At 40.6% G+C, this 122,773-nt stretch overlaps 2 protein-coding genes across 3 annotated transcripts; both read right to left on the bottom strand.

The window, feature by feature from the left end:
• Positions 1 to 23,637: 23,637 nt before the first annotated feature.
• Positions 23,638 to 91,647, bottom strand: ipo8 (importin 8). 2 transcript variants are annotated; one of them, XM_054624626.1, is made up of 25 exons: positions 91,259 to 91,647; positions 87,407 to 87,488; positions 79,964 to 80,120; positions 79,396 to 79,554; positions 76,744 to 76,900; positions 76,115 to 76,204; positions 74,476 to 74,570; positions 71,339 to 71,423; positions 68,995 to 69,129; positions 62,357 to 62,456; positions 62,085 to 62,161; positions 60,648 to 60,764; positions 60,410 to 60,499; positions 56,304 to 56,469; positions 55,816 to 55,976; positions 50,631 to 50,756; positions 50,423 to 50,498; positions 43,413 to 43,538; positions 39,442 to 39,539; positions 39,223 to 39,318; positions 36,405 to 36,625; positions 33,644 to 33,849; positions 31,580 to 31,795; positions 26,590 to 26,719; positions 23,638 to 23,970 (listed from the first exon to the last, which is right to left on the bottom strand). In XM_054624626.1, coding segments are annotated over exons 1-25 (3,051 nt in total). In that variant the 5' UTR covers positions 91,343 to 91,647; the 3' UTR covers positions 23,638 to 23,969. The 2 variants fall into 2 exon arrangements, with proteins under 2 accessions (XP_054480601.1, XP_054480603.1); XM_054624628.1 differs by having other exon boundaries at positions 50,432 to 50,498; positions 91,259 to 91,646.
• Positions 91,648 to 92,738: 1,091 nt separating this feature from the next.
• LOC129112463 (caprin-2-like) lies at positions 92,739 to 111,039 on the bottom strand. The gene is given in 19 exon segments (XM_054624573.1): positions 92,739 to 93,790; positions 94,734 to 94,788; positions 96,308 to 96,369; positions 96,576 to 96,692; positions 96,797 to 96,941; positions 98,716 to 98,856; positions 98,965 to 99,072; positions 99,164 to 99,213; positions 101,371 to 101,455; positions 101,591 to 101,719; positions 101,794 to 101,835; positions 104,366 to 104,583; positions 104,729 to 104,842; positions 106,746 to 106,828; positions 108,343 to 108,581; positions 110,470 to 110,556; positions 110,646 to 110,708; positions 110,799 to 111,021; positions 111,023 to 111,039. Coding segments are annotated over 19 exon segments (2,550 nt in total). The 3' UTR covers positions 92,739 to 93,218.
• Between the last annotated feature and the right edge of the window lie 11,734 nt (positions 111,040 to 122,773).

Genomic DNA, 122,773 nt, shown 5'->3' with positions numbered 1-122,773 from the left:
ATGGTATAACCCTCAAACCCGCGAATTAAAGCAAATATCGCGTAAACTTGAAAGGATATGGCGTTCCACCAATGTGGATGAAGTGCGGTTAGTCTGGCGAGACAGTCTTAAAATATATAAGAAGGCACTCCGTAATGCTAGAGCAGCCTATTATTCAGCATTAATAGATTTAAATAAGAACAACCCCAGGGTTCTCTTCAGCACTGTAGCCAGGCTGACAGAGAGTCACAGCTCTGTTGAGCCGTGTATTCCTATAAACCTCATTAGTAGTGACTTCATGAACTTCTTTAATGATAAAATTCTAACTATTAGAGAAAAAATGTATAATCTACTGCCCTCAACCAGTACCGATCGATCCACAGCTGTAGAACCTGAAATATATTTAGATGGCTTTTCACCCATCGACCTTCAACAATTGACTTTAACTATTTCTAAGTCTAAACCTTCCACCTGTCTCTTAGACCCGATTCCGACTAGGCTGCTTAAGGAAGTTTTACCTTTAATTAGTAATTCTTTATTAGAAATGATCAATCTGTCTTTACTAACGGGCCATGTACCACAGGCCTTCAAACTAGTTTGAAGGCCTGTGGTACTGTACCTTTACGCTTATTGACTTGCTTCTACCCTGGAGTCTTTGTGCTTTCTCGCTTCGCAGGCTTCTATAAATCGTGGCTGTACCTGGACCGTGGTCGTGCATCCTGCTACGGCCCTGCTGACACCGACTGCTACCACCATTATTATTACTAGTCACATTACTATTACTATTACCTGTACCATTAAGCATTTTAGCTTTACTTCCACCCTGAAGCCCTTTTGCTTTCTTGCTCTGCAGGTTTCCATGAATCGTTGTGGTACCTGGACCGTAGTCGTGCCTCCTGCTGTGAGCCGACTGACACCCACTGCTACTTCCATTATTATTATTAGTCACATTACTATCCCTATTTCATAATTATAATTCTACTATAATAATTGCTGCTGTTATTATAAGTAGTCTTATTATATGAATCATTTATGTCATATACATTGAATGTGTTGTATCTCTGCTATGCTGTTCATTCTGTACACATGACATCTATTGCATTCTGTCCATCCTGGGAGAAGGATCCCTCCTCTGTCGTTCTCCCAGAGGTTTCTTCCTTTTTTCTCCCTGTTAAAGGGGTTTTTTAGGGGAGTTTTTCCTGTGCTGATGTGAGGGAAGGACAGAGGATGTCACATGTGTACAGATTGTAAAGCCCTCTGAGGCAAATTTGTAATTTGTGATTCTGGGCTATACAAAATAAACTGAATTGAATTGAACAAGAATATCGTCTTTGAGATTGATCGACATTTGCAGACTCGGAATACAGCCAATATCGTTGCCATCTCGTGCAAAAGCTGCTGACTCCTCAGATAGCATTTTACTTACTGCCTCTTGTTGTGCCTCTTCTAGGTGGCTGATATTTACTGGCGGGTGCCACAATGATGGGCTTTCACTAGTAGATGAAATGGTGGCACTGTTAACATGTCATATCCTGTTTCGAGTGGTCTGTTGAGTCCTGGTCAGATGAGTAAGTTTCAACTACCTTAGCAATTGGTTGAATATTACCCAGGGCTGTCTTTCGTGGCAGGGTGATGTCATGTTTTGTATTGTTCCCTACTGGCACAGCTAGATATGGTCGCCTCTGGTTTTGGATTTCAAGCAAGCCTTCACCCACGTCCAGCTGCTCTAACGGCACGATGTCCCTTGGTTCAAACAAGACAAGATGGTCAGATGGATCCATGTTGGATGGGACTCTACACTCAATCCATGCAACCTGGCCAGCGGGGATGACTATATCATGGTGACCTATCCTCAGGCGTCCATGCTGTGTGCTTGTCTTTGTGGTGGATATGCAGCCCACTATAGCCTTGGCTTTGTTTGTTGGGATTGACATGGCCCGACAGAGCAGGGTAACCAGTGTTTGGAATGATTTTCTCTGGTTGTCCAAGTATCAGTTCCTCCACTACGTTGAATCCAACCAGCGGCCTCTTTAAGGGTAGACTACTAACTAAAAAGGGGACACTGATCAGCAGGTTGGGATTTTCGTTCCCAGGTAAGTTTACTGTTATTGCAACCCAACCATCGAATGGGATGAGGTCTCCGTTCACTGCATACATTTCAAGTTCATCATCATCTTTCATCAGTTCAGTTATTGGCCTGGTTTGAAGATGAGGTAGGTGTTCTTCCTTCCAGGACCAGTCGATACTGACTTGAGCCCCTGTATCCAGCAAAGCATTCACTGCTAGCCCATCCAGGTAACATTGGATCATGGCTTTTCTCCCAATTAATATTCAACTTGTCCATTTCTGGTGTTCAATGGTTCTGGTGGAAACCCGGTGGAGGTCTCCCTCCGTCCATTTCTCTCTTTTGCACTAGCTACTACTGGAGGAGTACATGGTGAGTTGTTTGTCTTAGTGATGCCTCTTGTGTGAGTCTGGTTTCCATGCACACTATTGGGCTGGGACGTTTGAGATTTGGTCACTGAGCACCCCTGCAGCGACCGGCTTCAGTTTCCCTGGTGCTTGGGATTCTTAAGACAACCTACCGCCCTGTGACCTTCTTCACCGGAGTGGAAGCAATGGTTACAGTTAGACCGGCCCTGCTCCACACATCTAGGGCAGTCGTTACTCCTCTCCCTTCTTGTATTAGTCATTTTCCTGGTTGGGCACTGGCACGTCTGTTCTGTTTGCCGTGGCTGTATAGGTTGTTTCATTAAGTCTACTACTCTAGTAAGTGTGTCAACTTTGGCTGAGAGTTGTTGTATTATATCCATTCCAGCTGCATGTTCGTTGATCTGTTGCTTAGCACCCTGCTCTTGTATTATGCTTGCGCCAAGCTGTGCACTGCGAACATTAGTTTGGTTTTGGCGGGGTGTTGGGCCTAACCTACGCTGTCTCTCACTCTCCTCACTGGTTATTCTCATCACGTGTCTGAGAATTGTCTTATCTCTCACTTCAGCATCAGAGAGAAGGGGTTTTAGTTCCCTGCGGATATCATTATGTCTGTGTCCCAGTCCCTGATACACTGTGTGTAAGAAAACATCTTGTACTGTAGCGCTGCTGTATTTAATGCTTGCATCAGGAAGGCTAGATGTAAACAGTATTCTCTGTTTGAGTCCAATGACTCTGTAGAGGAATTGTTGTGGCAATTCATTATCATTCTGTTTAGTGCACATCAACTCATGAAAAAGTTCAATGCTATTCTTTTCTCTTCAATGGGACTGTAAAAATCCTTTAAGTTCTGCAACCGTCACATCTTCTTTATTCATCAACATATCTTTAAAGTTCCCAGGTTTGATAATCCTGAGCATAGCCCTAACTATTTTTGAGTCACTGAAGTCCTCTTGAATCCCTTCATCAATCTGTCTGCACACATTACTAGGTAATGTCTGAGGTGTGATCGACAATTTGGCTTCCCTGAACTTTGAATTCTCTACGGTGGAGGTATGAGAGTTCTCTGATGGAAACCACCTTCTCACGTGGTTGGAGATTGCTGGGTTCGGACTGGTCACTACTGTATGATGTCTCTCTGTTCTGTGCAGCTGATTGAGTTATTAAGGGCTGTGAGGAAACTGACCGTGTAGTAGGTTTAGTAATACACTGTACAAGTTTCTTACTAAGCTCTTCATAGCTTAGCAGCATTCTCTGTAGTTCAATATTTGGTGTTGGCCCAACTGAACCCACCATAGCATCACTGGTGTTCTCAACTACTGGAACAGTATGGTTTGTATTCACTGCAGTTGTGTTGGCTGTGTCATTAAAATGAGTTGACCTAGCTGAACTAGTTGCAACATGAGTAGTGTCAGTGGGTTGGTCAATAGTGAGTGTGTCATGTGGTTCAACGTAATCATTGGCATCAACATTAACATTTCTGTCAACTAGTACCACATCCTGACACTTAGTAATATTATCAACAGTGTCCTTCAACATCAACAATTCCACCATACCTCTGTCCTCTGACTCAAGGAGATGCTTACTGTTCATGAAAGCGCTGATGTGTTCGAAGCAATCCTCGATATCTTCCTCTTCTAGCACAGACTGGTCCTTGCCTGGCACTGGACCCACCATTTTGACAATGTGAAAGAGTTCTTCTGCTGACAAAGTGATTAGGCTCTTCCTAATGTCCCACACTAGGCTCTTCCTCTCACTGTCCGCCATCATAGCTCTTTCCCTTTTTCTCACGCTTGGTCACAATGTCCAGCAACATCGTCTCTGCTTTAAGATCACCAGTCTATGCTCACATCTGTCTCTCTTCTGCGACCGCTTCCATGGATCCCAGCATCAGCTCTGGTCCCAGATGTCATCTATCACTTGATCAGCTCCCAGCCTTCCGATGGTGCCCATCCCGGACGAGCCCCCAAAAATCTGTTACAGGTACCGAGTGGTACCACATAAACAGATGATAGATTCAGGACAGGACAAATAATTGAGACAGGGCAACTTCACTCCCTCTTCACACAGTCAGTGAAACAGACGTCTATGCAGACCAAACTTTGAATCCCTTTTCATTGCTTCCACACAAAATGCATTCACTGACCACATTTTCACAAATGCACACACTCTTTTCTCATTCATACTCCACTGCCTGAAGATCACTTTATATTTGCAGCACAGTATTCAAATGCAATGTTTTCAAAATGTTAGAAGCACATGATGGTGAATTTTCTGCATGTCTGCAGTAACTTTATTGAAATATATATAAATAAAATGAAATAATAACAATTCCATATCTGATTTCAATTTCAGCTGAAACCTACCAAGAACCTGTATTAGTCTTGTTAGAGGAAGACCAAGAGCGGTTGTCTGTGATGATATAAGGGCCACAATTATTGCCCTTATTGTAAACCATGGTCTCTCTTTGAGAATATCAGGATTTAGTTTTTTGTTTCAAATCTTTATTTAAGTAAATCAGTATATGCAAGGATATAAAACAAAATAAAGGATATTGTTGCAAATGCATGCATTCTTGTTACATATAATTTAGTACAGTCAATAAAGTCAAAAGGTGTTATTCCTCTTCCAGAATTAAATACTTATTTATGTGAAAAGTCATTGAAAACTCAAATGTAAAAAGTTCAAGATTTCTGTGATGCTCCCTATGTGTTTTTTTTTAAGTCAGTTTGTTATGAATGACACTATTTCATAGTATTGCTGCCAGTGTTGAACAAGTTTATTTTGAGACATGTATGAAGTGTGTTGGTGGTTTTAGAGGTGAACAAGCATCTGTCAATACTAAAAAATACACAGTAGGTAGTGTTTCGAAAAAAAAAAAATTCAGTATTAACAGATGCTTGTTAGCAATTGAAAAAAACTGTAACATAATGAGGAAATGTTTAGGCACTGGCAGCTGTTGATTAAGGGTAGAAAAAGGTCATGGCTTATTGTAGAAAATGTCAGCACTGAAGAGACATAATGTCTATCAACATTTAACAGAGAGACCAACTTTTTTAGTTTTACTAAAGTGATGTTGTTGCCTAGACCAACCACAGACAGGTTTTGAACCCCCTCAGTGGTGTAACAATCCAACACTGTGCGACCCAAACAAACGTTACATTTAGGCAACAAAACAAATACCATGACCACTTGCTGGTGGTAGGAGGGATGCAAAATGCTGACTTCACTATCAAAGTCAGACCATGATCCAACCCAACAGCCTCTATTGAGTTTAATTTTACAGTCTGTGTTTATTCAGCCCAAACTGCTCTAATCTATTCTAACATCTCTCTCCAACTGCATGTCCATGCGTCCTCCATGTGTGTGTGTATTTTGGGCCAGCGTGAATTTCCCTAAGGGGATTAATAAAGTTATTATTTTTCTTCAAACAAATGTACTCCCTCCTTTCCCCTCTCAGTTCTGTATGTTTATGATTTTGAGTCATAAGGCCTTGGGATAGCACACATTTTTTATTTAAAGTTAAACAATTCCAACTTGCACAGAAGTAACAAAGCCTGAAATTGTGCCCATTTGTTCCTTTTCAATGACTATCTATATAATCACGACGCTTGTATAAATTGCTTTGTGTTCAGTCTGAAGGTCTGCATAAGTTGTTTTTAGTGTCTGAAAAAATGAAGGAGGCTGTCGTTTTTACGTGGAGGACATGGGCAAAACTGTGTAACCTTGTTTTAATTTTTTATTAACCTTTAACTTTTAATACGGTGTGGACGTGTGCCACTACAAAGGGACGCAGTTATCAGGCCCGCAGCTACTAGGGGAATACGGCTAGGTCCCCGGTCCCGATGTCCAGTTGCCCCGTGGGTACCCCTATACAGCCTCAGCCTGGACTCACGTTGTCCCATCCCTGACTTAAGTAGTGCCGTGAGTTTCTCAAAGGTCCCAGGGAGAACTGAGAGAAGGGGAGAGGTGCGGAGGACGTTCCCTCTCTATGTGAATCCCCCACTTGGCCTGATAGTGAGCTCCGGGGAGAAGGCCTCGACACACCTCTGCGCTTTGACAGCTGTTTGCCCGCGGACCTCACCCAATCCTGCCTCGCTAGCCTCCGCTAAGAGAGACCTTTTAGGGGGACGTCAATTGAGCTCAGTTTTTTTAAACCTGCAGATCAGATTGAGCTCTTACAATGGAATTATTATTCGTATATTATTAAGAGGTAGGCTTTTAGATTTTATGCTTCAGCGCTAGTTTGGCTAAGACGATTTTCATGCTCCGAATTATCATCAGACATCTGAAAAAAAAAATCCCCCCTATCTTTTACTTGATCTCCTACACTGCAGTGGAATGAGGTGTGTGTGTTCTATAAATCAGTAGTGTCGCCGTGGTGTGAAGATCCTTCAACTCACCCAGGGGCCGAGCGTCCTCCTTTGAAGAAGACCCCCCCTCCTAAGGTCCCGGCGGAGGCGCTGACAGAGAAATAATTTGAAGAACAGCGGTTTTCAAGCTTACACTTGGTTTATTGAAGCCAAACAAAAGTTACTTTCAGTATATATCAAAGTACAAAACGTTTTCAAAAATCAACAAAAAAGATTAATAATCTTTCGGTTCTTTTCAAATTTCAGTGAGCAAAGTCCCAAAGTAGGGAGACTGTTCTCCGGTCGTCATCCCACATACGCATGATACGTCTGTGACTCCTAACACCAACCAACCCCCTTTAAAGCTGTCCAGCATCTCTATAGTATTTTAGGATAAAACAGCGACATCCGCAAGCACGTAGACAAAGCATAATTGATGAACTACGGAGCAGCTATACGTATATATTTGTGTGCTATATGTGGCCCTTGTTTGCAAAAGTCAGCGTAACACATGCGTGTGTGAGTACATAATAAAACATGTTTGTGTGTATGTGAATGTCTGGATGTACATGGATCAAAGGCCAACGTAAGCCAATGGCACTTGTGTGTGTGTGTCTTACAGAAAACAGGCCTCCTGCATATACAGAAAGGTCAGCATGTCCATAAGGGAGAAACCCTTTGTTACATTTATATTTGTTTTTAATTTTTTTAGTTCTTTGTTTTTTCTATTACCTCGGTACTAACGTCGTACCACCCTAGTAACATGGAATTCAAATTTAATTTCACATCTTTCTCGGCCCTTCCAACAATGGTTATTATCATCTATTTCTATCACGCTTCAATATTATGACCCATTTGTAGGACCTATTAATATAATTATCACTATTATTAATATTTTATTATTATTATTATTTATTTATTGTATTACTTATATCTTATTCATTACAAACACACACACACACACAATCAAGATTACAGCACAATCCATCAACACAATACAAAATCCTTCGTCCTTCTGTGTGCGCGCGGTGTGTGGTGGTGCTAGCCCTGGGCCTGGCCACTCGGTGAAAATGGATTACCAAAGCTGCCAGAGGGAAAAATGCTACATCAGTCCCCAACAGGAGGATTTCACACTTGCACTACTGTTTGTTCATAATAAATGAAAGACACGTATCCCGATGCGTTGTATCTGACCCGCACCAAACCATGACCTCTAAAAAGGGGTATGAACCACACGGTGACTTTTGTGTACCGGTGAACCCCTCTGTCGAAGATATAAGATAAGATAAGATAAGATAAGATAAGATAATCCTTTATTAGTCCCGCAGCGGGGAAATTTGCAAGGAGTATGGCATTGACGGCTATGTATTTCACATTTTATGTTCATAGTATTATGTTTTTTATAAAAAAATAATATTATTTTACAACCTACTATATGTAGGGTCTGTTTTAAATGGCTTTGCTATGCATTCACCATTCTTTGACTATGGGAACAAGACCTTATAGACAGATGTTGCTTGCTCACAGTCCTCATTTTCACAATAATAAATGAAAAGACACAACCTACAAGAATGCTCTAACATCATAACAAAGTCAAAGGTTTACAAGAATGTCAGCCTGAAATATGAAATTCTGGAGTTTTCATGAAACTGTAGTGCTCGGTATTCCTTAAATTCCTTAAAATGAAACACAAAAGCACATTAAATGTATAACATGCCTTGAGAAGTCTGTGTGCCCTCTGAGACTGTTTGTGGACAGGTTGGCGGTACAGGGTCCTTCTGTGATGTACTTTAAAAGACAGAGACAAATTTAATCATTAAAACTAATTTGCGTCAGATGAAAAGAGTCAATATCTATCAAGCTAAACAGTCATGTCTCGTGAAAAATCAGCAGACAACAAATATGCATGTAAACATATGCACAAAGACTCGCAATATTATTTTATGACACAAATACAGCCCGGCTGTCTAGCTATGAGTAAAATGTACATTGTTCATCTTATGCTGGGATGTGTCTAGTTGACCTATTGTTGGCAGTTAAATGAAAGGAGCCCAGTGACTCAGAGCAGAAACAGTCATGAAAATGGCTACAAAGTTAGCCAATCCAAAGTGGATAATGGCAGTAACATTACAGCTTGTAATCACAAACCTACCTCCTCACTTTAACACTATTCACGATGGACATATTCAGTCCTCATATTCTACACAGTGTTAGCAGTGGTGCTATTGCTGATTAGCAGAGTCATTAGAACACAATAACATTAGCTGCCAACGTTAGCCAAGGCTAAAGCTGAGCACTGTGATAACATTGAACCCCGGCCAGTACCGTTAGCTACCAACGTTAGCTGAGGCTACAGCTAAGCACTGTCTTAACATTTGAACCCCGGCTATGTAATGTTAGCTACCTTTGTTGTTGTTATGGCTTCCTTCCTTGTTTCTAATAAGCCATGTTCTATAGCCAATAAACGTGCTCAACAGGGTTTCGCTAGTTATGTCCATTTAGGTTACTCACGGTTTGTCGTCCAGGCATAGTCAGGTGGATGAGGCGGATGAATGGATGGAAGGGCAATGTGTTAGCCGTGGGTGTTAATGTGTGTGTGTGTGTGTGTGTGTGTGTGTGTGTGTGTGTTTGTGTTAAACTACGCTACAACAACAAAATAAAGGATATACCGCGGTAACCCAAAGCAAAGAAAAACAATATATCATAAACCTTTTGCTTGAATGAACAATAACTTAATTAACTCTTGGTGCGATTCCACTTATGTCTTGCTTGCATCAGAGGAAGGTATTATTTTATCCATTGTGTCCAGAATAGGTTTGAAATGTATTGGACTTGTCTCCATCTGCGCTGGACATACAGATCTTCCCTTTGGAACAATCCAATGAATCAGTCTTTCCCACACCCCACCATGGTGCGAACCAGTAGGTGGGTTGAAGGTCCATTTTACTCCTCTTTGCAAAAAAGCATCTTTAATCACATTTAGATTCCAAGCTTTAAGTGCTTCTCTCAATTCCTTTTCAGTAGCAACAAGGTTGATGCCGTTGTCTGATCTAATTTCTTTAACCTTTTGTTTGCTCTGGCATGGCTGACCTGCTTAATCTTCTGCCCACTCTGAGCAGGCCGTTTTCCAATCTTGGGTCCAACTTAAAGATGGAGCTGTCTTTTTTTATTGTGAGTTCCTTCTTCAAACTTAGAATCTCATTTCAAAAGCCTTGCTGCTGGCAGAAACATACAATAGCCTTTTCAGCACTGTATGTGTCATCCGGTGAGAGACTGGTGATTCTTATTGAGTCTCTTAACTTGTCCATTTGTCCTTTTAGCAGTCCATTCCATTTAGCTTGAGCAGCTTCTTTAGTTTTAGAAGCCAGGCGACTGCCTTAATAAGTCATTGCCAGGATGAAAAGTAATGACTCAGGTAACTAGTGCCGTTGTGCTCTTCTTTCATTATTGTATTAACAATTATTCTTTCCTTCTTTACCTCAGGGTCACGTGGACAAATCAATGTTGATTCAGAGGTCAAGTTGTGGGCGGCTGTGGCACATGAGGTAGAGTGCTTGACCCCCAACCACAAGGTTGGTGGTTCGAACCCCTCTACAGGCAACATGTCGAGGTGTCCTTGAGCGAGACACCTAACCCCAAAATTGCTCCCCGGGCACTTCATTGCAAGAGAATGCAGAGAACCAAATTTCCCCATTGTGGGACTAATAAAGGCTTAATTATTATTATTATTAAGTTGGGAAACTCCTGCTCTGCTCTTGTGACAGTGGCGGCCGGTCAATAGGGGCGCTAGGGCGCCGCCCCCATCAAAATTTCAGGAAAAAAGTATAGACACAGTAAACATAAATTACATAATAAAAAGTAATTACCACGTCTGTTCAGTGTTCACTCATACAATGGGTTTTACTTTTAAATTTTTATGCCTTTCCATTCAATATTGGGTTTATTCTGGGTTGTTTCATGCATTTCAATAGCGAGGGGCGCCGGCCAAATGAGTGTGTATGTGGCCTCTTAAACTTTTGGCTTCCATGTGACTTCATGCTGGTCTCTAATTGGTCACTTCAAGATTCTCCTCCGGGCGCAGCTCTCTGCGCCCCTGGCCAATCAGCGTGCTTGGGCTCATTTTTCATCCAGTCTGATTGATTCATGATACCTGTCAGTCAAAGTCACTCCCCTGGCAACGGAGCCGTGTCTGTCACTCAAAGAGCGACAGACACGCCCACGCGCACACGGAGCAGACAGAAAAAAACAACAACGAGAAGACAGGAGGAGACATGGCGACAGCAAACGAAAATTCGGTTGTTTCGTTACGCAGTAATCCTTTCTCGAGGCGTTCGGTGGAGGAAAAAAAAAAGAATAAAGGAGCTTGGACCGGAGCAGCCTGATATACAAATCCAGCAGCAGGCAAGTGACAGGGGAAGGAGTTACACTAGAGGCTTCTCCCGTTTGTGTTACACCAAACACAGTTGGCTAGCTGGATGTGGAGTTAGCAATGCTCTCTATTGCTTTCCATGCTTGCTTTTTCAAAGTGTTGGCAGTGGCACTGAAGCTCTGTGGACAACAACTGGGGTCAGAGACCTGAAACATCTCTCTGAAAAATGCAAACGGCATGAAAGTAGCCGTAGCCACCTTGACAACAGCATGAAGCTACAGTTTTTTGGCCGAGTTAGCATTGCTGAACAATTACATGAGGGCTACAGAGTTGGCATTAGAAGGCACAATGAAGAGGTGACAAAAAATCGTCACATACTGTCCAGGATAATAGACTGTGTGAAATTTTGTGGGGCCTTTGAATTGGCTTTACGTGGCCATGATGAGAGTGAGAGCTCTGTCAACCCCGGGATATTTCGTGGGCTGGTGGATTTTGTTGCCTCTCTGGATGGAGCTTTGAAAGAGCACCTTGAGACTGCCACTGTTTTTAAGGGTACTTCAAAAACTGTCCAAAATGAGCTCCTGGATTGTATGTTGTCTGTTGCAAGGGAGCAAATAATTAAAGAAGCTCAAAAGAGTGTTTTTGTATCAATCCAGGCAGATGAGACAACAGATATATAGAGACACTACAAAGCACGCTGAAGGCCTACAAAATGCTGAATGGAAGCAAACTGAAGACAGAGCTCAGTCTCATCTACAGCAAAGTAGAGTTCAGAGCCTGTTGTGGTGCAGTGGACCTGTTCCAGCTGTTCATGGAAAACAATCTTGAAGATGTCTTTTCAGAAACTGTCACTCTCTTAAAGATCCTCATCACCACACCCATGACCACAGCTGAAGCAGAGAGGTGCTTCTCAACCTTGAAAAGAGTGAAAACCTTCCTCAGAAACACCATGACCCAGGAGAGGCTGAATGCACTGGCCATGCTCTCCATGGAAAAGAGACTTGTTTGTGAAATGACAGATTTCAATCAGAAAGTCATTGAAAAATTTGCTGGCCTGAAGGAGAGGAGAGCAAAATGTATGTTCAAGTAGTTTATTGTTGTGTTGTAATCCCCGCCCGCCAGTGCGCCCCCCAGATTTTTTTAGCACCAGCCGCCACTGCTTGTGAGAAAGACATTTTTCCAAAGATTCGATCTTGTAAGGGCTTCAGCAGTTAGACCTCGAGAGGCAAAGTCTGCCAGGTTTTCTTTAGTGTTGATGTATCTCCAATGCCTGACATCTGACACTTCTCTGATGGCGCTAACTCGATTGGCCACGAACGTCTGTAATCTTTTGGTTTCATTTTTTATATACTTCAAGACTGCAGTACTGTCAGTCCAAAACACTGATCTTTCTAACTGTAGATGTAGCTCTGAGGTTAACATCTTCTCCATGCGTACTGCTAACATGGCTGCAGTCAACTCCATCCGTGGTATAGTAACCTGTTTGAGGGGCGCTACTCTAGCTTTTCCCATCACAATTGTTACATGCACTTCATCTTGTGCCTTGTTGAGTCGCAGGTAGGACACAGTTCCATAACCAATCTCACTGGCATCACAAAAATGGTGCAATTGTGCCCATTTTGTTGGACACTGAAATGCGATTAGCATAAATAACTGGATTCTTTTCAGTAAACGGGTTGTCTAAAAGGCCATTTACAACCCATCCTAAAACGGTTCTGACGGCATATGGCCCATTGCCCTGGCTGTTGATAACTTGCCATGGATCTAGAAGCTTGGGAGCATTCATTCCTATGAGAAGACCAATGTCTCTTTATCTGTGATTATATGCTCTTTTGTGACTGGAATTTCATCCTTGTTATATGTCTCAGGGAGATGAAAAGATTCCTCTCCATCAAGACTGCTTACTTGAAGACAGAATTCTGGTTTTCTTTCCTTGAACTTGTAACTGCTGTCTAAGGGCTTCAGTGCAAAAAGTTGCAGTGCTCCCTTGCTCCAGAAATGCATGTGTCTGTATTATCAGATTTGAATTCAGGGCCTTTATCTGAACAGGAATGATGGAAAGTGGGACAGATTGAGTGTTACCGGCCCCCGTGCAGGCGTTAGATTCCAAAGAGACTAGTGCGCTTACTGACGCTTTCTCTGTCTTAACCTTTTCCAATGTCTGTCTTGGTATGTGTAGGACTGTTGGATGTCTGAGAGAGCACTCTTTGCAGATCATTCTCTTCTGACAGTTTCTACTAAGATGTCCTCTGGTGAGACAGCCAAAACAGATGCCTTTTTCTTTAAGGAACGAGATCTTGTCAGCATGACTTATGTTTTCAAACTTCAGGCATGTTTCTAATGCATGATTTGCATCACAATATCCACAAGGCTGGAGCACTGAGGTTAAGTTGGGAGAACTTAGATGAGTGGTTGACTTGGGTGCTAGAATTGAAGTTTGACGTTGCTATGGTAACAAAACTACTTCTTTTGTAAGCTCGGGCAATTCTTAGCTTGGAGTCTTTGGTTGTTTTACTGTCCTTTTTGAGTACAACATCTTGCATATCACCAAACAATGGATCCATAGCAATACTTGCATGTCTTTCAATGAACTCAACCAGATGACGGAACTGAGCTCTTCTATTGTTGCGTTCATAGTGATTGTAGGCTGCTGTCCTCCATCTCTCCCGTAGCTTATATGGTAGCTTTGATACCACGCACTTCATGTTGGTAGCATGGTTCATTTCTTTTAGTGCATTGTTTATCATAGCATTACAGTAGCCATGTAGGAACAGGGAATATGAATGTAAAGCTTTGCCTTCTTCTGCCTTTATAGGACTCCAATTGAGAGCTTTCTCCTGATATGCATTAGCAATGAGGATTTCGTTGCCGTAATGTTTTTGTAAAATACTTTTAGCTTCCTTGTAGCTTCTTTTGGCTTCCATATATTGACAGCTTTTAACAAGTGCTTTTGGTTGCCCTTCAGTGAACTGAACCAAAAAGAGCAGTCTGTCTTGGTTACTGCTTGTTCTCTCGTCAATGCATTGCTCAAATGTCCTCATAAAGCTCAGATATTCAAGAGGGTCTCCTCTAAATACAGGTATTTATCTAGATGGTGAAGCTGCTAGTCTCTGCTCTTTAATTAACATGTCTGTTATTATGTTTTGTTTCTGCATGACACTAAGCAAACTATTTTCCGCACTTTTAAAGGATGAGCATTTGTTAGATACAGTGCAAGGTCTATTCTTCTCTTATCTTAAATGAGTGTCTTTCTTTTGTTCAACAAGGTAATGCTTTTTGGCTCCTTTAACATATTTTGCTGGGTTTTTACATCCTTGGCGTTTTGAAAGCACAGAGTTCACCTAACTCTCATCATCATCATCATCATCATCATCATCATGGTTAGCAGCATCATCTTTAGCCTCGTCGTAGTCATCATCATCATCATCATCATCCTCATCCTGATCATCATCATCATAGTCATCATCATTATCGAAAGATTTAATGTCTGCCTTTTCAATAGGTGGAAATGAAGCCAGCTGAGCAGAATCTAAATATTCATTCATTTTATCTGCAGCTGTTGCAATGGGAAACTGTTTGTAATTCAATTTGTTCTTCTAACGTGCAAGCAACTCCGTTTTCCTGGCCTCTGCTTCCCTGCGAATTGATGAACTAGTGGATGTTTTGCTTCCCCTGGATGTAACTGAAACGTTTTCATTTCTTTCTGCATTTCAGGAGGTTGCATTACATATTCATCAGAATTCAATCCATTTTTACACCTTTCTTTTGAAAACCTTGTGATGAGCATGTCGTGGTAAATACCAATATTTATGATCACTCTCCTTTTCATCATCAGGCAATAATTATTGTACTGACTGATGCAGCGCAGTAAATGCAATTGTCAACTTGTAGAATAAACTCAAATACCGTTTCACATCACCCAGATTATCATACGTGGCAATAAGTTGCGCTATTGCATTTTCCTTGCTCGTCAACTTTGCCAGCGTCACTCTTCTTGCGCTTTTCTATTTGGCCAAGGCAGCTTCAGGGCCTCGTAAGGTGAGTTTTCTCACGCACCTTGCGCGCACCGTGTGGACACCTTCATGTCCGTGCATCTCTTCTTCCACCATACTATGGCTATACGATAAAAAAAAATAAAAAAAATGCCTTTGCATCCTGGCATTTTACATCTCCCCTTCTCGTTTGCTTGCAAGGGCCAGTGGTCTGTGTTGTCCCTTCTGACCGGATCAGGTGGCACAAAGCTGTGGCGCCCGCTTTCTTTTTCCCCAGGACAACTTGTGAAGGTCTCCCCTTTCTTTTGTTGGACACCTTGTTCTCCATGCATAGGCAGCAGGCCACTTGGATTTTGAAGTCCAACAGTGGGAGATGGGCATTCTCTGGGATTTGGGACTGGCAGTCTCTTCGGTAGAGGAGCCATGCCTCTACCAGGGTCAGGTCGAGCATATGGAAGACGATGCGATGGTACCACTTCTTGGACCTGATCTTGGTGCGGTAGAGGGCTATCAAAGAATCCAGGAGATCCACTCCCCCATTCTCTTATTGTATACCGACACAATGTTGGGTCGTGGGACACGGACCATCTCTTTCTTTTTTTTGTCCCACCTTTGCACTTCTGTGGTGTTGTTTGCTGCAACAAATATGCTCAGGAGGGCCACGGGACGGTTGTCAAACCACTTGACGGCCCATAGGTTCACACCATCGTGAATGGTCATTTTCTCTTGGTGTGTTCCCCGTCCTTTTGCCTTCATGGCACCATCGTCCATAGATGTGCAACCTGCAAGGCGGATCTGTCTCACAGTTCCGACACAATGGATCTTCTTCTTCTCCAGGAGTACCTGCAGGTCCAAACTGCAGAACCAGTTGTCAAAGAACAGTTTGTGCGAAATGTTGCTGGTGATAGCTGAGGCCAACTGTAGCACAATGTTTCCACTGGCACCAATGTCAGGGGATCCAGGATGAGGTTGAATGGACCCAGTGTTCATGTCATAGTTGTATACAATGCCATGTTGGTCTGCTAGGATGAAAAACTTGTAGCCCCAGCGCTTCGGCTTCATAGGTATGTACTGCTTCAGTTGGCCTTTCCCCTTGAAGGGCACCATCTGCTCATCCACGCAGAGCATTTCATCCATAGGGATGCTGCTGAAGCTGTCATTGAGGAAGTTGAGGAGAGGTCTCACCTTGAACAACTTGTCTCCCCCTGGCACCTGGTTGTTGTTGTCAGCGAAGTGGAGATATATTTTGATGTTTTCCCATCGATTCAGAGTCATGGTGCTTGCAACAATCTCCACCCTCGTTTGGGGATTCCAGGACAACCTGGTTTTTGGCAAGCCATGGATAGACATGTAGAAGCACACTCCAATGAACTGCTCCATTTCTGCAACAGTAACATTGAGGGGTCTAGACTCTAGTGACATCACACTGTAGAGCATACAGATTAGTTTGCCTGATGACATCTTCTATTACTTCTCTGTGGAAAAGGTGGCGAAAGTAATCTACTGGTTCTAATACTCCAATTGACTCTGGGGGAGAGCCTTTCCATTGGGGCACTGGTGGAATTGTTTTCTTTGTCTGCCACTTCAGGTTTTTCACCTTATGGTACTCTAGTATATCATCCCTCACTGGTCCACCTGGTGAAATAAAATTAAAAATTAAAAAAAAGGACTCACATTGTAAATAACTATGATGGAAAGCCGCTATATGAAACATTTTATTTTTTGTTTAGGTTCATTCATTACTTTTTTAAAATCTTTATCCATAGCAAGGAAGGGTAGTGTGTTAATTTTGCACTTATTCTCCTAGTCGTCTGTATGGGCTTATTGACTAGAAATTTCCACAAAAGTGGACCAACATATAATTTGGATAGGACATCACATTTCCTTCTGTTAAAACTATGATTTCCAGTGGTGTAATTTATAATCCAGATAATACGTTACAGTTACTAAATGTATGATATTACAAAATATAAATACAATTATGTAATCAAAAGTTGTGAACATAGTCTCAGAGTAGCTTAGTGCTATGTAAGTCAATTACAGTCCAATAGGTTGAATGCACACAGATCACTTCCATATTCGCATATAGTTGCCATATGGCAACAACTTAATTATTAACTATTTTACAAAAAACGTATCACATCTAAACTGGTTTTAATGATGAAAATTAAAAGTTAACTTACCCTAGATAGTATTTCAATTTTTTTATTGAAGGAATTTTGCCTAAATATTTAACAATAAGTCACTTTGTAAGACCGTATCCCACTTCTGACAAGATTTTGGGGCGGCTGTGGCACATGAGGTAGAGCGCTTGACCCACAACCACAAGGTCGGTGGTTCGAACCCCTCTACAGACAACATGCCGAGGTGTCCTTGAGCAAGACACCTAACCCCAAAATTGCTCCCCGGGTGCTTCATTGCAGCCCACTGCTCCTCCGGGATGGGTCAAATGCAGAGAACCAAATTTCCCCATTGTGGGACTAATAAAGGCTTAATTATTATTATTATTATTATTACCTCAGATCATGATCTTCTCAGCGCCGCATGTCCATGGAAAAATAGGGTGCAAACAGGATTTCCTTGTGATGTGATGTGTATTTGTCCTTTCAAAGTAAAAGACCCCCTTTTCACAACTAAACAGTAAAAAAATGGATTATATATTACTGCCTTTTAATAAAATTGAGATAAAGTAATTGTTGCCATATGGCAACGCCATGCAATATAAACCCGTTAAAAGCAATTTTTTAATTCTTGGCGTCCTTTACATGCCGTGTGCGCAGCTACTATAACAAAGAGCGTGACGCCATCAATGGGTGCCAATTTATCAACTTTTCGATGCCATGGTTGGCCACAATGAGCAAAAATACCAACTAAAGCCCAAAAGCATCTCTTGTATTAACAATAAATTGAATTTTCCTTTTTTGGCTCCTACAGTTGTGTTAAACATTAATCATCCACAAATAATAAATCTACTTACAGGTTGTAAACCTGAACTGCCATCATCTGTAAGTGGGAATCCAGCCGTGAACTGTGTCCAGTTTTGAAAGTTGTCATTAAAATTAAGTTTAACCATTCATTCTTCAAGTCATCTTCCTTTGGGGGTACATACAAAGAACATTTCCTTTCTCAGAGCAGAACACAGTGTCTTCACGACATGACAGCAGCTAGCGGAACTAACCAGAGGTTTATGCAAATTCCTTCCGTAACATTATGACCTCATAAAGTTACATTATATAAAAATGACATTTAATCACTAAGGTCATTGATTTATTTAACCGTCTATATGTGATAAATGTGCTTAACTAATTGTATACATCTAGGTGATAAGTACTGCGAGAGCTGCATTGTTGAAATGTGGTAGGGGGTGCAATCATGCCGACTTGCCACTGAAGAATTCAAACCATATTTGGTAACTAAATTTAGGACTTTAAACCTGTGTGCTAGGTTTGGTTCTGTTTTCCACAAAACAACAAACTTTTGAGCATGGCCTTAGGTGACTTTTTTTAAGTCTACATGTGATACAAGTGTCTAGCAATTTTTTTACATCTATGCAAAACGTACTTATTTTGTAAGGGGCACTATTGAGACCCCGGGCCGATCTTAACCACCGCAACATCAGGTAACTGCATTTTGGACTTTAAATATGTGTGGCAAGTTTGTGATGTTCACATAATAATGAGTGTCTGTTATCAAACATAGAGGCTGGAAAAGAGCCATATAGGCTCATAGGCAGTTGACATATGAGAGCTGGAAATAATACATTGTCTGGCCATATGCTATGTTTACGGTATATTATCCCACTGACTAAAATATGTATGGGACAGTATTTTTAGCGATCACTTAGCCTCCTTATGTGTAGGCCTATCCCTTTAAATAGGTACGCACCTGGGAATGAGGGGGGGGGGGAACGCACAAACGGACCAGGTGTGTTTTTTTCTCACGGGGGAGTTTGAATGAGGAAGTGGCGGCAAGCTAAGTTAGAATATCAATACGACTTAGACAGCAAATGCCAGTTGTTATAGCGATCTTTTGTTTATATGTATGTTTATTTAATACATTCCACCAACTGCTTTCTCTGGACCGATCCACAAAGTGAGACATATATAGGAGTACCAGAATTCGGAAGGATTTACTCAGCTCGGGATCTGGTGAGCGAAGCGCTGATTTTGTTCCTGGTTTTTGCTGCGCAATGGATTGCTGTTTTTGATTTGGAGACGGACTGTTTACTTCTTTGGATTACGATCAGAGACTGTTTTGCTGGATACATGGTAAAGACAATCGCGGAAACCGTCCGACACTGCGGCATTGCGAGACTCTGGTTCACTTTGGACTTGATCACGGATCATTATTGTTTTGTTCATTTGTTGTATAAATAACCACACACGCATGACATCGAACACAGACAATGTATGTATGATATGATTGCGGTGTTTGTGTTTCTGTTGTGTCTCTTTAGCCTATTGGTGTTTAACATTGATTTCCCGATAAAAAGAATAACAACAGAATGTGACGAGTTTCTGTTTTAATTAACGGAATTTGTTATAAGTTTGGTTATGTTTTGGGCATTTTATAAGCACCTTCGTTTTTCATGGCGAAGAATGCTTCACCAGAGCAACAGCGTTCCACAAAAGGTCAAAAGCTTCAGGGGCTGGCATTATGAACATTTTAAATTTGTCTGGAACGAATTTGAAGTCGATCTGATTTACCTACTAAGAGTAGCAAGCCAAGTATAAGGACTGTAACTTCCTGTTACCAGTAGGTGGCGCTATGACTATTATTCAAAATAGGTCCCTAGATGTCTTCAAGCCTGGAGTCTCATCAAACTCTTGAAATTTGGAAAAGATCTGACCACTTGGAGTCAAGTTATCAGTTTATTTGTTCACGGCGTAGGATCGAAATTCACCAAGCAGTCACGTCGCCGCCCTTCAACAAATTCTCACAATCTTCAAAATGAGGCATTATCAAGGTCTTAAAGCTAGGGTGGGCGATTCTGGAGAAAACAGCCGTTGAGATTCCGTCGCGTGCTCTCTGGCCTCTCCCTGCCACGCTACCTGCTGTAGCTCCTCCCACCGAACGTCAGTTATGCGCGTTCATGTGAATTCAGTTACATTGATAGGAAGACGAACAGTCCCACAGCCAATAAGAATGGAGAATCGGAGCCTCGCTCTGATTGGTCAAAGTGTACATGAGCGGTGGCAATTTTTGGGTGCGGCCCACAGAGGCAGGGGAGAGCAAAGTTATGAGCAGATATTCTCAGAGCACTTCACCTACATATAGCTGACTGGCTATTAGGACAGTTTTGCCAAATATTACAGTAAAGAAATTACCCACCCTAGCTTTAAGGCTTTTCTGACAGAATTTGTGATGGATCGGATAAATCTGTCAGGAGGAGGATGTAAAAGTACAAAACCTGTAACTTCCTGTTGCTACTAGGTGGCACTATTACTATGATTCTAAATTGTCATGTAGATCTCTCAGAATGGAATGACATACGGGTAGATTAGACAATGTATGGCAGAGTTGCAACAATTCCGTTTCATGGTGGATGGTGTTATTTTGCCACCACTCCACAGATACATAGTACAATAACTTTTTCATCTTTTGATAACTTTTCACTGCAAAGGTCTCAAGATCATACTGACATAAGTCAATTGGGTCTAATCTCAAGGAGGAGTGAGAAAGAGAGTTAAGGGCATACCTTCAAGTAGCTTTTTCTTACGTCTCAACATCTTACATTTACCTACCAAATTTCATGCAGCTAGGTCAAACGCAACGTTGGCGCTACTCAAAAGGGGGTCGCTGTCAAGCTAATTTGTAAGACTGCCAAATAAGACTGCCAAATTTCAAGAGTTGACCATTAGCCCAAGCCCCTTGTTTTTCGCTCAAAGATGTACAAGAATATAATGATGTTTTCAAAAGGATGGCAACCTTCTTAATGTTATAAAATTACAGATCCATTGGACATTTTGATGTATCATTTAAAAAAGGTTGCAAACTCATTCATTGTCACAAACCGTATATTGGTATGATGGCAAAAACGATTGTCCCCCAAATTTTCTAAAGCTACTATTTCTAAATGAATATCATGTTTCAAAGTTGTATGGCCAATACAAACAGAACAGGATGAACTGTAATAACTTTGATGATATTCTTGGCTTTTCACCAATTGACTTCAACAAATCTACATCTAAGCCATCTACCTTATACTACCTTAGACCCCAATCCCGACTAGGCTGCTTAAAGAAGTTTTACTTTCAGCTAGCACTTCTCTACTAGATATTAGCAATGTCTTAACTAACAGCCCATGTACCACAGTCCTTTAAAGTAGCTGTAATTAAATCTCTTCTTAAGAAGCCCACTTTTGATCCAGAAGTGTTGGCTAACTATAGACCTATACCTAAACTTCCCTTTCTCTCTAAGATTCTCAACAAAGCAGTTGCAAATCAGTTGTGTGACCTTCTACATAACAAAAGTTTATTTGAGGATTTTCAGTCAGGATTTAGAATGCATCATAGTACAGAGACCAAAGAACCCAAAGTTATTTTTACTTGGCCCTGACCATTTCCAAAATAAATTATCTAATGATATAGTTTCTCAAGATGGCATTGGCCTCTCATCCAGCACCGCTGTAAAGAATCTGTGAGTTAACTTTGATCAGGATATGTACTTTAACTCCCACATACAAAAAACTTCAAAGGGTGCCTTTTTTTCAACTACGTATTATTGCAAAAAACTCCTGCACATCCTGTCTCATAATGATGCAGAAAAATGTGTTCATGCATTTATTACTTCTAGACTAGAGAACTGCAATTCGTTATTATCAGGCTGCTCTAATAAGTCTCTTAAATCTCTCCAGTTGATCCAGAATGCTGCAGCACGTGTTCTAACAAAAACTAAGAAAAGAGATCATATTACTCCAGTACTAGCTTCTCTGCATTAGCTGCATTCCTTAATACAATTTAAAATCCACCTTAATTACAAAGTCCTAAATGGTCAGGCACCATCATATCTTAGAGATCTCATAGTACCCTATTACACCACTAGAGCATTAAGCTGCCAGAATGGAGGGTTATTTGTGGTTCCAACAGTCCCAAATAGTAGAATGGGAACCAGAGCCTTCAGCTACCAAGCTCTTCCTTGTGGAAACAGCTGTTTCAGTCTGGGGGGCAGACACACTCACCACATTTAAGAGTAGGGTTCCTCTTAGTTAACACTTATAGTTAGGGCTGGCTCAGGTTTGCCTTGGTACAGCCCCTAGACATGCTGCTATAGGCCCAGACTGCCAGGGGACATTTCAGGATACACTAAGCTCCTGTCTCTTCCTCTCCCTCTCTGTCTGTATGAATTCTTGTCCCATTAATGCCCATTACTATTTATTCTTCTTCCCTACAGTCTCTGTGCTTTCTTGCCTTGCAGGTTTCCATGGATCGTTGTTGTGCCTGTTGTGGCCCTGCCTGCCACTGCTAGCAATATTATTAGTCTAATTTAAATGACCATACCTGCTACTTTTACCATCATTATCATTCTGTAATATCCAATACTGCTGTTATTAGATTTTCCTGCATTTATTGGTGCTACTACTATTACTATGCCCATATGTATCATTATTACCATATGGCTTGACTTATGGTAACTGTTATGTTATTCATTCTGTACACATGACATCTATTGCAATTCTGTCCGTCCTGGGAGAAGGATCCCTCCTCAGGTGCTCTGCCTGAGGTTTCCTCCTTTTTTTCTCCCCGTTAAAAGTATTTTTGGGGGAAAAGTTTTTCCTTTTAAATGCGAGGGTCCACAGTCAGAGGAGGTTGTATTCTGTAGAGATGGTGATGCCCTCAGAGGTAAAATTTGTGATTTGTAATATTCGGCCATACAAATTTGAACTGAAAAGTTAAAAGCTGATATGCTGACATCATGCAGGTACATTGTGTCAAATTTGCCAACAAGCATCAACAAAGCACAACAACAAAGATATTTTTAGTAAAGGCAGGACGGATTACAAATCAGAAAATATATTACATGAACTTTAATGATTTTCTTCAATTATTTTCTAAAAACCCTTACAAAAACAAAACCCAGGGACAAACATCCTCGTCCCATTTCACATTTCATGTGTGACATCATAGCTGGAGGCCACAAGTCTTTGACCTTTGACCTCCTCATCCACATGCAATCTGTACACAATGCACCCTGACAGAAATCAGGCTTTTCCTACTCCTAGTATAGGCGCTGCTTTATGAGATGATAAAAAGTGTTCAACTATGGATTACAGTACGTACAAACACACATTCTGATGTGTTTTTATTTTCAGTTTCTCAGACACACAAACACAACACAGTTACTTAGTCACAGATCAAAGGTACTGCACTGTACAAGAACAATTTTTGCTGGTCAAGGCCAATTACATTTATTATGCACACGCACACACACACACACACACACACACACACACACACACACACACACACACACACACACACACACACACACACACACACACACACACACACACACACACACACACACACACACACACACACACACACACACACACACACACACACACACACACACACACACACACACACACACAGGTCAGCAGTCCTGTCCTGGTGATAGGAATATTCCAGTGAGGGCTCTTTACAGGGCATCAGGTTTAAAAATAGAATGCTGGCCCAGCCTCTAGTATTTCATCCATCCTGGTTATGATGGGATCCATTGAGTCTGATATGGTCTGCTCTTGACTGAGATAATTCAGATCAGACAGAAATCCACTTCATGTCAGGTCAGACCAACTCCCCTCTTTTTCGTCCCGTTCTCTGATTCTGCAGACTTTCTCCTCGGTGCTCTGAAAACACATCAAGATTTGGAAGAGTAGATTTACATATTCCTTTTTTATTTTTAGATAGAGCCCGGCCAGCTGTTTCCCCCTGCTCTCAGTCGGGAAACTATGAGACATTAGATTGATATTGATCTTCTCTTCTCACTCTAAAGAAATTAATCGAATACATGTCTAGACTTCTCTTTACTTCATAGTTAAAACAAACTAGATTTCCTTGTCCAAACAGGTTTTGTGAAGGTAAGTATTCTGGTCATTTAAGGTTAGCAGGGATTATGCTTTTATTCTTAAACATTTGAGCCAGAGGCCTTATTGTTGTTGTTCATTATGGGATATAAGCATAATAGTTTTCAGGATTAATATTTTCCTCCGTGTCCCTGTTGGGTCTCTGTTGTCTCAATGATGTCTACTGTTCCTCATGCTGTGTTCAAAAAAGTGTATTAAAAAAGTTGTAAATTTCCACCTCATACTCCGAACAACCCTTCAGGGCAGTTATGAAGCGTTCCAAACTTATCAAGCACTTTTCACACCCCTCTTTCTCTGTCATTGTCTCTGGATTGTCTCTCTTCTTTTTTTCCCTTCATTTTCAATTAATGCTTATCTATCATCAATGCATAATTTAAACCAAGTAGTTATAGTCCTTGTTTGTCCTGCCAATGAAAATATGGCAAACTGTGTGATAGCCACTGCACCTCAGGATTAATTATTTATATACATGTATTCAGACCCCTTTAAATTGTTCACCCTTTGTTTCATTGCAGCCATTTGCTAAAATCGAAAAAGTTCATTTTTTTATTAATGTACACTCAGCAACCCATCTTGACAGAAAAAAACAGAAATGTAGAAATCTTTGCAAATTTATTAAAAAAGAAAAACTGAAATATCACATGGTCATAAGTATTCAGACCCTTTGCTCAGTATTTAGAAGCACCCTTTTGAGCTAGTACAGCCATGAGTCTTCTTGGGAATGATGCAACAAGTTTCTCACACCTGGATTTGGGGACCCTCTGCCATTCTTCCTTGCAGATCCTCTCCAGTTCTGTCAGGTTGGATGGTGAACGTTGGTGGACAGCCATTTTCAGGTCTCTCCAGAGATGCTCAATTGGGTTTAGGTCAGGGCTCTGGCTGGGACAGTCAAGAATGGTCACAGACTTGTTCCGAAGCCACTCCTTTGTTATTTTAGCTGTGTGCTTCGGGTCATTGTCTTGTTGGAAGGTGAACCTTCGGCCCAGTCTGAGGTCCTGAGCACTCTGGAGGAGGTTTTCTTCCAGGATATCTCTGTACTTGGCCGCATTCATCTTTCCTTCAATTGCAACCAGTCGTCCTGTCCCTGCAGCTGAAAAACACCCCCATAGCACGATGCTGCCACCACCATGTTTCACTGTTGGGATTGTATTGGGCAGGTGATGAGCAGTGCCTGGTTTTCTCCACACATACCGCTTAGAATTAACGCCAAAAGTTCAATCTTGGTCTCATCAGACCAGAGAATCTTATTTCTCATAGTTTGGGAGTCCTCCATGTGTTTTTTGGCAAACTCTATGCGGGCTTTCATATGTCTTGCACTGAGGAGAGGCTTCCGTCGGGCCACTCTGCCATAAAGCCCCGACTGGTGGAGGGCTGCAGTGATAGTTGACTTTGTGGAACTTTCTCCCATCTCCCTACTGCATCTCTGGAGCTCAGCCACAGTGATCTTTGGGTTCTTCTTTACCTCTCTCACCAAGGCTCTTCTCCCACGATTGCTCAGTTTGGCTGGACGGCCAGGTCTAGGAAGAGTTCTGGTCATCCCATACTTCTTCCATTTAAGGATTATGGAGGCCACTGTGCTCTTAGGAACCTTGAGTGCTGCAGAAATTCTTTTGTAACCTTGGCCAGATCTGTGCCTTGCCACAATTCTGTCTCTGAGCTCCTTGGGCAGTTCCTTCGACCTCATGATTCTCATTTGTTCTGACATGCACTGTGAGCTGTAAGGTCTTATATAGACAGGTGTGTGCCTTTCCTAATCAAGTCCAATCAGTTTAATTAAACACAGCTGGACTCCAATGAAGGAGTAGAACCATCTCAAGGAGGATCAGAAGAAATGGACAGCATGTGAGTTAAATATGAGTGTCACAGCAAAGGGTCTGAATACTTATGACCATGTGATATTTCAGTTTTTCTTTTTTAATAAATTTGCAAAAAGTTCTACATTTCTGTTTTTTTCTGTAAAGATGGGTTGCTGAGTGTACATTAATGCGAAAAAAAATGAACTTTTTCGATTTTAGCAAATGGCTGCAATGAAACAAAGAGTGAAACATTTAAAGGGGTCTGAATACTTTCCGTACCCACTGTATGTGTACAATCCCTCTATAATATTGTCTCCCTGATTATCTGTACTGTCATTTTATTATGTTGGTTTTCTTACACACAACATCCTTCGCATGTCTGTCCTTCCTCAGAGAGAGATCCCTCCCTCATCCATGTTGGGGGGAGTTTTTCCCTTTCTGAAGCGAGCGTCAAAAGGACAGAGGGTGTCGTATGCTGTACACATGGTAAAGCTGTTGAGGCAAATAGTTCTAGAAATAAAATTGACTAAAGCTTCCTCTCTCTCCCGTTCTGTATTCCACAGTGTGTGCATGTGTCTCCTCTCACCACTGGCCCTTGGCGGCAGTGCTCCTCCTCTGCTGTGAGATGCTGTAGATCTCCTGCAGCTGTTTCTTCTGGTCATCGCTGAGTGAAGCTATCAAACACTGGTACCAGGCTGCATCGGTGTTCTGGACCCCTAACACACATGGACAAAGTGAGAGGTTATAGTGTTAGAGTGTTTTCATGCAGACCAAACATCAGCAGATTAACTGATTAGTTGTATGTCAGCAAATAACAATTCTGATAATGGATTAATTGTTAAAATGATTTTTAAGCATGAATGCTGGTTCCAGCTTCTTAACGGTAACGATTTGTTGCTTTTGTCTGTTTTATATAAAAGTAAATTGAAAGGGCTTATTCTCAGCCCCCTAACAGGTGGAAGGTAAAGGTATTATTACATTAGGATATTCATACTGTGTTGACATACTTAAATGATTAATTGATAAAATTATACTTATTACAAAGACTTATTTAGACCACTTGTTTGCATTTTGGATGCACAGAAAACCATCACTGGATGTCTTAACATTTTTAAAACATGATTATTCTCAGGCAAGTTCTATTGATATGTGGAGCTTATAGTTTCCAAGCAGATTTATGAATGTGTATTCAGGGTGTTCGATGTTGTTCATTAAGTTACATTTAATATGCGTATCATGACTGTTCAGATTCGCCTGGGTTAGTACTAAGAAGAAGCTGCTGACAGTCAGCTGGTCACACAACAAGAACTACCGGTCTGTTGTTTATGGAACACTGGCACAGACCAGGCCCGTTCACCAGATCTGTTGCCATCCAGTAGTTTATATAGACCTGGCTTAAGAGATTCTGTTGCTTTTTGGAAATGTATATGAAATGAGGGTACACTAATACATGCACTGTGCCATGATTCCCCACGATCCCAAAATTCTAGGTAGAGATGTTGTGTAGAACAAAGTAGAATCCTTTTCAGCAAGTGGTCCATGCATGCGTCTTCTATATAACAGTGTTCTAGCTAGATCTGTTGCGAGCGAGTGCCAGAGTCAAAATCTGTTTTATTGCATTGTTTTATCTTAGTTAATATTATATGCCGTTTTGAGGTCGTGTAGTCTCATCACTTATTTCCATAGACTAAACTATACAATTCATAGACTATGCCACAATTTTAAACGTTACCATTCTAATTGGTCCCAGTTTATATCTGGTTGCAGTCCATTACATCAGCTGGCAGTAAGTAAACATTAAACAAAATTCTGTTGAAAAGTGCTAAAAGGGATGAACAACTAGGATGACCACTCTGCAATCGTCAGCCTCATCTCCGCCGGCGATGAGAGGGAATACAGAGAACTGAACCAGGACTTCATAGGATGGTGCCGGCGGAACCGCCTCCAGATCAACTCTGGTGAAACCAAAGAGCTGGTGGTGGACTTCCGCCGGGGTAAACACTGTCCTCCGGAACCAGTGAACATCCAGGGACAGGACATTGAGATTGTGCAATCTTATAAGTACCTGGGTGTTCACTTGAACAATAAACTGGACTGGACTAATCATTCAAAGGCACTTTTAAAAAGGGTCAGAGCAGACTCTATCTGCTGAGGAGACTGAGGTCCTCAGCAGTGCAGGGAGCACTCCTGAGGACCTTTTTCAACTCCGTGGTGGCATCAGCCATCTTTTATGGAGTGGTCTGCTGGAGCAGCAGCATCTCAGCAGCAGACAAGAAGAGACTGAACAAGCTTGTCAGGAAGGCCAGCAGTGTGCTGGGGTGTCCACTGGATACGGTGGAGGTGGTGGGAGACAGGAGGGTGATGGCTAAGCTGTCATCCCTGATGAACAACACCTCCCACCCCATGCAGGACGCCCTGGCAGCTCTGTGCAGCTCCTTCAGCCACCGGCTGCTTCACCCCCGGTGGTGAAGGAGAGGTACTGCAGGTCCTTCCTTCCTGCTGCTGTCAGGCTGCACAACCAACTCTGCTCCCAGCAGACCACATGACACATGACAATAATAACATGACAATAAAAACCTGTGCAATACATTACACATTACACTGTGCAATAATAGTTAAAAAAGTTAGTTAAAAAAGTTAAAATAGTTAAAATAGTTGGGGGGGGGTTTTCTGTCTGTAAATATAATATTTCAGTTATTGTTGTTTTTTCTACAGTTTTTTTTATTGCTTATTTATAATACTTGTTTTATTTTATTTTTTATCTTGTCTTCTTCTACTATGTCTCTTGTGTGCACTTTACTCTCTGCTGCTGTAAGCCTGCAAATGTCCCCGCTGCGGGACTAATAAAGGATTATCTTATCTTATCTTATCTTATCTTATCATACACAAGCATCCACAGGAACATCAATAAAACTACACTCTATTTGCCATTGTTGAAAAGCATACAACCCCCTCTGAAACATATTGACCCAGAACCTTTTTAAGGGACAAAATCAAAACTATTAGATTGTCAATCAACGCCCATCGTCAAATAATGAAAAAATGCTATCTCTATGACCACCTAGAAATCATTTGAACATTATGGCAGAATGAAATGCTATTAACCAAAGAACCCTAGAAGAAATAGTTTGGCATCTTAAGTCATTGTTTGTTGTCAATACTTGTTTTTGATACATTAGCTTTAAGTTTTCAGAAGTATATAGTTCAATTTTTTTGTGTCAGAAAAACAGCAATTCAGAAGATTAACATATAGATTTTTTCCAGGACTATGGCCACAGGCATCCAGTTTGTAGTACTGCAAATATATAAATATTGGAATACTTTCATCAGTGGGCCATAGGCTCAATCGCTATCAAGTTACCTCCTTTGGCGATAGATTGTGACTTAACGGACATTTATTTCAATGAAAATCTTCAGGAGTGCAACTTTGTGTAAAAAGTGATTTGCGGCAAATGGCTCACTGCTATTAGGAACTCTGAAAAAGTAATTAAAAATTGCTGCCATCAAGCCACTCGTAAAAAAGAGAACTATGGATACCTCTGTTTTAATGAAATATTAACCTGTCTCAAATCTTCCTTTTATAGCTAAGTAACTAACTCAGTAATGTTTTAACTCAAATGGTCATTTTGAGTTCAAACTCATTTCAATCAGGCTTTTGACCTCACCACGGGACTGAAACAGATCTCATAAAAGTGTAAAATAAAAAAAAGGCTGAAAACTGATTCATTTAAAATATCATATATTGTTTTAGTAGTTTTCTGCGCAGAATTTGACACTGTAGATCATAGAATAATGCAGGGGAGGTTGTACATTTCGGTAGAACTTTCCAGAGTAGTCCCTTATTGGTTCAGATCTTATTTGGAAGGCTGGAGTTGCTAAGTCACCATTGGCTGTTAAGGATCTGATAGAGTGGCATGACATGCTGAATCCTCCAGGGATACTCAGATATATCTGGCTCTCTCACCTGATGACTTCAGCCCAACGACTCACTGGATCATTGTTTAGAGCTTATCTGCTCTAAACAATGACATAGTAAGTCCGTTGAGAGATAATTGAGTTTGCAACAAAGAGAAGATAACAAATATTAATAAACAACTCCAATCTTGGGCCCTAAAAACCAAAGACCAAGTCCAAAATCTTCGTCCTAATCGACTCAGATCTCACTTTCATCAGCCATATCAGAGCAATGAATGAAATAGCCTTCTATCATCTTAAACATATAGTCAGACTCGAGGGTCATCTATGTGTTTATTTCCAGTAGGGTCGACTGTTGTAATGGCCTCTTAACAGTTCTTCCCAAAGGGACCATTAAGCAGCTGAAGTCTGTCCAGAATGCTGCAGCTAGAGTTCTATCCAGGACTAAAAGCATAGAGCACAGCACTTCAGGGAAATCTTTGCACTGGCTTCCAGTTGCCATGGTATGGATTTAAAAGTACTGTTACTAAAGTATAAATCACTGAATAGAATAGTCCCAGAATAAATTTCTAATTTGCTTAAATAATATAAACAAAGTAGAGCTCTTGGATCAATGGACGTCTTAGCTAGCACTGCTCAGAGTCCGAATAAAACATGGTAAAGCAACTTTTAGCTATTATGCTGCATGCAACTGGAACAAACTGCTAAGAAATCTTCGATGTGCACCAAATTTTGCTATTTTAAAATCTGGGTTGAAAAAAATTCTCTTTTAATTTGCCTATGATTTAGCTACTATGTTGTACTTTGTATATAGTTTTACATTGCATAACTTTAATTGTAATATTCTCTGTTTAATTAGTATTATTTACTATAATCTCTGTTTTGAGTTATTTAAACAGGCCCTATTATACTATTTTCCGGGTGCATATTTTTATCTCAAGTTACAGTTACATGCGTTAATGCTCATAATCCGCCTTGTTTTTCTCATCCTGGCTGTCCTGCAGCACCTCTTCTCACCCTCTCTCTGAAACGCTCCGTTGTAGCGCTTGCTCCTCCCTCCAGAAAGCAAAGTCTGCTCTGATTGGTCAGCTATCCCGCTCTGTTGTGATTGGTCAATGTTTCACATTTCAAAAAACTCTCTTTTGTTGTTTGAGGGCCAAACTAGCCGGAAGGAGTTTTAATTAATTAAGCCTTTATTAGTCCCACAATGGGGAAATTCGGTTCTCTGCATTTAACCCATCCCAGAGGAGCAGTGGGCTGCAATGAAGTGCCCGGGGAGCAATTTTGGGATTAGGTGTCTCGCTCAAGGACACCTCGGCATGTTGCCTGTAGAGGGGTTCGGACCACCGACCTTGTGGTTGCGGGTCAAGCACTCTACCTCATGTGCCACAGCCGCCCCTTTTGTAACATTATGACCTCATAAAGTTACGGAAGTGAAGGAATGAATTCAATGGAGCCGTTTCAGGCAGCTCAGGAGCAGTGTTTCTGAGGAGGAGGGTAACTCTTTTTAGGCGTGGACTTCAGGTTTTACACTCTACGGACCTTTTACATGTACAAAAATATATATAACACACTAAAGAAGAGGGAAAAAGTGGAAAGGCATAATAGGGCCACTTTAAACAGACACCTGGACTTTATTTGACATTTGAACAATGACTTACGGAGCAGGGCGGAGGTGAAGAAAAGATACTCGTCCTCTCCGTTGTCGTAGTCCAATGGCGTGCTGTACTCCTCCAGGGGTGTTCCCTCAAAGCCGTCCTCGTCCCAGTACTCATCTTCATCATCATCCTCGCTGGCCTGGCCCGTCGGCATGCTGGACTGCTGCTGCATGGCGTTACGGTTCTCGGTCACTTCATCTTCATCACTGGGAATCTCCTCTGCCCATATGCAAAATAATAAATCCATTTTGATCGAAGCTTTCATAAGGCCAATCTTTGGCCATTTTGAACTTTTGAACACATTAGGAGAATGAAATAAAAGGAATAGATTAAATTTGACATCGGTTTACTGGACTCTCAATGGTCTCCATCTATCTAGCTAGCAAACTTGACTGCTGTCAGGTCAGTAGTATTTTTTTTCCGATGACATTTCAGAACGCAAGGTCAAATTTAAGTCCTCACTTATAAAGTCATGCGTTGTTATGTAATTGTATCCTTGTAATTTTTCTCCCCCAAAAAACATGGATCTAATGATGTTGACATAACCCATAGCTTTCCGAGCTTGATGTTTTGTTCGTAACCATCTTGGAAGCATCATTACCTAGCTAGCTAAGCTAGCTATGGTGGGACGACCAAATGGTAACCACCATAGTTTGCTCTGATAGGCTGATAGTCCTATCACTCAACAAAACACCACCAAGCTCTTTCTTCTTCCTGAGCCTTTGATACTGTATATTCTTAAGAGAAACATTTATTCCCAAAATTCCTACGGGAAACAAAGTAGCACAATTATAAAGCCTGATTTCGCAGACGGTTGTAACTTCTTGAATGGAATCCTTTGCAGTTTCAGGTTTTTTCCCCATGACTGATGCCATTGACCCTCACTGACATAAATGGCGTGGATAAATATTAGAACCATCTCTCTATAGCACTATTCATTTCAACAGAATAACACTGCCCCCGAAAAAGACCATTCATTTGAAACATTCCTTTAAACAATTTTAACAAAAAAAGGACCATTAGAACCTTCATGAAGGTAAGATTTATTATCTTTTAAGACTGTATTCAAGGTTACAAGGTTTTTTAATTTGTAATTGCACAACAGGGTTGCAAAACAAAATTCAGATTTCCCATTTTGCTACATAGGAAACATGACACTTAGTTATGATCACCTGTTTAACTGGCAGCTGAGTCTATAAGTATAGTTTACTGTACTGTTTCCACATTGGCTCCTTCATTAGGCTCTGTTATTTGCCATTTGCTTCAAGATGACTACCTTAGGTCCAGAAACGCAGCTTTAGATAATTGTCTTAGAATTGATGTACATATTGAAAAAGTTATTGAGATAAGACATTTTGTTAGATCTTGAGATATAACAGTCTGTGTTGGTATGTTAAACACAAAAACAAAGCTTGGTATGTTAAGATCAAGATCAGCAATAGCTTTTTCTATGAACTATATGAGCTCTTTCTTTATTAGTACTTAAACATGTTTCCACAAATATCTGACTACAGGGACACTAAAGTTTGGTACTGTTGGAAAACGTTATTCTGTTACTTGATATTTGCTCTATAACTGTCGTTTTATAGCCTATCATTACTGAGAGCATATTTCCAACCCTAAAATTGCATTGGCTTGAAGAAAATGTAAGATTTTCCATTTAGAATACACCACTCCGAACCATTTAATGAGTTGAAACCAATGCATTTTAAATACCAGGCCGCAGAAAAAACTATTAGCCACCACTATGCCTCTAAATTAATTTGTCAGTCTGCCCCACAAGCAGTAGACCAGGTTTAAGAATGAAATGATTTAATACTTGAGTGAAGCATTAAGTAGAGCTTGTGGGGACCAGAAAATAAATGTGCTGCAGGTAATTTGAGCTCAGAGCTGAATGAAGATTTGAGTAGTGAAAGAACCTATGTTGGCAAAACCGGTGAATCTCATTACATTATCATCACTAAGCCAATTACTTTTCTTCGCTCTTCTTTCTTTCTGCCTTCATTCATTCTACATTAGTTCCTCCACCTCTGTCCTGCACTGTATCTTTCATTCTTTTTTTCTCACCGTTCTGGTCTTCTTCCTGTGCCCCTGCATGGGCCAGCAGGTCTGGCTTGTTGACAAGGCGAGAGGCGTTGAGGTGTTTGAGGGCCAAGAACAGCAGCAGGATGGAGGGGACAATCTGGGCGGAGACTCCCTCCAGCACTGCCGGCCGACTTGGCAGCTCCATCAGCACGCTCAGGCCAATGATACACATCTTACGGTCATGGAGCCTGGGGATCAGAGAGAGGAAGAGAAAGTCTGGATGGAGGCGACTGAAGGTATCAAGTCCTAAAAGTCTTTTTAAGAAATCCACGAAACTGAGTGTTTGTCAAGATATTTACAACTAATAGAAGAGACCAATTAAACCTTCCTTACATGTTTTGGCATTCACTTGAACCAAAATAATGACACAAATATGGCAAAAATGAACACATTCAATGAATAATCAATAATAATGAATGTAAATAAAACAGGAAATTAACTATTCTAAATCAATGTTGCCTTTGTATTGCAGTACAAAGAGGCCTATATGCATGATGGAAAAAATCTGATCTTTATTATCAGGCTGCTCTAATAGGTCTCTTAGATCTTTACAGTTGATCCAGAATGCCAATAAGAAAAGAGATCATATTACTCCAGTATTAGCTTCTCTGCACTGGCTCCCTGTTAAATCAAGAATAGAATTTAAAATTCTTTTACTTACCTACAAAGCTCTAACTGGTCAGGCACCGTCTTATCTTAAGGAACTTATAGTTCCATATTACCCAACTAGAGAGCCTCAATCAATGCAGGGTTACTTGTGGTTCCTAGAGTATATAAAAGTAGGATGGGAGCCAGAGCCTTCAGTTATCAGGCTCCTCGTGGAACCAGGTTCCAGTTTCAGTCCGGGGGCAGACACACTCACCACTTTCAAGAGCAGGCTTAAGACCTTCCTTTTTGATAGCGTTTATAGTTAGGGCTGGTTCAGGTTCGCCTTGGTCCAGCCCCTAGATATGCTGCTATATGCCTAGACAGCCGGGGGACTACCTAGGATACGCTGAGCTCCTCTCTCCTCTTCTCTCCTCCTTCTTTATGTATTAATCTCCTATTTATGCACATTACTGATTTTGCTTCTTCCCCGGAGTTCACTTCGCAGGTTCCCAGGAGTCGGGGTTATATTTGGAATCGTGCCACCGACTAATGACACCCACTACTACTACCACTATCATTATTAGTCACATTACTATTATTATTGCCTGTACTATTACGCTTATTGAACCCTGGAGTCTTTGTGCTTTCTCGCTTCGCAGGCTTCTATAAATCGTGGCTGTACCTGGACCGTGGTAAACGGCCCTGCTGACACCGACTGCTACCACCATTATTATTATTACTAGTCACATTACTATTACTAACCTGTACCATTAAGCATTTTAGCTTTACTTCCACCCTGAAGCCCTTTGTATCGCTCTGCAGGTTTCCAAAGTACCTGGACCTATATGCTGTGATGACACCCATGGATTATTATTATTAGTCACAACTATCCCTATTTTCATGGCTATAATTCTTGTAATAATTATGTTATTAATGTAGTCTTATTATATGAATCATTTATGTCATATACATTGAATGTGTTGTATCTAAGAACTGTTATGCTGCTCATTCTGTACACATGACATCTATTGCATTCTGTCCATCCTGGGAGAAGGATCCCTCCTCTGTCGTTCTCCCAGAGGTTTCTTCCTTTTTTCTCCCTGTTAAAGGGGTTTTTTAGGGGAGTTTTTCCTGTGCCGATGTGAGGGAAGGACAGAGGATGTCGCATGTGCACAGATTGTAAAGCCCTCTGAGGTCGTAATTTGTGATTCTGGGCTATACAAAATAAACTGAATTGAATTGAATTGAATTGAATACCTTAAAGTGGGCCTATTATGCTCCTTTAGTGTGTTATATATATTTTTGTACATGTAAAAGGTCTGTAGCGTGTGAAACCTGAAGTCCAGCCTGAAACACTCAAAAGAGCTGAAGCTCACATCTACCATGGTGTAGTGGTTAAGACAGCAGTCCCTCACCCAGATGGCCCAGGTTCAAATCTTGTTGTGACCTGTTGTTCATTTGTCATTCTCTGGAGGGAGAGTTTTTTTTAATGTAAAACATTGACCAATCAGAACAGAGCGGGCTAGCTGACCAATCAGGGCAGACTTTGCTTTCTGGAGGGAGGAGCAAGCGCTACAACGGAGCATTTCAGAGAGAGCAGCATATATTAGCAGAAATAGAATATATTATTTATAATTATTATGTGTTCATGAGTGTCTAATCACCTGACACTAAGAATCGTTATCGTATATTAGCTTCGTATCTACATAAAGAGCAGGTCCTCTTCCAAAAAAAAATAAAATAGTTTTGGGAAAATGCATTTTATCGCTGTCATTCTGAGAGTTAGATGACAAGTGTTTAAACACATATTCTGGCTAGTGACTGAGAGGGTCAACAGTCACTATGTTACCAAGGTTGTAGCACCACCTATTTCATGATATATTTTGGTGTGCTACTTTCTAGTCAGACTGGACAAAAACAATAAAACTAGAGACCATCTTGCGTTGGGATCATATCAGCCGTGACGCCAAATCAGAGCAGTGGCGTTAAGTGGCAGTAGGCTGCCTGTGCCTTTGCTCTGACCACAGCTATCTTATCTCAGCCTTCATTTTTTCAATAGCTTCATGAGTGAACTAATATTTATGACTTTCATTTTATTTTATTTTAAAATGTGTCTACTCCAACTAATTCAAAACGACAGTAGCCTCCCCCTTACCCCAGGAAGAACTCTGTGTCATTTATCCACTGGTTGATGAAGTGGGCAGTGATGGGCTGAGGGTTGTGTTGGAAGTGCATGTTATCCAGTGTGTGGATGAGCAGGGCCGGGTTGTAGTACAAAGCAGCGATGGCCACCTGCAGGCACATGGTCCTCAGCTCGCTGGACTTCACCCCCCGCATCAAACGCTCCAGAACTGCCTCCACAAACAGAGGGATGCACTGCACGTATGAAACACAGAGAAATTAGGCTGCTGTTACTCCTACAGTTTGTTTTTTGTCAGTCAAATTGTAGTAACATGTAACATTTGTGACAGCCTCAGACGCTGTCTGTGATCCACTGAATGTTTCTGGTTGCCTGCAGAGAGATGGTCAGATTGTTTTTTACTTGATATCTTGATGTTCGCTGACCAAGCAAGTTTTAAGATTTCTGAATCTGATTCTAGTAAATGTAATTTAAAACAAGTAACAAGGATTTGTATTTATGTGGACCATATTTAATTTCCGCATCAGCTAAGAACACATAACAAAATACTAAAATGTACTAATATTCATCTTGATGCCATCTATATTTGCACCTGGATAAGATTAGGATTAGAAATAAGCAGCGCATCCAAAGATTTAAGAGGTATAGATCAACCAGAAGTATAAACTTGCCTGCTTTTTGGCACTCTGAAGAAAGCTTTTCCTTGAAATGATGGTGACTTAAATGAAAAGTACTTTGAGAAATGATTTAAACTGCAAACTAAGGAAACTCATACATTCTAGGAGTGGATTAGCACTGACATAATTAGCAGTTTGAAGGAATACTTTTAACATTACAATGTGGGTAGTATTTAAAAATGTACAATGTTAAACTAGCACCCAAAGGCTCTCGCTCATTTACCAACATAGCATGCGTTTCAACGGTGTTTGCACATAGTAATACAGCCGTGAACCAAGCAGTCAGATGCCTTCATTTGATCCATTTCCACTCAAAATTGTGGAATTATTTTCATAACCGCCAAGGCTAATGGATAAATGATTGAAATAGTTAGCTTTAAGTGATGGATAAACTGTTGAAACATCTGACAGGGCTGTAGGGGAACTTCAGACCAACTTGTTAACCAATTGACACTATTATTTTATCTGAATCAGCGAGTTGTTCTTAGCAAACTCAGTATTATTTCTTAAGACTACTGAAGACTGAAGTTATACTTTTCATTATCTTTTCCTAATTAAAGTACAGCATCCTTGTTAGAACACAGTACTAACATAGGGATGCCAAACTGAGACTGAACCTACAGTCATTGTTTCAGCGCAGTTCTGCCCTCAGATGCTATCTGTTGGCACTCAGGTATCCCTGTGTAGCCTTGAAAAGAGATTTACTTTTGAAGAAGTTTGTGTTTGTTAAAGACACAAGCTTTTACTTTTTTTTTTTTCAGGCTGTACCAGGCTGCCATGCATTTCAACGAGAATGCAGAGAGAGACCAATCAACAATTTTCAAAGCCTGTTAAGATGGCGCAAACATTCAGATCATTTATTATAGTATACACATTTTAAAAAACATGCGTAACAATTGACTTAATCAAAGTCAAAAAGCCAGCCATCTTCTTTTGAAAATACATAGACTACGGATAAGTACCCCCATAAAACCCCACATTAAAAAATCAGAACTATTATTTTGGTAATCGTGGACTGGAGACTATTTCTTTTTTCTCGTTTATTGATAAATTCTTACAGGCAAAAACAATTGTTGAAAAGCATGATGATGGACAGCAAAAAACACAACTGATAAGATTGTTTCACCAAATACTCTGCAGCTTGCAGGATAAGTGAACCTGCCTGAAGCCAGACAGTGAAACATGCTGACCCAACTGATTGATACATCGTATAATGTTCATGGCATTGTATTGGTATCTTGGTATTCTCATGTTCCCATAATCAAAATTGAAGAAAAAACTGCACCATAAACACCAAAATATAAAATTATTGAGAGCCTTTCAAATATATGCACGTCCAAATTAAACAACCTGTCATTTCTAAAAAAGTATCATTCTGTTTTTTTATATTAGAAATCAGTGATTTCTACTCCAAAAGGTACACCTGTAGTTGCAAGGGCATACTAAAATATGAAAATAAAATAGAAATTGCATTTGGATTAAAGAAATATATCCATATAGAGTCAGCTGTAGCACCTGATCACTATGTGTTTAAATTGGATAAATAGTTGCATTAGCTGAAAGCAATGGCTAAATGGTCAAAACACCCACATTACTTTTAAAGCATCTAATGCAAATGGTGGTACAGTACGAAAGCAAACTTGCAAAGTGACCTGAATATGTGGTCTAATTGTAAGAAAATATTCGGACAACATTACATTTTATATAAGTGTTTAAAATGGTAAATAGACTGTATTTATACAGCACGTTTCTAGTCTGAAGACGATCACTTCAAGCATTTGACATCACAAACTAGCATTCACCCATTCAAACACACATTCATACACTGGTGGCAGAGGATACTACCTGTTTATCGGGACAATAAGCGTTCACACACTCTCACAGCAATTTGGGGTTCAGTATCTTGCCAAAGGACATTCAACATCTAGACAACAGGGGCAAGTGATCTTCTTATTAGTGGACAACAGCTCTATCTTGTGAGCCACAGCAGCCCAACATTCAGCTTCTACTTTGAAATCATTTTAAATCAATCCATTGGGAACGTCACTGGTAGCTTCAGTGAAGGGAAATTGAGTTGTGTTGAATGCATGGTAGATGTTTTCAAAACTGAACATATATGGAAATAAAGGATTATACTGTGTGGGGCTCTTTCTGACCTGGTCAATGCCTCTGCCTCTGCACTGCAGGATGATGACCTCCAACAGTTTGGCAGCTTGACACTCTGCATCCTCACCTGCATCTATGGCCAGAACCTACAACAAATCAAAGTTCATAATAGTTGACAAATCATGACTCCGCTCTAGCACTGAAAAACAGGATCCTCGTTCACATTCTATGTAGCAGTGAACAGCTGGTGAAGACACATATAGCCTGACCTTTTTGCACATGCTGTAGATGACCTCTAAGTGCTTAGGGTTGGAAAGAAGCATGTCTGTATCCACGGTAACATAATTGTGCAGGAGCGGCATCATATCTGTAACATAAGCACATACAGTTATTAACGTTAGCACAGTCTTTGTGGTTGGGTGTATCTACATGCAGACAGCAACATTTATTTTACAGGTAAACTGCTGTGTTTGCTCAACAATTATTAATCCATATAATCATTAATTATCTCTTTTAGTTTTGTTCCTCAAAAAGGAAAGAATTTTCCTGAAAGCTGCACTGGTGACTATTTGTATCTTAACAAGATGATCAAAATGTATCATCTTGTTGATGGTGTTACAGGCTCACCACGAATGACACTGGACTCTATTGCCAAATCAAACATGAAAACTGGAGAGGATATGGTGTGTCACCAATTTGGAAATATCACGTTTAGTCTAGCGAGAAAGTATAATAAGGCCCTAAGTATTTCCAGAGCGGCCTATTTTTCATCATTAATAGAAGAAAATAAGTACGAAACCAAGGTTTCTCTTCAGCACTGTAGCTAGGTTCATAGAGAATCACAGATCTATTGCCACATGCATTTCTATAGCCTCAGTAGTCGTGACTTTATGGACTAAAATTCTAACTATTAGAGATCAAATTCATCACTTCCTGCCTTCTTCCAGGACTGTACGGTGTTTTTCCAACAGCAAACCTTGGATCACTCTTGAAATAAAGGCCCTCCTCAGGGAGAAGAAGAGGGTTTTTAGATCAGGAAACAAGGAGGAGCTGAAGACTGTGCAGAGGGAGCTGAGGATCAGGGAAGGGAAAAAGGTCTACAGGACCAAGATGGAGGATCAGCTGCAGCAGAAAAACATCAACAGGGTCTGGAAGGGCCTCAAGGCAATGTCTGGCCACAAGGGGCCCAACCAACAGCCTACGGGGGACCAACAGTGGGTGAATGATCTGAACTTGTTCTTTAACAGATTTTATCAGTCATCCACCCCTCCCCCCATCCAGTCCTCCCTGCTGCTGCACCCCCTGTAGATTGCGCCTCTTCCTCCACCCTATTCCCCACAACACTCGGCTCCCCTCCACATTCCTCATACACTGCACCCCATGACCAGCACCTGGTGTCCTGCAGCACGGGGCCCCCACAAGGAGCCGTTCTGGCTCCATTCCTCTTCACCATATACACCTCAGATTTTATACACAACTCTGCTAACTGCGGAGGGGACTCTGCAATCGTCGGCCTCATCTCCGACGGTGATGACAGGGAATACAGGGAACTGAACCAGGACTTCATAGGATGGTGCCGGAGGAACCGCCTCCAGATCAACTCTGGTGAAACCAAAGAGCTGGTGGTGGACTTCCACCGGGGTAAACACTGTCCTCCGGTACCAGTGAACATCCAGGGAATGGAGATTGTGAAATCGTATAAGTTACTGGGTGTTCACTTGAACAATAAACTGGACTGGACTGATCACACATATGCACTTTACAAAGTGGGTCAGAGCAGACTATCTGCTGAGGAGACTGAGGTCTTTTGGAGTGCAGGGAGCACTCCTGAGGACCTTCTTCGACTCTGTGGTGGCATCAGCCATCTTTTATGGAGTGGTCTGCTGGGGCAGCAGCATCTCGCCAGTCGATAGGAGGAGACTGAACAAACTTGTCAAGAAGGCCAGCAGTGTGCTGGGTGTCCACTGGATACGGTGGAGGTGGTGGGAGACAGGAGGATGATGGCTAAGCTGTCATCCCTGATAGACAACACCTCCCCCCCATGCGGGACACTCTGTGCAGCTCCTTCACCACCGGCTGATTCACCCCCGGTGGTGAAGGAGAGGTACTGCAGGTCCTTCCTTCCTGCCGCTGCACAACTAGCTCTGCTCCCAGTAGACCACAAATCACACGTCACTAAATAACGACTATAATAATAACTATGTGCAATACACTGTACTGTACGATACCAAAATTCTGGCTGTTTATATAATATTTTAGTTATTGTGGAGTTTTTACTTTTTTTACTTGTTTAATATTCTTTACTGTTTTATTACTTATTTATAATTCTTGTTTTGATCTTGCTTTTTTACTATGTCTCTTGTTTGCACTATCCTCTATGCTGCTGTAATCCTGTAAATTTCCCCGCTGCGGGACTAATAAAGGATTATCTTATTTTACCTTACAGGTACTGATTTATCCACAAACACAAATGCATTACAGTCTGTATAAAAGCTATAAAAAAAACCTCTTCTTAAAAAGCCCACTTTCGATCCAGGGGTTTTAGCTGACTACAGACCTACTTCTAACCTTCCTTCCTCTATAAGATCATTGACAAAGCAGTCACAAATCAGTTACGTCAATTTCTACATACCAATAGTTTGTTTTATATTCAATAAGGATTTACCTTCAAAGTCCTAAATGGTCAGGCGCCATAATATCTTAAAGAGTCACAGTACCCTTTTACCCCCCTAGAGCACTGTGCTTCCAGAATGCAGGGTTACTTGTGGTTCCTACAGTCTTCAAAAGTAAAATGGGAGCCAGAGCCTCCAGTTATCAAGCTCCTCTTCTGTGGAACCAGCTTCTAGTTTCAGTCCTAAAGGGGCAGACATCCTCACTATAGTTAAGAGTAGGCTTAACACTTTCCTCTTCGACAACGCCTATAGTTAGGGCTGGCTCAGGTTTGCCTTGGAACAACCCCGAGATATGCTGCTATAAGCCAAGACTCCGGGGGACTACCTAGGATACACCGAGCTCCTCTCTCCTCTTGTCCTCTTCTCCATCTGTATGCGTTCGTTTCCAATTAATGCATGGTCCTAACTTAGCTTCTTCCTTGTAAGCTGTGTTTTCTCATCTCCCAGGTTTCCATTGATCTGGGTTATGTGTATACGTATACACCACAATTATCATGATGTGAGGGTCCTGGGACAGAGGATGTTGTGTGTACATATTGTAAAGCCCTCTGAGGCAAATTTGGGATTTTGAGCTATACAAAATAAATACATTGAATTGAAATTTATTTTACTATTATTGCTTCTATCACTGCCTTATTCTGTTATATCCACTGCTGCTATTAGTAGTATTCTTTTTTCTATTATTATTTCTGCTATTATTGGTGCTATTACTACTCTCATTATATGTAGCATTTCTATCACATGGACTGACTATGTTGTATTTTCATTACTTTGTTCATTCTGTACCCATCTATTGCACTTCTACCTATTCTGGTAGAGGGATCCCTCCTCAGCTGCACTCTTTTTCTTCCTTTTTTTCCTGCGTTAAAGTTCATTTTGGAGAGTTTTTCCTTATCTGAAACCAAGGTCCAAGGACAGAGGATGTTGCATGTTTTACAGATTTTACAGATTGTAAAACGTACAACATCATTCGACAACATTTTATAACATTTAAAAATAAAATAAAATTGAATTGAATTGAAATAGAATTTAATTGTCACTCATCCTGCCAAACAAACTCTGCAGCTCTTTGGAGTTCTATTGAGCATTTTAGCATCTTTCTGTGTTAAAGTTTCAGCAAAAAGCTCTGCTAAAGCCACTATACACTACCTGCCCAGTACCAGACAGCAGACAACGTTTGCAAGCACACACTTTTCTCAGGAGTTGGCAGAAACCAAAACAGAGCTAAAAAGGATGGGTTTTTATTCACCAGGAAGCTAATGTTGATCTTTGTCTGCTGGATATGTACTAGGCAGCCTCTGCTACCATGTTCATTATAACAACTTTACAGATCTGTCAACATATGTCAATGTGGGTCTAAAATCTATCAATGAAGCTTTAATTTGATCAAGATCATCATGGCTAGATGGATATGACGAAACTGATTCTGTCTCTCCTCGGTCCCGTGTCAATTCCTGTATTTCTTTGTTATCTTTAAGCCAATGCTTTTGTTATCGTTCTTTTTATGTTTTCTGCAAGACAAATGCACCCCTGTGACAAATAACTTGATTTGACTTCACTTAACATACCTGTGAAGTAGTCAAAGCAATCATGCTGGAACACCTCGTACAAGACGCCAAGAAGCTGCCACATTTGGGGGGAAATGGTCTGACAGGTGAGGCCGAACGCCAGCGACAAGATCTCCTCATAGAACTCTGCATAGGACAGGAAAAGGACTGTTAATTCATCTCAAACATGCACATGCATTCACTACATCTGTATAACTTTACCTAGAGTGGGCTCAGTTTAATAATACAGCGGGTAAAATAAGTATTGAACACGTCACCATTTTTCTCAGTAAATATATTTCTAAAGGTGCTATTGACATGAAATGTTCACCAGATGTCGGTAACAACCCAAGTAATCCATACATACAAAGAAAACCAAACAAATAAGTTCAGAAATTAAGTTATGTGTAATAAAATGGAATGACACAGGGAAAAAGTATTGAACACGCTTACTGAAATGTATTTAATACTTGGTACAGAAGCCTTTGTTGGTGATGACAGCTTCAAGACGCCTCCTGTATGGAGAAACTAGTGGCATGCATTGCTCAGGTGTGATTTTGGCCCATTCTTCCACACAAACAGTCTTCAGATCTTGAAGGTTCCGTGGGCCTCTTCTATGAACTCTGATCTTTAGTTCTTTCCATAGAGTTTCTATTGGATTCAGGTCAGGTGATTGGCTGGGCCATTCTAGCAGCTTTATTTTATCTCTCTGAAACCAATGGAGAGTTTCCTTGGCTGTGTGTTTGGGATCATTGTCTTGCTGAAATGTCCACCCTCGTTTCATCTTCATCATCCTGCTAGATGGCAGCAGATTTTTATCAAGAATGTCTCGGTACATTTTTCCATTCATCCTTCCTTCAATTATATGAAGTTTGCCAGTGCTGTATGCTGAGAAACAGCCCCACACCAGGATGTTCCACCTCCAAACTTCACTGTTGGTATGGTGTTTTTGGGGTGATGTGCAGTGCCATTTGACCTCCAAACACGGTGTGTATTATGGCATCCAAAGAGTTCAATTTTGGTCTCATCTGACCAGACTATATTCTCCCAGTATTTCACAGTCAAATGTTGTGCAGCAAAGTTTAAACGAGCTTCAACGTGCTTTTTCTTCAGCAATGGACATCTTGCGTTGTGAGCGTGCATACGGCGGTTACTTATTGTTTTCATATTGTACCTGCTAATTCCAGGTCTTTCTGAAGCTCTCCACAACTCTTGGACAACTCTTCTGATAATTATTTTAATAATAATGATTAAGCCTTTATTAGTCCCACAATGGGGAAATTACAATTCTCTGCATTTAACCCATCCTGGAGGAGCAGTGGGCTGCTAAGAAGCGCCCGGGGAGCAACTTGGGCTTAGGTGTCTTGCTCAAGGACACCTCGGCATGTTGACTCAAGAGGGGTTCGAACCACCAACCTTGTGGTTACGGGACGAGCGCTCTACCTCGTGTGCCACAGCCGCCCTTAAGTTTCACTCCTCTGTCAGAAGTCTTGCGAGGAGCACCTGGTCGTGGCCGGTTTATGGTGAAATGATGTTCTTTCCACTTCTGGATTATGGCCCCAACAGTGCTCACTGGAACATTCAGAAGTTTAGAAATCCTTCTGGAACCAATGAGTTGTTTTGCAACAATAAGGTTGTGAAGGTCTTGAGAGAGCTCTTTGCTTTTACCCATCATGAGATGTTTCTTGTGTGACACCTTGGTAATGAGACACCTTTTTATAGGCCATCAGTTGGGACTGAACCAGCTGATATTCATTTGCACTGACAAGGGGCAGGATTGCTTTCTAATTACTGATAGATTTCAGCTGCTGTCTTGGCTTTCCATGCCTTTTTGCACCTCCCTTTCTTCATGTGTTCAATACTTTTTCCCTGTGTCATTCCATTTTATTACACATAACTTAATTTCTGAACTTATTTGTTTGGTTTTCTTTGTATGTATGGATTACTTTGGTTGTTACTGACATCTGGTGAAAAATTCATGTCAATAGCACCTTTAGAAATATATTTACTGAGAAAATTGACGTGTTCAATACTTATTTTACCCGCTGTGTGTGTTTATGTAGGTGCCCCAACAAGTGCCGCCTTTGTATAAACATGAACACAGAATAGCGGGCCAGGGCACTGAGGTGCTGTGTCAGTAAAAGGAAAAAGCAGGAGCTTGTTTTAAAAAAAAAGGATAACGAGATGTTCACTTGCGAGATTTCGCAGTGAAAAGCAAGAAGCCAGACAATATCCGGCTCCTGGGAAAACATGTTTAGGTGTACAGGACAACACCATTTTGCAAAAATGTTTTCCTCCATATATGAAGAAAGGGCATTGAGTGCACACACTTGAAGAGAAAGATGACAGTGATGATTTGAGAGAAAAATCTTTTATCAAGATTGTGTCACATGATAAGGATGACAGCGCACAAAACTCAAAGATGACAGACACCATAATGGCCATACTTTAAGCGCAGTGAAAATGAATTGCACCACTGATGATCATTGCGACTTGTGCCAGTTGAGATTGACACAAGGGCTAAAGCTGACTTAATTAAGGGGGGCGATATAAAGGCTATTGGAGAAAAGCCCCCCCCCAAAAAAAAAAAAAAGATGCTGGTACAAGCCACTTTAGTTTGTTTCCCATCTACAATTCGAGGGCTGTGTTTATTCCAGATGTTTTTCAGCAACACAAAGAACAGTAAAATAGCCAACAGTGAAGAAAAGCTGCTTAATTTGACAAAAAGTGTATTGAAATAGAATTGCAGAGTCCACCTTTAAGGTGACAGTTGGAGGCAAGCAGAACAGACTGTTGTTAATTATTTTTGCCTTATGGCAATGAATCACTTCTAGGAGAAAAGGCTTCAGAGAATTCCGCACTAATACACAGTGTGAAGGAACAAGTGAAATTGTTAAAACCTTTTCACTTGTTTCATACAGCCATTGTTACAGTCTCTACCGTTTTGCAGACTGCACTGTTCTCCTTCGTTCTCGTTTTTTTTACAGAAGGTCTTCACAGGGGATTTGGATTGGACAAGCGTTCCTAAACATGGTTCACACTGGGCTTCACCCTTCTTCCCTGCCTTGACGTTCTCTTAGGCCAGCAAAGAGTTTTGAAAAGGGTGCTCGAGATTCATAGCTGGTCAGGTGTGTTTGTTGAACAACTCGCCACTGTTAACTCGGCGTTATGTACAAGAACCTCTGTGTTTCCGTTCCCTTTGTGTCCATAAATTGGCAAAGGGCACTAGATTTGTGGTCTTGGTGTTGGGCAGGGTTTAGTGGCTAGATTTTCCTTTGGGATTTTCTGTCTGCTGTTATTTATTTAACTGATAAAGATAAACAAGTATTTGTTGTGCCTAGATATATTTTTGTTTTTTAGGGTTTTGTCAGTTATATGGCTGTAAATGTAAGAAAGCGGGATTGTTTTTGTTTGTTGATGATGACACAGCACCAGGCCCAGCCGCCCCCTTAATATTGTGTCAGTCCCGCTGATTTATCATTTATCATGTGATTGTGTTGCTATGTTACTGTTTTTTTTAGACACATAACAGGCATGCAGGGTCATCAGTGGTGAAAAACAAAGATTTTCATTCAAAGAATAAGGAACATTTCAAAAACATGTGCACTACACTGTGTAAACAATGACCAAACAAACTCCCAAAAGGCTAAAGGATACAACAGGCTAAACAACTGGAAAGCAACTTTTATGCTAGGAAATTGAAAATATCTAAACGCATAGAAAAAGGACGATTTTACGTTCCACCGATGTAAAAGCAGACTACTTTAGAAATAGTTTTATCATTTTCATCTTTTGCGTTTTATGGCTGCTTGAAAGCAGTGGGGATAAGGTGTTTGGCTCCCGATTGTTTTTTCCTTGTCCTGCTGATCCGCACAATGAGGGCTAGCATGAATTGACGTTCCGCATGTTGGATGTGTTCCCATCCACATACCCTACAGGAGTAAGGCCCAGACACTGATGTTGATGCTGACTGGGACTTCCAGCTCCTGCGTACTATTTGCGCTCATCCCACTGTGACGGACTCGTACACCAATCGACTTGTGCTAAGCTCGGCACATGTTGCTGAAGACATACAGGTATAAGGTTTCAGGCTGAACTTGCGCTTTAAGTGGAGCAGCGATTTGCTTCTGGGCTGCTTGCTCTGTACCTGTGCTGGCTCTGGCTGGCTGTGTCATTTAAGGCGGAAAATTGTCTCTTGCACTCACTACACACATTTTTTTATAAACGTTTTTCAATTTGAATAATGTCAACTGATGAGCATTAGTAAGATTGTAAAATAAATCTTAGTGACGATTGCAAGTGACAATCAAATGTTCTTATGATTTAAGAGATTGAGGCTTTCATTGGGTCTGAAAGGTCAATCAAGGGGTCCCTGACCCCCCCAGACACCCCCTATTTCGCAGACTGATTTAACACATGTCCAGCTTGTGTCTCTTTTCAAATGGGTACATACACCTCTCTTCAGGTTATGATCTTGCATTGGAGGTAGATTTAGCCAAAGTTAGGCTTAATCTAAATGATTCTCCATCAGTTAATAGAACTGGCATGGATATGTGATCTGTAACCAGATCATCTCAATAAGGGAAAACACGTTACTGCAGCTGTAAATGTATTCAAAATACATTGTGATCGAAATGCAATCGGGTTGTCAAACCCACAACTGAAGGTGGTCAGGTTTGCACTGACTTTTAATCTCAACCAAGCCTGATCACATTCTCAAAATGTGCTCAATACGGAATTGAGAGCATAGCTATATGTTTTGCCTCCACACAGCTCTCAACATGGAGACGGCTGAGTCGACAGATAGCAGCTGACAGTGCTAATGGAATGCACAGTGCAAACAACGGTAACAGTGCTGACATTGTTCATATTAAGGGGGACCTGAGGGTGGGCCCTAGGCGTCCGCGACGATGCTTTCAGTCGGGACGGCGTTATCAGCTGTAACCGCTGTACACTGCAGCGTATTGGCCGTGAGCTATCCAGTGGGGCACGCACATGCAGGCACGCTCATTAAGGCTTCCCTTGACCTGGGACCGTCCTTGTTGTGTTCAAGTCAGCCAGTCCAACCTAATTGATTTCCATATATAGATCTGAACACAGTACAGGCAGCAACAACACGGTTCCTTAATACTAGGTGCAAATGCAAAGGCCCGTGGGCCAATATCCTTATTGATATAATGCATTCAGATAAAGATCACATGTTAAATCCAGGTGGAAATTAACCCTTTGTTAAATCAATGTTTTCTCAGCCATTAATATTGGTGAGTACAATATTATCATAACTAATAGAGATGAGGACCAAAACTAAAAATAATTCTAGGAAAGAAGATTTGATCTTCTTTTTACACCAGATGCATTACAGACTCTGTGTCTACGTGACTCTGTGTCGGCACACATTAAAACAAACAGTAGTTACACACTGGTAGCAGTTGTGAGTGTGAGTTCTGTGATTTGGTCCAAAGTAGAAGTTCTAAAGAAGCTGTGATAGCCCTGAATAAAGTCTTCAGAGTGGTCATGATAACTGTTCAGATGTGTCCAGTAATCTCTTTCACACATTTGGAGGTAAAGAGCACCACTTGCTAGATTGCATATTATTATGCAAATATGGTTTATATTCCCTGAATAAAAATTGACTTCGCTTGACCTCTCTTTCTTTTATTTTTTTCATTAAGACCCCCCTCCTACCAAGTGTGACACACTTCACACACACACACACACACACACACACACACACACACACACACACACACACACACACACACACACACACACACACACACACACACACACACACACACACACACACACACACACGATTTGCATTGATGCTTTGTTTTGTATATTTGCACCCCACACTAGTAAGTGGCCACATGAGTACTACATAAAGCAACAACACCCAACGCAAACAAAGAAACTCATTTAGAACAGCAACAGACAACAGAGCAAAGATTCTGATTTAGAATTCATTTTACAAATGCTCAGAAAAACAACAAAGCCAGAAACCCAGAGAAGTACAACTAAATACCTAATGAACCACTAGTGGGCTTTAATTTGCATTACAGCCGAAACAACAAACAAAAGCTGTGGAAAAAGTCCCACTAGGGTCAAAACCTTGATCTGTTTGCACAACTAGAGGCTGCAAATCAATCAGTGTGCTCCAGCCCCTTTTACCTGTTAACATTATTACCGTCCAATCAAAGAGAGAGGAAACATTAAATGTGTCCTGTGAATGTTTACAATCAGGGTTTCCCACAAAAACAAATGTTCGGAGTACTTTTCTTTCCTCATAACACATTTGTAAAGCTAATTTCTTCAGTCAATAATAACAGGCATTGTTTACCGGGCTATTCTTCAATGCTTTTATGTTACAGTGTTTCTTCACCAATTACTGCCACCTATACATCAGTGGAATAGTGTGAAACCATTAGAAGTAATGTAGATTGCGTGACCCCTGTGTAGATCCATCGGCATCCTTATGAGTGTGGGTTGCACGAGACAAAAAGAAACAGCTCAGCAGTGCTTCTTTAGGTCAAAAATTCCACAGGGTATTTTCAAATAGAAATAAAAGAATAGAGAAACGCAGCAGGTTGATTAACAAACCGTACCACATTTGTGTTTTCCTGAGAGTTCTTTGCCAGACAAGGATGTTAGGGCTCTGCGATAAAGGCAGCAAGCAGTAACCCAAAACTCCCATTTTTAAAAAAACTACTGTAGAAACCTTTGGGTAACATCACAGAATCATTTTTCTAATTTCTCTCTGCCTTCTGTGTAATGAGTCAAATCAGTTCGGAACATTGACTCATGAGTGCACAAACTCTCTTTGGAGGAAAGGGAACAGGACGCAGTAGCAAGTGAAGAGGCAAATTCATTAATTAAGTTAACCTGTGATGAATATCCAGTAGTTCCACATTTTCAGGATGATCTGAGAGCAGCAAAATGTAGAAACAGCAGGGACCTGATTTAAAGTATGCATGCGTATTGGTGTAAGTGAGTGTGTTCATGTAAAAACACTGGACTGCCCGTGCACACACCTGCCATACCTATGATGGGTTTCTGCAAGACCAGACCGATCACCTGCAAACAGATCCCCTCCAACTGCTGAGTGATCTGAGAGGTAGAATGAACAAATATATAGCATCAAATATCACATAAGATACTTTAACAGCATGTGTGATATCTGTGATGGCTGTGTGTGTGTGTGTGTGTGTGTGTGTGTGTGTGTGTGTGTGTGTGTGTGACCTCCTTGTGGTCCTCCATGACTGTGAGGATGGTGTCGATGGTGCTCAGGATGCCCAGGGCCATGACAGTCTTGTCCTCGTTCTCCTCGTACTCCTCACTCTGAAGGACCCTAGTGAAAATCTCCGCCTGTCAAACACATACACAGCCGGTACAGACACTTCAATGAAAATCTTCTGCAGTCACAGATAAAGACATCAAGACACAAAAATAAAAACACAATGGATCTGCAAGTTTAAGAGAGTCAAATTAAGAATATTTAAGGCATTGTCTTACATGAAATTATATGCTTTTTTTATCCAATCATTTTCAGTTCTCAGCTAACTTGCCAGAAGAAATCCACAAAAATGGGATAAATACCTTAACCCAACAATGTTTGGAGTGAGGACAAAAAACTGTTCGCAGCCTAGCCTAATCCATATTATTTAACGTGCTCATCGGCACAGCTGATGAAGGTGGCTGTCGCAGAGGCCAAGCAAGTGACCTTCACGCCCGACTATCAACAGCCACGTGTATGCAGGTTTCCATCATGAACAATCATTATAGAGGCTGATTTCACTGATTATATGTCTGTTCTTGTGTGAAAGCCCTGGAATTAAAAACTACAGTGAAATCAATGGGGTATAACATTCAGAGAACGTTATGGAATACAAGGTTCTAAGAACATAAGGAAAACATCCATCCATCCATCCATTTTCATCCACTTATCCGGGGCCGGGTCGCGGGGTCAGCAAGCTAAGGAGGGTCCTCCAGACGTCCTTCTCCCCAGCAACACTGTCCAGCTCCTCCTGGGGAACCCCGAGGCGTTCCCAGGCCAGACGAGATATATAATCTCTCCAGCGTGTTCTGGGTCGACCCCGGGGCCTCTTACCAGTTGGATGTGCCTGGAAAACCTCTAAAGGGAGGCGTCCAGGGGGCATCCTGATCAGATGCCCGAACCACCTCAGCTGGCCCCTTTCGACGCGATTAGGAAAACAATCTTCCGAAAACATTCCAAGAAATGAGCATTCAAAGAACACTGTTCCGAAAAAGTAAGGAATACAAGGTCCTCGGAACATTCTGAAAACACTGAACGTTCTGAGAACAACGCTCTAAAAAGAAATACAATGTTCCAAGCACAACCTTATGAGAAAGTCAGGTGTATAACGTTCCAAAAACAATAGGAAAACAACGTTCCAAAAACGTCCTGAAAACGACGCTCCGAGAAAGTTTGAAATATAATGGACTGAGAACATTGTAAAAAAACAACGTTCCGGGGAATATAACATTCTGAGAACTGTAAGAATAAAACCTTCAGAGAACATTCTGAAAACAACGGTCAAAGAACATTAGGTAAACAACAGTTTTGAGAACTTGCCGAAAAAATGTCCCGGAGAGGAAAATATTGTAACGAGAACAAAAGGAAAAGACATTCAGAGAATGTTGTGAAATCAATAGGGATATAACATTATGACACAATTATGGCGTACATGGTTCCATGAACATTATGGAAAGAAACATTCCGAGAACTTTACAGAAACATCATCCCCCAAAAGTTAAGAAAAAAATGTTAGAGAACTTTAAAAGAACTCTGAAAAAAATGTTAGGAATTCCATTTTCCGAGAATGTTTGGAATACAATGTTCAAAGGACGTTCTGAAAACAACGTTCAGAGAACGCTTAGAATATAACGTTCCAAGAAAGTTGGGAATACAGTTCAGTTACAACATTGTAACTGAACATTTTGAAAGTTACAGAATTCAAAGTTCAGAATACATTCTGAAAATGTTCAAAGAGTGTCAGGTAAAGACCGTTCCCAAAAGGATGTTCCGACGACGTTTTGGAAAAAAATTCCCAAAATGGTTCGTCAACGTTCAGGAAACAACATTCGAGAGAGAAAGTTAGGAATACAACCTTCCGAGAATGTTCTGAAAACAAAATTTCAAGAACACTCCAAAAACAGCGTTTTCCCGACATTCTGAAAACAACTTTCCAAGAGCTTTAGGAAAACAACGTTCGTGATTACAAAATTTTGGTGGTTGCCCGACAACAGGTTGAGAGATTATTCCATAAAACGTGAAAGACAAATAAGGAAAATACCCGTTAAAATCTTTAAGTGTTTGTTATTTGTAGTGATTTCAGAATTTTCGGTGGATCCGCCTGGTAACAGGTGGACCAATTGTTCTTTAATACGGGAAAGACAAGATATAAGAGATGGGTACGGGTCAGAGTAAGGAGAAATCTGATCGGAAAACTGATCCTAAAATCCTTCCTCTATTTTAAAGTACATGACAGAAAAGGACAAAGCGTCCATGGAACAATTTGTTAAGTTGGCAGAAATGTGCTTCCCAGTTGTCTTAAACAACTGGACCAGCTCAAGACATGGAGGAAAAGGAACAGGCACATGCAGAAAAGGCACATGCAGCCATGTACAGAAAACAAAAAAAGAAAAACAAACCTTTTAAAGTGGACTGGAAGGCATATGATATGTGGAGAAAGGAGGCAGAATTAAGGGAAAGAAAGACCCTCAGTGCAAAAACACAGGAAAATACAGAGAAACCTTAAGATCAATGTAAGAGTGGCTCACTTTATCCTTTTGTATTTTCAGGAACAACCACCTCCACACTACAGCCATCAATACCCAAGGGAAAAGAAAAGAGTGAGGCTTTACAGGAAGAAATCCTCACAAGGTTGAGAGCTGAAGCAGCAATTAGACTGAAATTACAAAACAAAGCTTCCTTGTTCATGCCTATGTTGGAGGCTCTAGGACAGGAAGTTCTGGTAAGGGTCTTCAAGCCGTGGACCGAGGCTCATGCAACCAATCCAAAGGATAATTTGGAACAATTCCGAAGACATCAAAGCAATGTCACCATCAGTAGTGTTGGGCAACAGGACCTACAGGACTGGTATTACTTCCTTTACAACATTCCGAGACAGTTAGGAGAAAGTTAGGAAAACAACCTTTCAGGAACCTTAAGAAAAATCTAAATTCCGAAAATGTTCCGAAAACATCGTTCCCCGAACATTCTAAAAGCAAGGTTCCAAGAAAATGTTTAGAAAACAACATTTTGAGAATGTTCGGAAAACAATGTTTCAAGAACGTTCAGAAAACTTTCCAAGAAAGTTAGGAATACAAGGTTCAGAAAATGTTCCAAAAACAAAAGGGAGGAGTCGATCTGAGTCACTTTCGGAGGACATTCAGATAACGCTCCAAAAAAAGATCCAAAAACAATGTTCAGAGAAAGTTAGGAATACAACGTTCCAAGACTGTTCTGAAAACAACCTTCTGAGAAAGTCAGAATAGCAGAAGAAGAGATGGAAAACAACTTTTAAAGAACGTTCCGCAACATTAGGGATGAAACGTTCTGAGAATGTTTGGAAACAAGCAGAGAACATTCTAAAAATAACTTTCAAGAACGTTAGGAAAACAACATTTTGAGAACGTTAGGAAAACAATGTTCCATTGTGAGAAAAACAGTGTTCTGAGAACACAAGGAGCACAGCGTCAGGAGAATGTTAGAGAACAACTTTCAAAAACATTCAAAACAACAAAGTTTATTAATATTAAACCAACGTTGACACTGCAGTCCTTGGGTTCCCAGCAATAAACTTGGCAAGTGTGAAGTAGATTGGATGAGACCAGTACAATGTGAATTAGTCACAAAATCCAATCCAGTGGTTTCGTGCTGGGCAGCACTAATTTCTTTCTTGTTGCTCGTCACGTCTTTCTTTTTCGGGACTTTGTCATGCTACGAAACAAAAGTTAGGTCTAGGCAACAAAACCACTTGTCATTTCACAACACTTTGGGACCTGCGATGTCGAACGTCAGTCTCATGTTTGGAGGTCTCGTGTTTGTTGGACCCATCCATCTCCCCTCCCGCTCACCATCCTTGTTATATAAAGTAACATACGTCTGGTGTATCTGTATCGTCACAGCGCTTCCTTTTTATAGGGCTAGGATAATCTGGTCACATCTCTCATAACATCACTCTCTCTTCCACTCCTTGCATTTCTCGCACTCATAGCACTAAAGTGAAATGCAGTTACTACTTTTTTTTTTAAAAATGTGGCAGCAAAAAATGCGCTGTAGCAGTGCATGCATATAGGAATCATTGTAATGGTACAATCAGGCAAAATTCTGTACAAATAATCCCAAATCAACAGCGAGTAACAGCAAGACCAGTTCTCAATGACTGAGTCCGAGACTAAGGCAATTCTGAGTCGAACATGGCACAAGAACAAAGCACAAGACGTCAACATTTTTTTTTTATATATACATATATTTATCCATGACCAAATTCTAGATGCAATTTAACTGAAAATTATACAAATGATTGATCCATCAGCCATTATTTTGTCAACGGCATACTGATGTACAATTCAAGATAGTACATTGAATTCATTGGAAGAAAAAAGATTGTCTAGAATTAAACCAAATTTGGATCCTACATGTGATAGATTCAAGCAAACTCCTTTAGGTCAATTACATGTTTTGGACATATCACTGGTCTAATTTCTCTTAAACAGGCCCTATTATGCTATTTGCCGGGTGCATATTTTTATCTCAAGTTACAGTTACAACATGTTTACATGCGTTCATTCTCATAATCCGCCTTGTTTTTCTCATCCTGGCTATCCTGCAGCACCTATTCTCACCCTCTCTCTGAAATGCTCCGTTGTAGCGCTTGCTCCTCCCTCCAGAAAGCAAAGTCTGCCCTGATTGGTCAGCTAGCCCGCTCAGTTGTGATTGGTTAACGTTTCGCATTTCAAAAACTCTCTGTATCTTTTGTTGTTTGAGAGCCAAATTAGCCAGAAGGGGTTTTAAGTAACTTCTGTAACATTATGACCTCATAAAGTTACGGAAGTGAAATAGAGAATTCAATGGAGTCGTTTCAGGCAGCTCAGGAGCAGTGATTCTGAGGGGGAGGGTAACTCATTTTAGGCTGGACTTCAGGTTTCACACTCTACGGACCTTTTACATGTACAAAAATATATATAACACACTAAAGAAGAGGGAAAAAGTGGAAAAGCATAATAGGGCCACTTTAAGTATTTGAGCAAATAGATCCATCAGCTTGACAACAGAGTTGCCTAGCTGATTGGTTAATCGCTATTCCCCCTGCTGTGCTTATTGGTCTATTAATTGTTTAAATCGAGAAACCAGTGTTTCATGTCAGAATGCCAACAAATGTGTGTGTTGTGTTCCTACCAAGTTCTGCGTCATGTCCACAGCGATAGCGGCCACCTCCTGGTTGTACTCGCAGATCATCTTCTGAATAACGTTAGTCAGGTCATCATTCTCCGTCTCTTTCACCACAGTCAGCAGCTCCTGCATGACCGGCCGAATGTACGGCCTGATGTAAAGCTTGGCTATACAAATACGCATAAAAGAGCATGAATGTAAATCACACTATATGTAATTTCATATAATTTTACATATATATACACATATATAACTTTGGTAAACGAAGAAAAAAAGTGTGTTACCCAGAATGAGTGTACATTCATTTCATGGTCATATTTGCATTTTTTGCATTAGCCATATTCATCCAGTAGTTTGCATCATCCTTTAAAGACATTTCACCTGTTTTCTATTCTGAATCTTACGGCAGTATCAGCTGATTGAAAAGGTAAAATATTTGGTATTTGTATCAACTACAAATTACTGTAAAATAACATCGAAATTCCTCCACAGACCTTGTTCTTGGTTGCTGACCAGCGTCTGTAGAGCCATTGCAGCTTCCACCTTGACAGGCATCTCTTTGTCGTCAATTAGATCCTGTTTCACCAATTCGATGGCATTCCTGAGCACCAGCTCATCATGGAAACGCAGTGGGCTGAAGCAGTGGAGCACCCAGCACGACTGCCAATACACAGCAAAGAAGCACAGATAATACAACACGCGTACATTTTAATCTCAGTTAATACATTGTTTTTAGATATCTTAAACCACCACATATGTAATTGCCCATTAATCGAAAAAAAAATGAAGAAACCTTGAGAAGAGCAAAAGAGGAGGGATCCCAATCCCGGGATGGCATAAGTGCAATAGATGTCATGTGTACATAATGTTGATCCATATGATATAATACATATAAAGTTACATTAATAGTATTAGAAATGTAACTTATAATAATAATAGTAGTAGTAGTAGTAGTAGTAGTGGGTGGCAGGCAGGACCATGGCCGAGCCACGACCACAGTCCAGGTTTAACCACGATCCATGGAATGCAAATAGTAAATGGACTGTACTTGTTTAGCGCTTTTCTTGTCTTCGGACCACTCAAAGCACTTTAGTTTTTTTCCCACTTTAGTTTTTATTTAGTTTTCAGAGTATCACAACTGTACAGTCTCAGAGTGTAAACCAATAAAGAAAGAGTAAAATAAAAAGAAGCAAACAGAGCCTGTGAGAGAACATGATATTAAGAAATGATTTCCAGTAGCTGCCTTACACTTAAATGTGTCCATACAAATGTGTGGCAGTGTCCTGATATTTTCTCTAGGTAAAGTATCCACTTCTGCCATCTCTTCTGCTATCTTCCCTCAAACTTAACACACAAGTTAATATTTCCATTGTCCTTATTTCCTGTATGACATCAAACCATTGATCCTGCTCAGGAGAACCAGGTTCTAGTGATGGTTTTCCTTGCTGCTGTAAGGAGTAGCTTAACCAAGTGTAGGTCCCCCTGCAGTATCACCGGTGAAACATGACCCAAGTACAAGACAGTGCATGACAAAGGAATATTATATCCAAGCACATTAATCAAGACAGAATGTACATTTACCCAAAAGGACTTCAGTTTTTCACAAATCCCAAAAATGTGTGTGTGGTTTGCTTCTAAGTAAGCACATTGTCTCTAACAGGGTCGGTGTACTGAAGATGATTTACTGCTGATTTTAGGTGTAATAAAAAACGCACCCTCAATTGTTGTGAACTTGTGGAAGTATGTTAGGTTTCACACATATCATACCATACATCTGATGAAATTTCCACATTTCATTTGTTTCCCCACTTTGATTTCAGATATAATGTTGATTTGCCTTTACATGCCATAATACTTTCATAAAACAAGGAGATTACTTTAACAAATGTACTATTTGGCCTATATGCATTCATCATAACTTTTACCACTGGGTTTATTTCATGTGAATTCTCCAATTTCACTTCCTTGTTGTAATAATCTCTAAATTGTATGTACCTAAATAAATCTTGATTATGAAGGGAACATTTTTCTTTGAATATTTGGAAAGTCTGTAATTCCCTGTTCCATTATTGTACACACTGCCTTAATACCTTTTACTGCCCACTGCATGAACATGGCATCATATTCTCCTGGTTTGAACTGAGCGTTGAAGGCTATCCATCTTAGTACGTTCTGGTCTTTCCTTAGTTTGAATTGCCTGACAAAGCTAAACCAAAAATCTAATGCAGGTTATTGAGTCTATTTTGCTTTTGACTAATTGGGGGATTTATTTTTCTCCCAAAACTGATTGAATCTGATAACCTTCAACATATGGCTCAATTTCCTTCCATCTAGCAAAATAGTTGTCATTACACTAAAGACATAAGGGACGGAACCGAGCTGCAGAAAAGTAATCTTTGAGATTTGGGAGTGCCATTCCTCCTTTATGCTTGGCTAACTGGAGTGTTGTGTATCTTACTCTAGGTCTCTTTCCATCCCAGACAAATGTGGAAATAAGCTTCTCCCACGTTAAGAGCTGCTGCTGAGGGACCTCTACTGGCAAAGCTTGGAATAGATATAATAATCTAGGGAAAATGTTCATTTTAATAATGCTAATTTTACTAGCAAAATCCAATGAGTAGGTAAACCATCTTTCAATATCTTTTTTAATATTTTGATTAATCAAATTATCCTCATATAATTTGTTCAGATTTTTTACAATGTTCACCCCTAAGTATTTTATTGATTCAATATCCCATCTTAAATCATATCTAGATTTTATTTCCTCTGTAGGTTTATAATTAAATGACAGAAGTTGGGTCTTGGTGATATTTAATTTATAGCCAGCATAATAATTAAAGTCTTCTAGGATTTCCATCAGTATTGGAAGGGAGGACTCCGGGTCTACTAAATTGACCAGAATATCGTCAGCAAATAAACTAATTAAATAATCTCTATGTCCAATTTCAATGCCTTGCATTTTCTCCTGGTGGCGGATTGCCTGAGCCAAGGGTTCAATATATAAAGCAAATAATGTGGGGCTGGGGCAACAGCCTTGTCTAGTTCCTCTTTACAATGTGATTGATTGAAATAGTGACCCATTCATTTTTATTCTTGCTGTTGATAAAGTGTTCTAATAATCTCAACGGATTGTTTGCTAAAGCCAGATCTATCTAGTGTTTGATAAAGGAATTGCCAATTGACCATTTCAAAAGCCTTTTCGGCCTCCAGGCTTAGCAGCACCGTAGCTTTATTATCCCTTTCTATTCTGTCTAACAAATGCAGCGTCCTCCTGATATTGTCATGTGTTTTCCAGTTTATAACAAATCCTCTCTGGTCCTCGTCAATTAATTGTGGGAGAAGATTCTTGAGTCTTTTTCCAATGTCCGTTTGTATATTTTATAATCTACATTGAGAATTGAAATAGTATAGTATGAAAATGTATTCCCTATATTTCCCCTCCTTTGGGATTACTGTAATGATTGCCTCTTTCCAAGATGGCGGAAGTCTACCTTCTTCTTTAATCCAATTAAATGTTTTCAGCAGGAGTGGAGCTAGCTCTTCTTAGCACTATACCACTCCGCTGGAAAACCATCACTCCCCGGGTTCTTACTTGATTTTAAGTTACCAATTGCATTATTTATTTCTTCTAATGTGATGTCTGCTATAATGAAATCATTCTGTCTTTTGCCAATACAGGGTAAGTCCAATATCAGAGGTCTCTGTATATAGTTGTTTATAATAGTTTAGTAAAATAGTTTCTATTTCTTCTGGGTGATATTTAATTGATTTGTCTCTAGGTCCTGTATCTTATGAACAGTACTATCCACTTGTTGTTTACGTAAACGTCAGGCAAGTAACTTGGCTGCCTTAGGACCCAACTCGTAATATGTCGTGTAAAATCGGGCCTTCTTCTCAACATCTTGCTCCAATAAATCATTAATCTGTTTCCTTAATTGTTGTATATGCTCTAATAGTTTGCGATTTCTGTTGTTGCTCTATATTTGAAAGGTCTACTACAAGATTATTATACTACTTGATCTTTTCTTTATTTAACGCTGTTAAAGCAAATTATCATGCTGACCAGCCCCCCCCCCCCCCCCATGTGGATATACTGTACATTTAAAAAAAATTATTTAAATTTATTTTTTATTTATTTTATCTGTTTCTGTATTTATAATATGTTGTATTTATTATCTGTTTCTGTAACTGAGCTTTTATAAAGGAATATAATAATAAAAATTATAGTCCCAGAGTATAGATGGATCCATTTGCAAATTGAATCTGCATTTTTCAGTTTTTTGTTTTTAACATTTGCAAACCTTCTACATTTCTGTTTTTTTCTGTCAAGATGGGTTGCTGAGTGAACATTAATGCGAAAAAAAATGAACTTTTTCGATTTTAGCAAATGGCTGCAATGAAACAAAGGGTGAAAAATTTAAAGGGGTCTGAATACTTTCCGTACCCACTGTATATATATATATATATATATATATATATATATATATATATAATATATTTGCACAAATTTAAGGGCATGTCTGTCTGCGATACACTCTAGAACTGAAGGAAGAGATAAAATGATTAGCCCTGTGAGGAAGGGATGAGAGGGTACACTCACCCTGGCTCGCAGGTAACCCATTGGAGAGTTTAGCAGAGGGAAGACATAGTTTTGCAACATCAGTTCCATCTGCTCCCTGTATATTCGCTTCTATAGGATGAGAAAAGCATACACACAACACAGACCAGAGATTATTAAAACACAAAAGAGCATAACTGTAAACTTTTTGGGCTCCATCAAATCAGTTTTACAGGGGAAAAAAAGTACACACAGGGACGTATCATATGGATGTGCTTACCTTCAGTAAAAGTTCAGCCAGAGCTCCAATACAGTGCAGTGCCCCGTCCTTCTTGCGAGGGTCAGCAGATGGGTCCATCAGTATCTTGTGGCAGAAGTCCATCATCTGAGGAAGAACCTACCAAGAGGAAACACAAAGCTTACATGTAGATGTGTTGGGCAACTATGGCTTAGTGGTAGAGCAGGGCAAGACACTTAACCCCAAGTTTTTCTCGAAGGCTGCGCCAACAGTGTATGAATGTGTGTGAATGATTAGTTCGACTCCTGATGGGCAGGTGGCACCTTGCATGGTAGCCCCTGCCATCAGTGTATGCATGGGTGTGAATGGGTGAATGATGACATGTAGTGTTAAAGAGCTTTGAGTGGTCAGCAGACTAGAAAAGCGCTGTACAAGAACAGTCCATTTACCATTTACCATTAAGCAATAGTTTAATTAAATGCTGCAAAAGATACTTTTTCACATTTTCTAAAAAAACAGCCATTGCGCTTCTCTGCATCTCATGCAAACTGCCCTTCCTGGTGTTGACTGAGTGCAATACTCCCATACTAGACATTTTGACCCTTTCATCAGGGCATTCATCCATAATCAATCCATCCAGCAGACCTGGCATATATTCCTCTGCTGTATGAAATGTCTGTATTGTCACTGAGCTGTATTTTTGTAAACTATGATCCTTTGGTCTCTCGCTGCACGAAACACGTTTACATGCACACTATTGTTCTAAATATTAATATATTCTGAAATTGATATGGTTCATGTAAACATCATATTCCATTTGGATATTCTGTATAAAGCCTTATTTGAATGGGGCATTTTTCGACTAAGACATGTGGAATATGTGGATATTATTGCGGGTTTTCGGAGCATTCTTTGGACACGCATGGAGTGCATTTGGAATATGTGTCTAAATAGGTTTTTTTGGCACATGGCCTCTTTATGGTTTATGACCAGCTCTTTGCGCTGCACACAAACCAACTAGAAAACAGTTTGCAAAGCTGGAGAGAGGCTCATACTCAAAATTTGGGTTGGAAGGAGAAACACAAATGCTTTAAGTATTATGAATGGGAATGGGCAAATATCAGTTCTCTGTGGGTTCAGCACTACAGACAACAGCCTTCAAATTACATTATTTATTTGATCGTTTGTAGTATAAAAAATACTGATTAGTGCAGCTTTAAATACAATGTAGCAGAATATTCATTAAAACTAAAGATTGTCAAAAAGAGGTAAAAAACAAAACAAAGGGAATATGTATTTGCTGTGGTTTGCATGTAAAATGATTGACCCAGCAGTAACCACAGCCATCAGACAAATGTATTAAAGTAAAAGTATAAAGTCTCAAAAGATGGATACACTTAGGCAAAGAGCCAGTGACTACAAACTTTGTAGAATTTCTATAGCTGAGTAAAGTTCTCCAGGACCGATGCTCATCCTCACCTCCTTCCTTTTTCGAGCAGCTTTACAGAGGACGCTCTGGGCAGCAGTGGCTGGAAGGGCTTGGTCATCATAGAGGTCTGCAACAGAGACAAAACCACCGACACTTACAAAAACCATTGAATCAAACAACATGTTCAAAAATAATGCTGACATCCCTTTTCCAAACTATGTACAATGGCAATGATGAGGCTGAAAGGTCACAACACACAGCGTGATCAGGCAGAATGCTTTTCTTGGCTGAGGGAGATTTGTAACTCATAAAGTATACTTACTGAACTTCATGCGGATGTACTCATAAGGGTCTTCCTGCCATAGCTTCTCATCTTCATCTTTGTAACACATGAGAGGGAAGATGACCTCCTGGCATATGGTCTGTAAGAGATGATCAATGACAAGCAAATGAAGATATATAACAAGGAAATATATGGGACACTAGTAATGGAGGAAACTTTGCATCCCTTACAAGTCCAACTTTAAGAAACTAAAGACAGTAAAGAAAATACAACTTTGATTAGGCCTGGTTGTAAAGTACTTTAAAGAACAATTTTAAAGCAACTTTCAAAAATATTTTTTATTTGGGTAGGAATGGTGGCTTATGCCCAATTTGTAACCACCTTTACCTTTAACAGGAAAAGTGGTTTGGAGAAAAGATGGATGTCTTTTGTTTTCTATGTAGGGACAATGTTCTCCTCCCCTTAATGAACTCTCTAAAACCAACCTCAACCAACTTGCTTAAAACTTGTCCTAAGTCTGAACCATTTCCAAGCCTAAAGGCAACCTGTTGAGAATTTGAGGAATATTAGTGCAATGGAGCAATGAACTCGTATAAGAAGAAGTATGAACAATGTAAGATGCAACACCGAGAATAACAAGATTTTATATAATTGCTATGGCAACATTAAGAGTGCATATTCTGTAAAGTCAAAGCTAACGCTTTCCATCTCAGACGACAATACGCTACACCTAATTCCCTCGTACAAAGCAGTTTTCAAGTTAAAAAACCTGAACTGTCTGTTAATGCGTGTGCAGATTATTCAATCGTGACATTAAGGGTGTTTTATGTGTATAGATTGGTCCATATCCCATGCACTAGAGCGTGATCAGGCTACTCTTACCAGAACAAATTGCATGCAATTCTGCCTTGACAGTGAGTTAACCAAGAAGAATATCAACGATCATCCTAATAATAATTTCAACTACCTGACAAAAGTGAGGGAACAACACAGGTAAACGATGGAACAGAGCTTTCAAAGTTTAAACACTAAAATCAGTTACTAATATCAACCCTGTAGGCATACAAATGATCACCCTGGATGAAAAACAAAAACCAAACAAGCTGAATGACCTTCACCATGTTTGATTCACAAAACTTCTCTGCAATGTGTTGCATTTCTTTGCCAGACACAGATGCCACCTGCAGGCTGGAAATGGAACCACTTCCACAATGCTTTTGTCACCTACGTATCAGTACAAAAATAAATCACATCTTCAAATTCAGTTCATCCATTTGTTACTTTACACTAGATTACTGCAATTCCTTATAATCAGGCTGCTCTAGAGAGTCTCTGAAGGGCTGATCACAGCAAGACGCATTGCAAGAGGTGTGAACGCTTCAAAGAAGCAAGACGGGCCAAACAGCTGATGAGCCTGTGGAGCGGGGCTGCATGCGCAACCAGGGGATCAGATAGAAAGAACGGGGATAGATTCATGCCGACATCGAGGAAGAGAGGAAATATTATGTAGTTAATCGTAATTAATAATCGCAAATATCAATGTCTACCCGTATCAAAACAGGAAGTCATTGATAAAGTAGTAAAGCCCGCCTCTTGCTTGATTTTATTAGCTGCCTCGGTCTAGAGTGACAATGATGAGAGGAGCAACTCCGTGACTGGCGCTGAAAAGTTGAAAATATTTTAACTTTATGCTTGTCTAAAAATGCCTTAAAAATGAAGGAAAATGGTGCAGTAAAGCAGCGCAAGCGGGCAAAACAATGGTTTTATGAGCGACGCGTTTCTAGCGGTGCGTCTCGTGTGATCAGCCCCGAAGATTCTCCAGTTCATCCAGATTGCTGCAGCACGTTTCCTAACAAAAGAGAAAGCAGAAGAGATGCTCGCTGCAGCGGGATAATAAATGACATTAAAACAAGGAAACCAATAAAAAGCACCAAAAGCAGTAGCGTCAGGTCTTATCAATACTCCGGTCTTTAATCATTCAGCACAGGGGCACATTTATATCAAATATACCCATCCCTACCATATGGTAATAGAAAATTGATAGGCCCTCGCTAGAGCCAGTGTTTGTCATTATACACGAATGAAAACATAGTTGTGTATATTATTTTACATTTCTGCCCATAATGTTATAGATAAATGTAATTTTTACATTCAAGATTAGATAGAGTTTTTAGAATGAAGCTTGGAATGTCTGGTATCCTATTTTTTGGGATTGCTGCTTGGCAGGCCAGTTAATACAGGTGCTTCTTTTAACCCCAGCAAAAATATGTTTTATGAAAGGCTACACTCCATCAAATGAGGCAGAATATTTGATGAGAGAAATGTGCAGTGGTATCATCTCACCAAGCACAGACTTTTTAAAAAGAGTTTGAATAGAGGACACATTGCTATTCAATAGATTTATTTATGTTTCGATATTTTAAATGTTAACACTCTTCTATAAATGTTCATTCACAAAACTAACTGTATTATTTACAAAAAGTTTATAGGTTATAATATTACAAAGCTCCATCACAAGTTGAGTCACACCGCTGCCCCCTGCCGATTGGATCACCCTTTGATGATGTCAAGTAACCACAATTGGACCGTATGAAAATAATGATGACCCAATTCTAATGCTTGTTTTATTAGAAACATGAATGCAATATTATTCAACTAAAATAAACCACATTATTTCAAGGGGTAACCTGCCTTCCTAGTCTTCCAACAACCCAAAGCACTTTTACACTACATATCATTGACTCATTTATTCACTGATAGCAGGGGCCACCAAGATAGGTGTCTCTTCCAAGGACCCATCAACATGGACTGCCGGTCTTCCAATTGAAGGATGACCCACTCTACCTCTGAGCCATTGCCCTAAATCAATGTATTGGTTTTAAAGTTATTTATGTATGTAGTGTAAATGATTGATTAATCAGTTATATTAAATTTGTTGTGGAATGCCTGCACTATAGATGCAGAGGAACAAACCAACATGGACAAGTCTAAAGACACAGTCTTGGCGCATGGGGCGCCCGCTCAACCACTTGAGCTACTGTGATTCCCCCATTATATTACTGATTTAATGCTAAGTTATCTAAGTGACGCAAGAGAGCGCAGCGGTGGTGGAGGGAGCTAGAGAATGAATGAAGAGAGGGACCGATCTTCGAGAGAACAAAGGTGTGAATCAGAAGAATACACTTTATTTCCTGTTTTTTTTTCACAGTGGTTACGTTCTAAAGCACAAATAAACACATCCACATCTTCACAAACCTGCGGGAAGGTTCTGAATTTTGCATGAATGCAGCACAAGGGAAGTGTGAGCCTCGGTACACTGATAAGTCCTGAACATAGCAAAATAACAAGAAATAAGAGAAAATACAGGCAAGGACAGGGCCTCTGCAGATACACACACCACCACACACTAGTGGGTAGTAAATGACGATTGAGAGGGATTCTTTTTGTATTAGTCTATACAACGAGTTGTTTGTAGATTATACCTTTAAGTAAAAAGTAAAAACATATTGTGGGTTGTTCTTAGATAGACTTAATTATTTGTTTTATTTATGTATATTTATAATGAAATAAAGACATGGGCATCATAGAAAGTGTTTTAAAGTGGCCCTATTATGCTTTTCCACTTTTTTCCTCTCCTTTAGTGTGTTAAATATATTTTTGTACATGTAAAAGGTCCGTAGAGTGTAAAACCTGAAGTCCAGCCTAAAAGGAGTTACCCTCCTCCTCAGAATCACTGCTCCTGAGCTGCCTGAAACGGCTCCATTAAATTCTCTCCTTCACTTCCGGAACTTTATGAGGTCATAATGTTACAGAAGTGACGTAAAACTCCTTCCTGCTAGTTTGGCCCTCAAACAACAAAAGAGAGAGATGGTGCTGAAGCTCCGTAGGAAGAGTTTTTTTTAAATGTGAAACGTTGCCCAATCACAACAGAGCGGGCTAGCTGACCAATCAGAGCAGACTTTGCTTTCTGGAGGGAGGAGCAAGCGCTACAACGGAGCATTTCAGAGAGAGGGTGAGAAGAGGTGCTGCAGGATGAGAAAAACAAGGCGGATTATGGGCATGAGAGATTAGTGGGAGCTAAGAGAATGCTGAGAAAATGCCCTGATATAGTTCTCATATATACGCTGATGACACGGTCTTCCAAACAATGACGCTGTTCCAGACAAGACTTCCAATAACTTGATGCCTCCCTTTGACACTGACCACTAAGAAAACAAAGTGAATCGGTTTTGTTTTATTTGATTTAAAAACTACCTGTTACAGAATCCTTGAATGTTAGAATGTAAGGTGAGATCATTGAACAAGTAACAGAGATTAAGTATTTAGCGAAAACATTAGATTCTCGGTTATTTTTAAAAGTCTAACAAAACTATTTGTAAAACGATACAGGCTTATCTTAGCTGTTTAAAGATGATAAGAAATTGCTCGACATCTCACTGTGCCTTAACGTTTCTAAATTCAATGATATTTTCACATTTGTACTATGGTTTGGCTGCCCCATCCCAGGCCAATCAGTCTTTAATTAAATACATAGAACAATCGGGCCTTGAAAATCTTGGACAAAAAGCAAAAAAGATTTTAGGTTTTGCAACTTTAATGGTTTGTATTATGCAAAGGCTGTATTTAAATTTAAATTGAGTTGCTCATCAGCCTTTCTACAAATACATCAAGAGATTACCGAGCTTCACCAGTTCCACCAGAGAAGCTTCACTTGGCAACAATTGGTCTCTCTGCTGGGGGATAATATCTTGGGATTACACCCATGTTGTGACTGGAGTCCAATGGCTGGTTTTCACTTCTAACGTTTTTACTTGTCAGGCAGTAATTGTCATATTTCTGCTGTGTAATGTTTGGCAAAGCTACAGATTATCTGTTTGAAATACTTAAAAAAAATATTAGAGAATATTGTTTAGTTCATAATGTCATCTATCAACACTGCTGACAATAGACACTGACACAGTTTGACAGTGAAACAGAAATGTGTAGTGTTGCTTACAGTAAAAAAAATTCTGACATTTTTAAAACAGTTCTAAAATTGAGAGGCCACTTCTGACCTAGAGTCGGCTGTTTGGGACAAATCCACGTCCTGAAATGTAAGTTAACACCCTCTAATCATACCCCCCTTCATGACCCACTGTGTAGCATTACAATCACAGCATAGCTAGTTGAGCGGCTGGCTAGTTAGCTAGCTAGCGTCAGCTTGCGAATCCCACCATGTCATGCTAACTGAGCGGATAAGTAAGCTGGCGGCCAGCGACAGTGCTGGTCCCTGCTCCTTGGAGCTAGGAGATTAGGGTTTTGATCTGGTTGAATTTGTGGAGCTACAACTGCATTGATAAGTCTCCGTAGCTAGTGCCCACTCTCCTCACGGGGGACAACGGATGTAATTCTTGTCTCATTTGTGGTCTGAGAAACAGTAAATTTATCAAATTCAGTGCCCCATGCAATATTGCCATTTTTCAAGCTACTGTAGCCAGCTCCCATCAGCTATTGCTGTTATATTTGTCAATGCTGCATGGTAGCTTTGGTTTGATCTCTCAGCCCCTTGCCCTCTTGTGTCATGTTATGCAGTGGGTGTACTGAGTAGACTTAGACTTTAACCCCTTAATGTTTTTACCAAGTAGCACATATAAAACAAGTGTCTTGGTGATTTGGTACATAACAATAAATAGAGTACAAAAGTCTCAAAGACATAATATAAATCATGTTATTTTAGCTCATGTCTCTTTCATAGGGGTTTCCGTGTACAAGTGTCCTCTGCAAATTAGAGACTGGGTGCTAACGGTAATCAAACCAAGGAATCCCTATTTATAAAATATTGTATTGTTTGAGCATTTCTTACATCTGTGCTTTCAGGGAAGTCTTTCAAGTGAATCCACACACACACACACACACACACACACACACACACACACACACACACACACACACACACACACACACACACACACACACACACACACAGCTAAATAAACCAAACTAAAACAACATAAAGTAGCAAAAAATGACAGCTTCCAAGTTTAAAGTTGGATCACCGAAAGCCAGTATAGATTTATCCTGAGCTTCAGTTTTGAAGTGAATCCTGCTGTGTACTGACCATTGAGAATTTTTTTTCCTGTTGTTGATGTGAGGACACATCAGTCAAAAATGGTGGTTCTACTGATCCACCAGTAACCAGGATATGGCATACAAGCTCCCTCTGACATCAGAAGGGAAGTCAAATGAGACACTCATTTTTACAGATGCTTTCTGATAGATGAATCAGGAGAAAAAGAGAAAGGATGGTCTTTTAGGGACACTTTCTCATTCACGTGGTTCCTCAAACGGTTAGTGGTAACCTGAGAAAGTTCCCGCTATGGAAATGCTCTAACAACTGATTAACCCTTACCTGATGTGAGGGAACTAGAACACTACCCAACCTAAACTCATTAGCACTGGTCTAATCTAGTTTGGTCTAAGAATAGTCAGAACAGACTGTAGAGTTAAACATATTGTTTGTCTCTTTATGTGGGAGGAACTAATAGTTAAGTAATGGCGGCTAATTGTAAAATGCTTTCCTTGGAAAAATTTTATTAAATGCAAATAATTAGATGCAAAATTGAATTTAGTTATCCAGCAACACTCCACATGTTATCTACACAATCACTCTGTATCAAATTCCTCCATGGCTTTCCAACCTGCATATGGGGCTTCATCTGTTTCCAGGTCAGTGAGTGTGACAGGCCCTGATTTAGGTAGTTGAGGCACTGCTGCAGGACTCGAGGAGTAACATACTGCTTCTGTCGGTGCTGGTCCACTACCTTCAGCAGGACCTGGACAGACAACAGATGACAAAAGAGACAACAGAGAAACCAAAACAGAGTTTGAGCAACATAATCATGAACATTTAAACCAGAGGTAGGCAATTTATGATGTCAGTATGTGCATACCAGGTTACTTTTTTCAGTGACACATGAAAAAGCAAATAATAAACTAAAATATCTAAATATGTCTTCTTCTTTGTTAAATATTACACTAGTGCGGCCCCATGATTACAAGGTGCTAAGTGCTCAGTTATGTTTGAAACAAGAAAAGATTAAACCAGCATGATGAAGTAATGTTGACATGGCAATATATCAATTAAGCATTTACATCAAACAGCGTATAATTCATGCTGAACGGTCCTTGTGTTACAGCACAACAGTGCAGGTGTTGTAACCAGGAGACATCTGGCAAAGAGGACACCACACTGCACAAATCTGGACAAGAGATGAAAAGAAAATCTAGCTGTTCTTTTCAGCCCAGTTGGACCAAAAGTTTGGTTTTGTTGAAAGAAGAGACAGACGCGTTCGCAGAGTCAAAATATTCCAAGCAGAGTAGCACATTTTAAACACTGTGTACCTCCAAATTCAGGCTACAGAATGCAGCTTGTATTGCTGAATGTGGGAAACTTCATAGAAAGAGAATACATACAGGAGGCTTTCCTTGACAGTGCAGAGGTTTTGTTAGAAGGACAACGAAATAAAAACACAATCATATCCAGGATTAAAGCCTGTATGCAAGAAAAGTTGAGATAAGCATTAATGCTATGGTGGAAAATGCTGCAAACTTTTGCATTGACAGATAAACAGATGTTTAGTGCGGCTGTGTAGAAAGTGTGGAGATCCCAATCATAATAATAATAATAATAATAATAATCAACATGCAGACAAGCAGAGTTGGGTAGTAAAGTGTAACTAAATGGGATAAAATAAGATAAAATAAGATAATCCTTCATTAGTCCCACATCTGGGAAATTTGCAGGATTACAGAACAGACAAGACACAAGAAAGAAAACAAGATCAAAACAAGTATAATAAATAAGTAATCAGAAAGTAAAAGTATAATACTTGTTTGTTTTTTTACGTAAAAAAAAGAAAAGTATTGTACTTTTACTTTCTCATAATATGGGATAAACGGACAGAATGGTTGTTAATATTGCACAGTAATACATTACTGTTATATTTTGACTGTCACCAGTAACGAATAGTGTAAGGGATTAAAATTCCCTATACAGTAATTACATTACAGTTATTAATCCAAGTAAAGCTGCTTTACCAGAACATGATGTGTTCATTGTGCCAGGTATGCTTATGGGAAGATAAATCTGATCTGCTCATATTTACAAAGGCTTTCTGAAAGATGAACTAGGAGAAATAGAGAGAGGATGGTATTTTCAGACACTTTGGGGCACTGCAGACACACCGGGGAAATAGATTTTTAATCATTAAAAACTGCATTTTGCATAATATGGGACCTTTAATATATATTAAAAAGTTACCTCAAATAGGACAGAAGAAGGTTTTTTAAATGCAATCTAACACATTTAAATTACTATAAAAGGTTTAAACTAAGTACATTCAATACATTGTAAATAGCTTCATATTTACCCTTAAACTTATGCACTTACAGTACATCACAGCAGGTCAGTATGCATATTCGCATCGCATCAGGGAAATATCACCTGAGGCACATGTTACTGTGCCGGGGATGTAATATATAATATAATGTAACTAATTACATTGGAAAATAAATGATAAGAAAAGTAAAAATGATTACTTCTTAACGAAGTAATGAGTAATGAAGTAACTCCTCCTGAGTAACTTGCCCAACATTGCAGTCCTGACATAGATTAAGTTCAGTGAAAGCTGTGAAATGTGGGGATAGGGACCATACTAACTGGTAAACCTGGTCACCAGTTGATTTATTAGTAGCCTACATCTCAACATGGCATTGTATGCGTGAATGAGTAACAGAGAGGGGATCCTGCACAATATAATAATAGGCCTACAGCTCTATTGTTAAATCAAGGTCAAACTTCCAGTAATTATATAACTAACTATTGATGCATAAATTGAAAATAAATGGCATGGGCATTAGAAAATGCCACTGGCACAGCAGCCATGTTCATTTTTGAAAATTGACACTGACATTATGGAAAGGATTGCCGATCCCTGATCTGATCTAAACCAACATCCTTTAGTCTCAGTGTCACATGCTTACCTGCTGTATGCCCATTGCATATGTCCTCAGGAAAAAGTCTGCAAACTCGTAGTACTCCTTTGTAACATTGCCAGGGCTTCCATACCTGAAATTCAGAAAGAAGCATGTTGTGACAATTGGGATTTAATCCCTGGATTTCATCACCAGCGTACACCCCTGGAAAAATTCATCCCATCTCATCTTTAATTTGTTACTGGCCTCACATTACAACTCAACTCCCTTCCCTTATCTGTCATTCAGTTTGTGAGGAGAGCAGGAGAGCAGAAGAGAGATCAGCCAGAGCTAAATGCAACTGAATTAAATTGATGTTGTGCTAAAACACAGACTAGTGAAAAAAATAGGAGTAGAAAGGATATCGAGCTGGTGTCCGTGGTCATTCGACAAGTACTTAAGAAAATGGCGATTGTTGTTAGTTGACATGGTAAGAATTACGTCTTGCAGTAGCTTGCCAGTAAGAGAGCAGACGCAGCTCCAGAGAGGGATGGCTGGCTAGTTAGCTAGTTAAAATAGCTCGTGCTTCTTCAGAGCGGCGGGAGTGAGGTGGAGGGATTGTTAGACCTTGCACTGCCACTGGCCACCAGGCCACTGCTCAGCTTATTATCTGAACCAGTGGAGCGTGGTTGGATAAGCAAGATAGCTAACTAGCCATCTGTCCACTACTAAGCTAGCTAACTAGCTTGTTAATTCCACAATACTTAAATGCTACACTGGATACAGAAAATTAGCCAAAAAAGTTGTCATTCATCTTGCGATAGAAGTCTTCTTTCCCATGCTGGGACAAGAGTGTGTGTATGAAGCATTAAGTTGTTACATTTTATTCATTTTACGATACTCTGGCTCTCTGTGCTTTGTAACGTTAAGACCCCACTACTCGTTTTAGTTGTCACTGCAAGACCTCACCTCAGTGAGTCTGCGCCTTGCTGTACGTCTGTTTAGTTTATGTTAAGTAAGTAAGTTAGGTGGCTACAACGGGCGCAATGGCAACAGTACACATAACAATGGACGATCTGAAAACAAGCTACATTGATTTGAATGGGATTGTCCCTTCTACTTCTATGACTAATATTCTCCTCCATTCATGAGCACGCAATTCGCCCACTGAAATGTTGCCTGAATACATGCAGATCTCATAGAACATAGGGCAGAACACATCGCTTATCAATATGCGATTTGCCCACCGACTGCCTGCATCCACAGATAGAGACCCCACTTCAAAACCCTCGTCAGTGCCCATGGTCCACGCAAAGAGGGGTGTTAAGCAGTAATGAGCCTGCCTGGCCTGCCGAGCACTGCCTGAGACTCAATGCCAGCAGGGCTGGGATCACTGACGCCTTGATGTGATGCTTCGCAGCGATGAGAGCAAGCCAGAGCTAAAGATCGATGCTATGTAAGTCCCCGCTCTGACACTGCCGTGGGGCATCCCTGGTGAGACACCGACTTCATCTCCTTATCTGTTGCAGGTAAGAATGACCTCAAACATCCCTTAGTAGAAGGATGTGACCCTGACTTGGTGCGTTGGGAACTGACTATGTAGATTGGTAGGTGATTTGTAGCCTCCAACACTAACCTACATCAACAGGCAGTGCGGAGTTTGGTCTGCAGCCATGTTGAGGATGGCCGAGAGCCTGTGGTTGTTGGCTTCAGAGCACTTGTTTTTCTGAAGGCTATCAGAGACTATAAGTAGATAAGTTTGCCAAGAGACACAAGACCCACTGCCTGCAATGGTTCTCCCTGGCACAGCATGACAATCAACCTCTTGGGTTGGACATCTTTGCACCATGGCCCAAAAAATTGCTTTATGTCTTTCTGTTGCTGCATCTCAAACCACCCCTGTTGGAGAGAGTTGTTCTAATAGCCTCAGGTCGTAATCCGACGCCGTGGTATGCAAAAATGACTGAGATGATTGGCACCTCAACCTCCGGATCTTCCCCCTGTTCTGGGGGGCTCTGTCTCAGGAGGAGGGTGTGATAGCTGGCTACCAAATGTGGGCCGTCCTTTCCAGACTTGGCTCACAAAAGGGCCAGGATGAGGACAGCTGGACTGTCTATACAGGTTGTGCAGCCCATCCAAGCACAAGAGCGGGATCCACCATTGCCTGTTACAGGGCAGGTGGTCAGGGTTGTAATGCTGGTGCAATGAAAGGAGGCTAGATCTCCTTTTTTCAGTATGTGATGGATAGAGGGCTGGCTCATGCCAATGATTAAGCAGCCATTTCTTCCTGCCACCATGGTTTTGGTGACAGACTGGTCTTTGGTCACCCTCTAATGAAGCGAACCTGGCAGGGGGTCAGAGAACGCTACCGGTAATGCATGCCCCTTCCCCGCAGAGGGAACTGCCATTGGTGCTCGGGGCTTTGGTGAAGGGTCTCTTCTCTGAAGGCGTTGTTGCTGAAGAAAGCTTTGCTGACCTCATCTAAGAGAGTGTTTGAACTAACTGTCCTGTTGGTGCACCCCTTGTGTTTGCTGCTTTGTGGAGACTGCAGCAAGGCTACCCTCAGAAGAAATGCCTCCCTCAGGAGTTCTTTCAGGTTGAGGGTTATACAGCTGGATGCTTTTTGTCATTCACCCCATGCTGGTGGAAAGGGAGGCAAAGTTGTGTCTGCTTTGCCCAGTATGTGCGTTGGCATGTTATATTAAATGCACAGCCCCCATCAGGCACACTGAACATCTGTTTGTGTGCTTGGGGGATGGCCTGCCTGGTAAAGCCCTATCCAAGAAACGCCTGGCGGGATAGCTTTGTTGGTGCATCTACCAAGCCAACAGACGGGCTCGACCAAGTTCAGTTACGTACTACCTGGGTTGGCGGGGGCCCCCTACTTCTCCACTGAGGCGGCCTATGATATAAATAAGTAGGTGGGCAGCGGCGACTGACCTTCAGCCGGTCAGGATCAGTGTGGTTGGGTCAATATGTTATGTAGGGGCAGGTTTTACATTCATACCCATAGAGTCCAGTCGAGGGCAAAGCCTGATTGAGGTAGAATGAACATTTCGATGTCTAGGGTGTACATTTTGACTTATATGTATAGCTTTGTTTTTTTGAAAAAACACAGAAAAATCTAACTCCCAATGTGAATGGCTAATAATGTCACTCTGGTTATCACAAATATGCTGGTGATGTAAGAGCAGTTCTGGACTCACCTTTCAAACAGTCTTGTGATGATGCGTAACGCCCACTTCTTACACTTCCACCATGCCAGCTCAGGACGGTCGTCTTCATCAACCTCCAATGTTTCCTAACAAACACATACTTTATGTGAATCCAGTAAAAGGACAGGAAAACACAGACTGATTTCACTTAGATTAAGTTTCATTTATGTGTCCATAACATAGATAACAACTGACTAATTAACAAGTAATTGAAAAAAAACATTTGCTCAGTTTCTTATTTTTAACAGATCCTTTTCACATCATAACAAGATATTTTGTTATGTAATGTTATTATGACATATACTATATACCAAATGATTGTCTCTTCAAGAAACTTTTATTAAAAAAAACTTTATTCACCACAGCCTCTTCCTTGTTCTATAATATGGCATTGAAAAAGAAAATTGCATAGTCTTTCCACAGAACACTGTTTTATCAGACAATTATCTAATAACTTTTGAATTCTCAGTAGCCCAGTTTAGGCCATTAGGCAAACATTTCAACATTAGATGTCTATCTGATAGTAACTAAATTTAAAAGGAGTGATTCCATCTGCATTCATTCAATACCATCTCAATATAAAAGAGAACTCCTATGCTAACTTTAGTCCTTCCCAGATTGATCATCTTGTCGATAGTGTTCCAGGCTCAATGCAAACTCTTTATCCTATTACAATTCAATTCTTCACTTAAATTTATTTTGTATAGCCTAAAATTACAAATTTGCCTCAGAGGGCTTTACAATCTGTACATATGCGACATCCTCTGTCCGGAATAGCACTTGATTGGCATTAAAGGAACATCCACATTCCACATGGTTCTGTGCTTTGACTCCTACTTTCTACTACTGGCCGCTGTATCTGCACGTGCCACAGATTAAGAGACAAAGATTTTATTTTTTTAAACAGTAGAAAACTTTGAGATAGTTAAATGAAAGGATTAATTGCACGCAGGTGGTGTGCAGGAGCACGAGTTTTAACCCCTATAAAAGGGACTGTAGCAGTAAATGAAACAGGCAGGTAGATGTAGGTGTCAGATACAGTCTGCCGACAGGGTGGTTTTAGATACGGTTGCTCGACCCTCACCATCGCCAGTGGTATGAGGGCATGTCAGGAAATTAAATCCAACTTGCTATAAATATGAAAGTAAATATGTTGCAAAATGCAACCACTTGTCGACTTGATGTTAGAACTTATGGAATAAGAAAGTTATAGAACAAAAATCTCAACATGTATGTTTACATTTTTCACATACACATGAGCTGAAATTGAAGTCACAAAAAAACCCAAAAAGAAAACATGGGAGCTTGTAGAAAAGATTTTAACTCGGTTGTAAAACACTAAATGGCATTTTAAGCTAGTTTTGCTAGGCAGTAGGGTGTCCTTCTAGGACGTGTTCTCTCACTGTACTAGGAGAAGACAAGTCATTAAAACCACTTTAAAATTCAGTTCAAATGCAAAAAATATGCTCCAATTAAATATGTGGTTAGAATGACCAAGATCTACCACGCGTATCATAAAGAGATAATGTGTGTGCTAGGATTAATACGTACTAAACAAGTTAGCTAGAAAATTCTGCAAATCAATATGTATGTATTTATGTATATGTACGTGCGCGTGTGTTTGTCTTACAGCTGGGACGTCTCGGTCCATTATGGCTCGGAGGATTTCCATCCACTGAGTCATCACTGTGTTGTTGATCAGCTGGAGAGGCAGTGAGTACTACAAGACAACAAGAAAGTAAATGATGTCACCACAATCATCATCATCAGCATCATCGCCACAGTGAAAATTCTCCAATATATTTTCTTAGGAGTTTCATATTTATACATCTATCTATACATTAAGCGTTATCTGAATGTTATTTCTAATATCTCTGAAGGCAACAAGCTGAGATGCGTTTGTTCGACAAATACATTTATTCTGCCTCCAGTTTTTCTCCAAAAACGATGAATGTTGCAGTCACTGGTCCTGGCTTTTAAATGGTAAATGGTAAATGGAATGTACTTGTATAGCGCTTTTCTAGTTTTCCGACCACTCAAAGCGCTTTTACAATGCATATCATTCACCCATTCACACCCATTCATACACTGATGACAGGGGCTACCATGCAAGGTGCCACCTGCCCATCAGGATCTATCTAATCATTCACACCCATTCATACACCGATGGCACAGCCTTCGGGAGCAACTCGGGTTTAAGTGTCTTGCCCAAGGACACATCGACATGGACTGCCAATGTTTTGACACACACACACACACCTGTACGAGAGCGTGGAAGATCTTGAGGATCTGTTTCTGGATGAGGACAGAGAAGATGGTAGCGTCAGCCAGCAGCTGGCTGATGAGCTGCTGAATCCTTGGCAGGAAGATCTGCATGGCTGCCAGCAATGGCTCCCTCTCATCTGCCTTCCGGTACCTGAACACACAAGCACAGAGACACAAAAATAAGCTGTAGTACTTCCTTCCAGGATCCTCTTTTAAGAAATGTTTCAGTCCCCGACAGTCGACGGCATAGTGCGCCTGTCAAATCACTCTGATTGGCTTCAGCTTAAGCTAATCAGTGCATGAGAAGATTTTTAGGCTACGCTAGGCTAACCACATCCTGACTCCAGCTCTGCACTTAACTCACAGACATGAGATTGAAAAATGTTATCTTTGATCTCAATTTCCCAAAAGGTTTAACAATACCTCTTGTGCTTTATTTTTTGGGGAACACATTGTATGCTTTAATCTTACTTGTTATACAATCTGTCTTTTAGGAAGTATTATAGACCGGGCCCTGTTTCCCAAACACATCTTCAAGCTAAGATTACCTTAGGCCATACATTTACAATGTGACTAAGATAATCTTTGCCTTAAGATGCTTTTGCGAAACAGCGCTGAACATTTCTGATTAATACAACCTGGCAGCATCTTCATGCGCAACGGACAGTTTAACGTTAACCATCACAGTGTGAAATAAAGTTTTACTGACAGCCATTATCCACTAATATTCGGTAAAATATGAAATCAGGACATGGACATTCATGCTTTTCTAGCCGTGATCTCTGATAATGTTACACTGTAAACAACCAATCCTTGTTTGAATCTAATTAACAAGGGGAGAACAAAGGTTCTGTTCAGGTACATTATGATGCGTTCAGGCTTTGTTCAGTGAAAATGAGCATTGGGCCAAGGTAAATTATTAAAGTTATCATGATATGTTTACATGTAATCTAGTAAAATGAAGTATTGGTGAGAAAATAAAAATAAATCCAGTTGATTGAAGGAGATGTTTTCAAAACAACATAGATATAAGCGATGAATTAGTTATATTTTTATGATGAAAAATAACACTATGAATTATTATAACAACGCAAGAGGATAACATTTTGATTTTTGTATGGTTTACACTGACTTCAGAGCGGTGGAAAGAATTTTGTGGAGGGTGGCAATAAAAATAGTCTGAAGCCTTGTAGACCAGCTGCTATAGTAAAAGGGATCTGTATCTGCAAATATGGATCATCAATGATTGCTAATAAGTATGCTGATCCAATCTGTGATGCAATCCGTGACTCTGATCCGTGATACGATCCAAAGTGTTATTTTTATGATCCATTGCACCACTAGCTACAACTGTGTGTGCACTACAGCCCCAACCTATGATGCACCAACCGGCTGAAGATTTGTTCCATCAACTATTAAGAGAAAGACACCCATTAGCATCCATTCATACACTGATGACAGGGGCTACAATGCAAGACTCCACCTCCCCATCAGACTAACTAACATTCATACAAGATTTAAACACCATAGGCACAGCTACTGGAGCAACTTGTGGTTGTGTGTCTTGCCCAAGGACACATAGGCATGGACCAACTGAGCCAGGGATCTACCTGCCGATCCTCTGATTAAAGCACAACCTTGCTCTACCGCTGAGCCACAGTTGCCCCAAACCTCCACTAAGAAGACAAACAGGTCTGAAGATACCAGAGAAAGCCGAACAAACTGTCACCAGAGCGAGAGATGGAAGAATGGGATCTAAACATAATACTGTCACCCAAAAAGATTCAAGATGCAGGGATGCTATGAGAGCTTAACCTCCCATTGGCCAATCAGAACCGTCCGGTGAAAACAATACATTTTCAGATGTCAGGTTTCTATGCAAATACATTTTAAGTCAGTTAACAAAATAATGTTGAGTTATAAGTTACCCTCAGACTAATTGAAATATTAATGAACATTAATCAACAAACGTCCCTTGAATTAGGAGCAATATAAAACTCCTTCACAATCTTCCCTGCTAAACGGTGCATTCATTTATTAAACAAAATTCCATTGATAAACGTAATACAAATAAAAAATTTGGCACATTAGTCAATGTGACAAATTCTACTTGAATTCTACCTCATCAAATGTAATCCTTTTTTATTCATGTTATTCATTGTACTCAAACAATTCTTTATTAATTTCGTTAATAATGTTAAATTCTGTTACTTTGACTAATTATCTTATGGCTGAATCTGAGTGCCATCACTTTGTATACAAATTAGTTTGTTTATTACTGATAATTAAGTCATTTATTACCATTCCATATTTGATATAAATTTATCTGAATTGATCAAATGTGCAACATTTTTCAGGGGAAATGTCAGTGAAGTTGAACAATTCCAAGTCAGCTATAAAACAATGAGATCGTTTACTGCAACTGTCTCCCTGACCAATAATGTTATACCACAGTATTTTCAGAGCATTTTTGGTGGAAACATTGCAGGGATTAAAAGACTGCTCAGCCTTGTAGTTGCCTATATGTAAACCTTATGAAGTTTATTATTGGACAGCCCAACTTTTAAACCTGCAGTCGTGATGGGAGGGCTAATGGGATGTTCAGAGTGACGAGGTGGAAAAGAGCAATATGAACAGTTTACTCACTCGTATGTTTTGACTAGCTGGTAGAGAGCCAGCAAGCTGCCGTACCAGCTGCCGCCGTTCTGAGACTGCAGGTACATGCCGATTTTGTCCACTATGGCAGTCCAGCGGCCGGGGAAGTCGTGCTTAATGATGGCTCGCAGACACATGGTCAGCTGGGCACTATGGACAGCGGAAAAACATATGGAGTCATTTATTGTATCAGTCAATAAGCAGTTTTGTTCCTTCAGTTTCTGCGTACCATTCAGGGTCCAACTGTGGCCTCCGTAAAAATAAAGTTTAAAAGGTTTGAAAGAAGTGTTTCATTTAGATTTTAGATGTAGAAAAAGGTTTACAGGTTTTAATCATGCTTTTATAAAAAGATAAACAGGATAATGCATGGCAAAAGGTTTCATTCTTTGTCTAAAGAGGGACAGTAAAAAGAGTTGCATGAATTAGAGATGGTAACAGATCTGTCCTGAATGACATGGTGGTGTGTGTGTGTGTGTGTGTGTGTGTGTGTGTGTGTGCGTGTGTGTGTGTGTGTGTGTGTGTGTGTGTGTGTGTGTGTGTGTGTGTGTAGACTATGTACCGTATGGACTCTGGAGAGTGGATGATGCCCTCCACTATGTGGTCTCTGATCTGCTGCCGGTCGTTCTCGTGGATGTTGAAGGGAAAGACGACCTCGCCTTGAGACGGCTCTCTGTCCTGCCAGTACTGACTCACCATGTTCTTCAAGTAGATGGCCGCTTCAGACACAGAGACAGGGAGTCAGACAAACATGCACCGACTCAAGGTGATCTTATGAGTCTCAATAAACTGGATTTAAAGTCTAGTGATATTCTATATTTCACCTAACAAATCTCATAAAAAGACTAAAATCCACAAAATAGTTTGTGTATCCAAAGCCATCTTATCTCTCTGTGTATGGGGTCAGATCAGTCCAGATAATGAATAAACATAACTATTCATGAATGTATTTTGGGATTTATTTACAAATGACTCTCTCCGCAAAAATATTTTCAATACATACAAAAATAGTGAGCATTATATATTAATTTTAACAAAATCTAAAAAAATATGATTCACAGATATTTATATTTAAAATAAGTATTGAACAACCATTTTCTCAGTAAATATATTTCTAAAGGTGCTATTGACATGAAATTTTCATCAGATGTCGGTAACAACCCAAGTAATCCATACATACAAAGAAAACCAAACAAATAAGTTCAGAAGTTAAGTTATGTGTAATAAAATGGAATGTGGGAAAAAGTATTGAACACATGAAGAAAGGGAGGTGCAAAAAGGCATGGAAAGCCTTCCAGCTGAAATCTATCAGTAATTAGAAAGCCATCCTACCTTGTCAGTGCAAAGAATATCAGCTGGTTCAGTCCCAACTGATGGCTATAAAAAGGTGTCTCATTACCAAGGTGTCACACAAGAAACATCTCATGATGGGTAAAAGCAAAAGCTCTCTCAAGACCTTCACAACCTTATTGTTGCAGAACATACTGATGGCATTGGTTCAGAAGGATTTCTAAACTTCTGAATGTTCCAGTGAGCACTGTTGGGGCCATAATCCAGAAGTGGAAAGAACATATTTCACCATAAACCGGCCACGACCAGGTGCTCCCCGCAAGATTTCTGACAGAGGAGTTGAAAATAATTATCAGAAGAGTTGTCATAGAGCCAAGGACCACTAGTGGAGAGCTTCAGAAAGACCTGGAATCAGCAGGTACAATTGTTTCAAAGAAAACATTAGTAATGCATCAACCGCACGTGGCCTGTATGCATGCTCACCACGCAAGACTCCATTGCTGAAGAAAAAGCATGTTGAAGCTCGTTTAAAGTTTGCTGCACAACATTCACAAGCCTGTGAAATACTGGGAGAATATAGTCTGGTCAGATGAGACCAAAATTGAACTCTTTGGATGCCATAATACACACCATGTTTGGAGGTCAAATGGCACTGCACATCACCCCAAAAACACCAGACCAACAGTGAAGTTCTGTGGAACATCAGGTTCCAGTTTCAGTCCGGGGGCACTGACAAACTTCATATAATTGAAGGAAGGATGAATGGAAAAATGACCGAGACATTTTTGATAAAAATCTGCTGCCATCTACCAGGATGATGAAGATGAAACGAGGGTGGACATTTCAGCAAGACAATGATCCCAAACACACAGCCAAGGAAACTCTCCATTGGTTTCAGAGAAAGAAAATAAAGCTGCTAGAATGGCCCAGCCAATCACCTGACCTGAATCCAATAGAAAATCTATGGAAAGAACTAAAGATTCAGAGTTCATAGAAGAGGCTTGTGAACCTTCAAGATCTGAAGACTGTTTTCCCAAGAATGGGCCAAAATCACACCTGAGCAATGCATGCCACTAGTTTCTCCATACAGGAGGCGTCTTGAAGCTGTCGTTACCAACAAAGGCTTCTGTACCAAGTATTCAATACATTTCAGTAAGCGTGTTCAATACTTTTTCCCTGTGTCATTCCATTTATTACACATAACTTAATTTCTGAACTTATTTGTTTGGTTTTCTTTGTATGTATGGATTACTTGGGTTGTTTCCGACATCTGGTGAACATTTCACCGTGGATGTGCACTGAAAAATGGTGACGTGTTATACTTATTTTGCTGTATATATTTTTGGATGCGCTGTATATATTTGACACACATGTATTTCTTGTTTTAAAAGAAAGTAATAGACATCCATAAATATTTATATTTAAAACAATTTGAAATTTTCATCAAAAACATGTTTGGATTTTGTTACATTTATAATCAAACGGTTAAACCTGCATTTACAAATTGCTTATAATGTGTGAATTTCAATGCATTTCTGTGTGGATTTTTTGTCCTAACTAACCCTGTGGAACAATTGACTTCCACAATTTCTACACCTAAGCCATCTATACCTCTAAGATCATACGAGGCTTTTTAAAGATTTACCCTTAGTGAGCATCTCTTTATTAGCTATATATATAAAACAAGCCATCACAGTCCTTGAACGTAGCTGTAACTAAGCCTCTTCATAAAAAGCCCACTCTAGATCCAGAGGTTTTGGCTAACTATTAACCTACTTCTAACCTGCCCGTTAAACTTCCCCTCTCAGATCCTCGAGAAAGCAGTTTCAGTTCAGCTAATTTCTATATAACAATAGTTTATTTGCAAATGGGGAGTCATAATTTAGAGTGCATTATAGCACAGGACAGAGGTGAAATCGTCATTGCATCAGACAAAGGACTTGTCTCTGTACTTGTCTCGTTAGACCTTAGTGCTGCATTCAAAACCATTGACCATCACATCCTATCACATTTAACTGACATTAAAAGTGCCACACCTAGCTGGTTTCAGTCCTATCAGATCAATCCCACTCTGTAGAGGGAAGCTTTGAATACTGCATGCACACCAGTGTCAGTCAAGGTTCCACAACTCTCTGTGCTTGGACCAATTTTATTTATCTTAGAAATGCTTCCTTTAGGAAATGTTTAAACTTTCATTGTTATGTTGTTACCCAATTATATCTATCGATCAAGTCAGTTCGCTAAACTTCAATTATGCCTTAAGGACATAAAAAACTGGATGACCTGCAACTTCCTGATGTTAAACTCATACAGAACTGTTATTGTACTTGGTCCTGAACACCTATGAAATAAATGATCTAATGATATGGTTACTCTAGATGGCATTGCCCTGTCCTCCAAAACCACCCAAAAAATGTACTTTAAGTCTCACATAAAACAATCATCTAGGACTGTATCTTTTACATGTGTAACATTGCAAAGGTACATCCTGTTTCAAAACGATACCATGTATTTATTACTTTGACTAGATTATTGCATTACTCTCCAGTTTATCCAGAATCATTATACTCCCTGTAAAATCAAGAATAATTCAAAATCCTTCTCTCATCTATAAGGTCCTAAATGGTCAGGCGCCATCATGTCTTAAGGAGCTCATAGTACCATATAACCACACTAGAGCACTACTTTACCAGAATGCAGGGTTACTTGTGGTTCCTAGATTCTCCAAAAGTAGAATGGGAGCCAGAGCCTTCAGTTATCAAGCTCCTCTTCTGTGGAACCAGCTTCCAGCTTCAGTCTGGAGCACAGACAAACTAGCTGTGTCCCAATCCAGCGGCTGCATCATTCGGAGGGTGTATTTGTAGAGCAATTGCGTCACAGTGGCCGCGACGAGGCTGTCCCATTTCGAAGACTCCTTCTAATGCGGCCGACAAATGCAGCCTACTTTTCCCAGATTCGGAGGATACAACTGATGGATCCTTCACTATTTTTATTTTTATTTTTTTAAATCGACTAGTGGACCAGCAACAGGAGAATTCAAATTTAAATGTAATTATTGTGTTTTAACTCACGTCAGTATCTACAGATACAAGGGTTAAACCTAAATACAAAGGACCTGATCAGATCACACTTATGTTAAAATGATCGGTTAACTTACGTGGCGCTATTAACTAACCAGCTGACGCTACTGGGAGCCGCTGTGCTATTTATAGCAGCTCGTCCATTTTAATATTTTAACTTAGCTTTACCTCTTTTATACTCTTTTATGACAACCGCAGCTGGTTGCTAGGAGATGGGAGCGGCAAAAAGGTGGTGATGAAAACAGGAAATCCTCTGTCGACCAGACCGTCTCATTTCGGGGACCGCTTGGTCCAGCCCTCGCGGTATTCAAAGGACCCGGCCGACGTAGACCGCGAAGGCTGGTTCCTCCGAAGGCTGTAGCCGGGACACAGCTACTCACTACATTTAGGAGTAGGCTTCAGACTTTCCTCTTTGAAAACGCTCTCCTCTTAATGCACATTACTAACTTTGCTTCTTCCCGGGAGTAATTGTGCCTTCTCATCTCACAGGTTTCCAGGGACCTGTTACAGCAGCTCCTGCTCACCACTGATCTTTTCTTTTATATTTGTGTTATTTTTGTAACTATTTACATGTTTTAAATGACTTTTTAACAGTGGTGCACTATGGCAACTAGACACGTCGAGTTTGTCATTGTGTATTTACTGTTAACTGCACTTTTCACCACTGTGCCCGGGGATCCAGCATGCAGCCATGGTCCCATTGTTCACACCAGGGTTCAGCTGTTAGCATTCCGTGACAGGGCGGTGCTGCTACCGGAGGGACCCGAGGACGAGACGGGGAAGCCGTGCTGGGGCAGAGCGTCACGCCAGGAGAAGACGCTATGAACCCGTCCTCCCCTCCATCATCATGGAAAACGTGAGGTCTCTCCCCAACAAGATGGATGAGTTATCGGCGCTGACTCTCCATCAGAAGGAATATCAGGCGTGTAGCATCATGGTGTTTACCGAGACATGGCTAACGGAGCGAACTCCGGACACGGATGCTGCACTGGACGGTTTCCGTATCATACGAGCGGACAGGACAACGGAGAGTGGTAAGAGGAAGGGAGGAGGTCTGGCAGTGTTTATTAATGATAGATGGTGTAACTCTGGGCACGTCACTATTAAAGAACAAATCTGTACTAAGGACATTGAGCTGTCAGCCGTTAGCATGAGGCCTAACTATCTACATTACATTACATTACAGTCATTTAGCAGACGCTAAAATCTCCACCGTGACAGGGAATACAGGGAACTGAACCAGGACTTCATAGGATGGTGCCGGAGGAACCGCCTCCAGATCAACTCAAAATCTACCGATTCTTTGCATGTTATCGCGATAGCTGCGTATATTCCCCCTCTGCTTACGCTGAAGCAGCCTGTGATGTCATCCACTCAGCGACAAGCAGGCTGCAGACACAACACCCCAATGCCCTCCGTCCTCCACTCTGCCCACATTCACCCAATATGTAACATGCCACACCAGAGACAAGAAAACATTGGATCTGTTCTATGTCAACACCAAGGAGGCATACACCTCATTACCTCTCCCTCCCCTGGGAAGATCTGATCACAACCTGGTGCACCTCCTGCCTGTGTACAAACCTCTTGTACCCATGGGGAGGACATCGACAGTCTCACTCACTGCATAACGGACTATATCAACTCCTGTGTGGAGAACACTGTACCCACCAGGACTGTACAGTGTTTTTCAAACAGCAAACCCAGGAACACACCTGAAATAAAAGCCCTCCTCAAGGAGAAGAAGAGGGCATTTAGGTCAGGAGACAAGGAGGAGCTGAAGACTGTGCAGAGGGAGCTGAGGAGGATGATCAGGGAAGGAAAAAAACACTACAGGACGAAGATGGAGGATCAGCTGCAGCAGAAAAACATCAACAGGGTCTGGAAGGGCCTCAAGGCAATGTCTGGCCACAAGGGGCCCAACCAACAGCCTACGGGGGACCAACAGTGGGTGAATGATCTGAACTTGTTCTTTAACAGATTTTATCAGTCATCCACCCCTCCCCCCATCCAGTCCTCCCTGCGGCTGCAACCCCCATTGTCCACAGTTTGTGGGGATAAAGGAGTGTGAGTCAGACCTGATTTCCTGCAGCACGGGGCCCCCACAAGGAACAGTTCTCGCTACATTCCTCTTCTCCATCTACACCTCGGACTTCATACACAACTCTAACTGCCACCTGCAAAAGTTATCTGACGACTCTGTTATCGTGGGCCTCATTGACAGGGAATACAGGGAACTGAACCAGGACTTCATAGGATGGTGCCGGAGGAACCGCCTCCAGATCAACTCAGGGAAAGCCAAAGAGCTGGTGGTGGACTTCCACCGGGGTAAACACTCTCCTCCGGTACCAGTGAACATCCAGGGAATGGACATTGAGATTGGGAAATCTTATAAGTACCTGGGTGTTCACACAACAATAAACTGGACAGGAGTGACAACACTAACGCCCTCTACAAAAAGGGTCAGAGCAGACTATCTGCTGAGGACATTGAGGTCCTCAGGACTCTGTGGTGGCATCAGCCATCTTTTATGGAGTGGTCTGCTGGGGCAGCAGCATCTTGACAGCCGACAGGAAGAGACTGAACAAACTTATCAGGAAGGCCAGCTGTGTCCTGGGATGTCCACTGATACGGTGGAGGTGGTGGGAGACAGGAGGATGATGGCCAAGCTATCATCCCTAATAGACAATATCTCTCACCCCATGCAGGACACTGACAGCTCCTTCAGCCACCGGCTGCTTCACCCCCGGTGGTGAAGGAGAGGTACTGCAGGTCCTTCCTTCCTGCTGCTGTCAGGCTGCACAACCAGCTCTGCTCCCAGCAGACCACACATACCATAAATCTGACAATATAAATCTGTGCAATATAAACAATCTTTGCCATACCAAAATGATTCTCTGTTTATATAATATTTTAGTTATTGTGGATTTTTAAAGTATTTAATATTCTTTACTGTGTTATTACTTATTTATAATACTTGTTTTGATCTTGTTTTTCACTATGTCTCTTGTTTGCACTATCCTCTCTGCTGCTGTAATCCTGCTAATGTCCCCGCTGTGGGACTAATAAAGGATTATCTTATCTTACTGTCACTGCATCTATTGTCATTATTATTCTATTATATTTACTGCTGCTATTATTATCAGTAGCAATACTTTATCAATTATTACTTCTGCTATTATTAGTGCTACGTTTGCTACTACACCTTTCATTATATGTATAATGGGGAGCTGGAGCCGATCCCAGCTGTCATTGGGTGAAGGCAGGGTTCACCCTGGACAGGTCTCCAGCCTATCACAGGGCTGACATATAGAGACAGACAACCATTCACGCTCACATCCACACCTACGGGCAATTTCAAGTCCTCAATTAACCTAAACTGCATGTCTTTAGACTGTGGGAGGAAGACGGAGAACCCGGAGAGAACCCACGCTGACACAGGGAGAACACGCAAACTCCACACAGATGGCCGTCTAGACCTGGAATTAATGAATATTACATTGTGTAATTACCTCGCCTGAAATTTAGTCCGTATTTTCGTAATGAAAGAAATAAGATGGAAATTGTCAAACAATGTTTAAGTACCATAACCAAAAAACAACAGCAGTTTTGTTTTATGTCCTCTTGAGTCTTACCTGCCTGGCGAACAGGAAACTCCACCTGCTCTGACATTATGATCTGAAGCAGGGTTGGGGCAAAATTGATGATCTTGTAAGACTGAAACACACAGAGAACAGATTTTTTAAACATTTTGTTCAGATTAAAAGGCAGTCATTAAACCAAGAGGTGGCTGTGGCTCATTGCGAGAATTATGACCCAACATGCGCTATACAAGTAAAGTCCATTTACCATTTAAAAACTAGCAAATTTGATGTTAAATCAATGAGGGTTTGACAAACATCACCAAACTTGCTGGAATTTCAAATTAGGCTGTTGAAATTTCCCCAAATTCCAAGAACTATGACTGGTGAAACTTTGTGCATTACTGAAAGGCTGTATACATTTAAATTATGAAAAAAACATTGTGATTGGTGTCAGTCCTTATTTAGACAAAATTAAGCTAAAATGATTGTGCTCAGCCTTGTTAAGCCCAAAACCCACTTGCTGCTCCCAGGCTGTTTCCTTCTGTTAAACGGAAATGGGCTTGAACGCGGATTGGCCACTTGCTGTTATATAACATTTCACATGTTTTTTTATTCAAATCATGTATAATTTTTATAAATATACCCTTTTTAATAATCAATCAAATCAGAGAACATGCTTTCTAGAGACCAGGTTAATCACAAAAGTCATGAGAGAATGAAAAGATAAAAAGGTATTTGAGGTGGGCGGTAAGGCTATGAAGAGGTTCCATTAATTGGGCGTCAAACTTATATGATGAACCTAAAAAAATTGCTTTCCCTCAATTTAATAAAAAACAAAATCATATCTTTAAGCTGCTGAGAGAAAATGTATGTAACCAACAAGGAAAACAATCTACGACATGCTCTATGATGTAGAGCCATTAAGTCTCTTTGTTATGTTGTGAAATAGATCACATTTTTGGAAAACCAAAAACTGTAATCAATGAACTAGACTTTAGAAGAAATGTAGAGAATGTTGGACAAAGCTTCCTAAAAAGCAGTCCTCATATTTCTAGTAATGAACAAGATAAGTTGTGGCATTTGTCAAAGTTTTCATTATCATGAGTTAACTTTTTGATTTAGTAAGATTCACTTATAATCTTGAACTTAAGAAGACTTGACTTGCCTAATCTTTTGATTAAATCAACACATATTCTTGTTCCCAAGCACTGAAATAGTTTGCATATCTAAGAATGAAACATTTTCATAAATGTGGCTCAAATTTACAGGGGATAATGTTGAGGTGGAAGTTCAAAAAGAACAATAAGGAAATAAGATTGTAACACAAGGTCTAATTTGAAGATGCCAAAAGAGAGAAGGTATATACTTTGTAACTCAAACAGCTATCCATATAAAAATGCAAAACCAGACCGACTGGAAATTATTTCATTTTACATTTCAGACTGATGTCAGACACTTTTTTACACACTGCCTGTTACATGCTCACTAGTGTCCATTCCAGCTTGAATAGCTGATTAAAGTACTTAAATTAAAAAAACAGGGTAATGTGGCAAATAAAGCCCTGAAAGGTTTCAGATCACTGTCCGCCATGTGCACAGGTTCAAGGCAGTTAGACAGTAGTACAAATATTGATAACTGAATGCTGACATGTATGTCAAAGTCTTATAGCGGTAATGTAGAACATTTTAATGTTTGTGTCTTCCATTAATATTGATTAGATGGAGAAGCTGAATCCAGCGGAGTCTGGGCAGGAAGAAAACTAACTGTGTTCATCCTCAAATTCTGAGGTACCTAATTTGATAGAGAAATAACAGAGACAGGCTGAATTTTGAGAAGCCAGAGACACAACTGCATTACAGACGATAAAATGCATGGAGATATGAATAGTATGGTATAGGTAAACTTGGGTTTTTTTGTTTTAAAAGATTAAGTTTTACTGTATTTGGTGTCATTAAATTTCATTATTTGCAGGCACAGAAAAAAATATGAATGAATAAACACAACTACAAATATTCTCCACAACCTGAAGGAATATTGGAAGCTCTTCGTAAACCAGTTTTAAACAATCAGGTGGGATGATTGGAACAACTTCTGTAAAGAATAACAAAATACAACAACAAAAATCCCAGGGGAACAGAGTATATAAAAGTAGGATGGGAGCCAGAGCCTTCAGTTATCAGGCTCCTCTTCTGTGGAACCAGGTTCCAGTTTCAGTCCGGGGGGCAGACACACTCACCACTTTCAAGAGCAGGCTTAAGACCTTCCTTTTTGATAGTGCTTATAGTTAGGGCTGGTTCAGGTTCTCCTTGGTCCAGCCCCTAGATATGCTGCTATATGCCTAGACAGCCAGGGGACTACCTAGGATACGCTGAGCTCCTCTCTCCTCTTCTCTCACTCCCTCTTTATGTATTAATCTCCTATTTATGCACATTACTGATTTTGCTTCTTCCCCGGAGTTCTTGTGCTTTCTCGCCTCGCAGGTTCCCAGGAATCGGGGTTATATTTGGACTGTCATTGTGCCACCTACTGAGGCCCTGCTGACACCCACTACTACTACCACTATCATTATTAGTCACATTACTATTACTATTGCCTGTACTATTGCTTATTACTTGCATTACCCTGGAGCAGGCTGCTATATGCGTGGCTTACCTGGACTCGTGCATCCCTACGGCCCCTGACACCGAGCTACCACCATTATTATTTATGTCACATTACTATTTACCTGTACCATTCATTTTAGCTTTACTTCCACCCTGAAGCCCTTTGCTTTCTTCTGCAGGTTTCCATGAATCGTTGTGGTACCTGGACCGTAGTCGTGCCTCCTGCTGTGAGCCGACTGACACCCACTGCTACTTCCATTATTATTATTAGTCACATTACTATCCCTATTTTCATGGCTATAATTCTACTGTAATAATTGCTGCTGTTATTATAAGTAGTCTTATTATATGAATCATTTATGTCATATACATTGAATGTGTTGTATCTCTGTTATGCTGTTCATTCTGTACACATGACATCTATTGCATTCTGTCCATCCTGGGAGAAGGATCCCTCCTCTGTCGTTCTCCCAGAGGTTTCTTCCTTTTTCTCCCTGTTAAAGGGGTTTTTAGGGGAGTTTTTTCCTGTGCCGATGTGAGGGAAGGACAGAGGATGTGAGGGTGTAAGGACAGAGGATGTGAGGGGTGTAAGGACAGAGGATGTGAGGGTGTAAGGACAGAGGATGTGAGGGAAGGACAGAGGATGTGAGGGTCTAAGGACAGAGGATGTGAGGGAAGGACAGAGGATGTAAGGATGTCTCTGCACAGATTGTAAAGCCCTCTGAGGCAAATTTGTAATTTGTGATTCTGGGCTATACAAAATAAACTGAATTGAATTGAATTGAATGAAATATGGAAAAAATAAGCAGATTGATCAGGGTGGGATATAAACAGACTGCTATGTGGTTTGGGTAGATATGAGCAGATTGCCAGTGAACATTTTCTACCACATCACATTCAGGTCCATTATGATGCTGTAAAATCACACCATTTATAAAAATAAAAAAAATTCTGATCATTTGTTATATTTACTGGACGCGTCATTTGACAACAGCAGCACGTTGCAGCTGCAGCTCTGAACTAATGTTTCTATGAACTCCAGAGTTGACGGGAGAAAGTTTGTTTGTGGATAGCAGCATTAGCTCCTGGTGGTTCAGGGATGTCAGGTCTCACCGCTACTGTTCAGAGCTGATCACAGGCCTGCTGTAAACTCCCAACCCGGGGCTGAACAATCACCAGGCCAGACCCGAGTTCAGTCACAAACACATGGCCTTCATCCTCCACTAACACCGGTATCGTTCCTGATACCTCTATAATGAGAAAACAAACGAAACAAAACCCGCTGCTTCAGCTCACACACCTGGTTGAGCTCGTTCTCCCCCGCTACCCTCAGGTTGGGGTCGATGGTCCCTTTCAGAGCCTGGATGATCCGGTTGGGATCCATGTGTGATCAGGTCCACGGTCCTCCTGCGTTGTAATGTCACACACATGTACCGTCGGTTCCTCACATTGAGTTCAGCGTCACGGGTCTGTAGCTGTGGCCCAAACACAGTCAAACCTCCGAGTTACATGAACCAGTCCCGGTCACAGCATTCAAAACAAACGGCGTGTTAGCGGACACTTCACAACAAAAGACAGAGCCTTTATTCTGAAGGCAGACTGGTTTTATCTTAACCCAGGCTAGCTTGACGGAGAACGGCGGCCCTGCCTCGTTTTCACCGACACCGAGCTGTCGGTGCCCGTAAAGCAAAGTAAACAATCAGTTTACGGTTTCCTCCTCTTCTCTGTCAACAGCGAGGTCGGCTCAGTGGAGCGCGGCGCTCTGCTGCCACCCTGCGGCCTGGCGAGGAATGACTCACAGACAGGAAGTGATCACAACAACTACAGAGCTCTGCTTTGGAGAGTCACGTGTTCGAAGTTAAATAAATAAACTTGAAAATACATGAAAATATAACAATTAAATTGTGAAATAATGCAATATATCCTCAAAGATCACATCATTGAGTTTATTGCAGGGTCCCCCCCCAATTGTCAATATAATTTTCCTTAAATCATTTTTGTTATTTCAGAATGCCACTTTGCATCTATAAAGGCTGTATCTGCAATCCCATTACTGGCTCTGTCCAGTTTTTCTTGATTGACAACATTTCTATTGTCCATTTTCCAGAGCTTTCAACTACACCTCATGGTCTTCAATAGATCAAGTTATTGATTCAGTTGACATGACCTCAGTGACATTAACATGTACAATCAGAAGTCCCTTAAGTAGACCTGTACAACCCAATGCATTTCAATAGAATATCTCTGCCATGGATTCTACCTTCACAGTTATAATACCGTGGTCATAGTTAAAGGTGGTGTTGTACTATACTACATTAGGATGTATCTAATGGTTTATCTTCCCCATTTACAGAAATCAGAATATTAGAAAAACCTCTGGTGCTGATGTTTTTCCATTAATCATTTAGGTAATAGATTGTATGGCAAGCAAAAAGTAATTGATCAATCCAATACTAGTAAGGGTTTCAGTGTGCACAGTTCAGTAACGTTCAGTTTAGGTTATAGGCCAGAAACTAGGCTAGGACCCATTGTCATGTCCAGCAATGATTGTATGTTTCTATTGCCATTTGGAACTTGTGAGTGATAATTCCAATTTTTGATGATTTATCTTTTAGCTGAGCAGCCCTGTCAAAGGATGAACAGTTGAAAGGCATAAAGCAAAAGTGCTTGGAAAGCCAAGAAAAATGTATTGTGCAGATGCATGTCTAATTTAAACAAAACACCCATCTGTAATTGTAAAAGCATGACAAAAATCAAGATTAAGCAACCAAACATCACTGCTCAAATTATTTATTTTTTTAAATTCAGGCACATGAAGGGACCACTTCCATTTCTCCACAGTTGTCCAGTGCAACAATTTGGCCTCAGTGTTCAACACCATACCCACCCACCACCAATAACACAATCCTTCCTTTTCTCAGCTTCACATACTGAGACAGATTCCAGAGGAGCCCAGCAGCAAGTGAGATGCTAATAGTAGAGTCAGTTATAATTCATTCGAAAAATCAGCCAATTCCAGCTCATTAGCCATTTAACATCTGGTCAGTCATCCAAAGCCATTCAGAAAAACAAGGCACAAATTCACAACATTCACATTCACAGAAATCTGAACAGGTGATATGCTATTGTTGATTTACAGCAGACGACATGTCACCAGTTGTACTAGTATCACAGTTGCAGGCAGCACCCCATCGTGAACAACACATTCATTGGGAATCAAAATTTGGTTTATGTCAAGTAGTCACAATATCGACTAAAGTTCAATCCTGGTAAAGCAGGAAGCCAGAGAAAGTGCTATACTTCCAGGTGCTGCCATAGATGGCACCGCGATGCAACCGGAGCCACACCTGGTCTCCTTGGAAGAGAGGCAGGATAGCATGGTTGCTGGCAGTCTCATGATCTGGGGCTCCATCGTTGGCATACGCAGACACCATCACCTCTTCGTTGCGCATGAGGTTAATGTAGAGGGGTACGTTGATGGCAAGCTTCAGAATGTGGAAGATGAAGACATAGGTTCCATTTACAGGGCAGGTGAAGCGGCCAATGTGGGTGTCGTACATCTCCCCTAGGTTGCTATGCAGCTGGTCAAACACAATGGGCTGATCCAGGTTTCCTGGGGCGAAGTTGGCAGTGCGAGAGGCGTTGAAGGCCACTCTAAGCGGCTGGGAGAGCGGGTAGAGTTGCATGGGAAGCAGGGTGTGATGGTGGCCATGGGGAGTCAGTGGAACCTCCACGGTGGAGACCGAAAGGGAATCGCCCTGACCCGAGTCCACAATTGTAAAAGTTCCCTCCCGGTCTGGTGTGCTAACCTGGGAAGAATCACTCCAGGCTGCTGCAGAGTCAAAGAAAAAAAAGCATGTTCATAGTAAACACTGTAATTTCCAAAACTTGCTTTGTTTAAACTGGTTGAATCAGACCGTTTTCCAAAAGGAATCTTACTCAGTCGCTGACTAAAATAACTTTTTTAACAAATTCTGGAGTTATTTATCAGAGGTAGGAACATGACTCGATCAGAACCTACTTACTGATACCAACCTAGTTCTGAATTCATCAAAATTTGCTCTATCAAATACACCAACATTACGTCATCACTGCAGACAGACTTTCAGAAATACTACAGTCCTTTAACCATAAAATGTTAACTGATAAAATTCTTCCAGAAACTGTTCTGAGGACCCCAGGTCATTCAGTGGTTGGACTCTCAATTTACCAGTTGGGTCAATCTTGACACTCAATCAAATTTCTTAAGTATTAAGACCAAAGCACGGGTTTGCCTTCTAAGTCTTAAGACCCCCTTCTCATCTTATGAGGATCCTGAAGGGCCGATAAGACAGACATACCCAATTGTGAATAAAAGACTTAAGGAAAGTTTTGATGCAAAATAACATGCGCCATCATTGATAGGTTCTGCTTAGGTAACATATCTTGAGTAACAGAAAGATGCTTGACATGTTGGTTTTGAATCTTCTGTTGAAGTTTCTCCAGACTGATTCCTTGAGATATAATCCACATCTGTGGTTGATTCATTCTGAGAGTCAGCTTTCTGATACTCAAGAGCACAAAACGTATCCAATTTCTTATCCCCCATAAGAAACCATTAGCATTAATAAACAGGAATAATGATCAGACAGATAAGCAGTGCTGATACGAGTAGTAGTATAGTTATTGTAATAGTATCAGCAACATTTTAATACCTCCCCCCTCCAACAAGGGTCCTTTAGGGAAAAGAATATATATCTATCTCTCACTGTTTTAGAGTTAGAACATGTTCTTACCACTAGAGTTATGCCTCCCACATCCTTGTCTATAGCTTTGTTGATAATCAGAGTCCTGGAAAAAAATTAATTAAAAAAATTCACAAACAGACCGTAAAAGCAGCAAGAATGCACAAGACTTGTAACAGAAGGCAGAGTTTAAGCATAGAAATGTCTTGGCTTGTGCTTTTTTGTTTTGTGATCCAACTGCTTGATAGTTTTTTGTTGTTTGTAACATAGAACCGTATCTAGGGTAGAACCCTAGGTATTCTCCTACGCACCTGTCGTCCTACTGGTGTGCAAGAGTTTTGCTGTTTTTTGGTTGTTTGTAACATGCCAAACTTCATGAGGTACTAGATAAAGTTCCACCGATAGTGTCATTTTAAAAGTCTAATATACCAAACGCAAGTTTGGAGCTGGACGAATCAGAGCCCATTTAACGGCCGATACCCCTCTCCATATATATAAAATATAAAAAATAAAACAAATAATAAGTAAAGAGGTGAAAATGAAACGCCAAAGTATAGTTTACATTTTGTACTACCTTGTCATTTGCAAGTGCCCTCATCATTACAATTGTTGACTAGAAAAAGAAGTGTTGCAACTAATATTGGATAGATAACTTTAGTGAGGAGAAATAAACTGAAAACGGGTCAGAAATTACATAACACTTGTCTGCTTGCCACAAAATCAGCTGTATATCAGGTCCATAAAGGTTTTGCTTACATTTTCTATTCCTATTGCTAGAAAGAATCAAGCGCTCAAGGATCTTTGTCAAGCATTCATGGAGCGCGATGATGGTACAACCTACGATCATCTAATTGACTTAGTTATGTTTATAATCTCAATTTTTAAGAAAAAGTGTGAGCACAATTGCAGTCAGTTGAAGCTGAACTGTAAATTGGGATTGATGTGTATAATACGACAGTTTTGGTATCATTTTACCATTTGCCTTTATTTTATCTTCCAAATAAATTTGGCTAACCTGGGACTTTAAGTATGTTGCCATGTCACATTCACAATCTCAGCAATTCATTTAGTGAGTTTTAAGTCATGATTACATATAGGAATTTGCAAGTTGTAAAAAAACAAGTTGTAATAAACAAGAAGTATCCTGAATATCATGAACAGGATAAAAACAGAAGTTTGTACGGCAGTGAGTCTGAGTAGTGCTACACTATCAGCTGTTGTGTATTTTTCTCTCTTAGGAGGATCATTTATGATTTTTTTTTAAGTCGCGTTGTGTTTCACCAGGTAATTTCCACTGAAAACATAGCATAATTATGTTGTGCCTTTGGAATTGTATTTACGTTTTTCACTAATCAGTCCCAATTATTGTTTTACTCTGGAAGATGATCAAGTTCTCAGTTAAGTTCACTGTAAATAATTGGATAAACTGCTGAACATATGCATCTGTATCAGTTTTAATCATTTGTAGATCCTAATAGCAACTGAAAGAAAAGTGTAAGAGTGAAGACAAGAAAAAACCCCAAAAAAACAGTTCAAAGATAATCAATTTCACACACTTGTCATAGTACTGCCTAAGTCACAGAGTCAATAACATCACTACAAAGAAAACGTTGCGATTTACTTACTCTAGCAGCATAGAGGAGAGGGCCAGAGTCCCTTAGATCAGTCTGGGGGGTGTAGGATCCTCCTAAGGAGTAGAAATCAGTGATGAGCTTAGTTTTAGCCAGGATGTGACAAAGGTACCCTAAAACACCTGATCCTGAAAGGATATCTAGCAAAAGTACAGGCAGGAAATGCAGAAGTGGCGAAAACCCCAAAAGTGGAAAAGGAAAACTGAGGATCGATACCTCGATGCCAACCAGAAAAGAGAAAGAGTTGTGCCACGTGACATACCTCTCACTGGTCCTCTGGTGTAGTACGACTGGCTGGGATGACCTACGCTGCCACCTGACTGGCCAGGGGACAGGAAGATTGGTCCAACATCACCCACCGTATAATGAGACTGGTACACTAGAAAGATAAAGCAGCAAAAAATGGGTATAAGACCATTAGACTGTTGACCATTCAGCCCATGACGGTTAAGACTTTGGGAACAATTCATTTGAGCAACATACCCGACTGTGTTTCATCTTCTGAGGGAGCAAACTCAGGTGGTGTTTGGGTACTGGCGGTGCTGTACCTGGGCTTATCAAAAACAGTAGAGTCTGGTTTGAAGATCAATTCCCCATTCTGAGGTAAGGAGGCTTTAGCCTTGGAGATCTACATTGAGAAGAAAATGTACATCAAAGAAGCCTGTAAATAGTGCAAGTCCCTGTTCAGATTATTAAGAAAGACTATAGTTCACATATCAGAATGCATCTTGAGTGACTACTTGCCATTTGGTTATGCTTCCATGCTCACATTTGATTTGTTTTAGAACAAATGTACTACTACGACAACAACAATACTCTTAATCAGCTGTGTTTCTGAGGGTGAAGGAATGTCAAAGCAGCAGTGTTCTCTCTGTATCCTGTTGCCTGTTTAACTAACTGCATCCAGTAATTACACTGTGTACTGCTTATAAGCGCAGGAACAATTTCTCCCGGTGGAATTCGTTTGTCGTATTTAGTAGTTATTTGCATCTCTATGTTTTGTAATTCTGATAAGTCATAATTAAATAACCCAGAATTATTATTTTCCGGGCAACTCAAATAAAACTAAAGCCCATGCAGCAGCATTGCTCAAGATAATCTCTAGGGGCAGCTATGTTGTGCAAGACAAGGGTTATGTTTCCAAGCAGGGTAAACAAGCACAAACAAGCACAAGTGCTAGCAAAATTCTCTAACCACCTTTATACATTGAAAGTAATGGCTGAGGCTACTGAAAAGAGGCGTTTGGATGTCCCACGACACTGGCCTTGCACGTTGTGTATCAGGCATTGCTGCCCTTGACCTGGGATGCATTATGTCCATTACCAGTCTGCCAGCTCAATCTACCTAAATTACACATTAAGATTTAAAAACAGTTCAAGAACTGAGATTAGGCTCTTTGTAATACCAGATGTAAAAGCAAAGGCAACAGGATTCAATGTCAAAACCTATTCAGACACCGACAGACTTTTGGTAAATGGACTTGTAAACCACTTTCCTAGTGTCATCATTCACCCATTGAAACACATTAATACACTGATGGCAATGCTACCATGCAAGGTGTCACCTGCCCATAAGGATCACGTATCATTCACACAGTGGAAAACATCTTACGGGAGCAATTTGGAGTCAAGGGTCTTGCCCAAGGATAAATTGACATGGACTAGCGCAGCCTGGGATCGAACCGCTGATTCTCTGAGAGACAACCCTGCAGTTTTGGGCATTAAAAAAAAAAAAAAAAAAAAAAGAAAGACAACCAAAGCTGCAAGCAGCATTAAATGGGCCTTCGCACCTCTGCGCAACACCGGCTAATGGCAGGCAACCAGTCACAATTCAACAGGAACTATGTACAAGGACTCTGGAACAGACTGTTAAGAGTCAAATGATGCCTCCAAAAAACAAATCATCTGTTATGGAAGTGGTGGGTCTAAAATGGGTCTAAAAGGTAAAGGGCTTTTTTTTGTCACCACAGAAACAATAATGAATGAAAACTTTTGATAGATATCTATCTATCTTCATATAAATATATAGAATTTATTTAAGAAATTTGGTATATATTTAATATACCAAATTTCTTACATCTGTGAAATTTGGGTGAGTATGGCAACTTTGTAAAGTTGAAGTGGCACTATCAAGTGACCCATACAAAGTAGATTTTTTTAGAAGTTTCAATGCTTGTGCAAAGTTGAACAACTTTCTGAACTAAAGCCCCTCAAAAACCCTTTTCATTTCTGGTAAGAATAATAATAATAATAATAATAAACAAAGAATTACAATTACAAAATGGCCTCGTGGACCCAGGGTTGGCGCTCGGGCCCTAATAACTCCTTCAGTTTCAACAGGGTCCTTGCCAACCACTAGTTGGTGCTTGGGCCTGAATGATGCATGCTTTTGCTAGGACTTACTGGCTGGATGCTATGAAAATGGGCAGATGTCAGAGATCGCCTGGTGGGGGGTGTAGAGAAAGTTTGTCCCTGAGGGGGGGTGGAGTTGCAAGATGCCAACCCATTACAGGGGGAATGCTCCCTTGACTTGGTTACTGGGATCTGTGGGAAACCAAGAAAAGGTTAAAAGTTGCATTACAAGCATTGACTACCACATACAAGTGTCACAAATGGTTATAAGTTGCAAAATACTCCGCCTGCATTTCTTACATGAGGTAGGTCCGTTGAGGAAAGCTTCAGGTCACAGACCTCCAGGCAATGATCCTCATTTGTCAGACTGGTTTTGTGCTCCAGAAGCCTGGTAGGCAGTGGGGTGGACTACGTGGGGGATGAGGTGATGACAAGTCCATGTGATTTCAATATTTGATCAAAACATACTTATTATAGATAGAAAGAGAAGACATCTTACATGCATTGCTTTTGGCAGGACATCGACTGGGCTTCTGAAGTCTGTGTGATCTGGTTAGGTTGGAGTTTAAAAGAAAGATTAATTAGAATTTTCGTATGAATTTGATTCCTCAAGTGCATTTGCTGTCCATAACCAGTACCCTGTGGAAGTTTCTCGGAAACAAATGATGTTTACATTCAGTGCTTTTCACCAAACACAGTTGTTTTGGTGACAGTCTGAACAGGACTACATCTATAGCCATGCCTGCAGCTCCATGAGCTTTTACATAGGCCAGCAGTGCTTTGAGCTACAAACTCAGGTAAATACTAGGTATGCTAACATACTCACTATTCCTGCCAAACATTACCAAGTTTGCATGCTAACATTTGCTAGTTGGCACTAAACACAATACAGCTAAAGTTTGATGGGAATGTTAACATCCATATTAAGCCATGTCAAAGCTAGCAGTCTTCATTTCTTAGTCTGTCAATCGTTTGTAGGGCTACAGCTATCTATTATCTTAGTAATAAGTAGTAGGTATACAAAATAGAAAATAAGATAGGAGTCTTTAAATTAACAGCTTTCCTTTATAGAAATTTTTTTTTATTACATACAATAAAATTAGCTGGCCAAACTAAAGCCATTTAGTTCATTTCAGTGCCAAATTACATTCTAGGTTTTAAAGAAAACATTTTCCGACATAAAAAATAAATATAAAATGTATTTCAAATGGACAAAAAAGAAAGAAAAAGTTTTCCATCTTATGGACTATGGTCCTATAATTCTTATGGGCTACTGGTCTTTCCAGCCCTGTTCAATAGCTTGAAACATTTGGTAAGAATGTGTATTAAATTACACAGATGATCCTGAATGTGCATATGTGACCTTATATGCAAGATACAAGCTATGGGGACCTGCTTATAAAAACCATTGTCATGGTCAAGTTGAAGGCACCCAGGGGAGGTTTTGACCACTGTACCATTATAAAGAGTTTATACATTAAAGATCATTTTTGACAAAATTGTTCAATTTTTTTTTTAAATCCCAATTCAAGAACCCCTTAAAGCTTTTCCCCTGCAAACTACCATATGAAATGGGGGCGGGGAAGTAGTCATACTGTGGGTTTTGGAAGCATAGAAAATGTGAGTGGGACAATTCAACAAGGGGTCTGGGGGTCAATGCACCCTTTTAGATAAGATAATCCTTTATTAGTCCCACAGCGGGGAAATTTACAATTTTACAGGTGGTTTGATACTTTTATATGGCTATACTAGTAGCATGAAAAAAATAAATAAGGGTACATTTGGTAATTTTATCCGGAGAAAGTAGTTGTCCCCAAATCACATATCTTAAAAGTACAAACAAAAAGGGATTCGATGACTAATTCAAAGCCATCTTTATTGATAATTACTCACCGTTTATTTAAACTTTAAGGATCTCTTTATGCTTGCATACAATTTTGTTGAATGAATTAATTTAATATTATCAGAAAGAGTACAGTGGAGCTGACTGATGCTACGCTATGATTGGCCAGTCTGCTTTTGAGGGCAAGACTTGGCGAAGGTTCAATTAAGATACAAAAAGGTAACTGTATCTGTTACAAAAAACAAACAAACTGTTATTCAGATTACTGATAGATTTGATAGAAAAAGGGGGATATTATTAGCCAAATTAGAAGTTATTTTCTGTAGAAACACTAAAAATAACTTCTAGTCATGTGATTAAATGGTTTATATTTCACCTTGTTCAACATCGCTTTTTGCTGTAGCTATAACCAAATATTCCTGTGTTTCCCGTTTCATCACATTAAGTACTTTGTTCATGGTGCTGATAATATCGCTTGTAATTAGGAGCTCTGCTCCACTGACACGATATACTTGTAGCCGGATTGGAAAACCGGGATGACATAACCAGTTGATAACTCGTTTAGTGATACGGGATATCCAGGAAAGGCAACATTCAGTGAAGCCAAGGTAACCCCAAGAGAGCCAGACTGAACTCCAGTGTATTCCGTGATACACGCCCATATTCTTCCTCAGCTGATAAGTTTGCTCATTTATCATGGAAATGGAGCTCAACTTTTGACCCACTGCAGGCGGATCACTATTTGAGTTCCATAATGAGTAAACTCCATCAACTGATGAAGACAGTGGCATATGGTTTAAAGCTCCAGAGAAACGTGTGAGTGCACCTGAGTTGGGATCATAACTACAAAGTTTCCAAGTTACCCAGAGGCAATGGAGATCCAGACGGCTGTCTCTTCAGTCTTGGACGGTCGTTTGTAGGGGAGACATCACCACCCAGAAGAGAGTCCTAACCCACACAGGATCATTTCAAAACTTTTAACCACCTTCAATACTAGAAAGATGCAGTGAATACTCAAACCATAGTTTCATCTTGTACTGGGTGGTTAATAAGATCATGGATATGCAAACAGTCAAACTCGACCTGCATAAAGCTGAAGGAGCCATGGATCTTTGTCATTAGGTCGTCTAGGTGCCGTTTCCTCAGTACAGGGTCTTTGGGTAAGGCAGATGGAGAGATACAAACGTCCATAGGCATATCCATGTGAACTGCCTGTAAGGAAGAAGATAATTCACAAATAGTTTAAAATGTACTGACATCTGTCTGTAAACAAGTTTTGTACTCACCGATTTGGGATGGTGCTTGCTTTTAGCCCCAGTTTCTTTTCTCTGGGGAAAACATCATTTATTAATTATTGCATGGGCACTAAAGTTGAAAAATCACATTCTGCACAATGGCCTTACAAATCGCAATGGCTCTTCAGTTTGCAATAAAGAAAAACGAACAAACAGACCATTTCCATTTCTTCCTCCTCATGAGTTAACCCTGGAGAATTACTGTACAATACAACCTATAGTCCGTTGTCTTAGTTTACCATTCAAGTTTATTTATTGTGGAAACAGTTTCAGAAAAAGTTCCTGACAGTACCCACCTTACCAACCCATTTATATTTGAAAGTTTAATAGAAATATGCATTTGTCATTTCTTTAACAATAGTCTCTTAAATTTGGGTATCCCAATTGCAGCAAATATAAGTACTGAGGACATAATTGCAACATATTCTTGTCAGCCCTCCGAGTTGAATTGATGGAGATGTTGCTTTTATAATGACCTCAATCAACACGCAATATCTTGTTCCTTATCGGCTGACATACGCCTTTACGTCTGATAATTATACAAGCCTGACCAATTAGTCTGGGCTTTTATGCAGTAATTAACCATATGTGCGGAGATGTGAGAGTAAGCAAGGTTTTAACTTCTCTATAAAACTTCCTTTTCATTTTTTCAAACCAATATGGTACATGGTAAATGGGCTTGCATTTGTATAGTTCCCATCTAGTCTTCTGACAACTCAAGAGTTTCACACTACATGTGATCATTCACCCATATTCATACACTGATGGCGGGGCTACAATGCAAAAATGCCACCTTCCCATCAGGACTCAAAACCAATTCACATTCACGCACATTTATACACGCATGCACATTCGGGAAGCAATTTGGCATTCAGTGTCTTGCCCAAGGGTACTTAGACATGCAGACTGAAGGCGGATGTCTGGAGGAGCCAGGGATTGGAAAGCAACCCCCTCTACATTGAGACATGGAATCAAATGTATCTCTGTAGTCTTTCTCCACTATGAATTGTACAAATTGGAATAACATTCATGGTGTTTCACTTAAAAACAGCAGAGACACTTTTGCCTTTAGACATGAACTGTTGTACAGACTTATTCATTTACAGTATATAGAGTAGTAGCTAAAAGGGTAATCTTTGCAGTTTTCAACCCAGAGCCAGTTTTTTCTTGTTTTTTGTTTGCAAATGACGAAACGGGACAACAATATTGAAAATTGGTACGGTTTAGGGAGATCGCTTCAGCCAGATGCCACTAATCGTGCTGCAATGAGATCCACTAAAAATGCTTATTTGTGACACTGACATGCTCAGTTTGTTATAATACATTTATGATAAAATTATGGAAAGGACCCTAGAGAGAAAAAAATATCAACTTCTTACTTTTCGCTCTCCGTTATTGTGTCACGAGACCAGAATTGAATTGAATAACAGAGTGTTGGAGAGAGAAGAGCCACGGGACATCAGTGTTTTCATCATTTGGTATGTTGGAATCGGTTGAGTTCAGAAAGTGTAGCTTCTTCTTATTAGATTTCCAATGTCCTGGCTAAATATCAAGCCCACTTCCATAATGTTGATGAGACGAGATTTCGGAACAAGCAAAACAAAAACAGACAAGATCCAGAGAAAGGCAAAGAAAAAAAATTTCTTTAGGATCCTTTCTGGAATCTCGTTGTATACTTCATCTGAGCCCGTCAGTGGAATAAACAAGCACTTTTTGGATGTTAATTGGATGTTAATTAAAGAGCAGCAATATCCTTCAATACTGGTCCGATTTAAATAAAATTGTTATCCATTAGTCACTTAGACATAAAAACATGGGGAACTACAATCCCAGCTAGGAAAAAAAAAAAACATAGTAAGCCTTTAAACTCAAGTTGAACTTTTAAATTCCATTAAACTTTTTAAATGTTTGTTTTGAGATCTTGTTTCAGTTTGTTGCTGTGAAAAATGCATAAAACTTAACTTTGCACTCTTGTGTAAATCAAACATACAGGATGTGAACACATGCACATGACGTTGATGAATGCATATTTTGTAATTTTTACATTTTATAGTAAAATGCATCAATCTTGTGCACTTTTGAGAGCAAAATAAGATGCTAGATTTATGAACTTTGTGCTCCAACAATGGATCAAAGTGAATTTAGAATACTCAAGTAGCCTACTGTTCATAAGGAGCCTTTCTACTTAACTGGAGTATTTCCATTGCATGCAACTTTTTCAGGCATGTAAGAATATTTTACATACATACATCTTAAAAGAGGCCAGTTTGAATTATGAGAACTTTTACTTTTGTACTTTAAGTATACTTTGCTGCTAATACTTTGAATTAGATTTTGAAGGCATAATTTTTTACTTGTAACAGGGTATTTTGACACTGGCATAACTAACTTTATAATAAAAAAAAAAAAAAAAAAAAGAACCACAACAACTGGCCTCTTTTTAAAACCTTAAAAGGATCGATTCATGTTGGCAGAAAAAAGAAAGAAATGTATTTAACAGTTAAGACAAACCAGTTATAAGTATTCCTATAACCCTATAACAGAGGGTTTGATGACCTCTCACCGGTTTGCAGTCAATATATTGTTTCTTGGTGATGACTGGGACCTTGGGGATAAAAGTGGCAGCTCCTCTCCATGGTTTGTTGACTGCAGCTTGAGGTGAGCCAGGTCCATCTGAAAACTCCATATCCCAGCAGTCAGGAGGCTCCCGCTCCCTTGTCTGGAAGTCATGATTGGATATCAGTCTTACCCCCTTAGAAACTTCTTTTGGTTTTGATGTGGCTGACAAGAGCAAAATGAAAAGATATTCACAAGTCAGACTAGGTCATAGGTATAGAGTAGTTTCAGTAATATATTAAGGCATGATCTGATCTCTGTTAAACCCACCAGGATGCAGACACAGTAAATGTAAGTATAATCTTCTTACTGCTGTTGCTGTTTGACCTCAGTAACACCTCAGGAGACTTGTTGGGTGGACATGGAAGACAGCTGAAGTACTTGCAGTTCAACAGCCTGGTGAGCTCTTCTTTGAAAAGCTTAACTGAAAAGATGAGTAAATTAAAAGGTCAGAGGATTCCAAAATGAGTTATTACAGGTTGGTGGTCATTTCTGTAGCTTGAGACATTGGGCGTATCAGTTGTAATAATCATTATAGTAATTACTGCTAAATGCTGATATATTATAGCTAAACTACTTTCTTTGGTCATAGAAATTTACAGGGGGCAGTTTAGAGAATATAACAGTTCACCTTTTTTTCCCAGTTCACAATCACATTTCCTACCAAATCAGGTTGGCTAACCAGTTAGCTTGTTGGTAAATTCCATGAGAATCTGAATGCCGGTCTGTTGCATCACAGGACCAATGTTAAACACTGTCACAGTATTGTGAGATTTCATTAAATTTGGCGGGTACGAAGCTTTAATAACGGATAGGTTTTATTCTCTAAGCTCTGGCCTAGGTTTAAATAAACCATACCTGACCCCTTCATCCCAAATTTAAACAAAGATCAGGCTGACTACAGTGTGCCGGATCATAACCTGAGGCCTTTAGGATTTGCAAAGCATCAAATACATCTTAGCAACACATTTCTTATAGATCGATAGGACCAATAAGCCTTTTATTTTACAGACCACTTCTGCATTTAACTTAGTTCCAATTTATTTAATTTGAAGAGCTTTTAATGCAAAGAGATAGAGCTTGCATTCATAGACCTGAGAACATGGTTTAAGTGTGGGGGCTGGAATATGGATTAATCAACACCCATAGGAAAAAGATATGAAGAAAATATGATGATAGTGCATGTTTTCTTAAGTGATTATGTGCCCTCTCTTCAATAGGAATATTAATCATGTAAGAATATACACGTACAAGTTACACCTGGTGTACACACTAGTTAAGCTTATGATAGCTACCTAGATGTAGCTATCCCAGCTGCAGGACCAGACCTTGGGAGAGTGCCGCTCACTACTCCAAACACACATGAGGGACTTGGCACTGGCTCATCGTAAAGACAGATTTACTCAATAACTGTTAATGATAACACAGTGACCATGGACAGTTATTTACACACAATACAGACGATGATCTGATTGCAAGCATACAAAAGTTAATGTAATTAACAATAGCAAGGCTATCCGTTTTTGTATCGTTTACATTAGCCTATATGCCGAGTTCACTAGGCTGACTGTCCTTTAAGAAAATAAATTAGTTTGAACTTGGATCATAGAGTTTGTGCTCTATATGGCCATTTAACAACATGTCTGGAAGTTGTTTTATATGGCTGGAATTTTGAAATATTAATGGCCATATTGGCCATTAAAAAAGCCTGACTTAAACCCTGCCCTGGCAGGCCATGCTTGCATCAATGGTGCTTAGATACTGACTTATGCTGTGTTCACACCAAAAGCGAAAGCAAATTTTTTAGTTTACATGCAAGTCAATGCAGACGCGAATATACGCGAACTCGAGCCTGCCGGCGCGAATGAGGCCAAATTCGAACTACAGTGTGGCTTGCTGGATTCAGTGAATACGGCTCGATGAAATCCACCGGATAATGTTATGAACCCAGACAAGACAGCGTTTAGTTTCCCGGGATATCTGGGACTGCCACAACAAGTATAAAGCAGATGTAGTAGTTATTTATTGCATGGTTGACGGCGGAAATAAATAGCTGAGTTGACAACAGTTTCCATGGAGATAAGCCCCTCACCCTCTCCAGCGAGTCTACCGCGAATAAACACAAATGGACCTGCGAGTAAACTGACGCGAGGCGAATATTCGCTTCACTTTTGGTTTGAACACAGCATTATGCATGTGTTCTTCCTGAAGGCAAGTGGAGTTCTCCAACACACTTGAAAAGGGAAGAGTGAGCGAAGGGGTATTTAGTTGGTTGCAATCTGCAACATTCCACTAGATGCAACCAAAACACACGCACTTCTACTCACATGTGGATCCAGCCACTGGCTTGTCTTTCCCATCTAGCAGGTCCAAATAGGCCAGAGCCGCTTGTTCCATCTGCTCCTCTAAACTTCAACACACAGTAAGGATAGAGAGGAGAGGTCATCAATGAGCTCTGAGCTTTAATGAAGGACTCAGCTGAGGAGGCTCTCTTTATACTATTAAACTTGTGCTAGGGGCACAGTGAAGTTGTTGGTTTTTTTGCCAATAAAACAATTTGCATACTCTCCACTTTTAAGAACTTGAAGTTTCAACATAATGTGCAAAAACACTGTACTACATACAATATTGTGGGGGGGGACTGTGGCTCCAAAAGTTAGAGCGGGCCGTCCGTCAATCAGAGATCTGTTGCCAGTTTGTCTCATGTTGCAACTTCTTGTGGTTTTCGTTTCACACAGAAGTATTCTGACATAGCAATTAACTCCATTCATCTTTTGACTGTACAATTGTCTCACTAACCCATTTACACTTCATGCATCATATCTTGATGAGATCTCTTTCGTCTATAGGTGTTCATGCAACAATTAGCATTAGAGCTGGACTGAAAGATTATTGTTGCACACAGTAGTGTCCCCACGGATCCTTGGTAGTCAGGGACAATATGTAAAAAAATAAGTAAAAGACTGTTGCTTTTACTCCATTCGTCAAACAAAAACTTCATCACAATAATTTGAACTATAAAGCATAAATTATACTATTTGCTTTAAAAGTAAGAAGAAAAAAAAAAAAAAAAAGAAAATAGAAAATCACCAGAGAAGTGCCCCCTCTAAGTCAATGCAAGCAGAGACTGAGATCAGTGGAAATGTTGCTTTGTCATTTACTTTTATTCTGAGATTGAAGCTTTTTAGCATTTAGGATGATTTTACAAACAACCAGAACCACATTGTTTCCTCAGCAATCATTCCACAAATGAATGAGGATGAGAGGAAACTTGGATTGTACTGAGAGACCAACGTTAGAGGCCAACGTCAGAGGCCAACGTTAGAGACCAACGTCAGAGACCAACGTCAGAGGCCAACGTCAGAGACCAACGTCAGAGGCCAACGTCAGAGGCCAACGTCAGAGGCCCAGACGTCAGAGGCCAACGTCAGAGGCCACGTCAGAGGCCAACGTCAGAGGCCAACGTCAGAGGCCAACGTCAGAGGCCAACGTCAGAGGCCAACGTCAGAGGCCAACGTCAGAGGCGTCAGAGGCCACGTCAGAGGGCCAGAGGCCGTCAGAGACCAACGTTAGAGACCAACGTCAGAGACCAACGTCAGAGGCCAACGTCAGAGACCAACGTCAGAGACCAACGTCAGAGACCGTCAGAGACCACGTCAGAGACCACCACGTCAGAGACCAACGTCAGAGACCGTCAGACGTCAGAGACCAACGTCAGAGGCCAACGTTAGAGACCAACGTCAGAGACCAACGTTAGAGACCGTGGCACAGAACATTAAGAGGGTGTCCTGGGATCTCTTCTCCTGGTGAATCTGGGTCAGTGTGTTGTTTACCCGATCACCTCTCTTCAAATTATGGTCACACCAAATGAGTTTACACTTGCAGCTTATATACACAGACAAAGGGAGCAATAATGACAATCACCTTAGTCTGTTATCCCTCTTGACCCCAAGCGGGGCAGCAAGCTGACTCAGGGTAAGCAGCTGTTGGGCAGCCATGTGTGGCGCCTGGTTGTGTCCAGCCAGCAGGTCTCTCCTGACGTGCTCCTGCTGCATGCATTGGAGGAGGTGCTGGATCTGCAGCACAGTGCACAGACGCTTCCTCTCCGTCTCCTCCCTCACCATCTGCTCCTTCCTCATTGCCTTCTTCTGGGCTCTCAGCAACTGCAGTGGCAGGATGAATTAAGCAGCAGTTTAAAAGCATTGCATAAAAAACTCAAGGTCTCAAGCCTGACTAATTCAAGGTCATGCTTTGAGAGTCCCTGGTTAATTGCTGGATGTGAGTGCACATATCTCAAGTTTTAAAGACTACTTTGACAGTTGTTTGAAAAGTAGAAAACGTTGGGCAAGACAATAGAAAACATTTTGCATCAATAAATCGCAAAACAATACATTTATAATTGAAAAGCACTTTTATCAATAAAATAAATAAATAAAAGGGACTAGCTAAATGTGTAAGAGAATATTATAATTAGCTTTCCTCCCTCACATCTGTAGTAGTATTCATGTCTGTGCATCATCTATGAAGCTAGGTCCTGAAGTTCAGCTCTGCACCAAGAGTGGAAGAACAGGAAAAGAGGATAGTATGGCTCAAATACACACTTCTAAAGCTCTCCAGTTAGTAGGTTGGCTTTTTTGTTTAAACTATCCACGTCCCCCCCCCCATCACATCAAGCTGCTTTAGCTCTACATGTGGGCTCCAAACCACATTCAAAACAAACAAGTAGCCTTCAAATGAAGCTGGTACTAAATGATGTAGTCATTTAACCATTAACAGCCTCTAATGTATATTTGTTTGGCTGCTGAGCCAGGTATAGTTTCACAGACATAAAAAGCTAATTCTCAGCTCTGAATGCTTCAGAAGTCTTGGTTCATCAATGTATTCATTGTTAGCTAGATATGCCTAGCTAACAGGTATGTTTAGGGATTTCAACTCCTGCTAGCTAGATTTCAGATGCAAATTAAAAAATGCACAGGAACGTAAAGCCGTTCTAGTTTTTACTTACTTGTGTATCGAATGGGCTACAACTGCATTTTGCGGTGCATTAATGAAAATAAATGATCCTAGAATATTTACACTGCAAACGGCACAAACTTGGGTTAAAACCCTGTGCTTGTCACTGTCACTTCTTTACCCAGCCTCCCAATCACAAAGACCAACCGCCACACCCAACATGTAGGCTAAGAGTGCTGAACCATATCATTGACGGAGAAATGAATGCACATAGATTTTTACTTCTGCTAATATTTCATATACAAGCAACCAAAGTCTCAGCTGAAAAAATATATAAATAAAACCTCATTGCACTTCTTTGTTCTGCATAGAACAATAAACAAGTGTTTTGTTAGTTTTAAACTGTCATCCTTGTTATTTAAAAAAGGAAACACTATTCTATTCTAATATAAACCAGAATAGCTTAACAATAAAGCTTATTTATAAATCACTAAAATGAGGATAAAGTAAGTAATAAAAAACTAAAACTTATCACCTCAGCAAAAATGACATGACCACGACAGTCCTAGCTACTCATGATTTGGGGTACATTTCACAGAAAAAGAAATGTGCCTTCTCAAAATATCCACTAATGCAAATCTTAAACCTTTACAAATATTTAATATTTTAAAGGAAAAGGATAGTTTCCCAGTGATCCCAGTAGGGTTAAGTCAACTTTGTTATTCAGGGGTTGGCCCTAATCTGAGCAGTTTAGTTGATAGGTATCCCAGTTATAGGCCTAGAATATCAATGCTAAAAACACTTCATTCTCTTGATCAGGTTCATCTTAAATTTTAACATACATTTAAATTAGAATCATAAAATAATTGTAAACAATAACAATGAATCCAACAAAATTGACGGTCTATTAATATTGTGCCTGACACAATATTTCATCGTCGATGAAATATTCAAAAATAAATAAAACAACAAGGACACATATCAGAATCTATTCAAAATGGCCATCACCGAGATAAATCGAGACCACCACCGAGATCATGTTTAGCCTTTAGTGACATGTAAAGTGAAAGTGAATAGAATTCTTATTGTCAGACTTACACTCTGAGTCAGGACATCCAGGCTTGTGTGGAGCTCCCGTGCAAAGGCCAGATTATGCAGCACCTCCTCGTACTTTTCTACAGCCTCCTTGAAAACAGAGAAAAATGGGCAAAAAACCCTAAACACAAGAGACTCAAGAACATACTCAGTGTTGCCAATAGACAGCCTGGTCTTACCATCTGATCCTTGTTAAGGTCCTCACCCCAGTTCAGCCTCTTCTTGTAATCCTCAAGTTTCAGCTGTGACAAAACAAACCAAAGCCCCTGCTAGCCTCCACCTGTCCATCTTAACACCAATGACTGTCATTTACTACGTCATAACCATCCTACCTTCTTTTTCTCCAGATTGCGGACTTTGTGTTTGAGGCAGATGAGACCATCTTCTATATAGGCGTCATAGCCATAGTAGAGGGTGGAGCCCTCCAGGCTGAGCTGCAGGGAGCACACCTGTGGTGAGCTCACCTGTAGTGAGCACACCTGTGTTACCGGGCTCTCCGGGCGGCCCCGCCCCTCTGCTGGGCGCTCAGGGGGAGGGGTCACACCCGGAGCAGGGGGGAGACAGCTGCACCATGTTGAGCTTCACACTAGAAGGAAAGGACGAAAAAAAAATAAAAAATTTGTCAAATATTCAACTGAGAAAATATGCCGCTGATAGCTTTTCCTGATGAGACATGACTCAGCAGAAGCGGCTCTCTCTAAAGACCAACATGAATGAAATATGTTTGTGTGTGTGATTAATCATTCATCAGTCACACTTAGGCCACTGTAGGTGGGCTAGGGTTCATGTTAGCAGACTGTGAAGTGAGGCAAGTAAGCAGGATAGAAGAAGCAGCTCCAGTCACCATGTAACGCAGTGGTTTTAAAGCCATGCTTAATGGAAACATGCTTTGAGGAAACCAAGCAGCTGTTCATGGTGTCATACGTTACCTTACTTCATCTTTTAATTATGTAAAGTTTAATCAAACCAAACAACACTGACCTTCCTCACCTGTGTCTCACCTGTGTCTCTGAGTCGTGCGCGTTGACTGCTCTCTGCGCGGCCCCGCTCCACCGTGACGTCAGCCACAGCTTTATACAGCCTGTCGGCAGTGGCGGGTTTAGTCATTTGGGGGCCCAAGGCGAACTTAGCTAGGGGGCCCTTCAAATCCGTTCTTTTAACACAAAGGGACCTGTCAATACTTGCACTAAATAAAGAGTAGAATGTGAGCAATAAGTCTCGGATATAACACCAGTGTATGTCAAAATGCAAAATATTTATTTTTTCAGTTTACAGTTACTTCTCACCGGTCTTCATACATCAGTGATGTGTAGATATCTGGAACTGCACCTTTAAAATAAACAACAAAGAAAATAAATGCAAAACATATTAAGAGTTTAACTTTTTTCATATACAATATGATATAAAGTATGTACAAAAGTTCATACTGTATATCATCTTGTTTATGAAAATAAGAATACCTTTTGTCCACTTTTTTTGATAAAATGGGCATCAATTACCTTGGTTATCCAGCAGGACTTTTCTGGTAGATGTTAATGATGGACTTCTGTCTCTGTGACAAAATAACAGCAGGTTACTCAAGTAGTTACAGGAATTATATTGAAATGTACTGTAAAATGATTACCTTCTCTTCTTGTCCCTGTCTTTGTGCTCTCCTCCTTTCTCTCCTCCTGTGTCCCTCTCCTCCTTTCTCTCTCCTGTGTCCCTCTATTTCTCTGCCTCTTCTTCCCTGTTATGCTTCTCTCTCCCTGGAATGTTATGTTCATGTCTTTCTTGTCTTTGTCCCTTACTTCCTCTTCATCTCTTCTGTCCCTGTCCTGCTCCTTTGTTCCTGTATTAGTCATACTCTTCTTTATTCATCTTCTTCTTATGAACAGGTGGCACAGCCGAGATCATACTCATACAAATGTAACCTTTCGTGCTTTGGCCTCAGCAAACCTGCCTATCACTGAGTCCATATCCAGTGTTTTTCGGACCTCATGTTCTATAGCAATGGTTGCGAGGGCAGACAGCCTGTGCTGAGACATTGTGGAACGCATATACGTTTTCAGTCGCTTCAGTGTTGAAAAGCTTCTCTCACCTGAAGCTACAGTGACAGGGAGAGTAAGGAGGTGTCTTAGAGCTATGCTCAGATTAGGATAAATGTCTAAGACGTTCTCCTTATATATATACTCTAACATTTCAAGTGGTGATGTGATGTGTGGGGGGAAGGACCGAACAGCTCCTTCGATCTCCATCTTAAGGTCCTCTGCATCCACATCCTCCACTGCTTGCTCCAGTTTTCTGCAGCACTCTTCAAGCTTTCCTCCTGAACGGTGCTTTTCAATAGCTCAGATGAGTAAAGAAACCCATAAAGGTCATAGAAAAACTGCATGTTAGAGAATCTCTCTCTTAAAGTTACAATGGCTGTGTCAACAAGATGGAGGAAAAACTCTCTTTTAAAGAGCTCCTCTGGAGTAGACAGAGTCTCCTCTCTCCCCTCATAATCAAACTGCCTTTTTCTTGTTCTCTGTCGCACCTCAGGCCAGCTCATCTCCACCTCCATCTTCTCTGCTATTTCCCTGGCATCTGTTTGTGCAGACTCAAAACCATGCTCTCTAAATTCCTCCAGATAGTTGGACACTGCCATGACCTCTCTCCTTAGAGTCTCAATTGACACACTGGGGCTCTGCAAGATTTTACTGACTTTGTTTATGTGATACAACACATCGTACCAAACAAAGGTACTCACCATGAATGACCACTTCATCATGTTCTCCCGGAGGCTTTCAGCGGTGGAGGCACATTCTGGATCCTTTTTCAAAATTGCATGCTCCTGCACAGCTGTCAAGGCATCAACAATCTCAGGAAGCTGGTAGCGCACAGCCTTCACAGCGTCCACCCGACACTCCCATCTTGTTGTGGACAAGGCCTTTACTGACAAATCTTTGACGTGTTCCTGAAGAATTGTCCAACGATGAACAGAGCCACTAAACAAGTTATATAGCCTTTGCAATGTCCCAAAGTACCCTAGAGAAATTGTAGATGACTTAGCAGCATCCCCAACCACCAGGTTTAACGTGTGACTGCCACATGGAACACACAGTGCTTTGGGGTTGAGTTCTAGGATTCTCGCCTGGACCCCCTGCCTTTTCCCTTGCATGTTGCTGCCGTTGTCATATGATTGGCCACGGCAGTCGGAGAGATCCAAGCCCAGTCTTTCCAGGTGTTCTAGAAACAGGTCAAGAAGACCTTTGCCAGTGGTGTCATCTGCCACAAGAAATCCCATAAAGTGTTCATGGATGGAAACTCCCTTTGTGAGCTCACAGTTGACAATCCGCAACACCACTGACAGTTGTTCATCGTGGCTGACATCAGGAGTGCAGTCCATGATGACAGCATAGTATTTTGCCCTCCTCACACGCTCTACTATTGCATTAGTGGTGCACTGTCCGACAAGGCCTATTAATTCATTTTGAATGTGTTTGCTAAGGTATGTGTCTGCAAGCTGTTTGTCTTGAATCCTCCACAGATGCTCCTTCATGACAGGGTCAAATTGGGCCATTAATTGCACTTGCCCCAGGAAATTGCCATTGCCGTGTTCATACAACTTTTCTCTGTGTCCTCGAAATGCCAAGTTACGCTCAGCTAGATGGCTAACGATAGCAAGTAATCTTTTCAAAATTTCTTTCCACCTAGTGACTTCAGCATTTATGAGATTCTGTCTCACCTGATCAAACGCTGTGCCACTTCGAAGTCGAGTACTCAGTGTGTGCCAGGCATCCATGTTTGTGACATGTTGGACAGACCTCTGGTGTTGCTTAAGGTGAGCTTGAAGATTTTTCCAATTACTGAAGCCGTTGTTGGAGCTCAGCTGCGCATCTCCATCCCCGAAAAGCCGGCAACAAAAGCACATGACAGAATCCTTGGACTTGCTGTAGACTAGCCAGGACCTATTGATTTTCTCCCGTTCCTCATTAACATGAAGTAATTGGCCCTTGTGAATCGCCGACCTTCTTCGTTTTGGGGAACTCTAGCTCAAGCTGAACAGGTCCTTTCATCACTATGTCGCATCGTTCTCTGTCGTTCAGAAACGTTGGCCACAGCGCCGGGTCATCTCCCACTACTTCGAGCAGATCTACATCACTTTCGTGGTGGTCAGAAGAAGGGGGGCTACTCACCACCACATCGTCTTCAGAATCAGTCAGCTCGTCGTCCACCAATTGGTAATTGTCTGCGCTGTCGGAAACAGCGGATAGCTCATCACATACGGCTAGCTCCTCTGAATCTTCAACGACCGGTTCCTCGTCCTCAACGTTGTTATTATTAGTGTCAACCGGTGTTGTTGACACATTAAAAAAGCTTGTCAATTTAGGGAGTGTAGCGTTCTTCTGCTTCGTTTCCTCCCGCTTTCTCCTTTTAATCGCCCCACTTGGATATTGTCGCTTCATTTTTACTGTCAACACAAATCGTACGTAGCACTTCACTTCACTTCACTTCCGTCTTTCGCGGTCTTTCGTCTTTCGCGGTCACTCATGGAATAGTCCATTATAACACGAAAGGGGAGGGGGGAGCGATAATACGATTTGGGGATTTTTATTTTTTTTGTCTGTTTTTTCTTTGTTTTTTTCTTTGTTTTCAGTTTAGACATACACAATTATGATTTACAAACACAATGGTGGGGGGCTACTGTCTGGAGGCCCCAAGCCCCTGCTAAATGGGGAGGGGCAGCTGGTTGGGGGGCCCCTGCAGGTTGGGGGCCCCAGGCAGTTGCCTACCTTTGCCTTAATGGTAAGACCGCGCCTGCCTGTCGGCCACACACACGCCATGCCGAGGGCAACAGCATCCACCCCGACGATATCCGGTGGTGGGCCTTGAGTGGTGGACGCACACTTGATCCCGACAACAAAATATTAAAAAAAATGTTCCAACGGCGATTTGTTTTTTGTGGTGTGGAAAAGGGAACTTTTATTTATTGTATTACTAAATGAGTGACACACTGTGTAATGTTTTGTTTACACATGAATACATAAAGTGAAGCTAGAGTGGGTAATGTATTTTAGAAACATTTAAGTTATATTTCTTTTTACATCCCAACAGCATTCAATACATCAAAACACTTGACAAAGAAGAAAACAAAATGGGGCTTTGGCATGACTGTTTTAGTCACTCAGACTCCTAGCAGGACAAAAAGCACAGGTTGGATGAAATGAATGGTGGCTAAATTCCATTACTTCCATTTCATTGTTGTGTTCTTATGTTCATATACATACTTTTGTGTATATATATATTTATACTTGTATATAGAAGTTAAATGTTTATGCCTCCCTTATCCTACTTTGCTGTCCTTGTTTTCTGTTTTTTATTTGTCTATTTCTATGTATGTACGCTGAGAGCGACGGAAAACTGAAGTCAAATTCCTTGTATGTGTACGCATACTTGGCAAATAAAGCTGATTCTGATTCTGAGTCTGATTCTGTCGTAGTTGGCACTGTACATGCAGGGAGTTGTAGCATGTACGATGCCTGATTACAGGCGGTAAGAGCTATGTAAAAGATTATTACCTGAAGATGACGCGTATTTGCCAATAAAGCGCCTCGAAGCTCTATTTTACTGTTGTCAGCTCTTTTAAAGCATATCTCTTTGTGAATTATGTGAATATGGTGTTGGGTTCTCCACTGATTAACATATGAGATACAGGGAAATTACTATTATGTTTGTTTCTTTGTATTATATTCTCAGTCATACATTACTATAAAGACAAACTATTTATTTAAGTTCCCCTGCATGAACACATCATACCCTTCTCTCCTCTCCAAGTCTTTCACATTTTCTGAAGTGTTAGCGTCACAATATTTCAAGTTGAGGATTTCTTGTGAAATGGGTCCAGGTGGGTCCAAGTGTCTCCTGATGACATAAATGCAGATAAGTTTTCATTTTTAATTCAATTGGTCTTTGCATCGTCTTAGTCAACCCAAAGATGGCTACGGATCTGAGTTTGTATCATGGGTTTGTGTTTGTGCATGCATGTGGTAAAATTCTGCATTCTGATGGTTAATACCAGCAACGAATCATTATTCTCAAACATGCACTAAAATCAGCTGTAACAAGTTCAAATATAAATTCACAAAAACTTCAGTTGAAGGCTTATCTGTCATGATTTTGTATTTCAATCTGCTTATGTTATTCAGTTTTGTTGGTTATACATATTGTTCATGTTGTTTCTGCTGTCATGTCAGACCCTGTCACTCCCTCCTGCCTGCTCCTCCACTAGTAGATCACCGTCACCTGCTCCTCCTCCCCACTCACCTGTTCTCCATGCCCTCATTAACTCTGTAGTTTTTCTACCAGCCCACTTCCACTAGCTATTTGCCAGATTGTCTTTGTGCCATGTGTCGTAGCTTGCCAGCATTAAAAATCCTTGTCTTTTGTCTTGATCTACCTTGTTTTTTGACCCTGTTTGTGTACCTTGGATTCTGCCTCAGCTTGACCCCTTTGTTCTTTGTTTGCCTGCCTGGATTTGTAAAACCTTGTATTTTGTCTTCAGTAAAGACTCTTTATTTTTTTCAACTGCTTCCGGAGTCGTACTCCTGGGTTTCTGTGCTTTTGAATTGTGACATTATCTGTGTGTAAAAGTTGCCCTTTGTCAGCAAAATACAAAATTTTGCAAGAAAATAAATTGTCTGAATCTATATCTGGTAACTTAGAACAAGTTGATGATGTCAGAACCAGGGTTTCTCAACCTCTTGTAACTTAAGGACACTTGATTGTTTAAAGGACCACCTTGCCAAATACACAAGAAAAAAACATAACATGTACAAATAAATTGGGCTATAAATAAATACATTTAGTGTTGTGCCACTGTCGGCTGTATTGAACAAAATAAATATACTGCTACCCTCACCCATCACCACCTGCCATTATGAATCCAATTTGAATGTGTTCAGGGTCATATTTCCTAACCAAACACTTTGGAAGTAAACTATGAAAAGACATAGACTTAAGTCTCAAATAATTCACAAACTTGGTATTACATGCTCTACAAATAAAAAATAACATCTAAAAATGTCTAGGGCCTACATAAATTATCACTTTACGTAAAGATTTTTAACTTCAACTTCACACATTTAGTAATGTTTGCCTTCTAAAAGATTTCTGTGAATACAAATGTCTAAACATATTTGTGACATTATTTTGTATTTATTAAAAGATTGTTAAATTTGTGCGCACGTATCGACTGATATGCACAGATCATGCACAGATCATGCACAGATTTGCATGTTTGACTTTTAAGACAGTCTCCAGCTCGACAAAGATCCAAAAATGCATGCGTTTAAGTGCTGGTGAAAGTTTTTGCGATTGGGAGACAGAATATCCTCTCACCCCTCGATAAGAACACACAAACACAAACACTAACTCTGTCTGAATTATGCTAGAGCATAATTAAACTATGGCCAAGATGCCTTTAGGCAAAAGTCAGAGCTGTTAGAAGACTGACAGCATGGAATGGGCTAATTAAACCACATGGATGAAGCGAAGCTGATGAACCAAAATTGCTAGCTAGACAACAAGGTGAGTTAACGTGATTATGAAGTCTAATAAGGAGAGCTAACATTACAAACACTAATAAGGAGAGCCTATATTTATAAGATTAACAAGGAGAGCTAACAGTTGTAAAGGCTAACAAGAAAAACTGACATTGGGAAGACTAACCAGGAGAGTTAACAATACAAACTCTAGCAAGGGGAGCCAATGTTGTGGTATTTGTTATAAATGTATGTTGGTACATATGTTCATAGTTTGCTTGATTGATGACAATAAAAAACCTTACATGTGGGGAGTAAGGACCCAGGGGGATGTTGGTGACGCAAGGCAACCTGATTGTTTGAGTAATGTGCAGGCATGTTTATGGTAATAAAGAGTTGCAGTTGTGAGCAGTTTGTTCTCACGTGCATGTATGTTTCTCTGAAAACGAGACATGGTGTCAGAAGTGCTGTGAAACCAACTAGGAACGGTGTCAGCTGATGCACCATCGTATGGCTTGGGAGGTGTTCTTCTACAGTGAGTAGGAATGGAAGCCTATTGTTAATGCATTGCGTTTGTTTAAGCCAACAGAACAGCTGTGGGTACCAATGGATAAATATTCATGAGCATTCAGGCAACATCACAGAGAGTCGGCAGTTTCAAGTTATATTAAATTTGCGAGTATATACACAGGTGGAAAAGGAGGCTCTCGACCTCATATGGGCCTGTGAACGGTTCCGGGATTTCCTGATAAGCAGGTTGATGAGGGCAAACACTGTATCTTCTCCCGCCGCTAATCCAGCGCTTCAGGATGAGGCTGATGCGCTACACATACTCCATCGAGCATGTGCCTGGAAATTCACTTTGGACAGCGGACACAGTGTCCTGCTCACCTGAGGATTCACGTATGTCCACTGAAGATGGAGAGCACCAACATTTACGTGGACTGTGTCATGCAAAGTCTGCCTGTCGTTTCCACGTACATGGATAATCTAAAAGCTGACAGTATCTTCTCACGTGTTATGACGCTGTGCACTGAAGGATGGCCCGCACACACAAGACAGTAACCTGTGCTAAAAAAGCTTCTGGCAAGAGCGAGCTACACTCACAGTTAGAGACGGCTTAATGCTGAAAGACACAATCACAATACCTTTAGTGATGCGGAACAATGTATAAGCCAAAATACCGTCGTTGTTAACCATTTAAAATAAATCCAGGGTTCATGATGTCGGATAAGTCTTCACTTCCTTTGCAGCTTTGTAGTATGGGCTCAGGAATGTAACCAGCAGCCTGTGATTTCCAAAGAGTAATGGGGAAGCGGAACGGGCAGTCCAGACCGCAAAGAATCCACTAAAAAAGGCAGGAGACCCATACAGGGCCTTGTTTGCCTATAGTGTCGCACCACTCCAGATTGGTTATAGCCCAGCTCAGCTCCCCATGGGTAGACGTCTGTGCACCACAGTGCCAACCCATCCTTCTCAGCTGGACCCTGCACTGCCGACAACGTTGCGAGAGCGACTGCTGAGAACTACAATAAGCCTCACAGTGTCAATACTCTCAGTGTTTTGTCACCAGGAGAATGGGCTTCGGGTAACTGATGCAAAGTTATCTGGAACTGTGCTTCAGAATCATACTACTCAAGGTCTTAATTGGTGGTTTTACTTCAGGGGGTCGTATAACACAACCGGCAGCACCTGATACCTCTACACACATCTCTACGAGACAGAGGTTCTCCATCACAGCAACACGCTCTAGAGCCAACTGCTGCGGTATCTCTATTCACACCTGCTGAGACTCCTACACTCAGATCTAGGTCTGGGAGAACCATAGTTAAACCTAGCAGGCTTAACCTGTCAACTTGTAAATTGAAAAGAAAAATATATGTGGGAAGAAAAGTTATGTGTTTTTTACGGGGTAATGTTAATACTAACTGCTGTTAAGTGACTTACTGTTAAATCCAGCAAGGTAATGTTTCTAAAAGTGTAGTTTTAAACACTTTTGAAAATATAAGGAATTGTTAATGCCTAATGCTGCGTTCACAACAAACGCGAAGCGAATTATACCACTGCGTTACTCGCCGGGGGGGGAGTGGCTTATCACCATGGAAACTGTTATCAACTAAGCCATTTATTTCCGCCACCAACCATAAAATAAATACCCACTATTTCTGCTTTGTGTCCAGAATGCTGCAGCACGTGTTCTAACAAAAACTAAGAAAAGAGATCATATTACTCCAGTATTAGCTTCTCTGCACTGGCTCCCTGTTAAATCAAGAATAGAAATTCTTTTACTTACCTACAAAGCTCTAACTGGTCAGGCACCGTCTTATCTTAAGGAACTTATAGTTCCATGTTACCCAACTAGAGAGCTGCGCTCAATCAATGCAGGGTTACTTGTGGTTCCTAGAGTATATAAAAGTAGGATGGGAGCCAGAGCCTTCAGTTATCAGGCTCCTCTTCTGTGGAACCAGGTTCCAGTTTCAGTCCGGGGGCAGACACACTCACCACTTTTAAGAGCAGGCTTAAGACCTTCCTTTTGATAGCGCTTATAGTTAGGGCTGGTTCAGGTTCGCCTTGGTCCAGCCCCTAGATATGCTGCTATATGCCTAGACATTCGGGGACTACCTAGGATACTCTGAGCTCCTCTCTCCTCTTCTCTCACTCCCTCTTTATGTATTAATCTCCTATTTATGCACATTACTGAATTTGCTTCTTCCCCGGAGTTCTTGTGCTTTCTCGCCTCGCAGGTTCCCAGGAATCGGGGTTATATTTGGACTGTCACCATGCCACCTGCTGAGGCCCTGCTGACACCCACTACTACTACCACTATCATTATTAGTCACATTACTATTATTATTGCCTGTACTATTACGCTTATTGACTTGCTTCTACCCTGGAGTCTTTGTGCTTTCTCGCTTCGCAGGCTTCTATAAATCGTGGCTGTACCTGGACCGTGGACGTGCATCCTGCTACGGCCCTGCTGACACCGACTGCTACCACCATTATTATTATTACTAGTCACATTACTATTACTATTACCTGTACCATTAAGCATTTTAGCTTTACTTCCACCCTGAAGCCCTTTTTGCTTTCTCGCTCTGCAGGTTTCCATGAATCGTTGTGGTACCTGGACCGTAGTCGTGCCTCCTGCTGTGAGCCGACTGACACCCACTGCTACTTCCATTATTATTATTAGTCACATTACTATCCCTATTTTCATAATTATAATTCTACTGTAATAATTGCTGCTGTTATTATAAGTAGTCTTATTATTTGAATCATTTATGTCATATACATTGTGTTGTATCTCCGTTATGCTGCTCATTCTGTACACATGACATCTATTGCATTCTGTCCATCCTGGGAGAAGGATCCCTCCTCTGTCGTTCTCCCAGAGGTTTCTTCCTTTTTCTCCCTGTTAAAGGGTTTTTTTAGGGAGTTTTTCCTGTGCCGATGTGAGGGAAGGACAGAGGATGTCGCATGTGCACAGATTGTAAAGCCCTCTGAGGCAAATTTGTAATTTGTGATTCTGGGCTATACAAAATAAACTGAATTGAATTGAATTGAATTGAATTGAATTGAATTGAATTGAATTGAATTGAATTGAATTATTCGATGTAAGATATATGCTCGCTGCTCCAAAGTAATATGTAAGGGGCAAAATCCCATTCAAGACTTCCACTGGACTCGCTCAGCTTGTCAGAAGAAGTTTCCTTAAGAACATGGCAGGTTCTGAAATATCATTCTTCATGACATTTTACTGAATGGGACCACATGTGAGTTTATTTCTATCTATAATCCTCCCTGTTTCCTTTGAAACTTGATTATAAATGATCACAGCAAACATGTTTCTAGTGGAGGCGTGTAATGTGTCATCAAAACAGCAGTTATGAAGAAATAAATACTCAAATCAACTCAGTATCTCTTGTAGATGACTGGCTCCCTTGCTGCATTTTAATAGTTTTGTTAAAAAATAAGTGATTGACACAGTGCTGACACAGTGTGATAGAAAACTTAAAGCTTATGTACTTTATCATAGCCCTCTCATGCCTGTTTAACACTGCGTAACTATTAGATAAGATGTTGGTCACAAAAGACTAGGACAATCTATCTGCTTGCACAGACATCTTGAGACATCATCATGCTTTTGTTTAACAGTCATGAAGGTGTGGGCAGATATTCATATCCCCCATTATTGGGACGAAAAATGATGCTGCTCTATAATTTAGCACAAACTGTCGAGTGCACATAAGTGAAATGGACTTGTAAATCTGATTTTGTCTCTCTGTCATCTTTTGTTGGCAATGAGTTGGGAGCCCTGATGCCTTCAAAGTAATATTTTGCACCTTAAATTCACAGTGTAACATAAATTCTTAGAAAGACATCTTCTACATGTTGTAGTAGGGGTGGAGAGCAGGGTCGTCCTCCAATCAGAGGATCAGCGGTTCGATGTTTCTGTTATTTGAAATGAAATAATTTTATCGCTGCAGAGAAATTCCATTTCAGAGCAAGGTGAAAGCAATAGCCTGAAAGGTGTTTGTATATGGAGAACACAGTAACAAAACAAACTAAACAAATTGTGATGATGACTGTTTAGGGATGACTTTTACCAACAGACCCTTCTATACTTTAAAGTGTCCCTATTATGCTTTTCCACTTTTTCCCTCTCCTTTAGTGTGTTATATATATTTCTGTACATGTAAAAGGTCCGTAGAGTGTAAAAAGTCCAGCCTAAAAGGAGTTACCCTCCCCCTCAGAAGCTCCTGAGCTGCCTGAAACGGCTCCATTTAATTCTCTCCTTCACT

Source organism: Anoplopoma fimbria, chromosome 23 (assembly GCF_027596085.1).
Source record: "Anoplopoma fimbria isolate UVic2021 breed Golden Eagle Sablefish chromosome 23, Afim_UVic_2022, whole genome shotgun sequence".
NCBI classification, from domain to species: Eukaryota; Metazoa; Chordata; class Actinopteri; order Perciformes; family Anoplopomatidae; genus Anoplopoma; species Anoplopoma fimbria.
The sequence above is the reverse complement of the archived record's forward strand: the minus strand, read 5'-3'. Positions and strand labels throughout refer to the sequence as shown.

Excerpts from the sequence above, each read along its gene's own strand:
- ipo8 (XM_054624626.1), bottom strand. The coding sequence starts at position 91,342 with ATGGATCCCAACCGGATCATCCAGGCTCTGAAAGGGACCATCGACCCC. Across the intron at positions 62,162-62,356 it reads GTACATCCGCATGAAGTTCA|ACCTCTATGATGACCAAGCC; the intron begins GTAAGTATACTT and ends TCTCTGTTGCAG. Across the intron at positions 31,796-33,643 it reads ACAGGAAGAAGACCAGAACG|AGGAGATTCCCAGTGATGAA; the intron begins GTGAGAAAAAAA and ends GCATATGGGCAG.